Raw genomic sequence first — 128,351 nt, 5'->3', positions numbered from 1 at the left:
GGGGGGGGGAGTGGTGGCTGAGACGTAGGAGACGATCAGCCACAAGGGGAAACTCGGGGCGATTAGAAGAAAGGAGCCCCCCCACACACACACACACACCTTCCTTCTGCTGACACCCTAGTGCCGGTTTACAGCTGTGAACTTAGTTTGGAGTCCTCCGGGGCACGAGATTCCCAGCTCCGTGACTGCACAGGCCCTCTGCCTGTTCGCCTCCGTACACCCGGTGCCTGCCGTCATATGTAGCATGAAGGAGCCGCCTCTGCCCAGGCTTCGTGTATGTCTAAGCAGGGCTTCTTCGTCTGCCCCCACCCCTTCCCAGCCTGCCCACCTGGGGCACTTTCTACCAGTCCCTTGTGCGGGGAACCAGCCCTTCCAAACCGTGCCCTGAGGGCACACACTCCTCAGCGCCCGCCGCCAGGGCCTGAGTGGGTTAGGATGCGTGGGGCCTTCGAGCCTTGAGTCAACCCGTTCCTTTAGGCAGGGAGGGCAGGTCTCTTCTCCCAAACCGGGAAATGGTGGGCAGTCGTGTGTGATTCTGACGAAACTGTAGAGGCGCTTCCACAATGGCCAAATTTTCTAGACTTACCCAGCAAAACAACACCCCCAAGGTTTTATTGATATTTCCTTTTTCATGTAAAAGTTTTGCTCATACGACTCTACTTATATAAATTCTGATATTTGAAAGGGCAGGCGGGAGCCACTGTACGTGTTGGGCCAGGCTGGGAACCGTGGCTGGGGATCCGAGAGGAGAGCAACCGGGCCGAGACGGCCCTGGCGCGGGCCAGAGGCACAAAGAGCCTGCCGGCTGCTGGTTCGCTACTGCCTGGAACGCAGTTCCGCCCCGCAGACCCGGAGCCCGAGCAGAAACTTCGTGCTGGGGTGAAACAAACCCAAGCCCGGGCCTCGCTGGGGCGGAGCGCGTTCCCTCAGGGACCTGGCGACAAGGCCGCTGGTCACGTCCCCCTATCTCCCGCAGCCCGTGCTCCGCACGCTCACTGTTGGGGCGCAGCTGCAAGGCTGGTCTATTTGTTTGTTTGTTGTTCACAGCAGCCCTAGAGCGCGCGCTTGGCAGCATCTTGTGGGACGGGGGGAACGGGGGTCGGTGGGGCGCAGCCAGAATTTCCTTCCAGGGAGCACGTGAGGGGCATTCTTAACGGAAAACCAGACCCAGAGAATAGTGACCAAACCTCCTCGGATTACTCTCCACTGGCTCCTCCCTCGCTCCCCCCACCTCCAGATTTGCATAAAAAAGGCCAAGAAAACGCTGGCCTGGCCCCAGCAGTGGCTCACTCTGCTCCCTCGGGTCGGAGCCCCCTGGAGCTGCGCGCGTACTTGCTGCGCTGAGCCGAACGCACAGCACCTCGCCGCCACAGTCCGCGCGTCCGGCGTCCCGGCGTTCCCACCGCCCGCTTCCCAGGCCCCGAGCCGCGCCGAGCGCAAAGAGCGAGCCGGAAAGAGCTCCCGGCCCCTGCCGCCTCGCGCTTCCCCGCCTTGGCTCCCTCCGCCCCACCGGGGGTCGCGCGCCCACGATGCCGCAGGGTCCCGGCTCGCTGCTGCTGCTCGTCCTCGCCTCGCACTGCTGCTTGGGCTCCGCGCGCGGGCTCTTCTTCGGCCAGCCTGACTTCTCCTACAAGCGCAGCAACTGTAAGCCCATCCCGGCCAACCTGCAGCTGTGCCACGGCATAGAGTACCAGAACATGCGGCTGCCCAACCTACTGGGCCACGAGACCATGAAGGAGGTGCTGGAGCAGGCGGGCGCCTGGATCCCGCTGGTCATGAAGCAGTGCCACCCGGACACCAAGAAGTTCCTCTGCTCACTCTTCGCCCCCGTCTGCCTCGATGACCTGGACGAAACCATCCAGCCGTGCCACTCGCTCTGCGTGCAGGTGAAGGACCGCTGCGCTCCGGTCATGTCCGCCTTCGGCTTCCCCTGGCCCGACATGCTTGAGTGCGACCGTTTCCCCCAGGACAACGACCTCTGCATCCCCCTCGCTAGCAGCGACCACCTCCTGCCGGCCACCGAGGAAGGTAAGCCCTCCTCCTTATTACACTCCCCCCGCACCAGCTCCGCTAAGACTTTCCGGGGGTGTTCTCGCGGCCCCCGCCCCACATCCCGATGCTTCCCCACCGGGGGTGCCAGTCCCGGGCAGGGCAGACGCTCTCCTTGCCCTGGTGTGTCATCGTGACAAATCTGAGATAACCGCGCCCCCCCCCCCGCCCAAACACACACCCAAGTCTCTCATTCCCTTCCCGAGTTGTACCAGTTGCTCTTTCTTAGGGACAGTTTAAAAGGGGGGTGAGGGGAGAAAACGTAGAACTGGAAGAGATCTTTCCCGTGTAGGTATATGTACAATTCGTTTTGAAGATGCTAGCACGGGGGCCGCAACTGAGACTGTTGGAAGTGGTCCTGCTAGGAGGAGTTGGCGGTGAGCACCCTGGCCAGAGCACGCTGGCCTCAGCCTCACGCAGCACGTTCTTACCACTGGGCAGGATTCTAGGCACAGGGACATTCCCTACAGGCACGATCGCCAAAATGTGCAAACAGATAGTCTTTTAAGGCACTCTTTGTTCTTTGCCGATTTAGGTTTTGTAAATAAAAAGCAGGACTGGCTCATGCGTGTTGAAAATTGAGCATTGATTGTTAACTGCCCAGAGGTCCAAGAAAGAGGGCACAAAGGGAATCTCCAGGAATCATTTTTCTATCACTAATCAGCTTTTATCTTAGGAGTGGTTTTAATTAACTGGAGAAAATCGTGCAAAAGAGAGTTTCCCAAGTTTTTTAGAAAATAGTGGGGGAGTTCCTGTGCAGAAACCATCAAAGCAATGAAAACCTCATGGGCGCTTGATAGTCTTTCTGAAAGGAAAACATATACAATGTGTCTGAGCTGATTTAGGTTCCCCCGGGATGGAAAGGGGGCTTCCTAATCCCTTTCAGGGCTCCACCAGCATCTCCCTTTCCATCTCTAATTGTTTTCCTACAGCCATCATTAGTTAAAGAAAATGCAAAGTTGCTTAGCAATCTTTCCTGGCAGGCACCGTGAGTTTGCAATCATCTTATTGGTTAGATTTATAATTTATTGCAAATGTTTGGCATATTTCAAACATTTGTCCAACATATACCACAGACCAACCAACACAGGTTAGTAACATTTTATATACACTCCTAGAGCTCCTAATTGGAAAAGTTTCATTTTGTTTGAGACAGAGGAGTTAAGGGCAGTTTTATGTGTGTTGCTTTTGTTTTTATTTTTCACAGTCCCACCAACATTATATATTACATTTCTCGAAAAAGTCATTTCTCCCTTCAAGATAAAAGTTTACGTGTTTCAAAATCTGCTCTGCGCTTTTTCTTATTTGATAAATAACTTCTAAAATGAGTCATATAGTTCTTTTTTCCCTGCGGAAATGCAATTTCATATTAATGAAATTTCACCTAAATTTTAAAGACAACATTAGTACATTTATAAGTGGGAGAAAATGAATGTTTTCTTTTTTCCCTTTTCCCAAGGAATCAGACTCTTTTAGAGGAGCCTTTAGCAGGCTCTTTCATGATTGTGCTAGTGCACCTTCCTGGGTTTGGTCAGATTTTCATGGGCTTCAGGAGAAGCTTTGGGTTTTTGTTTGTTTGGGTTTTGTTGTTGCTGTTGTTTTGTCTGTTTGTTTTCGAGAGTCTGAAACAGGCAAAGAGAGGCAAGAAGAATCTGCACCAGGGATGAAGATAACAGTGAAATAAATGCTGCTTAACTCAAGCACAAACTTGGCAGAAAGCACGAGGTGATACAGAACCATTTAGAGCAGGCTATAGTCATTAGCAAGGTGTGCTTCCAAGGGGGAAGAACCCAGATGTGAGCCTTACAATGCTAGCCACCCCACCCTGTCCAGACCTGAAAATATCTTGAAATGACTCCCCTGAGAGACAGGTCAGCTGAAGAGCCCAGCAGAGGCCAGGCTGCACCAGTGACCTGCAGCTGAGAAAGACGATCTTCTGGCCGTAGTTTGTGGCTGCTAGTTTTCCAAAATCCCTTAAGGGTCTTTTGGTGCTTTCTCCTCAGAGAGGCTTTGGGACTAACTTTTTCAGAGACCGAGTTTGTCCCAGGAGTGGGAGGAAGAGTGAAAAGCTGCAGCCTGTCTCAGTTACCTGCGGCTGCACCTGCACACTCCACCAGGGCGCCCTTTGCTTGGGGAGTCGTCATACATGAAACACAGCATGTGGGCATTTTTGCCTGTCAAAAAGATGGGAGGCATGGGAGATTCTGTTAGGAATGAGTGGTCCCTCTTTCATAAATGAGGCAGAAGCTGGGGTCTTACAGGACAATTGCTACTCTTGCCTGAATAAGCCCCTGTGAGTTGTTTACAAATGCCACCTGCTGTTTCGTTTTAAGCAAACTTACTAACTTTTCACGTTTCTAGCTCCAAAGGTATGTGAAGCCTGCAAAAATAAAAACGAAGATGACAACGACATAATGGAAACTCTTTGTAAAAATGATTTTGGTAAGTAATACACCACCAACAACAGAAGTTTTATTGCCCAGTACAACTTAAAGGTACAATTCTTTAAGATGTTACTAGATAAAGTTTGGGTGACATATCATCACAGCTCATCTTTCCTTGAGCTAATCATCTGTGTTATCCTAGTTTCCTCCCTATGTAACTATCTTGTATCGAGTTGTATCTTTTAAGGTGAGAGTCATTGCTCTGTTAAGCAATAATCAAATAATGAGAGTTGTTCACATTATGAATTTCCGATGGCACATTTTTCATTTCACTATGGCTTTTTCTTGCCAGCAAGCATAATCTTGGACCATGTTCTCTTTTAGTCACTTAACATGTGTCCCAGGGATGAGAACATGTAAATATTAGCCTCAGCAAAACAGATTCAAGGCATGAAGTTGGCCAAAAATTGAAATTGACTCCAGTGCCAAACAAATATTTTTACGTTATTCGTAACCCATGATACTCTGCTTCCCATGTTCCACCATCAGTGAGTATATCCAAGGTACTGGTTAATAATATGTCGGGGAGAGTTTCCTTAAATTTAAAAAGAAGAAACAATAAAGCTAGGAGTTTACTTTGGCAAGATCCATGCAAGGTGCCGTGATGACAAGGTTCTGGAGGACCGTAAATAATGTGCGAGGTATGTTACCCAAGTTCCACGGCGTGTGGGTCACTCCCCTTAAGAAAGAACTATAAGAGGAAGGAGGGTTGGAGACTGTCCACCCAGAGCTCCAGCAGCACCTCATCTGTGTCCTCAGCCCTCCAAGGGGAGCAGAGGAGCCAGCTAGACACAGATCAGTGCTGTGTTGGGGGAGGAGTTGGGGGTCGCCAGGAACTTTGCCGAGACACCTGAGACATTCGTGTTTTCCTCCCATTCCAAGAGCCGGCACTTTCGGGTGTGTTTGAGGGGTTGGTATTTAAAAGTACTTATTCAGGCCGAAGGTTGAATTTACTGGTAAACAGATGTGGTCCCTGTTCTAGCAAACAATAACAGACTGTAACAGATCTGTATGAACACTTCTACATACTCAACTAAGTCCTGGAGACAGAGAAATCACTCCAGCGCCCACTGTGGAGGACTGCCCTCCCACCCTCTCCTTACAGCTTGCCCGCCCAGAAATCTCAGACCTGGCCAGGTCCCTGAAACTGGAAACAACCCAATCACTGCCCCTTACAACCCCAGGTCTCTTGCAGGAAGGGTCCTGGGCTTAACCTTAGCAGGTCCTGGGACAGCCGTAGCTATAGAAGAAGCTTCAAACGGCTGAGGAAGGGGAAAGGAAGGAGGTAACTCCAAGTCCTAGCCAGTCCTTCCCCTCAGTGAGAGCCACAGATGGATGATAGGGTTTCAAATGTCTATATTCTAATACATACAACTCTCAAAGTAGGAGAGGGCCAGGCATGTTGGCAGCAGCAACTCAAGCTCCAGAGCCTTGCCCAAAACACGGTTCTTAGCTTCCATGCTACAGGATTTGATTAAGAACAAAATTTTTTAATATAATTTTAATAAAGTTTATATAAAATGTATATAAAATATCATTTTCTTCTGTCAAGTTATGGCATTTGCACTAGATTTAGTACAGATCACTCTCCTGACTTCCATGAAAAAGTTTAGTGGAGCTCCATAAAAGTTGAAATTAGAGCACACGTGCACACACACACATTACCAGCTTGCTTTGTGGCTTACCTTACAGAAGACCTCCTTCCTAAGAATGCTGTATCAAGACTTAGGCCAAAAAAATATGTGTGTGTGTGTATGTGCGTGTGTGTGTGTGTGTGTGTGCGTGTGTGTGTGTGTGTGTGTGTGTGTTCAACATTCTCTCTCCTTAGAGGAGAGAGCCTTTCAAAACAACATGGAAGTCATTACATTTAAGGTATCACACATGCAGATACCTCACAAGCTTTGTTTTCTATTTCTCCATATTCAGTTTGTCCCAAAGAGGATAATGAACGTAAATTTTAGGGGGTGCGTGTTATACTGGTTTATAAGTGGTTCTCCACATCGCCTCTGTACTCTGGAGGAGTAATGAAAGGGTAGAAGGAACAAGGGTAGAAATCTGAATCATCCATGAAAGCATGACACTCTCCCCACTGCACTTGGAGTACAGGGAATATGGAGAAGACCTCCTTATTACAGTGGGGAAAGTACTGGTGAAGAAAGAATAGCCCAGAACTGCCTGCCTCTGTATGCAGCCTATTGTTGGAGCAGACAGTATCAACACCCCTGCCTCCTACCATGTGTGGCATCCCCGTTCACATCTTCCAGGGCAGGAAAAGTTATTTGAGGGCTTTGATTCCCTATATTTGGTCCCAGCTGGAAACCCAGGGAGGAAATGTCTGAAGTTTTCCCATGGTAAGCTCTTACAAAGTTGGTTATTTCATAGCTAGAGAAAGATGAGTAATAAATCTCCCCCCTTGACAAAAGTGATGGTTCTTCTGATATCTGGAGCTCAAGAATGTCTAATTTGACCAGGCGAAATCTCACATACGCTCTGTCTGTGCTATGGAGGAGGCTCCCAGGTAACATTACAATCACTTCTCCCACCATATACCTTCCCCACTCCCAGCCCTTAGGCAGAGGCCATAGGACCATGTGACATTGCCATGTGGCTTATCTCATGATAAACCCTGAGAACTCAGTACTACAGCCCAGATGCATATCAAACAAATAATGGTTGGCCAAGTCCCAGTATCCTTGATTTACCTGGTTGAGCCTCAGTCATTTCCTGGTTGACTAGAAAAGCCATGTTTAGTCAAATTCTTCTTCTGAGAGAGAAAGAAAGAAAGAGGAAGAAATTTCCAGAACAGTGATATATACAAAAAACCCTCTTTCTCTATTACTAATTTAAACAATGTATTAAACTCCATCAGAGTCAGGAAGTCACACCTGCATGTCATCTATATGGAACAATTGTTAATGTCACCAAGGGTCTGAAGACACATTACAGTGGGAGTATTAAGGCACCAACCAGGACAAGAAATTCGATACTATGCCTAAGAGATCACAGTGGTGTTACAGGAGGAGGTTTGGGGACCAGAGTTCTGAGAATTAGATTCAGCCAGGGCACAGCCTAATTGGGTGACCTCATGTTACGTCACTAAACTTCTCTGGATTTCAGATTCTTTGTGTACCAAGAAGAGATTTTAACTGGATGATCCCTTCCAACCTTAAAATTCTATCCTTTCCCTGCCTCATGGAGTCTTGAAATTTAATTCCAGCATGTATGTTTGTAGGGTTGTCTTTCCCAAAGCATACTGTTCATGACTATAAAATGTGTCTTTTATCGTAAACCACTTACTTTTGGTCTTAGCATTCTAATGAGTCTACATATCCATCTTGGAAACAGTACATATATGATCTGTAAACGCCTTGGCCTCGGACAGGCAAATGATAGCATATGAGGATGAGGTCTTCAGAAAAACACTTTTACAGCTAAACATGTTGTGCTCTTAAAAAGAGTCTTGGCTGTTTTTTCTGAGTTACTTTACCAAATCAAATGCAGCTGTAAGATCAATTCTCCTTCCTTGTAGTTTGTTCTTTAGAAAACAATGATTTTGTGATATAATTTCCTTACAGGTTTATCCAAAAACCTCTCCGACGTAATAAATTGAGTTTAACGTTTACGGCCACAGAAGGATCGTGTTTCACCTAAGAGTCAGGCATTTCTTTTCATGCTGAAGTTTCCAATAGGGAAAGTCATTTGTCAAGGAGAGCACACACCACAGGCAGCCTACGTACAAACACAAGAACACAAGGGCGAGGAAGAAAAGTCAATTGAGTCCCCGCAAAGAGAGTTTTTAAAGGATGGCTGGTTTGAAACAAAGTGCCTGACAAACCCTTTGAGGCTTTAGAAATGGAGCCACCTGCTGCCCTCAGCTCCCAACCCCCTACCCGCAGCCCCTGACAGTCCCATCAGCCCTGGGAAGCTCTTCTTCCCTCTCCCAAGCCGAGTCACAAATATGCAGTGGGATGTGTTCCCTCCTTATCACTCTGTCCTCTCTTGTCTTCGTAGCACTGAAAATAAAAGTGAAGGAGATCACCTACATCAACAGAGATACCAAAATCATCCTGGAGACCAAGAGCAAGACCATTTACAAGCTGAACGGTGTGTCCGAGAGGGACCTGAAGAAGTCGGTGCTGTGGCTCAAAGACAGCCTGCAGTGCACGTGCGAGGAGATGAATGACATCAATGCACCCTACCTGGTCATGGGGCAGAAACTGGGCGGAGAGCTAGTCATCACCTCTGTGAAGCGGTGGCAGAAGGGGCAGAGAGAGTTCAAGCGCATCTCCCGCAGCATCCGCAAGCTGCAGTGCTAGTCCCGGGGCCATCCCCCGGGCTCTGCTGACCCTTTCCACTTCTGCTGTGGGACCTCAGCACTCATTTCCCAAGCACAGTCCCTGCAGCTCCGGCCCCAGCCTGGAGCGGCTTTCCCCTGTCTTTTGCACGTTTGCACCCCTGGCATTTTCTGAGTTATAAGGCCCCAGGAGGCCTCAGGAACAAATAGTTGTTTTCACATAAAGGAAAAACCCACCCAAATCTTGTAGAAATCTTCCAACTAATAAAATCACAAAGATTTTTATGAAGTTTTAAAATAGCTCACTGAAAAGCTAGTTTTGAATACGTGCAACTGTGACTTGGGTTTTATTTTTTTTTGGTTGTTTGGTTTGGGTCAACCGAGTTTCACTTTCTGCTGAGGTTGCCATAATGTGCAAATAGCTTTACTTTCCTATGTGGCCCAAACTTTCACTTTTCTGTTGTGGGTCCAAAACCCAGTTGAGATAAAGCTGGCTGTTATCTCAACTTCTCTCTCAGCTCCAGCCTGACACTCAGCACCTAAGTCTTATAACGATTCACCTGTCATTTTACATCCCTGTTGGGAACTTACAACTCTAGCATGTATTGCATTTTGCATTTCCAGGTAGAGTACTTCCATTTATAAAAACCACATTAACCACCGTAGCATGAGTTCTTCAAATAAAGGGCAAGACAGACTGATGTTATGATTGACCCGAGTACTTTAAGCTTTGTTTAAAACATTTTTTTTACTTAATTTTGCAAATTAAACCATTGTAGCTTACCTGTAATATACATAGTAGTTGACCTGAAAAAGTTGTAAAAATACTGCTTTAACCAACACTGTAAATATTTCAGATAAACATTATATTCTTGTATATAAACTTTACCTCCTGCTTTACCAACTCCTGGTCTTGTGTCTTGTCTTCTTCGTGGGAGGAACTGGGAAGGGAGCTGAACAAGAGCTGTCACCTCCTTTGTCCCGAGGCCCAGCCTTCCCGCAGTTTGAAGTGCCCATTTCCTCTGTGACTCAGAAAGTGCATTTCCCCACACCACCCATCACCCACTCCTGCCTCCCATCTCACTCAGGTTTTACCACTGCGGACCCTGCTGGGAGACGGGGATGGGCAGCCTATTGTCTGGTCTCAGCAGTCCCATGGCAGCTCGTGGGGACACTAGTCTTAGCCTACGTTTCACAAGCTTGACAGTTGTGCTTTACATTTCTGCAGATTTTTATAATGAAAAAGAATCACCATTGCAAAAATGTTCATTCTTTCCCCACTTCAACTCTAATGCTCAGCTAAACAGAGCCATGATTTGAAGAGTAGCCATTGGAAGGCAGAGGGTAGGGAGGGGATGGTGAAAAAAACAGCATGAAGGTGAGAAGGGCATCCATCCACAAAGCTTCCATCCAAACGCTTCGTTGTTCTATTTTAGGAGCCTCCAGAGAAATTCTATTAAACACACAAGGAAACAGGCTCAGAGGGGTTAGGCGGCATGGACCCACTGCCACAAGGTAGAGTCAGAGCTAAAACTCAGGCCTTTCAGATGACAAATTCTATCTTCTATTTAATCCAGGATGGATTATAGGAACAGGGTGGCACTCATCTATTCAACAAATACTCATTGGGCATTTGCTGCATGCCTGGCCCTGTTCTAAGTGCTGTGGACATGTACATCAGTCCTTGTTCTCATGGCGTTTACATGAGAGTGTGAAAGAAAGCAACCACAATTACAATTATATATTTACAACTGATAAGTTACATGAAGTATAAGGACAGGTAATACATGAGAACAACAGAGTGTTCTCAGAAAATTTGAAATTTTTAGTGGTATTCGTGTGAAGACTTTATCTGATAGCATTTTGTTGATTTAGTTTAAAAGTTTCCTGAACATACAGCCATGATCTCTCTACAACGCTTCAGCTCTTCTAGCTCCAAAAGTCAATAGAGCCCTCTGCCTACCTGAGCTGCACAATTCCTTTCATCTTTCTCTGGATTACCACATGACTCTGCTTCTCACCAATTCCACAAACTCATGGCACAACCCTCTTCCTAAAAGGCACGCATGGACTGGAAGAGGGACACTCATGATCAAGGCCATTACTCATTGTAAACATTTGAAACAGGAAGATAGGAACCCTGGAAAAAGAGAGAGAGAGAGAGAGAGAGAGAGAGAAAGAGAGAAGATAAAAGACAAAAGAAAGTAGACCAAGGATTTAGGAATTAGAAAGTGAAAATAGGTACAACACATCCAAAAGTAGTGGAAAGAAACAATTTGGAAGAAACTGACCTATCTGAATGTCCCCTATCCAATCAAAACAAAAGCCACCTGCTGTTGTTAAGGGATGCAAACTCTCCAGCTCTGGAGAGCTCGTTAATGCCAGACACAGTCTCCTTTGGTCACGTTGTAAAGAAGTAACAGAGGCATCACTCCCGTGCCTGCATCCTGCCTTATGGGCCTCTCTATGGACTTTCCAATCCCCACACACATCTTGTTCCCATCCTTGGCAAGCCTATAAGCCAATGAGACATGTTTGGACAGAGCAGGTAGGTTTTGGGTTCATTTTTCATTCTGTTTTATTGTTTTCTTTTGCATGATGATTCAAATATATATATATGGCTCATTTTTTAAATAATCATGGCTGTATTCTTTTTCTTTTTTTCTTTTTTTGCGGTACGCAGGCCTCTCACTTTTGTGGCCTCTCCTGTTGCAGAGCACAGGCTCCGGATGCGCAGGCTCAGTGGCCATGGCTCACGGGCCCAGCCGCTCCGCGGCATGTGGGATCTTCCCGGACCGGGACACAAACCCGTGTCCCCTGCATTGGCAGGCGGACTCTCAACCACTGCGCCACCAGGGAAGCCCTCATGGCTGTATTCTTAATTAGTTTTTCAACTATTAGATTTCTTTCGTAGGTAGATAAAAACACAAATGTTCACCCATTATTGGAAAAAGAAAGCAAGCCATCAGAAGACATTGGATTTCTGAGTTTCCTAAGATGATTCATGACCTGTTAATAAACTGCTAAAATGCCCCAAATAGGAGATCAGGAAAGTTTAGAGATATAAAAACTACACATCTACTACACATGTAACTCCTCTTCTCTTTCCTAAATAACCTGAGAAATGAGTTGTGTACAAGAACACATTTATAAGACTTTTGGGGCAACATTTCCTAAGTGTTCAAAGGCTCTGTCTACATGCACTGAAATTCATAGAGTTAAAAAAGATCCATTTTATCTAACAGCACCCTCCAGGCTCCATTCCCTATTCTGTCATCAAATGATAATTTGATTTTTTACCTTTCAAATCTTGTTTACTACCAGGTTTTCAATGTTCTTGATGGCGGGAGGGGTCACCTTGGAAAGAAAGTCCAGGCATATGTATCCCGTGTGCAGTCACTGCCTCTGGGTTATGAAACAATGTGATTTTTGCCCATGAAACTTGTTGCACAAATACACATTAATTCATTAACTCAGCAAAGATTTTCTGAGCACCAACTATCACCATTGATGTATTCACTCAATTATAGGTAGTGAGTGCTTACCCACATGCCAGGCGCTGTTCTAGGTGGTGGATGCACAGTGATCCTGCCCTCCTTCAGCTTCTATTCTAGAGTTAGAAATTGTGTTAGGCACTAAAGATAGATGGATCCTTCCCAAAAGGAACTCTCAATCCAGTAAGAGAGAGAGGCATGCAAACAAATAATTCCAACATGCTGTGTAAAGAGGGAGGTATGCACATGCCCAGGGATGGCATAAAGGAGAGAGTGGATTAACTCAGGTAGAAAATAGAATGTTTGGTTCAGGTCGAACTCAGGTAAAGGTGCTTGCAAGGAGAGAACTTTCACTGAGTTGTACCAGAATGTTTTCTAATAGGACAGAGCCCTGGAAATTAAGTATTTATCATCAGTCTTACATATTGACGAATCAACATTGTGCAATTATCGTGCTGAAAGTATTGTTCTAGACACTACAAATAAACCTGGCATAAAGCCCATTGCCTTTATAATCAATAAAATCCCCACATCCTCAAATTACAAACAAATGAATTCACATTTAGCTGAGAAACAAAGAGCAAGTGAGCATAATAAAATATTTCTTAAAGCTGTCCATGATTGTCCAGAGAATAATGCAGATAGATAGGTGCTAAAAAAAAAAAAGAAATCTATTGATAAAAATAGCAGTTAATACAGATAGCATTAGAAGAAAAAACCAAAGAATTTAACTGTCCCAAGATGTCCCAGTAGAGAGTAATAATAATTATTAATTTAACAACCCAGACATTCTGCTATACCATGAAATGTGCAAAGCACGAGAACTTACTGTCATGAACTGGCTCCCCAGTAGCAATATCTAAAAACCTATGCACTTCCTCATGCATGCCTGTGCTTTCTTGTACACCCAAACACAAATGTAGCTCTGGCAGGAAATCTATAACTGTATAATCTAAGGGATGTCAGAACAAACCACTTAACAGACTAGAAACTGCAGTTGAAGTGGCAAGCACCTTGGTGTAGCTTTCGAAATTCAGAGAGACCTAGGCAAGTCAATAGTTTCTGCAAGCCTGAGACTACTCATCAATAAATAATTGAGAATTATTACTCTATAAGTTATGCTTAATCTCAATACATTCTCATCTCTTGTTCATCATCTGTTTTAAGGTGGAATTCTCAGAGCTTGTTTCTGTGTAAGGAGGCACCCAGAACAGGAAGGAACACCAGTCTGCAACCAACCCTAGTCCTACCCCGACACACTCTGCTGCCCCACCAGCAGCCCCATGCTCTTCAAATTCTTGAGCACACTGGGTTGCTGTAGGTGGTATGGCTGATCACAGCCTGCTTGGAAGCAGCTTAGGCAAATAAGAGGTAAAAAATGGAACCATAAGTACTATCTACTCCTCCCTTCTTCCCAAAAGATTTTTCCACCCCCAAAGAAGATTTGGGTGCCTCCATGCTGCCCTCTAACAGCATCAGGCTTCCAATCTGCAGCAGAGTGCTGAGAGTCGTTTCAATTATTCAGCAATCTTACACTGAACACCTACTATGTGTCAGGTGCTGTCCTAGGTGCTGAGATCCCAACAATGACCAACATACATGGCTATTCTCAAGAAGAACACAGGCTAATGTGTCATATACACATGTGACATACAATATTAACTGAGATCCAAAATTCTCCAGACTTTCCTGAACACAGTCTTCCTGGGTTCCATTTATTCTTATGGGTACAGATAAGTTCACATTAAAATAATACTAAAAATCAAAATCTCTAGGCCCAGAAAGTGTCACTAGAGAATTTTGCCAAACATTTAAAGAATAATTGACACCAGTTTTACATAATCTCTTCCAGAAAATAGAAGAGGAGGGAATGCTTCCCAACTCATTTTATGAGGTTAGTATTGCTTTAATACCAAAACCAAATAAAGGACAAAAAAAGGAAACTATAGACCAATATCTTTAATGAATTTAGACACAAAAATCCTCTACAAAATATTAGCAAATCAAATCCAGCAATGTGTAAAAAGAATAATATACTACAAACACACTGGATTTATTCAAGGTATGCAAGGCTGTTTCAATATTCAAAAATAAATGTAATCCACCATGTCAACAAGTTAAAGAAAAAAATCATGTCAATTGATGCAGAAGAAAAAGCATTTGACAAAATTCAATACGTATTCATGATAAAATCTCTTGGCAAACTAGGAATGGATAGGAGCTAGGATACAAGATTGACATACAAAATCAATTGTATTTATATATACTAACAACAAACAAGTAGAAATCAAAACAAAATCACAATACCATTTGCAACTGCTCCAAAGAAATTAAAATATCTAGGTGTAAATGTAACAGAGCATGTATGGGTTCTGTACACTGAAAATTACAAAATACTGATGAAAGATGTCAAAAAAGACCTAAATAATTGGAGAGACATACCATGTTCATAAATTGAAAGACTCAACATGGTGAAGATGTCAGCTGTCTTCAAACTGATCTAAGGGTTTAATGCAATTTCTATCAAAATCTCAGCAAGCTTCTTTGTAAATATGGACAACGTTATTCTAAAATTTGTATTGAAAGGGAAAGACCCTAGAATAGCCAGAATAATTATGAAAAAGAATAAAGCAAGAAAAATCATTCTTCCTAATATTAAGGCTTACTTTAGAGCTTCTGTAATCAACACAGTAATCAACACTGTGTAATCAACACTGTGGGATAGACACATAGATGGATGGAATGGAATACAGAACCCAGAAATGAACCCAGCTCATTTTTTACAAAGATGTAAAAGGAACATGATGGAGTAGGGATGGCCTTTTCAACAAATGGTGCTGGAGCAACTGAATATCCTATAGGCAAAACAAAAAAATCTAAACCTTACATGGTATACAAAAACTAACACAAAATGGATCATGAACTTAAATGTAAAATGTAAAACTAATACAGACTGCCAACAAACACATGAAAGAATGCTCAACATCATTAATCATTAGAGAAATGCAAATCAAAACTGCAATGAGATATCATCTCACACCAGTCAGAATGGCCATCATCAAAAAATCTAGAAACAATAAATGCTGGAGAGGGTGTGGAGAAAAGGGAAAACTCTTGCACTGCTGGTGGGAATGTGAATTGGTTCAGCCACTATGGAGAACAGTATGGAGGTTCCTTAAAAAACTACAAATAGAACTACCATATGACCCAGCAATCCCACTACTAGGCATATACCCTGAGGAAACCAGAATTCAAAAAGAGTCATGTACCAAAATGTTCATTGCAGCTCTATTTACAATAGCCACTTCAAAGGAAAAAAATAGGAACTGGAGATAAATATTAAACTCTAGTTATTGACGTGCATGCTGAAGTATTTTGGAGGGGAAGTGTAGTTATGTCTGTGATTTTTTTGAAATGCATCAGGAAATAACATTTGTCTGTTATAACAAATAACATGAATAGAGAATGGATAGATGAACACATAAATAAATATGATAAATCAAATATATCAAACTGTTAGTGGTAGGATATAGGTGGTAGGTTTATGGATGTTCACTGTAAAACAGATTCAACTTACCTGCATGTTTAATTTTTTTTCATAATTAAATGTTAGAAAATAATTGGGAAAAGAATGAATGGGAGGGAGAAGCAAGAGGGAAGAGATATGGGAACATATGTATATGTATAACTGATTCACTTTGTTATAAAGCAGAAACTAACACACCATTGTAAAGCAATTATACCCCAATAAAGATGTTAAAAAAAAAAAAAAGAATGTCCTTGAATTGAAAAAAAAAATGTAAAACTATAAAAGTTTTTGAAAAAACAGAAGATAAATTTATTATTTCAAGACCTAGGACCTGGCAAAGAGTTCTTAAATTTGATACCAAAAGCACAATCCATAAAAGGAAAAGCTGATAAATGGAACCTCTTCAAAATGTAAAACTTCTGCTATTCAAGAAAACCCCATTAAATGTATATCAAATCATCACATTGTACACTTTCAATATTGTATGATTTTGTTTGTCAATCATACCTCAACATAGGGATGGTGGGAGACCCCGTTAGAAAATGAAAAGATAAATTACAGATTAAATACTTGCAAACCACATATTTGACAAAAGACCTGTATCTAGAATATATAAAGAACTCTCAGAAGTCAAAAGTAAAAAAATCAAACAATGCATTTAGAAAATGGGTAAAGACATTAACAGACATTCAGTGGAAGAGGATATACATGTGGCCTTGATGGTATCTACGATGGGCTTGGGAGGAGGGAGTGGTAGCCACGCCCCAGATGCTTGCTACCCAGGCCCTAGGGGGCAAAGGAGACTTGCAGTGCTTGATCCTATGGTGGGCAACACATTGTGTTTAGCGTGCCAGTAAAGCAGAGGTTCTAAAAACAGGACAATTGGGGGAAAAGCATTTGATTTTGGTTTTTGATTTTTTAAAAAAGCATCAACATAGTCACCATAGAAGAAAATCAAACCATTGTATGCTTACTTATACCTTTTTAAATAAGTTAGTGGTTTTTTTTGTTTTGGGGGGTTTTTCTGTTTGTTTTCAGAATGAAAATATGGGGGTGATGTGGGGAGGTCATAACAATATTTTTAGTGTTTTGGACTTCTAACAATCTGAACACTGACTTACTGCTGATATGGAAAGGGGAGAGGTTCTGAGTGTAGCATGGCCCCTTCATGCTTCCTGGCCTAGCTCCTTTAAATTCTTGTCCTTCAGAGGATTAGAATGTGCACACTGGCCTATGATGAAAGACTAGAAAATAAAATTTAAACTAAAACCAGCCCAAACCAGTAAAGTTACCCCCTGCTCAGCAGATCCAGACCCAAAACATGAATCCTGAATGACTGTTTATGGTATGAGAAGGAGTTATCTAGGCAAAGGAGAAGTGGGAGGGGACAAAGTGGATGGACAACTCAACAATAATAGAAGCTTCAAAACCCACTTTCAGCAAGGGAGTGAACAAATAGCTGGAAGATCAAAAGCAAATAGAAGACTCCAACACACTATAGGCCAACCAGACAAACAAACGTCTATAGAAGTTTCCATCAAACAACCGCAGAATACACATTTTTCTCAAATTGTTCTATAAGTGACCCCTGTATATTGGCCCTCACGTTGTTTACTTTTTCACAAGAAGTTGGCACCATCAACCCAAAGCCAAACTCAAACTCTTACATATCCAATTGCTTTAAAATATATCCAAAGTAAACATATTTTTAGCCTTTAGAGCCTGTCTGCTTTGTATACCCTGCAAAACTGCACCCAATATCTGCAAGCCATAGAGGAGACAAACCCTGTAGGTGTAAAGGACCTGGAACCACTGCTGCCCCTCAGAGCTCTCTGACTCAGAAACCCCCTTACCTTGCTGCTGAGTGACATCACCTTGACACATAAGCCCCCTCTCCATTTCCTTCTTCTCTGAGAGTTCACTTACCCTCTTCCCCTTTTGGATGGTGGCCCCTGTCTCTGGAAGATCTTCTGCTGTGAGGCTCTTCCCCTCTCATGCAGCCCTGTCCAAATACTGCCCAATAAGCTCACTGCGTACCACAGCCACCTCATGCTTTGGTCTTTCCTTGATCAGCCCCAAAATCCTCAAGCTCAACACACAAGTGAATGCACACAGGACATTCTCCAGGATGGACCATATGTTAGGCCATATAAGAAGCTTCAGTATACTTAAAAGGGCCAAAACCACGTCAAGAATGTTCTCCAATCACAAAAGAATGAAATTAGAAGTAAATAACAGAAGGAAATTTAGGAAATTCACAAATATGTGAAAATTAAACACCACATTTCTAAGTGTGTTTGAAATTTAGTTGAATGAAAATGAAAACTCAATATACCAAAACATGTAAGATGCAGTTAAAGCAACACTCAGAGAGAAATAGATGTAAATACCTATATTAAAAAAGAAGAAAGATTTCAAACCAACAACCTAATCTTCCACCTTAAAAAACAAAAAGAGCAAACTAAACCCAAAGTGAGCGAAGAAAGTAAGTTACACAGATTAGAGAAAAAATTGATAAAATTGAGAATAGAAAAACAATGGAAAAAATAAATGAAAATAAAGTCGATTGTTTAAAGAATTCTTTAAAACTGATAAAATTTTAGCTAGACTGACCAAAATAAAAAGAGATAAGACCCACATTACTAAAATCAGGAATGAAAGAGGGACATTACTGGCAACCTCACAGAAGTTATGAGGGAATACTATGAAAAATTTTACCCAATAAATTAGATAATTTTAACACACATTAAAGAAGAACGAACATCATTCATTCACAAATTCATCCCAAAAAATAGAACAGGAAGGAACACTTCTCAACTCATACTATGAGGCCAATATTACCCTGATACCACAATGAAACAAAGAAATCCCAAGAAAATAGACTTCCAGCCAATATTCCTTATGAATATAGATGCAAAAAGCCTCAACAATCTAGCAACATATTGAAAGGATTATGCACCATGACCAAGTGGGGCTCATCCCAGGAATGCTAGCTTGGTTTAACATACAAAGATCAATCAATGTAATACACTATATTAATATAATGAAGGACAAAAACCACATGATCATATCAATAGATGCAGAAAAACAGTTGACGAAATTCAGCACCCTTTTGGATAAAAACAATTAACTAGGAATAAAAGGGAACTTCTTCAACCTGATAAAGCCATCTACATAGCCACAATTAACATCATACTTAATAGTGAAAAAAATAAATGCTTTCTCTTTAGGATCATGGGGAAAAAAGAGTGATATCCACCCTAAGCACTCTTACTCAACATATTACTGAAAATTCTAGCCAGCATGATAAGGAAAAAAGCACAGCAAAAAAAAAAAAAGAAGGAGAGAGGAGGGGGACAGAAGGAAGGAAGGTGAAAGGTGGAAAGGAGGGAAAGGAAAAGAAGAGAGTGAAAGAGCACAAAAATCCAGATCAGAAGGGAAGAAGTAAAACAACTACCTCTATTAGCAGATATCAAGACCCAGTATACAGAAAATCCTAAGAAATCCACTAAAAAACTATCAGAACTAACAAGTGAGTACAACAAGGCTATAAAATACAAGATCAACATCCAAAAATCTATTGTAATTCTATACTCTAGCATTGAACAATCCAAAAATGAAATTAAGACAACAGTTCCATTTACCATAGAATTAAAAAGAAGAAAATATTTAGAAATAAATTTAACAAATGAAGTGCAAGATTTCTATACTGAATATGATAAAAACATCATTGAAACAAATGAAAGAACTAAATACATGAAAAGACATCCACGTTCATGAATTGGAAGGCTTAATATTGCTAATATGGCAATACTCCCCCAAATTGGTCTACAGATTCAATATATATTATCTATATTCCAGCTACTTTTTGCAGAAATTGACAAGCTGATTCTAAAATTCTCACGAAAATGGAAGAGACCAAAAATAGCTAAGACAATCTTGGAAAAAAAGAAGAAATTTCGAGGACTCACACTTCCCAATTTAAAAACCTAATACAAAACTACAGTAATCAAGACAGTGTGGTACTTGCATAAGGACAGAAGAATAAAACTGTAGGTCAAAAGAATAGAACTGAGAGTCCAGAAATAAACCATTATATTTATGGTCTATTTATTTATTTATTATTTTTCTGTGGTACGCGGGCCTCTCACTGTTGTGGCCTCTCCCATTGTGGAGCACAGGCTCTGGATGTGCAGGCCCAGTGGCCATGGCTCATGGGCCTAGCTGCTCCACGGCATGTGGGATCTTACCATACCAGGTCACGAACCTGTGTCCCCTGCATCAGCAGGTGGACTCTCAACCACTGCGTCACCAGGGAAGCCCTGGTCTATTTATTTTTGACAAGGGTGCCAAGACACCCTTTCAATGGGGAAAGAATAATCTCCGACAAATGTCACCCAGAACACTGCACATCTGCATGCAAAAAAATAAAGTTGGACCACTACCTCACACTATGCACAAAGATTAACTTTAAATGAATCAAAGGCTTAAATATAAGAACTAAAATTATGAAACTCTTAGAAGAAAACACAGGAGTAAACTTTTACAATCTGAGATTAGGCAATGATTTCTTAGATATGATACCAAAAACATGGTACAAAAGAAAAAATGGTAAATTTAAAAACTTTTGCACTTCACAGCATACCATCAAAATAATTAAAAGGCAACTCACAGAATGGGAGAAAATATTTGCAAATCATATATCTACTAAAGGAGTGATATCCAGAATATATAAAGAACTCTTAAAACTCAACAATAAAAAGACTAATGACCCAATTTAAAAATGGGCAAAGAAAGACATTTCTCCAAAGAAGATGTACAAATGGCCAATGATCACATGAAAATATGTTTGACATTATTAGTCATTAGGGAAATACAAATCAAAATCACAGTGAGATACCACTTCACACCCACCAGAATGGCTAGAAACAAAAAGTCAGAGGATGTAGAGAAATCAGAACCCTTCTGCTTTGCTGGTGGGATTGTAAAATGGTACTGCTAACTTGAAAAGAAGTTTGGCAGTTTCTTAAAATCTTAAACATAGAGTTACCATATGACAGAGCAATTGTACTACTAGATGTTATAATCAAGAGAATTGAGAACATATATCCACAAAAACACTTGTATCTGAATTTTTATAGCAGCATCAGTCATAAGAGCCAAAAAGTGGAAACAACCCAAAAGTCCATCAGTTGCTGAGTGGATAGCAAAATGTGGTATAACTGTATAATGGAATATTATTTGGCCATGAAAAGAAATGAAGTACTGTTACATGTTACAACCTGAAACATTTATGCTAAATGAAAACATTATACACAAAAGGCCACATATTGTATGATTTCATTTATATGAAATGTCCAGAACAGGCAAAGCTGTATGGACAGAAGGTAGATTAGTGGTTGCTGGTGGGCGGAAGAAGGGGGAAATGGGCAGTGACATCTAATGAATATGGGTTTTCTTTTGGGGGTGATGAAAATGTACTGAAATTATATAGTGGTGATAGTTGCACTGCTGAATCATATACTTTAAAAGGGTGAATTGTATAGTATGTGAATTATATCTCAAGTCTATTATTAAAAAAAATGTCAGGTATCCCAAGGCTTAAAGTGACACAGTATGTATGTTGTAAGTGACACCTGAAGCTTGTTTGATTCTGAAACTCATTGTCTTAACTATCAACTATACTCCTAGGCTGCCTTCTTTTTTCACATTGACTTTCAAGACAATGCCATTCATTCTATAGAGTGAATTTGGCCAACACCAGATCTCTATCTCTATCCCTTATTTTTCTCCTGAGTGGACTTGTCTCTCACTGTGGACTACTCTGCCTGCTTGGCCTAGAGAGACCTGAAAATCAACATGTGTTAAATTAACTAAAGTCTGTATGAAGGGCAGACACTCAATCCATAAGACCTTAAATAAAATACCTAAAACATATCCTCAATTTATGCATCTGTAAAATTAGAACAAGCATTTCTTAATCCATTTCACAGAATTACTGCTATAAATATGCAAAGATACAAATGACTATAAATAATTATCTGAAATTCCTAACTCAATGTATAACATATCAATGCAATCAGTGACTGTTGATTTTTATTATTGTTATCATTATCATTTTATTCAATGTATGTCTTATCATGATCTGCCTTCGACATCTTTTTCCAGTTATTTCAACCTATGTATTCAGATGTCGATAAAATGATACTGATGTAAATGATCAAGTTTTTCAGGCTCATGTTACCAGCTCTGACCATTCTCTTTGCTGACTCTTCACCCAGACGACATATTTCCAAGAGATTTTTCATCCTTATTTCACATTAGTAATGCCTTAGGATATGAACACAATAGCAACTAAGGGGAAATGATAAAGACCCTGTCTCCAAAAACTTCTAGAGAGCCAGTAGTGGAAGTAGGACCTGGACTCAAGTCTTGCTCTGCACTGGGATCACACACGCTTGTCTCCACATGAAACTTCCTTTGAGTTGTTCTCTTAAAGTCATCCCCAAGACTACGGTCATTCTGGCAGATATCTTCAGGAAAATCTTAAACTGGTAAAGTCGAAGTATTCCCTAAGTTATACACTAACTATTGTATCTAGGATAGCTTCTAAAATTTTCCTTCTTTTGAGACATAGCAAAATACGTTTGCTATAAAAATCAAACATACACAAGTAATTTTATGCCAAGATATTAAAATTTAAAAATAGCCATAATTAGACAACATGCCCAGCCCCAAAGTTTTGTTTATAACCATTTAGTTACTTGGAATAATTGAAATCCTTCATCCTCCCCCGCAAAAAAAGGTGAAATCAACAACAACCAACCAAAGACACTAATATTCCATTTCTCTCATACTCTAAAATAATATAAATATGTGTTTTATTTCCATCCATGCACTATTCCAACTATTATATGATGTGCTAGGATTACTGCATTTATGGAATAAATTAGAAAAGCAACTATATCATCAACACTCATGTGCCACATATTTTCAGCAGTTATGTGGCTAAACACCAAAACTTATGTTCCTTCGACACAAGGATAAAATAACAAGAAGAATGGAACAGACTCAAGCCTTAACCAGGCACGGCTTTCCTTCTCCCAATCCCATGTCAGCATCTCTAAGTGATGGCAAAAGTATGTCCCTGCCCTGGTGAACAATGCCACATCATAAAGCAAGTAGTATACACACATTCTGAACTGGATGGATTTATGTTCAGGGCACAGTTTGGGCCTCTTATTTTAAGTCCGTATCAATGTACAGAATTCTCAATGGTCCTGTAATGGGCAGATGGCGAAAGTCTGTGGCCACAGTGACAGCAGCTCTGTCCCCTTCCTGAGGGAAGTTCTGCAGGCGATGGGCTAAGGGAAAACATCCGTCCTATATATACACTACCAAATGTAAAATGGATAGCTAGTGGGAAGCAGCCACATAGCACAGGGAGATCGGCTCCGTGCTTTGGGACCACCTAGAGGGGTGGGATAGGGAGGGTGGGAGGGAGACGCAAGAGGGAGGAGATATGGGGATATACGTATATGTATAGCTGATTCACTTTGTTATGAAGCAGAAACTAATACACCATTTTAAAGCAATTATACTCCAATAAAGATGTTAAAAAAAAAAAAAGAAATAATGAAAACATCCGTCCTGGGAATGTGACCATACCACCAATTCCATTTGGCTCCAGGCCAGGCATCGTGCTAGATACAGAGGTGGAATAAAGATGAGAATGGGTTTCTGCTCTCCAAGCCTTTGCAGTTGGTGGCTCACAGAGACATATGTGCCAGCACCTTGAACACAAAGCAGTATGGAATAGAGAGGCAAATGCACAAAGCTGTGGGAGCACATAATTGAGAGAGATGTGTTCCTACCTGGGATCTGGGAAAGCCTTGTGAGAGAACAAAGTTGTCCAGGCCCTTGGCTGAGGGGTGGGATTTGGGCAGATCCAAATGAGGAAAGGAAAGGGCATTATAAGCAGAGGGGATGGCCCAGAAGCCCTTATTTGTCCTTAACTGTAAGTAACGGTAAGAATAGTACACCTACCTCATAGGGTGGTTTTGAGGATTAAGTGTATGTAAAGTACCTGGCACTGGTAGGCACTAGAAAAAGTCTTAGCTATTATGGCAGGCAGGGAGCAAAGTAAGTAAGGCCAGAAAGGCACACTGGAAGGCTTTTTACTCCAGAAAATGAAAACTGCGTCCTCTTGGCATTGCTTTTATAACTGATCTTGTTCCAAGCCCCCAAGTAGGACAAATATCTAAAGTCAAGAGAAAATAGGAATGTTAGTACTTCTCTTTCAGGAGAATGTGAGTTTTGTGGAACAAAGGTGCAACGTGATCTTGGCAATTAACCTGAGGTAGAGGAAATACGACGGCAAGTCCTTGGTCTTAACGAGAAATGACAAATACAACTTCCACACCAGGACAGGGTTTCCTGGGGGCACCCCGATGAAGCAGGGGACCTCCCACCCCACCCAGGGATTAGGGCACTAGTGGGACAGTGTCGCAGCTCAGCATTCTTAGATGAAACAATTACCCTCTTCTAACTTATATGGCTTCATCTGCAAAATGGAGATGCTGATTCCTGTCACTGGGGGTCATTTTGAGGATTAAATGATATTAGACACGTAGCCTGCTTAGCCCAGAGCATGGCATGCTGTAGGTGTTTGATAAGTATTAACTCTTTTGATAGGACAGGGGAGAGGCTGGCTTGCCTGGGAGAGGATGTCTGGCTTCTAACTTAGTAAAGATGAGACTTCTTAGAGGAGGCACGGGGAAAGGAAAACAAGGAGAGGGGAGAGGGAAGAACCCCCATCAAGGATTTAAATGTGGTTTTTCCTCCTGCTGAGAGGGCCCCTGCACTCAATAAACCGAAATGACCCAGGTTGAACTTTCAGGCTTCAAAGTATAGTTGGTTTTTAAAAGGAGGTCTTCTTTTTCAAGATCAGTTATTCAGCAGAACTGGAAAGCTTGCCCTCAGAAGAGGCTTAGTCCTAAAACCTGCAGGGAAAACCATGAAGAGTGGGGATGTGCCATCTCTCTACAGGAAGCAGGAGCCCCATACATGCTATTGTTTGATCACTGCAACTCTGCTGCCACCTCGATTTTAAATTAACCAGAAACCTGAGAACCTGAAAGCTGAGCTCCAGCTAACATTATTTAAATGAAGCAGCTGTTACATGAACTTTAAACCACACGTCATTTGGTAGTGGGGCTGCCCTGGGCCAAGAGACATCAGTACAGAGAGTTCCAAGCTCACAAGTGGATTGTGTTCCAAATGTGCATTTGGAAGGCTGTGGTTTGAAAGGCAGAATACACTTTCCCAAAGCAGCGATGTTATAAATGGTGATTAGGGCCACACGCCAGCTCACAAAACTCCATGTAACCATAATATAGCTAAATACTGAACACTTTAGCCAAAAAAGTAGAAGTCAATAATGTTACAATACTAATAATTAAAGAATGAGATAATAAGGTTGAGCATCTTTCATTTGTCTTGAGTACTACTGATTAAGCAAAAGCAGATTTAATTAAAGGAAAATGTAAAGGTCTACCCCGTGAGGCTGAGGGGCCTGGGAACACTGCTACTGTAGTCAGGAGCCCAGGCAGTCGACAATCAGATGAGCTTGCATGATTTCTGCCAGTGTCTACACCTGAAGACTAACCTATCATCCAGAGGCGGATGAGGGGATGGGGGTTGAAGTGCTGGGATGGAAAGTCAGCCTAATTATCTCTATGCAGTCACTCCATCTTCCAAGGTAGAACCTGGCTTTGGGGTCGCTTTCCTTTAAGGGATGATTGCCCCCATCAATGACCCAGGCTGCCCCTGACCCCAAGAATGACTGAAGTGCAGAACTTTTGGCGCCTCTTTTAATACTGATTTTTGAGACCAGGCAAGCAGTTGATTACTCACATTGCCTGGATGGTTTTGAATTTGACCCCCCTGCCCCATTTAGACTGAATCTGCCATTGCCAGCCCTTCACAGAAGAGAGGCCCCGCCAGGCTCCTAGATTCCCTCCCTCCAGCTCCCCACTCCACGTGACCGGCACCTCACCTGGCTGAAGATATCCTGAATCACCCATTTTAGCAGTAATGATGAGGATGAAATACAAATTTTATCTATCACTATGAAAAGGGTATGAGAAAGAGGAAAGGGGCACAGGGAAAAAGAAAGTTAAAAAAGAAAAAGAAAGTTGAAAAAGATCATTTATAAAGCAATATAGTGGTCTTTTGCAAGATCAAACCATTAGGGGGCACCATCAGCCATCAGCAGTTCGGTTGTTCTCAGCAGAGAATGGGGAAATTAATAGATGGTCTGAATGGGTGGGAAGGTGGAAGGGACGGCACTTCGCCTTCAGTAATTTAACATATACAAGGCATTTCTGTGAAGCATGCACTTTAGATTAACTCTTATATACATAAATGCAGTAATTAATTCTCTTTAAATTACAAAAACATCTCATAACTATTTCTTCCAATTGGTTTACATCCCTTGACCAGTTTCTAATGATTTAGATTTTTTGAAAAAAATTATTTCTAACAGTTCTGTTTATTCTGAGCACTGATCCTTTGACAGCTAGATAAATGCAAATATATTCTCTTGGTCCAAGGCTTGCTTCTTTTTATTTTTATTTTTTTATTTGTGTGTGTGTGTGTGTGTGTGTGTGTGTGTGTGTGTGTATACCACATCTTTTTTCTTTGAATTTTTGAATTTTATTTTATTTATTTTTTATAGAGCAGGTTCATATTAGTCATCAATTTTATGCACATCAGTGTGTGTATGTCAATCCCAATCGCCCAATTCAGCACACCCCCACCCCCACCCCCCACAGCTTTTCCCGCTTGGTGTCCATACGTTTATTCTCTACACCTGTGCCTCAATTTCTGCCCTGCAAACCAGTTCATCTGTACCATTTTTCTACGTTCCATATATACCCATTAATACACAATATTTGTTTTTCTCTTTCTGACTTACTTCACTCTGTATGACAGTCTCTAGATCCATCCATGTCTCAACAAATGACTCAATTTTGTTCCTTTTTGTGGCTGAGTAATATTCCATTGTATATATGTACCATGTCTTCTTTATCCATTCGTCTGTCGATGGGCATTTAGGTTGCTTCCATGACCTCGCTATTGTAAATAGTGCTGCAAGGAACACTGGGGTGCATGTGTCTTTTTGAATTATGGCTTTCTCTGGGTATATGCCCAGTAGTGGGATTGCTGGGTCATATGGTAATTCTATTTTTAGTTTTTTAAGGAACCTCCATACTGTTCTCCATAGTGGCTGTATCAATTTACATTCCCACCAACAGTGCAAGAGGGTTCCCTTTTCTTCACACGCTCTCCCAGCATTTGTTGTTTGTAGATTTTCTGATGATGCCCATTCTAACTGGTATGAGGTGATACCTCATTGTAGTTTTGATTTGTATTTCTCTAATAATTAGTTATGTTGAGCAGCTTTTCATGTGCTTCTTGGCCATCTGTATGTCTTCTTTGGAGAAATGTCTATTTAGGTCTTCTGCCCAATTTTGGATTGGGTTGTTTGTTTCTTTAATATTGAGCTGCATGCGCTGTTTATATATTTTGGAGATTAATCCTTTGTCCATTGATTAGTGTGCATATATTTTCTCCCATTCTGAGGGTTGTCTTTTCGTCTTGTTTATGGTTTCCTTTGCTGTGCAAAAGCTTTGAGGTTTCATTAGGTCCCATTTGTTTATTTTTGTTTTTATTTCCATTACTCTAGGAGGTGGATCAAAAAAGATCTTGCTGTGGTTTATGTCAAAGAGTGTTCTTCCTATGTTTTCCTCTAAGAGTTTTATAGTGTCTGGTCTTACATTTAGGTCTCGAATCCATTCTGAGTTTATTTTTGTGTATGGTGTTAGGGAGTGTTCTAATTTCATTCTTTTACATGTAGTTGTCCAGTTTTCCCAGCACCACTTATTGAAGAGACTGTCTTTTCTCCATTGTATATCTTTGCCTCCTTTGTCATTGATTAGTTGACCATAGGTGTGTGAGTCTATCTCTTGGCTTTCTATCTTGTTCCATTGATCTATGTTTCTGTTTTTGTGCCAGTACCATATTGTCTTGATTACTGTAGCTTTGTAGTGTAGTCTGAAGTCAGGGAGTCTGATTCCTCCAGCTCCACTTTTTTCCCTCAAGACTGCTTTGGCTATTTGGGGTCTTTTGTGTCTCCATACAAATTTTAAGTTGATTTGTTCTAGTTCTGTAAAAAATGCCATTGGTAGCGATAGGGATTGCATTGATTCTGTAGATTGCTTTGGGTAGTATAGTCATTTTCACAATATTGATTCTTCCAATCCAAGAACATGGTATATCCCTCCATCTGTTTGTATCATCTTTAATTTCTTTCATCAGTGTCTTATAGTTTTCTGCATACAGGTCTTTTGTCTCCCTAGGTAGGTTTATTCCTAGATATTTTATTCTTTTTGTTGCAATGGTAAATGGGAGTGTTTTCTTAATTTCTCTTTCAGATTTTTCATCATTAGTGTATAGGAATGCCAGAGATTTCTGTGCATTAATATTGTATTCTGCAACTTTACCAAATTCATTGATTAGCTCTAGTAGTTTTCTGGTGGCATCTTTAGTATGCTCTATGTATAGTATCATGTCATCTGCAAACAGTGACAGCTTTACTTCTTCTTTTCCAGTTTGCATTCTTATTTCTTTTTCTTCTCTGATTGCTGTGGCTAGGACTTCCAAAACTATGTTGAATAATAGTGGTGAGAGTGGACATCCTTGTCTTGCTCCTGATCCTAGAGGAAATGCTTTCAGTTTTTCACCATCGAGATTGATGTTTGTTGTGGGTTTGTCATATATGGCCTTTATTATGTTAAGGTAGGTTCCCTCTATGGCCACTTTCTGGAGAGTTTTTATCATAAGTGGGTGTTGAATTTTGTCCAAAGCTTTTTCTGCATCTATTAAGATGATCATATGGTTTTTATTTTTCAATTTGTTAATATGGTGTGTCACATTGATTGATTTGTGTATATTGAAGAATCCGTGCATCACAGGGATAAATCCCACTTGATCATGGTGTATGATCCTTTTAATGTGTTGTTTGATTCTGTTTGCTAGTATTTTGTTGAGGATTTTTGCATCTATATTCATCAGTGATATTGGTCTGTAATTTCCTTGTTTTGTAGTATCTTTGTCTGGTTTCGGTATCAGGGTGATGGTGGCCTCATAGGATGAGTTTGGGAGTGTTCCTTCTTCTGCAATTTTTTGGAAGAGTTTGAGAAGGATGGGTGTTAGCTCTTCTCTAAATGTTTGATAGACTTCCCCTGTGAAGCTATCTGGTCCTGGACTTTTGCTTGTTGGAAGATTTTTAATCACAGTTTCAATCTCATTACTTGTGATTGGTCTGTTCATACTTTCTGCTTCTTCCTGGTCCAGTCTTGGAAGGTTATACCTTTCTAAGAATTTGTCCATTTCTTCCAGGTTGTCCATTTTATTGGCATAGAGTTGTTTGTAGTAGTCTCTTAGGATGCTTTGTATTTCTGTGGTGTTTGTTGTAACTTCTCCTTTTTCATTTCTAATTTTATCGATTTGAGTCATCTCCCTCTTTTTCTTGATGAGTCTCACTAATGGTTTATCAATTTTGTTTATCTTCTCAAAGAACCAGCTTTTAGTTTTACTGATCTTTGCTATTGTTTTCTTTGTTTCTATTTCATTTATTTCTGCTCTGATCTTTATGATTTCTTTCCTTCTGCTAACTTTGGGTTTTGTTTGTTCTTCTTTCTTTAGTTCCTTCAGGTGTAAGGTTAGATTATTTATTTGAGATGTTTCTAGTTTCTTGAGGTAGGATTGTATTGCTCTAAACTTCCCTCTTAAAACTGCTTTTGCTGCATTCCATAGATTTTGGATCATCGTGTTTTCATTGTCATTTGTCTCTAGGTATTTTTGATTTCCTCTTTGATTTCTTCAGTGATCTCTTGGTTATATAGTAACATATTGTTTAGCCTCCATGTGTTTGTGTTTTTCACGTTTTTTTCCCCGTAATTCATTTCTAATTTCATAGTGTTGTGGTCAGAAAAGGTGGTTGATATGATTTTAATTTCCTTAAATTTACTGAGGCTTGATTTGTGGCCCAAGATGTGATCTATCCTGGAGAATGTTCCATGCGCACTTGAGAAGAAAGTGTAATCTGCTGTTTTGGGATGGAATGTCCTATAAATATCAATTAAATATATCTGGTCTACCGTGTCATTTAAAGCTTCTGTTTCCTTATTTTCATTTTGGATGATCTTTCCATTGGCGTAAGTGAGGTGTTAAAGTCCCCCACTATTATTGTGTTACTGTAGATTTCCTCTTTTATAGCTGTTAGCAGTTGCCTTATGTATTGAGGTGCTCCTATGTTGGGTGCATATATATTTGTAATTGTTATATCTCTTGGATTGATCCCCTGATCATTATGTAGTGTCCTTCCTTGTCTCTGTAACATTCTTTGTTTTCAAGTCTATTTTATTTGATATGAGTATTGCTACTCCAGCTTTCTTTTGATTTCCATTTGCATGGAATATCTTTTTCCATCTCCTCACTTTCAGTCTGAATGTGTCCCTAGGTCTGAAGTGGGTCTCTTGTAGACAGCGTATATATGGGTCTTGTTTTTGTATCCATTCAGTGAGCCTGTGTCTTTTGGTTGGAACATTTAATCCATTCACGTTTAAGGTAATTATCGATATGTATGTTCCTATGACCATTTTCTTAATTGTTTTGGGGGTTTTTTGTAGGTCCTTTTCTTCTCTTGTGTTTCCCACTTAGAGAAGTTCCTTTAGCATTTGTTGTAGAGCTGGTTTGGTGGTGATGAATTCTCTTAGTTTTTGCTTGTCTGTAAAGATTTTGATTTCTCCATTGAATCTGAATGAGATCCTTGCTGGGTAGAGTAATCTTGGTTGTAGGTTCTTCCCTTTCATCACTTTAAGTATATCATGCCAGTCCCTTCTGGCTTGTAGAGTTTCTGCTGAGAAATAAGCTGTTAACCTTATGGGAATTCCCTTGTATATTATTTGTCATTTTTCCCTTGCTGCTTTTAATAATTTTTCTTTGTCTTTGATTTTTGCCAATTTGATTACTATGTGTCTCAGTGTGTTTCTCCTTGCGTTTATCCTGTATGGGACTCTCTGCACTTCGTGGACTTGAGTGGCTATTTCCTTTCCCATGTTAGGGAAATTTTCAACTATAATCTCTTCAAATATCTTCTCTGGTCCTTTCTCTCTCTCTTCTCCTTCTGGGACCCCTATAATGTGAATGTTGTTGCATTTAATGTTGTCCCAGAGGTCTCTTTTTTTTTTTTTTTTTTTTTTTTGTGGTAAACGGGCCTCTCACTGTTGTGGCCTATCCTGTTGCAGAGCACAGGCTCCAGACGTGCAGGCTCAGTGGCCATGGCCTACGGGCCCACCTGCTCTGCGGTATGTGGGATCTTCCTGGACCGGGGCACGAACCAGTGTCCCCTGCATCGGCAGGCGGACTCTCAACCACTGTGCCACCAGGGAAGCCCTGTCTTCATTTCTTTTCATTCTTTTTTCTTTATTCTGTTCTACAGCAGTGAATTCCACTGTTCTGTCTTCCAGGTCACTTATCCATTCTTCTGCCTCAGTTATTCTTCTACTGACTCCTTCTAGTGTAGCTTTCATTTCAGTTATTGTATTGTTCATCTCTATTTGTTTGTTCTTTAATTCTTCTAGGTCTTTGTTAAACATTTCTTGCATCTTCTCGATCTTTGCCTCCATTCTTTTTCCGAGGTCCTGGATCATCTTCCCTATCATTATTTTGAATTCTTTTTCTGGAAGGTTGCCTATCTCCACTTCATTTAGTTGTTTTTCTGGGGTTTTTTCTTGTTCCTTCATCTGACACATAGCCCTCTGCCTTTTCATCTTGTCTATCTTTTTGTGAATATGGTTTTTGTTCCACAGGCTGCAGGATTGTAGTTCTTCTTGCTTCTGCTGTCTCCCCTCTCAGTTTGCTTCTTTTTAATGGTAACTTTCCATTGTACAGAAATTTTATTTTATTTATTTTATTTTTTTGCGGTATATGGGCCTCTCACTGTTGTGGCCTCTCCCGTTGCGGAGCACAGGCTCCAGATGCGCAGGCTCAGCGGCCATGGCTCACGGGCCCAGCCGCTCTGCGACATGTGGGATCTTCCCAGACCGGGGCACGAACCCGTGTCCCCTGCAGCGACAGGCAGACTCCCAACCACTGCGCCACCAGGGGAGCCCAGAAATTTTACATTTTAATGTAGACTAACTTATGAATCTTTTCCTTCATTGTTTGTTCTTCTTGACTCTTGTTTAATATATCTTTACTATATTGAGATGACAAAGATATTCTTTTAAATTGTCTTCTTAAAGTTTTTCTTTTTAAGCCATCTGTTTGTCTTGTTATGCTGTAACTTTTTTCACATGGATAAGCTAATTACTACCCAGTCCATCCTTTCCCTGCTGATTTGCCATTCTTCTCATAAAAATAGTTCCTGTCAATGCATGTGTCCATTTGGAGTCTTTCTGCTCTGTCCCATGGGTCTATTTCTCTCTTCCTGTACAATATACCATATTTGTCTATCTATTCTTGACTCCACCTTGTTTTTCAAGCACCTTTATGACATTATCTCATTTCTTCTCTTACATCATTACAATCACCTCGGGGCTGTAGACCAGGAGAGGATGGGGGCAGCAGACTGGGGCTAACATGCTGAAGAAATTACAGCTAAACAACAGGACTAAAGTTCATCTTTTCCACATTGATGATGGAGTCAGCTGCCAACCATTATATTTGGGAAACAAAGTTGCAAATTACATGGGCTGGACCCAGAAGACAAGAGTTCAGGTGATCTCCCAGGGGAAGGCCCATGTCCTGGAGGAGCACAGTGGTGAAGGGGCTCTGCATTCTCCCACAGTGGAGTTTCCCTCCTTTGTCATCTGTAGAGGGGCCGATGGGACTTTACCAGGGAGCTGTCCCACCTGACTGAGGCTGCAGATAACTGAGAAGGAAGGGGCAGGGGGCTGGGCAGGCAGCAGAGGGTCAGTCTCTGGGCATGTGGACCATCACCTGAACTCTTGTCTTCTGATAAACACTTCTGAGAGAGGGAACCGAGGAGAAAATGACCTTGCTCGTCCTCGCTCCTCTCTCATCTCCACTGCTCATTCTTAGACTCCCTACATCTTATCCTTCCTGTAGCCTGGTAACAGAGCCACTGGGTCCAGCCCAGAGCGCGGGAAGGGCGGGGGGCGCAGGGCGTTTCACTAGCGATGGCGGCTGATGGCATGACCACAGAGGGCCCTGAGACCCAGAGGGTCTCCTCAGTGGTGATGGTGACCATCATGAGCATCCCTGCTCTGCAGGAGGCTCCCCGTGCTGGTACCGAGACCACACTGCCTGGGGCTGGGCATCCAGGCAGCCCCCGCCCGCAGACTCAGAGACCCTCGGCAGCGGCTGTGTGCACCGGAGGTATGGCCGTGTTGGCGACGCCGGGGCTGGAGGCGCCCCCCCAGCACGAGCAAGTACCGGGCATGGGGCGCGGGTGTGGGGGGACACCGGGCTGGGGTCCCAAGGCCCGCACAGGGGCTGGGAGGCCGCACAGATAGGTCTCCAGGGTCCCCCGCCAGCACCCAGTGTGAGCTGGCCGGGGATGGAGGGAGGGATGACCTTCTGGAAAATGCTGTCTCTTCGCCCCACCCCACCCCAGGAGGCCGAGCTCCTCTCCATTTCCCTCTCTGCCTCTTTCCTTTTCTTCTCCCCTTCCTTCTCCCCTTCCCCTCTTTTCCTCCCTCCTCCTTCCCTCCATGTCTCCCCACCCACTCTGTCTCTTCCAGCATGAGCCTTCTGCTCAGCCCTATCCATTCTACTCAGCCCTATCCATTCCCTGCCCTCCATGCTGGCGGCACCCCTCTCTCCTCCTTGCTCCCTGGTGGAACCAGGTGAAGGCTGAAGCACTGGAGGAGGACAGCTGAGGAATGATGGATGTACATCAGGCTCAACTCTATGGTTCTCACTCTGGAGCAAGCGTCAGAGCCACTTGGAGGCCTGGTTAAAAAGTAGATGTAGATCAATTGCTGGGCTCTGCCCCCAGGGTCTCCAAGCCTCACCTCTGGGGTAGGGCCTGACCATTTGCAATCTAACCAGTTCCCAGGGGGTGCTACTGCTTGAGCTTTGAGAATCACTGGGCTAGCACATTCTTCCTCCTGCTGGTGGTGATTTCAAACCTAATCGTTCATTTATTTTTCATTATTCATTTATTTTTCATTCATAGGACAATTCTTAGGTCATGACCAGGTACTGGGAACTAGGGTAGGGATGGGGGAAAGAATACGATTAGAGGTGGGCCTTTCCTCTCGGAGCTCACATCCTGGAAGGAAAGTAAAACTAAGACACAAATAACTCATTGAGAGGAGGAAGAAATTACTGAACCAAAAACAGGTTCAAGTGAAGCTTTGTAGGATTTCTAAGAAGCTCCTGGCAGGGGGGATGGGCAAGGCTGGTGGGGGGCATGGCATTTGAGCTGGACCTTGGAGGATGGGTGAGATCTGACCTTCTGGCCATGAGGGGAATGGAAATTCTAAACGGAGGGAACAGCAGTACCAAATTGCTTGGAGGTGAAGAACATTGTTGGGGGATGGAGACCCTGGGGAAGGGGGAAAAGGAGCAGTACTCACTGTGACCCTGGTAGAAATCCAGGGTTCATGAAGGCTTATAGTGAAAGATAAGGGAGAGAGCTAGGCTGCTGCAGGCCTCATGTCCCTCACTATGCATTTGGGAGTTCGTCTCCAAAATGGAGAAGCTCTAAGGAAACTCCATGGCTTCCTTGCTGGTTTCAAACCCAGATCATCCAGAGACAGTTATGGATGAAGACCTCTGCACACCAGGAGGGGCAGAAGACTGGCTAGGGTCACTTTTGCTGCTGCTGTTTGCTCTCCCTTAAGGCTGACATCACTGTCTTGCCATCGCCCTCAGGAGGCATGGTCCCTCTGTTAACTGGGAGGGACCCACAGCTTTCCTCTTAGCCCCAAAGGCAGAGCTGTGTGGTCCAGGGACCAGAAGCCAAGGTGTCACCTGAGAGTTATTTAGTAGTGAGAGTTTGAGTCCCCACCCCAGACATACTGAATTAAAATCTGCATTTTAACCAGACCCCTGGGTGACTACTCATCAAAGTTTGAGAAGTGCTGGTTTGAACCAAACTTTACAAGAGCCGGGGCTAACAAAAGAAAAATAGATAGGGTTACTGAGCACCCAGTAAAAATTTACTAACCCCCCTATACATTATATCACCGTCTCACTCTAAACCTCACCCTGTTTTATTTTCCTTCATCGCCATTGCCACCTGAAGTAGTCTATTTGTGTATTTGTTTCTCTAAGAGCCTCCATCACCTCCCAAGGTCCAAGAGAGCAGGCACTTCATCTGCTTTACTAGCTACTAGGTTTCCAGCACTGAAAATAGTCTGGCAAATGGCAGGATGTCAAGAAATATTCACTGAAAGAATGAATGAGTGGACGAATGAGCAAACAACCCCATGACCTGGGACACAGTCTGCGCAGCTCCCAGCCAACTTCTCTGTGGCAGAGGTCCGCCCCATTCCCCACCATCCACCTCTCCCCAGCTCAGCGGCACCCCTGGGGTCTGCTGAGCCAGCTAGCCTCGTGTGCTTTTGAGACACCTCAAAGTTGGAGTGCAAGAGAGCAGAGAGTGTGGATTCATGTGTTCCCTCCTCTGCTTGACTGAGGTCTGCTTTGCAGGCTCTATCATCCCCCGAGAAGACCCACCTCTGCCCCAAAACTGCTCTCTGCCTCACAGCCCTCCCTTCCCCTCTATGCACAGGAATTTTGTCCTCCGCCTGTAACACGAATTCCTTATGGCTGGACGCAGCGCTCCAAACCTAACACCCTTTCCTCCGGCTCAGGTGTGCCCTAGGGACATCAGTAGTTTGAGTTCACTGTTCTGCCTTTGCCACTCATTTTAGCAAGATTCTTCTCTCAGATGGATTGTCATAAGGGAAGAGTTGAAAAGGAAAGGTAGCAGCTGGGGTGAGAAAGGATGAGAACTGGCACCAGTGGGGGTTCAGTGGTGGCCAGGGGGAGGCCCAGCCCTGCCCTCCTGCAGATTCAGACACAGAAATAGTCATCAGTGACGGTGCAGTGCGGCAACAGTGTTCACGAGCCAAAACTGAAGGGCTTCCTGGAGGAAGTGGGTCCAGGGCAACCCACAGGGAGGCTGGCAGTGCAGAAAAAGCATTCAGGAGACAGAAGGTTCTGCTTAGTTGGAGCAGAGGGTGTGCAGGGGCAGTGGACGGAGGTGAGGCCAGAAAGAGACACGAGGCCTCATGAGGGACATTAACAAGGGTGGCCAGGGGGATGCTAATGTGATCAGTTGGCTTTTGATAAGATCACCTCACTGTTTTGAAGAGGGGAAAGGCGAAGGCAAGGGCCCTGGGAGGAGGGGAGCGCCCTGGTGCCTGGCTCCATCTCCATCTCTCCTGGCTCAGAGAGCCTTCCCCGCCCCCCATCTAGAGTCAGGACCCCTCCCCTGCCGCCGGTTATGCTTTATCACACATTGTGTTTATTTTCTTCTAGGATTTACTCCATTAGGTAATTGTTTTGTTTATTTGTTTATTGTCCACCCGTTCTGTCACACACAAGGCTCCATTCATGAGAACAGAACCTTGTCTCTCTTATTCTCCATTGTATGCCAGCCCCACCCAGTGCCTGGCACACAGGAGGTGGTCAATAAATATTTGTTGAATGAATGAAAACATGGATGGTATAGAGGCCATAGAGGTGGAAAGAAGTGGTTTGCGAGGTCTTTAGAGGTAGTGCCAACGGGAGCATGACAGGCTGGAGGCGGAGGGTTAGATCAAGAATGGTGCCCCAGGTTTCTGCTTTGAGCGATTGCGTAGATGGGATGTGGGGCTATTGGGGGAGGTGGGGGGCGCTGAAATGGGAGCAGTTTGGGTGAAATCAATGTATTCGGTTTGGGGCAGGTTGAGTTCGTGTGCCTGAGGGACATCCAGGTGGATTTGTGTTGGAGTCACTTCAGTAGAAGAATCCAGAGCTCAAAAGTGAGATTTGGCTTAAAAGGAGAAGAGAGGTCGATTGGAATGATGATGCAGGGATAGGAAGAAAAGGGCTTGGCAACTGACAGACAAGGAGAAGGGGCAAGGAGAGGGCCAAGTAAACACGACTGCTTGATTTCTTTTAAGTGACGTGTTCATGTAGAATATATTCAGTATAGACGAATATAAAAAAAGAAGTAAATATCCCAAGATCCAGCACCACCCATGGGTCATGGCTACGTTTTGGTAACCTTTCTGGATCTCTCTCTCTTCTGGATGTCTCTGTTCTTCATTCTATATAACTGCACATTTACACTGATAGGCTCATATTATACACAACTGTTTTTGGAGCATGCATTTTTTTCTTAACCATACGTCATGGAAATATTTCTGTGTTGATAGATATGGCTCTGCACCATCATTTTAAAGAGCTACATGGATTTCCTTTGCAGAGAGATACCATAACTCATTAACTGATCCCTCACACACTGACACATAGATTGTTGCCAGTTTTGCAATATTATAAATAAAATTACATGAACACCTGTGTCATCCTTCCTTGTCTCTTCATTTCCTTAGAGAATATTCCTAGAACATTCTACACTAGAATAGACAAACACTTACAATTTTGATATGGGTTGCCAAATTTCTCTCCAGAGAAACTGTCTTAATGTACACCCAAACGTGACATGCATGAGAGGGCTATTTTCCCCCTTGTCATTCTTTTCGGTGAAAATTATACCTTGCTGTTATGGGAAATTTTTCTTTTTATTGTTAATTTTTATTAAAGTTTTGTACATCCCAAATTTAAAGACTCATACATAATTCCGTAAGACTTAAAACAAACAAAAAAAGCATCCCCACTTTCACTCACCTTTCCCCATTCCTGATTTCCATTCCCCAGAGGCAACAATTTTCAACCCTTCCACCCGTTTTTCAGAAACGTGTGTTCCATATTTTCAATAACACGATCATGCAGCATTTCTTGATTTTTAGTCACTGGTGTTATGTGATTGATTCCCTACTGTGGTTGATGAGAACTGTACTCTCTCCCACCAGCCTGTCCACCCGACCCCCACTGCTTTCCTTTCTTCCATCCTCTCTATTTAGTTACATCACACATTTTGGCTAAGTCTTCACTCACTGCCTACATTAGAGACTCAAGTGAGTACTAGTCACTCCCAGCCAGGTCGCTACACATGCACTCTGTACTATTCTGCTTTCCCTTGAGTTTCATGTTCTGGTTTCCTTAGTTTTCTGTGTACCAGTCACCCATTCATCCCCAAACCCACTGCTTGAACTGTATGGATCTTCTCAACATGCCAGAACACACTGGCTGATCTCTCAACTTAATCTTTTTCTTGGAGATGCACTTGGTGAAACCCCCCATGCCTGGTCCAGTCTAGGCTGAACGTATCCCCAGTCTGAGGCACAGACACCAGTCCTGGATGCCCCTCCACCATCCTACTGGGGCGTCCCTTCACCTGGAGGGGACTCTCCGGGTTGCACTCCTCTTTGCTGGAAATCAGGTTTTTCTCTTTCTCACTTTACTCTGTTGTTTCAGTCGAGCATCCTGAGACAGGACACATGGGAGATGAATGTTTTTGAAATGTTGCATGTCCATAAATATCTTCATTCTGCTTCCAGACTTGATTGGTAGTTTGCCTATAGAAGTAATTTTCCCTTGGAAGTTTGAACACTTTGTTCTGCTCTCTTTGTAACTTGTGGAGATGGTGTTTCGGGGTCAGTGCCATCCTGAGTTTTGATCCTTTACATTTGACCTGCGTTTTCTCTCCAGACAGGCTCTTCCTCTGAAACACAATTTTCAAATTTCCAACTGGTGTGACTTGACGTGGCTCTTTTTTCATTTATTGTGCTGGGCACCTAGTGAGTCCTTTCATTTGAAAACAGTTGTCTTTCAATCCTTGGGAATTTTCTTGTAGAATTTCTTTTAAATTTCTTATTTTCAGCTATCTTGTTGTCTTGTTCTGGAACTACTCTATTTTGGATTTGAGATTTCCTGGCCAGATTCTCTAATTTTCATATATTTTCTTTCTTCTTTTCCATCTCCTTTGGTGGTTTTTGGTTATTCTTTCTGAGGGAGTTTCATAATTTATCTTCAACTTTTCCATTAGATTTTTAATTTCTGTTCTCAAATTTTTCATTTCTAAGAGATTTTGTTTGTTTCCATTTTTAAAGCCTGGGGTCCTGTCATCATTTCAGAACCCTTTCCTGACTCAAGGACTTGGTGATCTTTGGCCATCTGTTTATATTTAAGAGGAGACACTAAAACACTGTTCAGAAGCTCCCGTAAGCAGAGAGAACTTGTTGACGGGCAGGCTGAGCTGGAAGGGGACCTACCTGGGCCTTTTCACAGGAAGAATGATGACGGCCCACATCTGTAAGTCTTTTCTCTTGTTCTGGATGGTTTTACAAAGAGTTCTCTGGTCTTCCATGTGCTGCCTGGCAGCGAGCATCCCCAGCCAAGTGGCAGGCCCGCATCTGATAGGCCCAGGGCAAGAGTACAAACAAAGTCCCACATGCCACATGTCTAAAGATTATAAGTCAAGTTGCTCTGCCAGGCCTGCCTGCAGGGTCCACCCACAGGTCCCTGTGCAGCCTGCTTGACCCAGAGCTTACAGGGGTCATACCCTCCCCACCCGCCCCGCTGCTTGCAAACCGGAGTGTATAAAGACCTGCTGGGACTGGACATGCTTGTATCCATTTCCCGGAGCTGCCATAATAGAAATTTACTGGAGAGATAAGTTGGGAGGTTCGGATGACATACCGACACTACTATATATAAAATAGATAACTAATAAGGACCTAGTGTACAGCACAGGGAACTCTACTCAGTACTCTGTAATGGCCTATATGGGAAAAGAATCTGAAAAAGAATAGACACATGTATATGTATGACTGAATCACCGTGCTGTACACCTGAAACTAATACAACATTGTAAATCAACTGTACTCTGATAAAAATTATTTTAAAAATACAGAAAATAAAAGAAATATTGACAGAAAAGGGAAAAAAAAAAAACATTAGAAATTTACTCTTTCACAGTTCTGGAGGCCAGAAGTCCAAAACCTGCGTATAGGCAGGGCCATGATCCCTCCAAAGACTCTAGGGTGAATCCTTCTTTGCCTCTTCCAGCCTCGGGGGACTCCAAGTGTCTTTGGCTTATAGCTGCTTACCTCCAGTCTCTGCCTCTGTCTTCACGTGGCCTCCTCCTGCATGTTTCTCCTCTGTGCTTATGTGTCTCTAGGTGTCAAATCTCCCTCTGACTTTCTCTTATACGGACACCAGCCGTTGGCTTTAAGACCCACTGTAAATCCTGGATGATCCCTTCCCAAGATCCTTAACTTGATCACATCTGCAAAGACTCTATTTCCAAATAAGATCACAGTCATAGGTACCAGAGGTTAGGAATTGGCCATATCTTTGGCGGGGGGTGGGCGGGGGGAACGTGGAGGGACATAGTTCAACCCACTGCAGCACGGAAACCAGGGAGGAGGACTGGTGCCATCAGACGCCCCAAGGACCCTGGGTAGGAAGGGCCCCCCCAACCCCCGCACACCTTACCTCCTCACTTCTCAGACTTAGGATTTCCAGGCTGTTCCTAGCTCCTTCCAAACGACCCCACCGCAGTGGAGGGAGAGAGGCAGTGCGGTTACAAGGGGGACCCCATCTGCTTAGACACCAGCTTCGGATGGCCTGGGGCGGGGGGTAGGCAAATTAAAAACTCTATCTCTGATTTCCCAGGGCTGGGACTGTTTTTATTTCCGCCCTTCTCCCTCAACCCACCTGAGGGTCTCCACCCTACACCAGCCCTCTTCTGTCAATTTCTACTCAACCAGCGACAAAACTTTCAAACTATTTTCTTAAGAGTTAGAAAAGACAAAAAAAAAGGTTTTGTGTTTCCAGGTTAGAGATGCACAGGGCCCTGTAGAGCAAGGCAATGCCCGTGGGGACTGATAGAGGATGGGGCTGGGATCCCTCCTCCAGACACAGGCTTTCAATGCCTCCGCTCTCCCTCCCAGCTCCTGGGCCTCTGAGCCCCGTCCAATTGCCCCAGGGGTGGGGTGCAGAGGAGCAGGACACAAAGCCTCCCACCACTCTTAACTGAACCTTCTGTTTTCACCCAGCTGCACCCACACTTCCAGAAGTGTTAGGACCCCTCCACCCCTCAGCCTTCCCAAGGGTCTTCAGCACAATCAGTCTTCTTTCACAAAGGCTTTTCCAAAGATTTTACTAATGCGTTTAAACATCTTTTCATAAATGAGCCATTTGTGTTTCCTCTTTTATGAAGCTCTTGTTCATGTGTCTTGCCCTTTGGAAATGTTTTGTCTCTTTTGGATTAAATTGTAAAAGCGCTTTTTCTATTCAGGTTATTCACTTCTTGCCCTCCCATATGTTGTATCTTCTCCAGTTTAATTTGTCTTTCAAATATCGGTGATTTTAACGTATTTGATTTTTATGTCCTCAAAATTCATCAATTTTTTTACTTTACAATTTCTGGGCTCCACGTCATACTTAGAAATGCCTTCTTCACTGCGTGATTATTAAAATATTGACCCATATTTACTTCTAGCCCTTTTAAGATTTTCCTTTTTACATTTAAATATTTGATCCTTCTGAAGCCGGGTATGGATCCGGCTTTACATTTTTCCCAAATGACTAGCTAATGGTCTCAGCACCATTTATTGAACAATCCATTTCTTTCTCACTGATTTCTCACTGCTTATCATAGGTAGCTGGGTCTGTTCCTGGCCTCTGTGTTCTGTTCACTCATCTGTCTTCTTTTTCCTGGGCCAGTAATGCTTTCAATTAATTTCTGTGGCTGTATTGTAGATTTCAGTGGCTGATAGGCCAAGTCTTTACACTTCTTCTGAATTTTCCTGGCTATCCTTCTGCTTATCCTTCAGATAAGCATAAGTCTTAGTGTCATTTCAATTTCCAACATAAATCCTCTTAAGATCCCAGATGGGCTTACATACCAGAAAAAAATTGTCAAAAAGTAGATTCCACCCTAGAAAAAAATATTGTACTATAGGGAACTATTACTAGGAAAGAGATGTCTCTAAGCATATCATTGTCATTTCCATCACCATCATAGTGTGCTTTTTCCCTAGGAAATAAGAATATTGTTTCAATATCACTTGATCTAAGGAAGTTCTTAACTGTATCCAATATTTAGCAGAAATCTTTTCAGCTATAATTTCCACTCCCTAAGCTTTCCTGGTCTTCTGTAGAATAATTTATCATACTCCTTTTAAAATGACTTGAGAAACAGACTAACAGATATAGAAAACAAACTAGTGGTTACCCAAGTGGAAAGGGAGGTGGGAGGGCAAATTAGGGAAGTGGGATTAAGAGATACAAACTACTATGTATAAAATAGATAAGCAACAAGGTTATACTGTATAGCACAGAGAATTATAGCATTATCTTGTAATAACTTTTAATGGAGTATAATCTATAAAATACTGAATCACTCTGCTGTACACCTGAAACTAATATGATATGGTAAATCGATAAAAAAAAAGGCTTAGAATCTGATAGATAGCTACACATTTATGCCCAGGGCTATATTGCTTGTAAAAGTCAAAGGGAATTTATCTTCTCAACAAAAAACCCCGTTCCCTGTTTTAAGGTTATCTGAACAAAAAGCACTATGAACCCAAAGATCTTGAATAGCAAAAGGAAAAGGACCCAGGGAGTCTTTGGTTACAACTTTTACTGAGATAATTGGCCCTTGGATGAAGCACCTTCTTACAAAACTCTCATCTATTGTCTTATTTATACTCACAGTGCTCCAGTGAAGTAGACAAGAGCAGCTTTTATGTCAATCTCCAGAGTCTCTAAGAAGGAAATGGAGACAAACACAGGCTGGTGACATGCCCTGGGTCACCCAAAGCCCCAGTCAGCACGATGTTTAGTGCTGGGTGTTGCTGGGTGGCTGCATGGCTCAGGGCTCCAAGCCCATCCAGTGTTTTCTCCCCCAAAGCAGTTGTCAGACGAGTGGGTCCTATCACACAAAGGAGGAGACTCGGGTACCGCTCTCCCCTGAGGGTTGCCACTAAGGTTTTGCTCCTGGAAAGCAGCCTTGAGCCCAGGTGCTGTGACCTCCATTTGGATATCAGGGACCACCTGGTGGGACCACCAGTGGGCAGAGAGCCCGGGAGAAGCTGCCAGCATCCCCTGCTGCCTCACCCACTTCCTCTCCTGACATCATCCAGCCAGCCCTCGCGTTGTGCAGATACCGCCCAAGCCTCTGCTTAGCTGTATCACCCGGAGCTTTCATCTCTCTTATAAGGGAACCTCTCCAGCCTCTGACCAAGGCATAGGTGTTTTACGGAACCTGTTGACCTCAAGTCAGAGAAAGCCTAGCCTGAAATATGGATGGCGCTGTTTCTTTCCATCTGTCGGAATTGTTCATGCCATTTGAAGAAAACAAAGGGAAAAAAAGCTGTTTAATGTCAGATTTGTGTAACAGATGCTTTATTTGCCTTCTCTTCTTTGCCATCATTAGGGATTTTTAGCTTTTGATGCTACTGGACTAGAGATTAAGCAGGCTGTGTTCTCCATGAAGGTTAGACGATGATGTCTTTTCGAAGATTGGCCTTAAAGGCTTCAAATGACCCAATGTAGTGGATTAGCAGTGACCAACGGAAGGCAGGCAGCATGTGGGAACACTCTGTAGGTCAGCCTGAAGCACTTCCTGGGGATGGTCTCTATGCTCTCCCGCTCAGTGTGCAAGGGCAAGGCCACATTATCCCCCTTCCCTGGGGTCAGGGTTTAAATTAAATTAACAGGAGGACACAAAAATGCTGCAAACAAGTAGCTGGTCAGCTCTGACTCTAAAACCTTGAACTTGGAGATGATATTTACTCATTGGCATCATTTAAGACACCAGCAAAACAGATGTTTTTTAGAGGTTCTCCAATTCACAGATCATATACCAGAAGCCAGGGTAACATTGCCCATTAGGAGGCCACTCCCTACAACCTTGACTGAATTGCCAGACAAAACCACAGGAATGGGGCCTCATCTGGTTCTCTGACCTTAGACAGAAGAATCAAGTATTTATTAATAGTGACCTGATTACTGTTTTGTTTAGGGTGTGTATGTGTATGTGTGCTTTTGTTCCATAAGCAAATATTTTATTAGCACTTTCATCCTAAATTATTCCAACACTAAGAAACATCACTCTTTTTCATGGTTTGGGTTTCTCATGTAATGCTGTAAAATGCAAGCTAAGAAAACAAGAAAAATTTGAGAAGGGCCCTTTTTATGTTTTTCAGATCTCTCACACAAAGCTTTCTGCGGATGATGAGTGGAAATAAGTGATTTGTATTTTTTTATAGCTGGTATACTAAAAATTAGACTTCCATCTTAACAGTTTGAGAAATTAAATGAAGCCATCATTTTATTTATAAATTTCCCAGGATAGAATGTGGGTTAGCATGGCCATGTGTGCACAGTGATTGTATAGACCAAAACCACAGGGATTTCATCTGTTTTCTGCAGTAGGCTCCATGAAGTCCCACAAATGCGTATGTCCCTCAATACATGTCCTTATATGTCCTTGTCCTCTGAGGCACAAGACACATCTGGTTTTCTTTATAGGCTGTTTCCCCTGTGCTATGGCACCTACTGTGGGACCATTAGACCCCTATGGGCACCAAATGAAATAAAAGTGAAATGTTCCCCCTTTTTTACATTATGGTTATCAATTATGAATGTATTCCTAATCAAAGTAGAAATATTTATTACATTTGTACACTACTTTATACTTTCCAAAGTACTTCCACATAGGTTAACCATCTGAGATGCATTTTACTGTATATGCACAAAATAGATTAATGTCATAAAGTATATTTTGTTTGATATCTATGCAAGCCCTATTTTAGACTGATGATAAATTCACTCTTCTATCTACATGGCCTAAGTTGAAGTCCACTCATTACAGAGAATATTAAATAGTTATTTGGGATTTGGGGGATGTAAAAACTATAACTAAGTACTTGTACCCTTTTATTTTTTTTGCACTTCACATTTCTTCAGAAGAATGAATATATTTTTCAAAGAGCTTCTAGAAATTATTCTCGGCTCCTAAGCTAAGCTTCCAACACAGAAACTAATAGCCATGTAATTTTATTCAGGTTGTTTACCTGATGTGGATTTCAGCTTCTTCATTTGATAAATGAAGGGGTCTCAGTACATCTACGGTACCTCCCAGCATTAACATTCTCAGATTCCATCTCGGAAAAGTTGAACTCAAGCAGGAATATTTATGAGGGTCTGTGGGCTCATTTCTGTGCATTCTCCAGCAGGGGGCACCCCTGGGATTTGGATGGGGCTCTTACTGAGGCAGCTCTATAGAATTGCTGGTAAAGACAAAGACTCAACCCAGGTACCCAACAAGTGCCTTTAAAAGGTCCCAGAATATTACCCTGGAGTGCTTTCTGATCAGTGCTCTAACTAAATATATATTGTGACCAGTCATAAGTGGACGCTGAGAGATTTTGTGACTGATGGTTCCCCACTTGGGGTGAAAGATAATGCTAATCAGTATTTATAAAATAATTGATTGGCAAGATTCATACTTTTCCCCCTTTTCCCTAATCTTGATCTCGGACTGCTCTCTCCTCTAGGCCAGTGAATCCCAATCTTGGCTGCACCTTAAAATCACACAGGGAACTTTAAAAATTACTGATGCCTGGATCCCATCCTGGAAATCTCTATCGGTTTGCTCAGGCTGCCATAGCAAAGCACCACAGACTGGGTGCTATAACAACAGAAATCTATTTTCTCACAGACTGGAGGCTAGAAGTCTAAGATCCAGAGGTTGGCAGGCTTTGATTTCTTCTAAAGCCTCCCTCCTTGGCTTGCAGGTGGCCACCTTCTCCTTGTGTCTTCCCTGTGGGAGTCTGTGTCCTCACGTATAAGGACACCAGTCATGTTCGATTAGGACCCGTCCTAACAACCTCATTTACCTTAATTGCCTCCTTAAAGACCCCCTCTCCGAACACAGTCACATTCCGAGGTCCTAGGGGTTAGGACTTCAACATATGAATTTTGAGGGGACCCAGTTCAGCCCAGAACACCCAGCAATGCTCACTTCATTGATCTGGGGTCCAGCCTGGGCACTGTGATTTTTAAAAGCTCCCCAGTGATTTCCAACTCACAGACCAGGTCAAGAGCCTCTGCTCTAGACTCTTTTAGAGACCACTTCTGCTGTAGGAAGTTAAACCAGATGACATAATATTTTAGTGGTTTTCTCTACCACTGTATAAAATTAAGAGTCCAACTAAACACTGAAGCATTTAGCCATCCTCTGAATGTTTGTGCCTAAGATAATACTTAGGCCTCTTCTTTCTCCTTATAATGAAAATGATTTATACAGCTCAGGAGTTTTCTGTAGCCCCGCGGATAATATTCTCTTCACAGGCGCCATCTGCAGGATATCCTTGTACTTGAGAATGTTAGAAATTACTTGAAATTACCAATATTTGACTGGGTTTTTTTTTTTTTTACTTTCAAAAATGGCAATTTCATATGATTCAACCTAATAGCAATTATTATTCCTCATATAGGTACAAATAAAATATATATGTGCTTTACAATTTTAGACCAATCCTGCGAGGTACAGAGGGATCATCATTTGAGATTTGCAAATGAGGAAACTGAGGCTCAGATAGAATAAGTGACTTTCCCAAGGTGATAAATGTGGCAGATCAGGGGCTAGAACCCAGGTCTTCCCAGGGCCCATCAGTGAGCTTTTGGCCCCATCACTTTCCTTGAAAGGACAAGGCTGAGGCCAAAAGCACATGGGAAAGCTAAGGGCTGAGAGGAATTGGTTTTGCTGACAAACTCAGGCTCCTACTTTCAGCTGTCCCTTCCCCAAGCCCAGGGGAAAGGGAGGGACCAAGAAGGACTTTGGAAAACTTTGTAATCAAAGCTTCAAAACCCCTACATTTGAAATTCCCAGTTGCTTCTTATGAGTCCCACCTATTTTTCTTGTTCTGCTAAATGTGCAAGAGTTGAGGGCTTTTTCAGCTGACCTCCTTTGCTGGTTCCAGCCTGTGGCAGGAGAGGATGTACAGGATGCACTGGGGCCATGAGTCCGTGCACGTGGAGATGGTCTTGATCTTCCTCTGTGCCCTGGTCATCGCCCAGATAGTGGTGGTGCAGTGGAGACAGAAGCATGGTCATTCCGACAACGTGAGTCACCCCGGGGGCCTCTGGAAGCCTGCTCCTCTTCCCACCACATCCCTCCTTTGTTACCACTTTGAAGGAAATGGTTTGGTTTCAGTTGGTGGCTCTCAACCCAGTACAGTTTTGCTCTCGGAAGCAACATCTGGAAACATTTGTGATGGTCACGTCTTAGCGGGAGGGGAGGGGGGATAGGAGCTGCTACTGGAATGTAGTGGGTAGATGCCAGGGATGCCGCTGAAAATGCACAGGACAGCTCCTCATGACAAAAATGTCAATGGTGCCAAGACTGAGAAACCCTGGTTTAAGTAACCCAATTTTCCTTTTGGGCATGATCTACTTCTGCCAGTGGCCCAGGACAGGAGGATTAGGAATGGCAGAAACAAAAGACTGAGTCTGTCTAACTTTGCTTCATTAGCAATAAACTGTCTTGGCGTTGATGGTTTCCATATCCAAGGAAGCGTGATAAGGCAGACACTGCGCTGACCTTGGCCACACAGAGCGGGATCCCGTTGTCACAGACCAATCCCACCCAAGCACGCCCACTGAAGCCTTCCCATCTCATGGCCTCAGAGTCATTCCCCAGGCTTGTTGGACCTGAGACCAGGCTACTGCAATGTGGAGAGCAGTGGTGCTCACATCTCAGGGCACATCAGAATCACCTGGCAGGCTCCTTAAATCAGATTCCCAGGTCCCACCCCCAGAGTTTTTGATTCAATAGGGGCCAAATAATTTGCACATGAACAAGTCCCCAGGTGGTACTGATGTTACTGGTCCTGGGACCGCATGCTGAGTACCAATGGTTTAGACCTGAGTATGGTCTGAGTGGAGAAACGTTGCAGAGGAGAAAGCTCCTCAATTAACGCTCTCCATGGTTCGGGTCTTGGACTGGTCGTTGTGTAAGAAGACTTGCCTGTGACATATGAAGGGCTGGCTTAGACCAGTATTTTATTTTCTTTTTACCCATCATAAATATTACTTCCTACATAGCATGGGATCTAAAGGAATTCTTTTGAGTTCCCTATAATATGTAAATTTAGGTAATTTTGAACATTTATTTAGAAAGGGGAATCTTGGGGGAAGGGGTTTGTTTTTTAAGCAAATGCATCCATGTGCTGCCATGTCACCATTGCCTTGTCAATTAAAATGAACACCCTCTATATTCTACTTGGACAAATTTTCTTCATTGAAGGAGATGAGAATCAAACCTCATTAGTTATCTTATATCAAAGAAAAGCCCCTTCAATATACTGTTTCCTTATCTTCAAAATTGAAATACCTAACATAGAATTTCTAGAGTCCTTAAGAAGAAACCTGGATTCTTTTTTTTTTTTTTTTGCGGTACGCGGGCCTCTCACTGTTGTGGCCTCTCCCGTTGCGGAGCACAGGCTCCGGACGCGCGGGCTCAGCGGCCATGGCTCACGGGCCCAGCCGCTCCGCGGCATGTGGGATCTTCCCGGACCGGGGCACGAACCCGCGTCCCCACTGCATCGGCAGGCGGACTCAACCACTGCGCCACCAGGGAAGCCCGAAACCTGGATTCTTAATGAAAAGGTTCATAGCCCTGTCCCATCCTTCCTTCATAACTGTTAATTACCTCTGGATTAGATTTTTTTTTTTAAGTTCCTTTTCCATGATGACACAAGTGTGGATTTTATATAGAAAGAAGTCCCCCTTGAAAGGAAATACCACATGAGCCAACTGACTTGCACTGTGTCCCACCACTCCTCTGCCATTTTTATTTGATGATTTTTGAGGTACTTATGCCAAAAAGAATCTGTCCTTGTCTTGTATTTGACGAAGTTGCTCATGTGTCAACTCTTTGAAGCAAATGCATCCATGTGCTGCCATGTCACCATTGCCTTGTCAATTAAAATGAACACCCTCTATATTCCACTTGGACAAATTTTCTTCACTGCGTCCGTCAATGTGGAGTTCACACACTGGCTATACCACAGATACACCTGCCCATGAGTCAGAGGCCCCTTGAAGGGCTTGTTGCCATTGGAGGTTTCAACCCTTGGTGGCTTCAGGCTACAACTGTTGGTTAGCTGGAGTGGTCTGCCCAAGTTGTTTCCTGTTGCTCACTACACAAGTTGTACTGCCTAGAATGCCTCTCCAGAGATGTTGCTTTTGACTGTACTCTACTCCCCACCCCACAAAACTAGACCCCGTTAGTCACCCCACTTCTCCCTGAGCTTCCTGTTTCTGTGTCCTTCTGTCACACAGCTGTGCTATTTTATGGCTACCCAGAGGGCCTCTGTGGTCCTAAAGATACCTTGGAGGTAACCAGGTGACTGTGATCGTGGCATCTCTTAAGATGACCCAGTCTGGCACTTTGACAAAGCCAGGAGTCTAAAGATGCCCTCGGGGTCAAGGACAGATTTGGGTCTCATTGGAACTGTGGAGCCATTGGAACTGTTCTGGGTTGGCTCATAGATACAGCTGAAAATACAGAGGAGTATATTCTACTTCTTTACCCATCTGTCCATCATTACTGTATTGCCCCAAAGGAACAGGTGGAGTAGCCCCCTTCCCCTGCATGTCTCTGATGACAATCTTTAGCTCAAGGTGAGATCCAGCACATGAGGCTGAGCTTTCCCCATGCTGCGGCTTTGACTTTGCCCCATGCTGTGTGCATCCCTACTTGGAGGTTCACTACAAGAGCCAACATCAGAACTCAGCCATTTCAGGAACTCTTGGTGACATCTGCAAACACTGGGCCTGGAAATGGTTCCCAGAGCACCAGTAGCTGATTCCAGCACTGGTTTCCAGCTTTTTTATTGTGCTCTGCATGAACGGTATCCAAAAACCTGAACCTAATACACTGCTCAGTTTAATATCTTTGGGATGGAATTTGCTGAACATGTTTCCACAAAAGCTGACCTAAATAGCCTTATCATCCAAAAATAACCTAACTCTTAACTTGTTTCTCTTGTCATTTAAGATTATGTAGTACCTACCAGAGCTAGAGCTTTGAACATGTTCATGAGGTTCCTGGCTCTTTTCTTTTTCTTTTTCTTTTTTTTAATTTTTACATCTTTTTTTTAACATCTTTATTGGATATAAATGCTTTACAATGTTGTGTTAGTTTCTGCTGTATAACAAAGTGAATCAGCTATACGTATACATATATCCCCATATCCCCTCCCTCTTGTGTCTCCCTCCCACCCTCCCTATCCCACCCCTCTAGGTGGTCACAAAGCACTGAGCTGATCTCCCTGTGCTATGCGGCTGCTTCCCACTAGCTATGTATTTTACATTTGGTAGTGTATATAGGTCTATGCCAATCTCCCACTCCATCCCAGCTTATCCCTCCCCCTCCCTGTGTCCTCAAGTCCATTCTCTATGTCTATATCTTTATTCCTGTCCTGCCCCTAGTTTCTTCAGAACCTTTTCTTTTTTTTTAGATTCCATATATATGTCTTAGCATACAATATTTTTTTTTTTTCTGACTTCCTTCACTCTGTATGACAGACCCTAGGTCCATCCACCTCACTACAATAACTCAGTTTCGTTTCTTTTTATGGCTAATATTCCATTGTATATATGTGCCACATCTTCTTTATCCATTCATCTGTTGATGGACACTTCGGTTGCTTCCATGTCCTGGCTACTGTAAATAGTGCTGCAGTGAACATTGTGGTACATGACTCTTTTTGAATTATGGTTTTCTCAGGATATATGCCCAGCAGTGGGATTGCTGGGTCGTATGGTCGTTCTATTTTCAGTTTTCTAAGGAACCTCCATACTGTTCTCCATAGTGGCTGTATCAATTTTACATTCCTACCAACAGTGCAAGAGGGATCCCTTTTCTCCACACCCTCTCCAGCATTTATTGTTTGTAGATATTTTGATGAGGGCCATTCTGACCGTTGAGAGGTGATACCTCATTGTAGTTTCATTTGCATTTCTCTAATGACTAGTGATGTTGAGCATCGTTTCATGTGTTTGTTGGCAATCTGTATATCTTCTTTGGAGAAATGTCTATTTAGGTCTTCTGCCCATTTTTGGATTGGGTTGTTTATTTTTTTGTTATTGAGCTGCATGAGCTGCCTGTAAATTTTAGAGATTAATCCTTTGTCAGTTGATTCATTTGCAAATATTTTCTCCCATTCTGAGGGCTGTCTTTTGGTCTTGTTTATGGTTTCCTTTGCTGTGCAAAAGCTTTGAAGTTTCATTAGGTCCCATTTGTTTATTTTTGTTTTTATCTCCATTACTCTAGGAGATGGGTCAAGAAGGATCTTGCTGTGATTTATGTCATAGAGTGTTCTGCCTATGTTTTCCTCTACTAGTTTTATAGTGTCTGGCCTTACATTTAGCTCTTTAATCAATTTTGAGTTTATTTTTTCTGTATGGTGTTAGGGAGTGTTCTAATTTCATTCTTTCACATGTAGCTGTCCAGTTTTCCAAACACCACTTATTGAAAAGGCTGTCTTTTCTCCACTGTATATTCTGGCCTCCTTTATCAAAGATAAGGTGACCATATGTGCATGGGTTTATCTCTGGGCTTTCTATCCTGTTTCATTGATCTATATTTCTGTTTTTGTGCCAGTAGCATACTGTCTTGATTACTGTAACTTTGTAGTATAGTCTGAAGTCAGGGAGCCTGATTCCTCCAGCTCCATTTTTCTTTCTCAAGATTGCTTTGGCTCTTCAGGGTCTTTTGTGTTTCCATACAAATTGTCATATTTTTGTTCTAGTTTTGGAAAACTGCCATTAGTAGTTTGAAAGGGATTGCACTGAATCTGTAGATTGCTTTGAGTAGTATAGTCATTTTCACAATGTTGATTCTTCCAATCTAAGAACATGGAATATCTCTCCACCTGGTTGTACCACCTTTAATTTCTTTCATCAGTGTCTTATAGTTTTCTGCATACAGGTCTTTTGTCTCCTTAGGTAGGATTATTCCTAGGTATTTTATTCTTTTTGTTGCAGTGGTAAATGGGAGTGTTTCCTTAACTTCTCTTTCAGATTTCTTATCATTAGTATATAAGAATGCAAGAGATTTCTGTGCATTAATTTTGTATCCTGCTACTTTACCAAATTCATTGATTAGCTCCAGTAGTTTTCTGGTAGCATCTTTAGGATTCTCTATGTATAGTATTATGTCATCTACAGACAATGACAGTTTTACTTCTATTCTGATTTGGATTCCTTTTATTTCTTTTTCTTTTCTGACTGCTCTGGCTAAAACTTCCAAAAATATGTTGAATAATAGTGGTGAGAGTGGGCAACATTGTCTTGTTCCTGATCTCAGTGGAAATGGTCTCAGTTGTTCACCATTGAGAACAATGTTGGCTGTGAGTTTGTCATATATGGCCTTTATTATGTTGAGGAAAGTTCCCTCTATGCCTACTTTCTAGAGGGTTTTTTTATCATAAATTGTGTTGAATTTTCTCAAAAGCTATTTCTGCATCTATTGAGATGATTATATGGTTTTTATCCTTCAGTTTGTTAATTTGGTGTATCACATTGATTGATTTGCCTATACTAAAGAAGCTTTGCATGCCTGGGATAAACCCCACTTGATCATGGTGTATGATCATTTTAATGTGCTGTTGGATTCTGTTTGCTAGTATTTTGTTGAGGATTTTTGCACCTATGTTCATCAGTGATATTGGCCTGTAGTTTTCTTTTTTTGTGACATCTTTTTCTGGTTTTGGTATCAGGGTGATGGTGGCCTCGTAGAATGAGTTTGGGAGTGTTCCTCTCTCTGCCATATTTTGGAAGAGTTTGAGAAAGATAGGTGTTAGCTCTTCTCTAAGTGTTTGATAGAATTCACCTGTGAAGCCATCAGGTCCTGGACTTTTGCTTGTTGGAAGATTTTTACTCACAGTTTCTATTTCAGTGCTTGAGATTTGTGTGTTCACAGTTTCTATTTCTTCCTTGTTCAGTCTCAGAAGGTTGTGCATTTCTAAGAATTTGTCCATTTCTTCCAGGTTGTCCATTTTATTGGCATATAGTCGCTTGTAGTAATCTCTCATGATCTTCTGTATTTCTGCAGTGTCAGTTGTTACTCCTCCTTCTTCATTTCTAATTCTACTGATTTGAGTCTTTTCCCTTTTTTTCTTGATGAGTCTGGCTAATGGTTTATGAATTTTTTTTTTTTTTTTTTTTTTTTTTGCGGTACGCGGGCCTCTCACTGTTGTGGCCTCTCCCGTTGCAGAGCACAGGCTCCGGACGCGCAGGCTCAGCGGCCATGGCTCACGGGCCCAGCTGCTCCGCGGCATGTGGGATCTTCCCGGACCGGGGCACGAACCCGTGTCCCCCGCATCGGCAGGCGGACTCTCAACCACTGCGCCACCAGGGAAGCCCTATGAATTTTTTTATCTTCTCAAAGAACCAGCTTTTAGTTTTATTGATACTTGCTATTGTTTCATTTCTTTTTCCTTTATTTCTGATCTGATTTTTATGATTTCTTTCCTTCTGCTAATTTTGGGGGTTTTTTGTTCTTCTTTCTCTGATTGCTTTATGTGTAAGGTTAGGTTGTTTATTTGATATTTTTCTTGTTTCTTGAAGTAGGATTGTATTGCTATAAACTTACCTCTTAGAACTGCTTTTGCTGCATCCCATAGGTTTTGGGTCGTCATGTTTTTATTGTCATTTGTTTCTAGGTATATTTTTATTTCCCTATGATTTCTTCAGTGATTTCTTGGTTATTTAGTAGTGTATTATTCAGCCTCCATGTGTTTGTATTTTTACAGTTTTTTTTTTACTGTAATTGATATCTAGTCTCACGGCACTGTGGTCAGAAAAGATATTTGATATGATTTCGATTTTCTTAAATTTACCAACACTTGATTTGTGACCCAAGATATGATCTACCATGGAGAGTGTTCCATGAGCACTTGAGAAGAAAGTGTATTCTGTTGTTTTTGGATGGAATGTCTTATAAATATCAATTAAGTCCACCTTGTTTAATGTATCATTTAAAGCTTGTGTTTCCTTATTTATTTTCATTGTGGATGATCGGTCCATTGGTGAAAGTGGGGCATTAAAGTCCCCTACTATGATTGTGTTACTATCGATTTCCCCTTTTATGGCTGTTAGTATTTGCCTTATGTATTGAGGTGCTCCTATGTTGGGTGCATAAATATTTACCATTGTTATATCTTCTTCTTGGGTTAATCCTTGATCATTATGTAGTGTCCTTCTTTGTCTACTGTAATAGTCTTTATTTTAAAGTCTATTTTGTCTGATATGTGAATTGCTACTCCAGCTTTCTTTTGCTTTGCATTTGCATGGAATGACGTTTTCCATCCCCCTACTTTCAGTCTGTATGTGTCCTTAGGTCTGAAGTGGGTCTCTTATAGACAGCATATATACGGGTCCTGTTTTTGTATCTATTCAGCCAAATTGTGTCTTTTGGTTGGAGCATTTAATCCATTTACATTTAAGGTAATTATGATATTTATGTTCCTATTACCATTTTCTTAATTGCTTGGGTTTGTTATTGTAGGTTTTTTTCCTCTCTTGTGTTTCCTTCCTAGAGAAGTTCCTTTAGCATTTGTTGTAAAGCTGCTTGGTGATGAAGAATTCACTTAGCTTTTGCTTGTCTGTAAATGTTTTAATTTCTCTGTCGAATCTGAATAAGATCCTTTCTGGGTAATCTTGGTTGTAGTTTCTTCCCTTTCACCATTTAAAATATGTCCTGCCACTCCCTTCTGGCTTGCAGTTTCTGCTGAAAGATCAGCCGTTAACCTTATGGGGATTCCCTTGTGTGTTATTTGTTGCTTTTGCCCTGCTGCTTTTAATATTTTTTCTTTGTATTTAATTTTTGATAGTTTGATTAATATGTGTCTTGGTGTGTTTCTCCTTGGATTCATCCTGTATGGGACTCTATGTGCTTCCTGGACTTGAGTATTTCCTCTCCCATGTCAGGGGAGTTTTCAATGATAATCTCTTCAAATATTTTCTCATTTCCTTTCTTTCTCTCTTCTTCTTTTAGGACCCCGATAATTCAAATGTTGATGAATTTAATGCTGTCCCAGAGGCATCTGAGACTGTCCTCAATTCTTTTCATTCTTTTTTCTCTATTCTGCTCTGCAGTAGTTATTTCCACTGTTTTATCTTCCAGGTCACTTATCTGTTCTTCTGCCTCAGTTATTCTGCTATTGATTCATTCTAGAGAATTTTTAATTTCATTTATCGTGTTGTTCATCACTGTTTGTTTGCTTCTTTAGTTCTTCTAAGTCCTTGTTAAACGTTTCTTGTATTTTCTCCATTCTATTTCCAAGATTTTGTATATCTTTACTATAATTGCTCTGAATTCTTTTTCAGGTAGACTGCCTATTTCCTCTTCATTTGGTCTGGTGGGTTTCTACCTTGCTCCTTCGTCTGCTGTGTGTTTCTCTGTCTTCTCATTACTGTGTTTGTGGTCTCCTTTTCACAGGCTGCAGGTTCATAGTTCCCATTGTTTTTGGTGTCTGTCCCCAGTGGCTAAGGTTGGTTCAGGGGGTTGTGTAAGCTTCCTGGTGGAGGGGACTAGTGCCTGTGTTCTGGTGGATGAGGCTGAATCTTGTCTTTCTGGTGGGCAGGACCACGTCTGGTGGTGTGTTTTGTGGTGTCTGTGAACCTATGATTTTAAGCAGACTCTCTGCTAATGGGTGGGGTTGTGTTCCTGTCTTGCTAGGTTTTGTTTTTTGGTTTTTTTTTTGCAGTACGTAGGCCTCTCACTGTTGTGGCCTCTGCCGTTGCAGAGCACAGGCTCCAGACACGCAGGCTCAGCGGCCACGGCTCACGGGCCCAGCTGCTCTGTGGCATGTGGGATTTTCCCAGACCGGGGCATGAACCCATGTCCCCTGCATCGGCAGGTGGACTCTCAACCACTGCACCACCAGGGAAGCCCTTGTCTTGCTAGTTTTGTAGCATAGGGTGTCCAGCACTGTAGTTTGCTGGTTGTTGAATGGAGCTGGGTCTTAGCATTGAGATGGTGATCTCTGGGAGAGCTTTCACCATTTGATATTACGTGGAGCCAGGAGGTCTCTGGTGGTCCAATGTCCTGAACTCAGCTCTCCTACCTCAGAGGCACAGGCCTGACACCCAGCCAGAACATCAAGACCCTGTCAGCCACACGGCTCAGATGAAAAGGGAGAAAATATGAAATAAATAAATAAAATAAAATAAAATAAAGTTATTAAAATAAAAAAATATTAAATATAAAAAAATTTTAAAGTAATAAAAAAAGAAAAAAGGAAGAAAGAAGAGAGCAACCAGGCCAAAAAACTAATCCACCAATGATAACAAGCACTAAAAACTAACCTTAAAACAAAAAGGAAAGGCAGAACCCTAGGACAAATGGTAAAAGCAAAGCTATACAAACAAAATCACACAAAGAAGCATACACATACACACTCACAAAAAGAGAGAAAGGAAAAAAATATGTATATCTCTATATTTTTGAAAAGGAAGAGAGCAACAAAATCAACAAACAAATCTACCAAAGATAATCAACTCTAAATACTAAACTAAGATAAACCTAAAACCAGAAACCAGTCAGTCACATACAGCAAACCCCAAGTCTACAGTTGCTCCCAAAGTCCACCACCTCAATTTTGGGATGATTCATTGTCTATTCAGGTATTCCACAGATGCAGGGTACATCAAGTTGATTGTGGAGATTTAATCTGCTGCTCCTGAGGCTGTTGGAGGAAATTTCCTTTTCTCTCCTTTGTTTGCACAGCTCCTGTGATTCAGCTTTGGATTGGCCCCTCTTCTGTATGTAGGTCGCCTGAGGGCATCTGTTCCCCCCCAGACAGGACGGGGTTAAAGTAGCAGCTGATTAGGGGGCTCTGGCTCACTCAGGCCTGGGGAAGGGAGGGGTATGGTATGTGGGGTGAGTGGCAGAGGCCAGCATGAGGTTGCAACAGCATGTGGCGTGCCATGTGTTCTCTCGTGGAAATTGTCCCTGGATCATGGGACCCTGGCAGTGGCAGGCTGCACAGGCTCTCAGGTGGAAAGTGTGGATAGTGACCTGTGTTTGCACACACGCTTCTTGGTGGCTGCAGCAGCAGCCTTAGCATCTCATGCCCATGTCTGGTGTCTGCACTGATAGCCGCAGGTTGTGCCCGTCTCTGAAGCTCATTTAGGCGGTGCTCTGAATCCCCTCTCCTTGCGCACGCTAAAACAATGGTCTCTTGCCTCTTAGGCAGTTCCAGACTTTTTCCCAGACACCCTCCCGGCCACCGGTGGTGCACTAGCCCCCTTCAGGCTATGTTCACGCAGCCAACCGCAGTCCTCTCCCTGGGATCTGACCTCCAAAGCCCAAGCCTCAGCTCCCAGCCCCCACCCATCCTGGCGGGTGAGCAGACAAGCCTCTCAGGCTGGTGAGGGCTCGTCAGTACAGATCCTCTGTGCAGGAATCTCTCCGCTTTTCCCTCTTCACCCCTATTGCTGTGCTCTCCTCCGTGGATCTGAAGCTTCCCCACCACCACCCACTGTCTCCATCAGTGAAGGGGCTTCCTAGTGTGTGGAAACCTTTCCTCCTTCACAGCTCCCTCCCCAAGGTTCAGATCCCATCCCGATTCTTTTGTCTCTGTTTTTTCTTTTTTCTTTTGCCCTACCCAGGTATGTGGGGAGTTTCTTGCCTTTTGGGAAGTCTGAGGTCTTCTGCCAGCACTCAGTACGTGTTCTGTAGGAGTTGTTCCACATGTAGATGTATTTCTGATGTATTTGTGGGGAGGAAGGTGATCTTCATGTCTTTCTCCTCTGACATCTTGAAGGTCTCCCCTCTGCCCTCAATTCTTTTCATTCTTTTTTCTTTATTCTCTTCTGCGGTATTTTCACTATTTTATCTTCCAGATCACTTATCCATTCTTCTGCCTCAGTTATTCTGCTACTGATTCCTTCTAGAGAATTTTTAATTTCATTTATTATGTTGTTCATCATTGTTTCTTTGTTCTTTAGTTCTTCTAGGTCCTTGTTAAGTGTTTCTTGAATTTTCTCTATTCTATTTCCAAGATCTTTACTATCATTACTCTGAATTCTTTTTCAGGTAAACTGCTTATTTCCTCTTCATTTGTTTGGCCTGGTGGGTTTTTACTTTGCTCCTTCATCTGCTGTGTGTTTCTCTGTCTTCTCATTTTGCTTAACTTACTGTGTTTGGGGTCTCTTTTTTGCAGGCTGCATGTTTGTAGTTCCCGTTGTTTTTGGTGTCTGCCCCCAGTGGCTGAGGTTGGTTCAGTGGGTTGTGTAGGCTTCCTGGTGGAGGGGACTAGTGCCTGTGTTCTGGTGGATGAGGCTGGATCTTGTCTTTCTGGTGGGCAGGACCACATCTGGTGATGGGTTTTGGGGTGTCTGTGAACTTATTATGATTTTAGGCAGCCTCTCTGCTAATAGGTGTGGTTGTGTTCCTTTCTTGCTAGTTGTTTGGCACGAGGTTTCCAGCACTGGAACTTGCTGGGCGTTGAGTGGAGCTGGGTGTTAACTTTGAGACAGAGATCTCTGGGGAGGGCTGTCACCGACTGGTATTATGTGGAACCAGGAGGTCTCTGGTGGTCCAATGTCTTGGACTTGGCCATCCCACCTCAAAGGCTCAGGCTTGACACCTGGCTGGAGCACCAAGACCCTGTCAGTCACACGGCCAGGTACATGGGGAGTTTCTTGCTTTTGGGGAAGTCTGATGTCTTCTGCCAGCATTCAGTAGGTGTTCTGTAGGAGTTGTTCCACATGTAGATCTATTTTTGATGTATTTCTGGGAAGGAAGGTGATCTCCACGTCTTACTCCTCTGCCATCTTGAAGGTCCTCTCCCTGGCTCTTTTCTATAAGGGGCCATATAGTAAAGTTTATTTCCATGATTTGATATTGTAACTTCCACCAGTATATTAGTAGTATATTATTATATATAACTTAATTATAATTACTATAATAATAGTTACTCCATAGTAATAATAATTATTGTATCACTATAACAATATACTTATATATGAAATACTAGATATAAATTTATATATAACTATTACATCTTATTATAGTTGTAATAAGTGCTTTTTGTACATTATCTAAGTTACCCTGGGAGATAATAATTTTTTTCTTCCCTTTGTGAAATATAGTTCAGAGAGATTAAATAACTTGGTCAAGGTCATATCACTAATTAGTTGCAGAGAGGAGACAAGAATCCAACCTCACTAGTTATTTTCTCTCATATCAAGGATCAGTTCCTTCAATATCTCTGAATCACGGTTTCCTAATCTGCAAAATGCAAACACTGCGGATAAGAGCCCATCTCCCAGACTTGTGATTCAGAATATTTCCCTGTGAGAATTTCTAGATACACAGTGAGTGTTCAGTACCATTAGTTGACTCTGAATACATTCAAAGGTTATGACTTGTATATAACATTTGTGCAAATTTAATCATACACTGTAAAAGCAGTTTACTAATAAGAGTCTTTTTCTGAATGCTTTTGTAAAACTAAAATGAATACATTTATTTACACCCATTAATTTACATTCTCTGCTAGGAGATTTTGATGTATTGTTTGTTCAAACATCACATCTGTTTACCCTGTCTTAGCACACCCTCCTACTCTGCCATCTGCTTTGTCTGGGAGTATTCCCCAGGCTGGTTCTGTGAGATGTATTACCAGGAACCAGGGGCAGGCTGTGAAGAGAAGAGCACTGGTTTAGGAGTTAGACGACTCTAGCTACTCATCTTACCACAGTGAGCCTCAGTTTCCTGATCTTTAAAATGAAGGAATTTTTAAAAATAGGAAGGCCTTCCAGTTTCAGCTCTAATATAAGAAGCTTAAAAGTCATCACTCCCATATAACAAGAAAAAAAAAAAAAAAGCTGAACAAACTGAATGTCAGTGACTTTTCCTGGACCTATCAGAGAATTGAGGTCACAGGGAAAGCCATCACCCACAAAACTGGAAAGACAGATGAATACAGGAACTCAAAACTAAGATCTGTTTATTGGGAGCAGAAGCTGCAAGAAACATAAACTGGAGGAAACACTTAATGGGTAACTTGGAAGAATTGCTGGGAGTAGAGTTTAGGCCAGTGTGAGAGTGAGAAACTTCCCGGGCCACAATCTTAAGGACTGCCCATATTTTTGTAGATTTTACCTCGAAGGATCCCACCAAGTCTTCTCATGGTAAAGAGCCAAGAAAAACTTTTGTGCTTCTGACGGTTAGGGGAAAAGTTAATTATTTTGAACTAGACCCCGAGTGTTCACCATGACAAAGACCTGCACCGCAAGGGAAAAGATTTTATCAGAGCCTTAGTCAATGTGCAGAAAGGGAAATTACCCAACTCCAGGCCTCTCTAGCCTTCCTGTCTCACCTCAGGGGAAAACAAAAAGTTCAGAAACACTGTGAAGGTCGTAGTATAGGGACTACTAAAAGACCAAGGCTTAATCACAGAATAATAGAACACTTCCACTGCCCATCACCTGACCCCCACATCATCAGGCATCCAGAAAACAGTGGATTACAGCTGAAAGAGCTGCAAGCTACACAAGAATGCGTTTCTAGGGAAACCAGTGACAAAAAGAGAGACACAAACACGTATACTAATGGAAATTGAAGCCTCTAACACATGGCAAACATCAAACACAGCCCAACTCCTAGCCAAATTAACACAAAATCTCACACTATATGTTCTTACTACCCAAATAAGAACCTCAATAAGAACTTCTCAACCAAAAATTACAAGTCATGCTAAGGGGAGAAGAGTTCAAAACTAGTTCAAAATCTAGTTCTTTGAGAAGATCAATAAATTTAATAAACCTCTAGCCAGCTAACAAAGAAAAATAAGAGAGAGAACACAAATTACTAATATAAGAAAAGAATAAAGGGTCATTATTACTGATCTCATGGACATAAAAAGCAAATAAATGAATATTATGAACAACTGTATGCCTACAAGTTTAGATGAAATAGACTAATTCCTTGAAAGACTCAAACTATACCAGAACTCACATAAGGAGAAATAGTCTGAATAAGCCTTATATCTATCTTTAAAAATTGAATCAATAATTAATAACCTTCCAAAACATAAAGCACCAGGTCTAGATGGTTTCACTCGTGAATTCTACCGAACATTTAAGGAAGAAATGATACCAATTCTCTACAATCTCTCTAGAAAGTCGAAGCAGAGGAAATATTTCAGAACGCATTCTTTGAGGCCAGCATTATCCTAATACCTCAACCAGATGAAGACATTATAAGAAAGAGAAACTCTAGACCAGTATCTCTCATGAAAATAATTGTAAAAATCCTAAACAAAATAGAAGCAAATTGAATTAAACCATGCATTTAAAAGAATTATACATCATGACCAAGTGGAATTTGTTCCAGGTAGGTAAGATTGGTTCAACAATTAAAAATCAGTTTATGCAATCAACCACACCAAGAGGGTAAAGAAGAAAACTTACATGATTATATTAATGGATGTAGAAAAAGCATCTGACAAGGTCCAACACCCATGCATATAAAAACTCTCAGCAAACTAGAAATAGAGGGGAACTCTTCAACTTGATAAGAATATCTACAAAAAACCTACCCTAACATTATACTTAATGGTGAGAAACTGGATGCTTTCCCCTTAAGATAAGGAAGAAGACAAAAATGTCTCCTCTTATCACCCCAATTCGTCATTGTACTGGAAGTCCTGGCTAGTACAATAAGACAAAAAAAGGAAATAAAAGGTATACAGATTGGGAAGGAAGAAATAAAACCATCTTTGTTTGTAGATGACATGTTTGTCTCTATGGAAAACTCCAAAAAAATCAACAAAAAACTCCTGGAAATAATAAGTAATTATAGCAAGGTTGCAGGAAACGAGGTCAATATACAAAAGTCAATTACTTTCTTATATACTAGAAATGAATAATTAGAATTTGAAATTAAAACACAATACCATTTGCAATAATTAGGAAGGAAATACTTAGGTACAAATCTAGCAAAATATGTACAAGAGCTATATGCAAAAACTGAGAAGATCGCAAATAAATGGAAAGATAATCAATGTTCATGGATTGGAAAGTTCAATATTGTCAAGATGTTGATTCTTTCCAACTTGATCTAAAGGTTCTACAATCCCAATCAAAATCCCAGCAACCTATTTTGTGAACATTGACAAACTGATTCTACAATTTATAAGAAAAGGCAAATCACCTAGAATAGACAGCACAACAATGAAGAACAATGTTGGAGGAGTGATGCTCCCCAACTTCAAGATTTACTATAAAGCTGTAGTAATGACTACAGTGTGGTATTGGTGAAAGAATAGACACATAGATCAATGGAACTGAATAGAGAGCCCATAAATAGACGCCCAAAAATATAGTCAACTGATCCATGACAAAGGAGCAAAAAGGCAATTCAATGGAGCAAGGATATCTTTCAACAAATGGTACTGAAAAATTGGCCATCCATATGCAAAAAAATTAATAATAATCTAGACAATCTAGACATAGAACTTATGTATTTCACAAAAATGAACTCAAAATGGATCATGGACCTAAATGTAAAATGCAAAACTATAAAACTTCTAGAAGATAACACAGGAAAAATATCTAGATGAATTTGTATTTGGTGATGAGTTTTTAGATACAACACCTAAAGCATGACCCAGGAAAGAAAATATTGGTAAGTTGGATTTTATTTGAAGTAAAAAGTGCTCTTTGAAAGACACTGTTAAGGGAATGAAAAGACAAGCTACAAACTGGGAGAAAGTAACTATAAAATACATACTTAATAAAGGACTGCTATTCAAAATATACTTAAAGCTCAATCATAGGAAATCAACTCAGTTAAATGTCAAAATATCTAAAAAGACAGCTCATCAAGGAAGATATACAGATGGCAAATAAGCATATGAAAAGAAGCTCACCATCATTTGTCATTAGGGAATTGCAAGTTAAAACAATAATGAGTTGCAAATACATGCTTATTACAATGGTTAAAATAAAAAATCTAACAATACCAAATGCTGATGAGGATGTGGAGCAGCAGGAACCCTTGCTGTGTGGGAATGCAAAATGGTAAAGCCATTTTGGAAGGCAGCTGGGCAGTCTCCCACAAAGCTAAACGTAGCCTTATGATTCAGTGATCACTACTAGGTATTTACTCAATTGAATTGAAACCTACATTCACACAAAAACCTGCATGAAAATATTTATAGCACCTTTACTCATAATCACTGCAAACTGGAAGCAACCAAGATGTCCTTTAAAATATGAATGAATAAGCAAACTGTGGTACCTCCATACAATGAAGCATTAGTCAGCAGTAAAAAGATATGGGCTATCAAGCCACAAAAAGACATGGAGGAACAAGCCAATATGAAAAGACTATATACTGTATGATTCCAATTATATGACATTCTGGAAAATGCAAAAACAAAGACAATAAAATGATCAGTGGTTGCCAGTGGCTCAGGGAAGGAAAAGGATAAGGATAAGAAAGTGAAATGGGAATTTAAAGCAGTAAAACTGATCTGTATGATACTGTAATTTTGCTTACAAGATATCATGCATTTGTCAAATCCCATTGAACACACAGCACAAAAAGCAGACCTTAAGGTATGCAAATTTAAAAAAATCATTTAGGAAGGTTAGGGAATCCCAGGGAGAAATGCAGACCGTGAAGAGAAAATCTAAGTGCATTACAAGTGTGTGAAACAACCTCATTGAAGGGAATTAGGGGAAAAGGTGCTGCTCTGAGTACCTTTGGAAATGAGGAGTCTGTAAGATGAAGGCAATAGGAGCTGCATGTGATCACTAGTGGGTAAGGTTGTTTCCCATGCGGTACAGGTTAACAATTCTGATACTCCTATATTTGTGTACTGGGATGGAACAATTCAGTCAATCAATGATAAATGGTGGGAGTGGGAGTTTACAGATAAAAAAGGGAGGAATTTAGAAAAAAAGTAGCAAGTACACACACAATAATGTGTGTGAACAGCTTTGTACATTGAAGGTATTATTATTATCTATACATAATATTTATGCCCTGAAGGTATTATTTATTATGCATGAAGTATTATTCCTTTCACATTATTTCATGCATAATTTGGACCAGGTACTTCAGAGGCAAGAGACCAATCCAAAAGCTCAGAATTTTTTCAGATACAGCTTTTAACAAATTTGTCTGTCTTCCGAAGTGCTCATTTAATTTGTCTAGACTGATTCTGTTGTATGGTCTATAGGAGCTGTGTATATCAGAGAAGCTTATCATAAATACATAAAGCAAAGGAAACAGGTTATTAAGAAAATAAAGTTGAAAAATATAACATTAACTGCTCCTAGGTGATGCCAAAAAGTGTGGGTAGAAAGTAGAAGATTTTTCATATTTTGTTTGAGATACTACTAAATACCTGAATGTTTGCAAATACACAATCACATTTTTAGCACAACATAGACTGAACATCTGGATATTTGAATTTTTCTCTTTCCAGCTGCTAGTGTTGATACAGTATACACATAAGCAAAGCCTCAAAGTTAAATTATTCCCAAATGCTTTTAACAGCATTTAATTAAAAATAAAATTTCATTCAACAACACCCTCGCCACCTTCTTTTATGTATCCTGTTTTTCGTATCTGCAGGAAGTGGAGGAGGGTGCACCAAAAAAGAATCTTTCTACTGCTCTTCAAATCAATAGAAGGCTTGATGAGTAAATACACAGAATTTCAGCTTCAGATACACTGTTAACTTGCCTCAATACACAGGGAAATAATTTGCCACAGATTGAAAATTTGCTTTATTTAAATCAAACTTCCTGCCTATTAATATCTGTGAAACACTAGAACATATTACTGTACCAATAAAGTGTTATCTATTCAAATCTTTTTAATACACAAATACATACATAGTTGCATACATACTTACATGTATACATATATGCCACTGCAGAATCTCCTTTAAGAATTTAAGTAGCAAAATCAACAGTCAATTGATTTGAAGAGAGAAATATGGAGCAAGTGAATTTCTAAGACCCCTTCATATGCCAGGATTCCGTACTTTTACTTGTTCAATTTGTCCACACTCTCCTTCATTGACTTTGAACTGATAGCAGCAATATTTCCTGGAGCCAGGAAATTATAATTTTCTGCTTACCTCTGAGCATCCCTCTGCTCTCCCTCCAGCCCCACCCATACAAATACACACAGACACACCACAAATGGTTGCAGATAGTTTAGGATTTGTAGCGCAAAGGGAATGGGCATAACACAACTTTCTTTCTCTTTTTCTTTCTTTCTCTTTTTCTTTCTTTCTTTATCTTTCTTTCTTTCTTTCTTTCTTTCTTTCTTTCTTTCTTTCATACTGTGTGACTCATTCATCATTCTGTACAATTAGACAAATGAAAAGATTCCTTTGTTTTGACTTGATTAGCAGTTCTTTTCAGATTCATTATGTTCGTGGCTGCAAGAACAAACATGGTACCTTTCAGCAGCATCTTATTCATCAGGAAATTCCTCCTGCCATGATACGTGGGTGGGGAGGACAGGGTGATGTGATCCAGATGCACAGGCTAACCTTTGCCAGGAATGCAGATGTGTTTTATCCGCACATGCCCAGATGGTGACCCCTCTGGCATTATTAATGTGTCCCAGCTGCCAGGCTTCCTCCTTTGCATGCATGTGCCTCAATTTCACATATTTCATGTGTTTATTTATGAGGCACAACATTCCTACATTTCATATGTGGCAGTTATTATTAAAAATGAGAAGTTCTAACTGCTCTGGAAATTGATAAAGAATCTTTTAAATTGCTCTGAAATGTGGCCCTCATTTCAAAATGAGTTCTCATACAATTATTGAATTCATCATGCAAACTTCTGACCTTTCCCTTTGCATGCTGAGAAAACACGGCACTGGGTATCCACTTTAAAGATAGTTAAGAAATTAAATATTTGCAGACACAATACATTATAATGATTTTTTGCTTTCCTTTTATTTCTGATCTCCAAGGCCTATTTTTTTTTAAGTAGCGTGTGTATACATTTGAACATTGTTATTTACTGTTAATTAAATCCAGGCATCAAGTAAGAGAAATTTGGCATCTTCTAGAAATAGGTTGTACTTATAGACCTACAGGGAAAGAACTAGTTTTATAAGAATATAGTCCAGTCATCACTTCAAACTGTAAAAGAGTGTAGCTCCACTGATTAGAGGAAATGGATTAGTCTTGTAAATTTTGGCTTATAATCTAAAGTATAAAACATAGGAGCATGGTAGTTTCACTAAATTAAACTGAACTGAATCTTAACTTTTTATTTTAAAAAAATTCAGCATTTTATGGGGTAGATATAAAAATGAATCAAATTCTTAAAACAAAAAGGTGAAAAATGCAAATGAGAGATGATCAGATTTTGAAAGATGGAGTTTATGTCCATTTCCTCTTTTAATATCAGAAGTAATAAACTAAGAAAAAAGTCAAAATCTATCATTTATCATGGCTAACAATCTCCATGATCAGCTATGGGAAATTAATGATCTAGATACGGAGGAGATTTTTCAAGGGGTTGCACACTTTCATTATCACTATCTTGAGTCCTGGTTACCTAGCATGTGGTTTGTGGCCCTCATGAAAACTACTCTACTTCCTTAAGTAAAGCCTGTTTTTCCTGTTTAGATATATACATCTTCATCTCAATTTCAGAAAGAAAAGTGCAAACTCATTCATTAGCTTTGACGGTACCCACAAAGTAGAATGGAAAATTAAAGCAATGATCTGACTAATTTGGACAGAAGTAAAGAGTATTTACTCTTCCCTGAAAGTACTGCCTGTAATTTAAAGATAAAAAAAGTAAGCTATTATAAGATAGTTTTTCCTGAACTCTCCAAATAGTTACTTCAGATTTGATCTGTGTGTATTTTTGTTCAAATGCATATATATTATAACAATTGTAGTGTTCTCTGAAAGAAGATTTAGAGCCACTCTAAGAAGACTTCAGATCCAGGCCATTTATGAGATGAAGAAATAAAAAGAATAAAAAGCCTGGAAGATGTCTTCTTATTTGACATGGAAAGAAGAATGGCTGTGGCCTTGGGCCTTTTTGGTTTAAATCTTGAAGTTCTATCAAATAATTTTGGTTATTGACTTTGAGACTATTATAACCAAGTTCTTATTAAAGGACCCAAAAATATACTCACAAACTTTTTTTTCTAAGCCACCTCTTTTTATCACGAAGATGAAGAAAGTAAACAAACAAATGACATCAGTCTTTTTTATACTCAGATGACAAACATGTGACCTGCGTGCTCTGGCAACTTTTTCCACATCACTGGCAGACATAACTAACTGATCATGATACTCTTTACTGCTAAACTAAGACCCAAGCTCAGAATCTTCCTCAACAAAGTATTGCCAGGTGCCACTACCTATTAAAGTCTACACCTGAGACAAAACTTCTTTGCCAGCCTCCTCGTATATTGGTGCTGAGCATATATAAGTGGTTAGTCTGAATGTGATAAAACATAAAAGATCAAAGGTTATTGCTATTGTGCTTTTTATAAGGAGGTGAGTAGCTGGCATTAGGCCTGATCTGTAGAGTAAGAGTGTCACTATGGTAACCATAACAAGTCATTGACCTGACAGCTCATCAGCACAGTCTATCCTGCTTCCTGCCAAGTGGGATTGAGGCCAGCAAACTTAAAGGACCCTCTGAAGGCTACTTGGACTCAGGTCAGTGGTATAGGCCACAAAGGGGTTACACACAGAGGGACACGAAAGAGTCTGATCCACATCTGGGGCTGCCTGGACAGGGCACCAATAACTGAAGAGAAAAGGCAAGAAGAAATATGGTGGGTTGCAGATCCAATCATCAGGGACAAGGTAACCCAACAGTTGGGATGCGAGAGTAGCCCTGCAGAACGCAGTGGGACAGCAGGCAAGAGAGTCCCAGACGCTGCTGCATCGACATCACTCCCTCCTTTGCCATCGCAGTGCATTTGCGAATGTGCTGTCATAGTAACAACAGCCACTTGGCTCCCTGTAGCTCAGTACTGCTTCCAGAGCACTTTCCCTGCTGTGATCTCATTTGTTCCCCACCTCAGTCAACACAGGGGAAGAAGACATTGTGTCCCCCGATTTTACCACTAAAGTGCAGCTCATTTGTCCAAAATCACATAGCTGTTGCACCCTAAAGTTCCTTTCATCTGAAATATCTGTAGAAGGAGGTGACAGAAGATGCATATTTTGGATTATTTCCCATCCTAATGTTCAAATAACTGTGCCTTCCACAGCTGCACATGTATAGAGCAGCTTGCAGGTGCGTGGTGAGCCAGGTGCATGTTCCAGACAGGATGGTGAAGGTGGCTTCCCCCCGCCCCAGAGTAGCTCCTGAATCGTGTAATAGTAGATGTGCCATCTGGCCCTCAGTCACTGAAGGAGCCTTTCTGTTTATCTCTCTGACAGCTGGTGACCCTATTGCAGATGTGGGTTGTCCCTTAGTATTTCACAATAAAACTTCACTGGTGGTGGAGACAGGAGAAGATGATGGAAGACTAGGACGTGGAGATCACCTTCCTCCCCACAGATACATCAGAAATACATCTACACGTGGAACTGCTCCTATAGAACACCTACTGAACGCTGGCAAAAGACCTCAGACCTCCCAAAAGCCATGTGGAGGACAGTCTCTTGGTGCTCCAGCCAAGCGTCAGGGCTGTGTCTCTGAGGTGGGAGAGCCAACTTCAGGACACTGGTCCACAAGAGACCTCCCAGCTCCACATAATAACAAACGGCAAAAATCTCCCAGAGATCTCCATCTCAACACCAACACCCAGCTTCACTCAATGACAAGCAAGCTACAGTGCTGGACATCCTATGCCAAACAACTAGCAAGACAGGAACAGAGCCCCATCCATTAGCAGAGAGTATGCCGAGAATCATAAAAAGGCCACAGACACCCCAAAACACACCATCAGATGTGGACCTGCCCACCAGAAAGACAAGATCCAGCCTCATCCACCAGAACATAGGCACTAGTCCCCTCCACCAGGAAACCTACACAACCCACTGAACCAACCTTAGCCACTGGGGATAGACACCAAAAACAACGGGAACTATGAACCTGCAGCCTGCAAAAAGGAGACCCCAAATACAGTAAGATAAGCAAAATGAAAAGACAGAAAAACACACAGCAGAGGAAGGAGCAAGATAAAAACCCACCAGACCTAACATACGAACAGCAAATAGGCAGTCTACCTGAAAAAGAATTCAGAATAATGATAGTAAAGATGATCCAAAATCTTGGAAATAGAATAGAGAAAACTCAAGAAACACTTAACAAGGACCTAGAAGAACTAAAGAGGAAACAAGCAAAGATGAATAACACAATGAATGAAATTAAAAATACTCTAGAAGGGATCAGTAGCAGAATAACTGAGGCAGAAGAACGGATAAGTCACCTGGAAGATAAAATAGTGGAAATAACTACTTCAGAGCAGAATAAAGAAAAAAGAATGAAAGGAACTGAGGATAGTCTCAGGCACCTCTAGGACAACATTAAACGTACCAACATTCGAATTATAGGGGTGTCAGAAGAAGAAGAGAAAAAGAAAGGGACTGAGAAAATATTTGAAGAGATTATAGTTGAAAACTTCCCAAATATGGGAAAGGAAATAGTTAATCAAGTCTAGGAAGAACATAGAGTCCCATACAGGATAAATCCAAGGAGAAACACACCAAGACACATATTAATCAAACTATCAAAAATTAAATACAAAGAAAAAGTATTAAAAGCAGCAAGGGAAAAACAACAAATAACACACAAAGGAATCCCCATAAGGTTAACAGCTGATCTTTCAGCAGAAACTCTGCAAGCCAGAAGGGAGTGGCAGGACATATTTAAAGTGATGAAGGAGAAAAACCTACAACCAAGATTACTCTAAACAGCAAGGATCTCATTCAGATTTGATGAAGAAATTAAAACCTTTACAGACAAGCAAAACCTAAGAGAGTTCAGCACCACCAAACCAGCTTTACAACAAATGCTAAAGGAACTTCTCTAGGCAGGAAACACAAGAGAAGGAAAAGACCCACAATAACAAACCCAAAACAATTAAGAAAATGGTAATAGGAACATACATATCGATAATTACCTTAAATGTAAATGGATTAAATGCTCCCACCAAAAGACACAGACTGGCTGAATGGATACAAAAACAAGACACTTATATATGCTGTCTACATATATAAGTGGGTCTACAAGAGACCCACTTCAGACCTAAGGACACGTACAGACTGAAAGTGTGGGGCTGGAAAAAGATATTCCATGCAAATGGAAATCAGAAGAAAGCTGTAGTAGCAATTCTCATTGCAGACAAAATAGACTTTAAAATAAAGACTATTACAAGAGACAAAGAAGGACACTACATAATGATCAAGGGATCAATCCAAGAAGAAGATATAACAATTGTAAATATTTATGCACCCAACATAGGAGCACCTCAATACATAAGACAAATACTAACAGCCATAAAAGGAGAAATCGACAGTAACACAATCATAGTAGGGAACTTTAACACCCCACTTTCACCAATGGACAGATCATCCAAAATGAAAATAAATAAGAAAACACAAGCTTTAAATGACACATTAAACAATATGGACTTAATTGATATTTATAAGACATTCCATCCAAAAACAACAGAATATACATTATTCTCAAGTGCTCATGGAACATTCACCAGGATAGATCATATCTTGGTGTCACAAATCTAGCCTTGGTAAATTTAAGAAAATTGAAATCTTATCAAGCATCTTATCTGACCACAATGCTATCAATTACAGGAAAAAATCTGTAAAAAATACAAACACATGGAGGTTAAACAATACACTACTTAATAACGAAGTGATCACTGAAGAAATCAAAAAGGAAATCAAAAAATACCTAGAAAAAAATGACAATGGAGACATGACGACCCAAAACCTATGGGATGCAGCAAAAGCAGCTCTAAGAAGGAAGTTTATAGCAATACAATCCTACCTTAAGAAACAGGAAACATCTCAAATAAACAACCTAACCTTGCACCTAAAGCAATTAGAGAAAGAAGAACAAAAATACCCCAAAGTTAGCAGAAGGAAAGAAATCATAAAGATCAGATCAGAAATAAATGAAAACGAAATGAAGGAAACGATAGCAAAGATCAATAAAAATAAAAGCTGGTTCTTTGAGAAGATAAACAAAATTGATAAACCATTAGCCAGACTCATCAAGAAAAAAAAGGGAGAAGACTCAAATCAATAGAATTAGAAATGAAAAAGGAGAAGTAAGAACTGACACTGCAGAAATACAAAGGATCTTGAGAGATTACTACAAGCAACTCTATGTCAATAAAATGGACAACCTGGAAGAAATGGACAAATTCTTAGAAATTCACAACCTGCCGAGACAACCAGGAAGAAATAGAAACTGTGAACACACAAATCACAAGCACTGAAATAGAAACTGTGAGTAAAAATCTTCCAACAAACAAAAGCCCAGGACCAGATGGCTTCACAGGCGAATTCTATAAACACTTAGAGAAGAGCTAACACCTATCCTTCTCAAACTGTTCCAAAATATAGCAGAGGGAGGAACACTCCCAAACTCATTCTACGAGGCCACAATCACTCTGATACCAAAACCAGACAAAGATGTCACAAAGAAAGAAAACTACAGGCTAATATCACCGATGAACTTAGATGCAAAAATCCTCAACAAAATACTAGCAAACAGAATCCAACAGCACATTAAAAGGATCATACACCATGATCAAGTGGGGTTTATTCCAGGAATGCAAGGATTCTTCAATATACGCAAATCAATCAGCATGATACACCATATTAACAAATTGAAGGAGAAAAAACATATGATCATCTCAATAGATGCAGAGAAAGCTTTCAACAAAATTCAACACCCAATTATGATAAAAACCATCCAGAAAGTAAGCATAGAGGGAACTTTCCTCAACCTAATAAAGGCCATATATGACAAACCCACAGCCAACATCGTTCTCAATGGTGAAAAACTGAAACCATTCCCACTAAGATCAGGAACAAGACAAGGTTGCCCACTGTCACCACTCTTATTCAACGTAGTTTTGGAAGTTTTAGCCACAGCAATCAGAGAAGAAAAGGAAATAAAATGAATCCAAATTGGAAAAGAAGAAGTAAAGCTGTCACTGTTTGCAGATGACATGATATTATACATAGAGAATCCTAAAGATGCTACCAGAAAACTACTAGAGCTAATCAATGGATGTGGTAAAGTAGCAGGATACATAATTAATGCACACAAATCTCTTGTATTCCTATACGCTAATAATGAAAAATCTGAAAGTGAAATTAAGAACACACTCCCATTTACCATTGCAACAAAAAGAATAAAATATCTAGGAATAAACCTACTTAAGGAGCAAAAGACCTGTATGCAGAAAATTATAAGACACTGATGAAAGAAATTAAAGATGATACAAATAGATGGAGAGATATACCATGTTCTTGGATTGGAAGAATCAACATTGTGAAAATGACTCTACTACCCAAAGCAATCTGCAGATTCAATGCAATCCCTATCAAACTCCCACTGGCATTTTTCACAGAACTAGAACAAAAAATTTCACCATTTGTATGGAAACACAAAAGACCCCTAATAGCCAAAGCAATCTTGAGAAAGAAAAATGGAGCTGGAGGAATCAGGCTCCTGACTTCAGACTATACTACAAAACTACAGTAATCAAGACAGTATGGTACTGGCATAAAAACAGAAATATAGGTCAATGGAACAGGATAGAAAGCCCAGAGATAAACCCACGCACATATGGTCACCTTATCTTTGATAAAGGAGGCAAGAATATACAGTGGAGGAAAGACAGCCTCTTCAATAAGTGGTGCTGGGAAAGCTGGACAGGTACATGTAAAAATATGAAATTAGAACACTCCTTAACACCATACACAAAAATAAACTCAAAATGGATTAAAGACCTAAATGTAAGACCAGACCCTATCAAACTCTTAGAGGAAAACATAGGCAGAACACTATATGACATAAATCACAGCAAGATCCTTTTTGACCCACCTCCTAGAGAAATGGAAATAAAAACAAAAATAAAAAAATGGGACCTAATGAAACTTCAAAGCTTTTGCGCAGCAAAGGAAACCATAAACAAGACCAAAAGACAGCCCTCAGAATGGGAGAAAAAATTTGCAAATGAAGCAACTGACAAAGGATTAATCTCCAAAATTTATAAGAAGCTCATGCAGCTCAATAACAAAAAAACAAACAACCCAATCCAAAAATGGGCAGAAGACCTAAATCGACATTTCTCCGAAGAAGATATAGAGATTGCCAACAAACACATGAAAGAATGTTCAACATCATTAATCATTAGAGAAATGCAAATCAAAATTACAGTGAGATATCATCTCACACCGGTCAGAATGGCCATCATCAAAAAATCTAGAAACAGTAAATGCTGGAGAGAGTGTAGAGAAAAGGGAACACTCTTGCACTGTTGGTGGGAATGTGAATTGGTACAGCCACTATGGAGAACAGTATGGAGGTTCCTTAAAAAACTACAAATAGAACTACCATATGACTCAGTAATCTCATTACTGGGCATATCCCCTGAGGAAACCAGAATTCAAAAAGAGTCATGTCCCAAAATGTTCATTGCAGCTCTATTTGCAATAGCCAGGACATGGGAGCAACCTAAGTGTCCATCAACAGATGAATGGATAAAGAAGATGTGACACATATATACAATGGAATATTACTCAGCCATTAAAAGAAACGAAATTGAGTTATTTGTAGTGAGGTGTATGGATCTAGAGTCTGTCATACAGAGTGAAGTCAGAAAGTGAAAAACAAATACCATATGCTAACACATATATATGGAATCTAAGAAAAAAAAAGGTCATGAAGAACCTAGGGGTAAGGCGGGAATAAAGTCTCAGACCTACTAGAGAATGGACTTGAGGATATGCGGAGGAGGAAGGGTAAGCTGTGACAAAGTGAGAGAGTGGCATGGACATATATACACTACCAAACGTAAAATAGATAGCTAGTGGGAAGTAGCCACATAACACAGGGAGATCAGCTAGGTGGTTTGTGACCACGCAGAGGGGTGGGTTAGGGAGGGTGGGAGGGAGGGAGATGCAAGAGGGAAGAGATATGGGAACATATGTATATATATAACTGATTCACTTTGTTATAAAGCAGAAACTAACACACCATTGTAAAGCAATTATACTCCAATAAAGATGTTAAAAAAAAAAAAAACTTTACTGGTGGTGATTTCTGTCTATGTGGGGAATGTTCTCAGTTATTTCCAGCTACATCCTCTTCAGCACTACCCGAAAACCCCTCTCAGGGAGAACGCCACAGTATGTATTCCATTCATTCCTTCCCCACCACACCCTTAATTTTAGCCATTATAAAGTATGTTTAATATCCATTTTCCTGATGGGGAGGAGGGTATTACACCTCTTTGACCCTTTGTAGCAAAACTGGAGATTTGTTCTACTGCTGTGCATTCACATTCCTATTTAATGGTGATTCCAACATGTCTGGGAAATTTATTATTTTAGACATCAGCTAGTGAAGGCCTGGAGAAAGAGAAGTGAAGCTATTGTTTAAATTTTTTAGAGCACTATTTGTATGTTGGCTTTTTCCTCAGCATTTTATTGGATCCCATGCTAAGTCACATCACATACATTTTATCATAAAGCAAGAGTTGGAAGTTTGTACTTCTAACAACTACGTATGTATTTTATGTCTGATAAATCATGAGTAATGGACAAGCTATTACTCTCATAACAAATGAGGTTTAATATTCCAGTGCTCACTTTAATTACCATTGCCAACCTCTTGAAATGTATATAATTCCGTCAGATCATTCACAAATCTTTCCAAAGGGCTTATAACCTCATAATGTGTCCACAAGTATGTTCTTGCTCTCTGTGTTCTTGTTCTGAACAAGATCTGAATCCAATCCAGATAAAACTGATGAGATGAAGAGAAAATGTGTAGTGTTCAATGATAATAAGGCAATGTCAATTTTTGATCTGTGTAGGAGAATAAATCATAAGCTTCTATGAAATATTTTTATGATTTTTTAGCCATTCAGGTATTCTTTTTTAATCCTCTAGAAAAGTGGGAGAGATAAATATCAATTTTTTCTTCTACTTTGGAGAAGGAAAATATATTCAGTGAGAGAAACCAGATAAAGAAATGTAAAGATAAAGATTGAAATTCAAATAAATGAATTCTGGTTTGTGAGTATTTTAATTTAATCCCATTTGGGGAAGAGCTTTAGGGTGGTATTAAGAGACCTTCTAAATTGGCCAATTTGGAGTTTTACACAGCCTTTGTAGGGCTTGGTTTATCCATCAGTAAATGGACATATGGTATCCTTTCTCCTTCTTACAAAATATAAGTTGTTTAAAACTTGTGAAAGGGATCTAAGTTTTGGATGAATTGAACTTTACTTGTTTTCATCCCCTGAACATAATCCATATTCTATTTCAATGAGAATGGTTCACTTTTCTACTGTATAATGAATTACCTTAGCTAAATGCTGTACTTCTGTGCACATGAAGAGGAACTCCAATACCAAAAGTACCCACATGTGGCCTCATGGCACTTCACAGCTCCTATATCTCAGATGGCCAAGGCCCATGCTGTCTGCTGCTCATGCTCACCGTGCTCCCACTCCAGCTTCTTCGGGCTGCTCAGCTCCAAGCCCTGACACAGTCTGAGAGCCAAGATGCTCCATTGACATCTTAAGAGACAACAATGGGAGAGGCTCATTAAGGCCCTATTTCTTCCTGGATAAAGAAGCTCCGGTTCATGAGAGGTAGTACACCCTAAGGATCTTTATGGATCGTTGCTTATTCATCATATTATAGGTAAGTCTCATATTAGCTATGTTCCATTTGGAAGTAGAGGATTTCATGAAAAACAAGGAAAGCTGGTTGGAGCAAATTGGCACGGTGCAGAAGGCAAACCCAAGAAAAGTCTCCAGTACCAACGCCATTTAAAAACCGGCTGTTCCGCTCCCAGAGTATACCGGGGCTCCTCTGTGGAAAAGAGAACAGAGAAAAGGAAGTGGGTTTCCTCTCTACTATAGTTGGGTTGTCTGTCAAGCAATATTCAGTCTCAAAAACAGGCCACAGGCCAGCCACAAAGAGCTGGGCTCGATCACATCAACTTCAACTTAAGGCCAAGCTTCCCTTTGTGGAGGCTGCTCTGACACCAACACAATTTCTAATCTAGTACATCTGTGTCCAGTGTAATCTGAGTAGCAAGGAAGTTCTGGGCTTTACAAACTCATACCACCAATAAGCAGGAAGATTTGGGCGGGGGGAGGGAGGGGTACATTTGGAAAACATAACACAACCATAACAACAATATGACATATTGAGTTACTACATTTTCTCACATAATCTTCGGGACTGCTTTAGGATCTGGTGCTACCCTCCTCACTTCATAAATGAGGCAATCACAGTTCAGAAATGTTAAATAGGGTGGCCAATGTCCCACAGGTAGTAAGCCAGGGAGCCCAAAATCAAGCCACAGACTACTGGAATGCAAAGCCTCTGCCCCAAGAGCATGCTGTGGCTTAATTACATCAACCAGCTGCTTTGCACAGAGAAAGCCTGCAGTTTAAACAGTTATTAATCAGACACACCTCTAATGCTGGTACAACCTTGAGATGGGCAAAAAGTACATGTGGAGTTCAGGGAAGCCCACTCTGGTGCTGCCAGTGTTGTGAGGGTTGGAGGGGATATCCTCTCAGAGCTGCCACTTTTCCCACTTTTCCCATCATCACCCTTTTTGGCAACATTAACTTCTGCCTTTATCTCAATGCACTGAACGATGCTCCACAGTGCTCAGCACTGGCAAGTCATAAGGACTGATGGCCAAAGGAGTCACTGTGGCAAAAAGACCACAAAAGCCCTTTCTGGCTCCCTTTGGAGATGACACAGCCTCATAGTGATTTAAGACACCTTGTGCAGCCCATGTGACTTTCCTGCTCCAAGTAACTCTCTATTGTTGACCCCTCTGATGAGGCAGGATTACACCTATAGGAGAAGCTGCTGTCTAGATAACTCTTGTATGTCACTTGCTTGAATTGGAGAAAGCATTTCATCATAGAAATAATTTAAATGACAAATCATTTCTCAGGCAAGCCCACAAACTCCCATTTAAATCATATTTCATAAGGTCCCTTCTAACCAGAACTCAGTGAAGCACAGTATCTTTTAAAATAGCAATGGCCCCAGCCCACACCCACTCCAGCCATCCTGCCTAGGCAGCCCAGCCCCAGCATGCCCTAGGAAATCCCCAGCCCATGCCCACTCCAGCCCTAGCCAGCCTGCCATAGCTACCCAGCACACACAGTCCACACAGGTGTGCTGCTGCACAAGGCCACCTCCTTCAAGACTGGGAGGTAACTATTACACCTAATTCATAGAAACAAATACAAAAGGCCAAACAAATGAGGAGACAAAGGAATTTGAAAGAACAGAACAAGATAAAATTCCAGAAAAAGAAAAAACTAATGAAACAGAGATAAGTAATTTACCCAATAAAGAGTTCAGTTAATGGTCATAAAGAGGCTCACAGATCTTGGGAAAAGAATGGAGGAACACAGTGAGAACTTCAACATATAGTTAGGAAGAGAACCAATCCGAGCTGAAGAATACAAAAACTGAAATGAAAAATACACTAGAGGGAATCAACAGCAGATTAGATGATACAGAAGAATGGATCAGTGACCTGGAAGACAGAATAGTGGAAATCACCCAATCAGAACAACAAAAAGACAAAAGAATTTTAAAAAATGAGGATATATTAAGGGACATCTGGGACAGAATCAAGTATACAAACATTCACATTACAGGGGTCCGAGAAGGAGAAGATAGGCAGAAAGGGACAGAAAATTTTTTTGAAGAAATAATGACTGAAAAATTCCCTAACCTGGAAAATTAAATAGATATGCAGATCCAGGAAGCACAGAGAATTCTAAACATGATGAACCCAAAGTGATCCACATCAACACATGTCATAATTGAAATGGCAAAAGTTAAAGATAAAGAGAATATTTTAAAGGCAGCAAGAAAAAATAAGTGACATACAAGGAAACCCCCAATTTTCAGCAGAAACTTTACAAGACAAAAGAGAGGGGCAGGATATATTTAAAGTGCTAAAAGGAAAAAAACTTACAACCAAGAATACTCTTCCCAAAAAGGTTATCATTCAGAATTGAAGGAGAAATAAAGAGGTTCCCAGGTAAGAAAAACTAAGAGTTCATCACCACTAAACCAGCCTTACAAGAAATGTTGATGGGTTTCCTTTAAGTGGAAAACAAATAGCCATAACTAGACATAAGAAAATATGTGAAAGAAAAAAAATTCACTGGTAAAGGCAAATAGATAGTGAAGGCAGTGGATCAACCACCAGTAGTATGAAGATTAAAGGACAAAATTTGTAAAATAAACTATAACTACAATAAGCAGTTAAGGGATACACAAAGTGAAAAGATATAAAATTTGATGCCAAAACCATAAAACATGGGCTGGAGGGGAGTAAAAATGTAGTACTTCTAGAATGTACTCAAATAAGTGACCATCAGCTTAAAACAAACACACACACACACACACACACATATATATATGTTTACATGTATATGAAACTCATGAACCAAAGCCCAAAAACCCACAATAGAAATACCAAAAAAATAAAGTGAAAAGAACTCTAACCTAACACTAAAGAAAATCATCAAACCACAGGGGAAGAGACTAAAAGAAGGAGAAAGGAACAGAGAACTACAAAAATGACCAAAAAACAATTAACAAAATGGCAATAAGTACATACTTATCATAAGAACTTTAAATGTAAATGGACTAAATGCTCCAATCAAAGGACATAGGGTAGCTGAATGGATAAAAACAACCCAAACCCATTTATATGCTGGCTTCACATCAGATCTAAAAACATACACTGACTTAAAGTGAAAGGATGGAAAAAGATATTCCATGCAAATGGAAACTAAAAGAAAGCTAGGGTAGCAATACTCATATCAGACAAAATAGACTTTAAAACAAAGACTAAAACAAAAGACAAAGAAAGGCATTACAAAATTATAAAGGGGTCAGTCCAAGAAAAGGATATAATATCTGTGAATATTTATGCACCCAACATTAGGAGGACCTAAATACAATATAACAAATATTAACAGACATAAAGGGAGAAATCGACAACAGTACAGTAAGAGCAAGGGACTTTACTGTTCCACTTATATCAATGGATAGATCAGCCAGATAGAAAATCAGTAAGGAAACATTGGCCTTAAATGATTAGATCAGATGAACTTAATAGATATATATAGAACACTGCATCCAAAAACTGCAGAATACACATTCTTTTCAAGTGCACATGGAACATTCTCCAGGGTAGCTAACATGCTAGGCCATGTGTCAAACAAGTGTCAATAAATTTAAGAAGATCAAAAATCATATCAAGTGTTTTTCCTTATCACAGCAGTATAAAAGTAGAAATCAATTGCAAGAAGAAAACTGGAAAAAATATAAACACATGGATACTAAACAACTTGCTACTAAACGACCAATGGGTGAACAAAGAAATAAAAAGAAAATCAAAAAACACCTCAAGACAAATGAAAATGGAAACACAAAGATCCAAAATCTATGGGATGCAGCAAATCAGTTTTAAGAGGGAAGTTCATAGCAATACAGGCCAACCTCAAGAAACAAGAAAAATCTCAAATAAACAACCTAAATTTACAACTAAAAGGGACTAGAAAAAGAAGACTAGACAAAGCCCAAAGTTAGTAGAAGAATGGAAATAATAAAGATCAAAGTGGAAATAAGTGAAATAGAGACTTAAAAACAATTAAAAAGATCAATGAAACTAAGAGCTGTTTCTCTGAAAAGATAAACAAAACTGATGAACATTTAGCCAGTCTCATTGAGAAAAAAGGAGAGGGCCCAAGTAAATAAAATCAGAAGTGAAATAGGAGAAATTACAACCAATACCACAAACATACAAACAATCATAAGAGACTACTATGAACAATTATATGCCAACAAATTACACAACCTAGAAGATATGGATAAATTGCTAGAAAAATAACAATCTTCCAAGACTGAATCAGGATGAAATAGAAAATCTGAAAAGACCAATTACTAGTAATGAAATTGAATCAGTAATCAAAAAACTTCCAACAAACAAAAGTCCAGGACCAGATGCTTCACAGGGAGTTCTACCAAACATTTAAAGAAGAGTTAATACTAATCCTTCTCAAACTATTCCAAAAAATTAAAGAGGAAGGAACACTCTCAAACTCAATCTACAAGGCTAGTAATACCCTGATACCAAAACCAGACAAAAACACTACCAAAAAAGAAAATTACAGGCCGATATCCTTGATGATCATAGATGCAAATATCTTCAAAAAATATTAGGAAACCAAATTCAACAATACATTAAAAGGATCATACACCATGATCAATTGGGATTTATTCCAGGGATGCAAGGATAGTTCAGCATCCACAGATCAATCAACATGATACACCACATTAACAAAACAAAGGATAAAAATCACATGATCATCTCAATGGGTTCAGAAAAGGCATTTGACAAAATTCAACATCGATTTATGATAAAAAACTCTCAACAAAGTGGGTATAGAGGGAACATACCTCAACATACTAAAGTCCATTTATGACAAACCCACAGCTAACATCATACTCAACAGTGAGAAGCTGGACACTTCTCCTCTAAGATCAGGAACAAGACAAGGATGCCCACTCTCATCACTTTTATTCAACATATTGATAGTTTTGGAAGTCCTAGCCACAGCAATCAGAGGAGTAAAAGAAATAAAAGGAATCTAAATTTGAAAGGAAGAGGTAAAACTGTCACTGTTTGCAGATGACATGATGCTATACATAGAAAATCCTAAAGATGTCACCAGAAAAATACTAGAGCTCACTAATGAATTTGGCAAAGTTGCAGGATATAAAATTAATACAAAGAAATCTGTTGCATTTCTATACACTAACAGTGAACTATCAGATATAGAAATTAAGGAAACAATCCCACTTATCATAGCATCAAAAAGAATAAAATACCTAGGAATAACCTATCTAAGGAGGTAAAAGGCCTGTAGTCAGAAAATTGTAAGACACTGATAAGAGAAATTGAAGATGACACAAATAGATATACTGGGCTTATGGATTGGAAGAATTAATATTGTTTAAATATCCATACTACCCAAGGCAATCTACAGATTCAACACAATCCCTATTAAAATACCAATGGCATTTTTCACAAACAGTCCTAGAATTTGTATGGAATCACAAAAGACCCCAAGTGGCCAAAACAATCTTGAGAAAGAAGAACTGAGCTGGAGGTATCACACTCCATGATTTCAAACCATACTACAAAGCTATAGTAATCGAAACAGTATGGTACTGGCACAGAAACAGACACTTAGATCAGTGGAAGAGAATAAAGAGTCCAGAAATAAACCCATGCTAATATGGCCAATTAATCTACAATAAAGGAGGCAAGAATATACAATGGCAAAAAGACAGTCTCTTCAGTAAATGGCACTGGGAAAACTGAACAGCTACATGTAAAAGAACGAAAGTAGACTATTTTCTTACACTATATACAAAAATAAACTCAAAATGGATTGAAGGTTTAAATGTAAGACCTGAAACCATAAAAATCTTAGAAGGAAACATAGGCAGTATGCTCTTTGACATCAGTTTTTGCAATATTTTTTTGATCTGTCTCCTCAGGCAAAGACAACAAAAGCAAAAATAAACAAATGGGACCACATCAAACTAAAAACTTTTGCACGGCAATGGAAACTATCAACAAAAATGAAAAGGTAACCTACTGCATGGGAGAAGATATTTGCAAATGATATGTTCAATAAGGAGTTAATCTCCAAATATATAAAGAACTCGTACAACTCTATCAAAAACCAACAATCCATTTTAAAAGTGGGCTAAGGGGGCTTCCCTGGTGGCGCGGTGGTTGGGAGTCCGCCTGCCAATGCAGGGGTTGTGGGTTCGTGCCCCGGTCTGGGAGGGTCCCGCATGCCGCGGAGCGGCTGGGCCCGTGGGCCGTGGCCGCTGGGCCTGTGCGTCCGGAGCCTGTGCTCCGCGGCGGGAGAGGTCACGGCAGGGAGAAGCCCGTGTACCGCAAAAAAAAAAAAAAAAAAAGTGGGCTAAGGACATGAATAGACATTTTTCCAAAGAAGACATACAGATGGCCAACAAGCACATGAAAAGATGCTCAACATCAATCATCAGGGAGATGCAAATCAAAACCATAATATTATCTCACACCTGTCAAATGGTTATTATCAAAAAGACAAGAAGTAATAAGTGTTGGCAAGAATGTGAAGAAAAGGGAACCCTTGTGCACTGTGGGTGGGACTGTAAACTGGTGGAGCCACTATGGAAAAAAGTATGGAGGTTGTTTAAAAAAATGTTTAAATACAATTACCTTACCATCCAGCAATTCCTCTTTTGGGTATTTAACCAAAGAAAACAAAAACACTAATTTAAAAACATGTGTGCTCCCCCATGTTCATGGCAGCATTATTTACAATAGCCAAGATATGGAAGCAGCCTAGATGTCCATCAATAGCTGAATGGATAAAGAAGATGGGGTATATACCTAAGATGGAATATTACTCAGCCATTAAAAGTATCGAATTTTGAATTTTGATTGGACAACATGGATGGACCTAGAGGGTGTTATACTAAGTTTAAAAGTCAGACAAAGACAAATACCATATATTACTTATATGTGGAATGTAAAAACAAACAAATGAACAAACATAACCAAACAGAGTCATAGATACAGAGAACAAACTAGTGGTTGCCACAGGGGAAGGGAATGGAGGAATGGGTGAAATAGGTGAAAGAAATTAAGAAGTACAAACTTTGGGACTTCCCTGGTGGTCCAGTGGTAAAGAATCCATCTTACAATGCAGGGGATGCAGGTTTGATCCCTGGTTGGGGAACTAAGATCCCACATGCCTCGAGGCAACTAAGCCTGCATGCCACAACTACAGATCCCACGCACCCTGGAGCCTGCACGCCACAACTAGAGAAGAGGAAAACCTGCTCACCACTAGAAAGAAGCCCGCGTACCACAATGAAGAGGGCTCACACTGCAACAAAAGATCCTGCATGCCTCAATGAAGATTCCACATGCCGCAGCTACGTCCCGAGGCAGCCAAAAATAAATTAAATAATTTTTTAAAAAAGAAGTACGAATTTCAAGTTATAAAGTAAGTAAGTTACAGGAATGCAATGTACAGACATACCTTTTGCGTCGGGTTCCAGACCACTGCAATAAAGTGAATTTCACAATAGAGTGAGTCACACAAGTTTTCTGGTTCCCCAGTGCACATAAAAGTTTACACTATACATGCTTACACTATACTGTAGCCTATTAAGTGTACGATAGAAATATATTCAAAAAAACGATGTACATACCTTAATTTTTAAATATGTATTGCTAAAATGTGCTAACCATCATCTGAGCCTTCAGCAAGTTGTAATCTTGTTGCTCGCAGAGGGTCTTGCCTCCATGTTGGTGGCTGCTGACTGATCAGGGTGGTGGCCAGTGAAGGCTGGGGCTGCTGTGGCCAGTTCTTAAAATAAGACAGCGAAGTCTGCCGCATCGATTGACTCTTTCATGGACGATTTCTCTGCAGCATGTGGTGCTGTTTGATAGCATTTTACCCACATAGAACTTCTTTCAAAATTGGAGTCAGTCCTCTCACACCCTGCTGCTGCTTCATCAACTGAGTTTATGTAATATTCTAAATCCTTTGTTGTCATTTGAACAGTCTTCACAGCATCTTCACCAGGAGAAGTTTCCATCTCAAGAAACCACTTTCTTTGCTCATCCATATGAAGCAATTCCTCATTTGTTCAAATTTTATCAGGAGATTGCAGCAATTTGGTCGCATCTTCAGGTTCCACATCGAATTCTAGTTCTCTTGCTATCTCCACCACCTCTGCAGTTCCTTCTTCCACTGAAGTCTTGAACTCCTCAAAGTCATCCATGAGGGTTGGAATCAGCTTCTTCCAAACTCCTGTCAATGCCGATATTTTTACCTGTTCCCATGAATCACAAGTATTCTTAACGGCATTTAGAATGGTGAATCCTTTCCAGAAAGTTTTTTATTTACTTTGCCCAGATCCATCAGGGGAATCACTATTTATGACAGCTATAGCCTTATGAAATGTACTTCTTAAATAATAAGAATTGAAAATTGAAATTGGTCCTTGATTCATGGGCTGCAGAATGGATATTGTATTAGTAGGCATAAAAGCATTAATCTCATTGTCCATCTCCACCAGAGCTCTTGAGTGACCAGGTGCGTTGTCAATGAGCAGTAATATTTTGAATCTTTTTTTCTGAGGAATACTAAGTATTCAGTAAACCTTGTTGCAATCAGATGTGCTGCCATGTAGGCTTTGTTGTTCCATTTATAGAGCAGAGGCAGAATAGACTGAGCATAACTCTTCAGGGCCCTAGGATTTTCAGAATGGTAGATGAGCATTGGCTTCGACTTAAAGTCACCAGCTATATTAAACCCTAACAAGAGCGTCAGCCTGTCCTTTGAAGCTTTGAAGCCAGGCATTGACCTCTCTTCTCTAGCTGTGAAAGTCCTAGAAGGAATCTTCCAATAGAAAGCTGTTTTGTCTACATTGAAAATCTGTTGTTTAGTGCTGCCACCATCATTAATTATCTTAGCTAGATCTTCTGGATAACTTGCTGCAGCTTCCTTGTGCAACAGCACTTGCTGCTTCACCTTGCACTTTTGTGTTACAGAGCTAGCGTCTTTCTTTAAATCTTATGAACCAATCTCTGCTAGCTTCAAACTTTTCTTCTGCAGCTTCCTCACCTCTCTCAGCCTTCAGGGAATTGAAGGGAGTTAGGGCCTTGCTCTGGATTAGGCTTTGGCTTAAGAGAATGTAGTGGCTGGTTTGATCCTCTATCCAGACCACTAAAACTTTCTCCACATCAGCAATAAGGCTGTTTCACTTTCATTTCTGTGTTCACTGGAGCAGCACTTTTAAATTCCTTCAAGTACTTTTCCTTTGCATCCACAACTTGGCTCGCTGTTTGGTGCAAGAGACCTAGCTCTCAGCCTACTTCTGCTTTGACATGCCTTCCTCACTAAGCTTAATCATTTCTAGCTTCTGATTTAAAGTGAGAGACACGCAACTCTTCCTTTCACTTGAACACTGGGACCACTGTAAGGTTATTAATTGGCCTGATTTCGATATTGTTGTGTCTCGGGGAATAGAGAGGGCTGAGGAAAGGAAGAGAGATGGGGGAATGGTCAGTGGATGGAGCAGTCAGAACACACACAATATTTATCAATTGTTTGCCATCTTATATGGGTGTGGTTTGTGGTACCCCAAAACAATGACAATAGTAACATCAAAGATCACTGATCAGGGCTTCCCTGGTGGCGCAGTGGTTGGGAGTCCGCCTGCCGATGCGGGGGATGCGGGTTCGTGCCCCGGTCTGGGGGGATCCCGCATGCCGCGGAGCGGCTGGGCCCGTGAGCCGTGGCCGCTGGGCCTGCACGTCCGGAGCCTGTGCTCCGCAGCGGGAGAGGCCACAGCAGGGAGAGGCCCGCATACCGCAAAAAAAAAAAAAAAGATCACTGATCACAGGTCACCATAACAAATATAATAATAATGAAGTTTGAAATCTTGCAAGAATTACCAAAATGGGACACAGAGACAAAAAGTGAGCAAATGCTCTTGGAAAAAATGGCGCATATAGACTTGTTCGACAAAGGGTTGACACAAGCCTTCAATTTTTAAAAACAAACAAACAAAAAAAACCCCCGCAGTATCTGCAAAGTGCAATAAAGCAAGGTCTGCCTGTATAGTTGATAATATAGTAATAAACTTTGTATTGTGATAGATGGTAACCAGACTCATAGTGGTGATCATTTCATAATGCATAAAAATGTCAACTCACTATGTTGTACACCTGAAACTAATAAAATATCATAAGTCAACTATACTGCAATAAAAATTTTTTAAAAATAAATTAAATAACGCTGAAACATTGCATCAGTAATACCATAGAACATAAGCATTTGGTGCAATGTCTCCAACAGGGAGGAAGTTGGGGAAGGTGAGAGTTGGGGACAGGGCTCCAGGGGTCAGAGGTAAAAGGGGGGGCCAGGTCTTTCGAGGGAGACTGAATGAAATTTGGGGTGAAATGCAGGAGAGGGGCTTCAAGAGGATGAGGAGGGAAAGGGCTGAGGGCGAACAGGGCCCCCTGCCATTGTTCACCCTTGTGTGCAATGTGCCAGCACCCCCCTATCTTCTCTGCGCACCAAGCCTGGGGCCCCCAGCCCTCCTCCTTCCACCCTCTCTTCTTATTCCAGTGGGCAGGGTCCTTGTACCACGGTGTCCCAGGAATGGAGCTGTGCCCCCATCCTCTTCCCACATTCTCTCGGGCACGAAGCAGCCGTGTGGCCTTTCTGTAGTTTTTCTAAGGGCTTTTACTGCCTGGAATGAGGGAAAGGAACAGGGTACACGGATCCTTCTAGATCTTGTCCACTCTTGCCCTCACTCTCCATACTCTTCCTTCTCCACTTGGACCCTGTGGGAAGAGGGAAAGGCCTTAGAAGTCATGGTGACTGTGGGACACACAAAGGACCCATCCACATAGCAGAAAAAACAAGTCTGAAGCACTCTTGCTCCAGGACTGGGGGGTGGGGTGCTGTTTGAGTGGAGAGGCGATGGGGTGAGGGCTGGTGGTGCCTGCCCTGGGGCTGGGGCAGCAGGAGGGAAGAGAAGCTCCTGGGGGTCTCCCCTCTAGACTTCTCTTCCCATCTTTTGCTTGCCTCCAAGGTACTCCTGCCAAAACCACTCTAAGCTAACCTAGGGCCAAATGAAAAAAGGAGGATAGGAAGGTAGGCAGGGTCCCATATAGAATAACCAGTCCTGAAGGCCATTTTTACATGAGGAACATAAATAAGTCACAATGAATTTACATATGCATATACACAGAAACACATGTGCATGATAGTACTGTTTATATACTGCTTGTTGATAGCGTATTAAAACTAGAGATTATTACGGGGTTTAGCTGATATAATATACTCATGTTCTGTATATTGCATAATGAATAGAATTTTAGAAACTAAAAATTGACTTATAACAATGTTCTAAAAAGGTAAAATATTTTATAGTACATCGTGTTTTGTGCTTCTCCCCATTTTTTACTCTACAGATTTGTCTACAAATGGTTTCTTCTCATCCAAAAAGTCAGCTGTGCATTTGGTGCTGTGGGTTATTTGGCTATCATGTTTACAATGTGTGGATTCAATTTGTTTTTCAAGTAAGTATCTCTAATTAAGACATTCATATCTCCAAACACTTGCTTATAACATTCACCTGGTCAAGTTCTCTGTCTCTGGAAGCCACGTTTGGCCCTATACTTTTCCATGCACACGTTGTTTATAGGCCTATCATTGGTACCATAGATATCACTGGGGAAAACCAGGAGAAAAGGAAGAGAAAACCCACAGATTTAAAAGTTTTCCAAAAATTATAAGCTTTAAAGAGAATCTATACGTGGTCTATAAGTTTAAAAGATCACCATTAAAAGCAGGCTGACAGGGCTTCCCTGGTGGCGCAGTGGTTAAGAATCCTCCTGCCAGTGCAGGGGACATGGGTTCGAGCCCTGGTCCGGAACGACCCCACATGCCGCGGAGCAACTAAGCCTGTGCACCACAACTGCAGAGCCTGCGCTCTAGACCCCGTGAGCCACAACTACTGAAGCCCGCACACCTAGAGCCCCTGCCCTGCAGCAAAAGAAGCCACCCAATGAGAAGCCCACGCACGGCAACGAAGAGTAGCTCCCAATCGCCGCAACTAGAGAAAAGCCCGCACGCAGCAACAGAGACCCAATGCAGCCAAAAAAATAAATAAATAAATAAATTTAAACAAACAAAAAATGTCGGCTGACATTTATGGTAGAGTAGTTCTTACTGAACTACAAATTTCCCTTCCACAAAATTCTGAAGTGTCATTTCCTTCTATAGATCTTCCTCTAGAAGTATGCTATCCAATACAGTAGCCACTAGCCTATGTAACTATGGAGCACTTAAATTATGACATAAGAGGTGCTGTAAGTCTAAAATACACATTGGATTTCAAAGGCAGCATAAGAAAATAATTTTTCTATCGATTACATGCTGAGATGATAGTACTCTGGATGTATTGGGGAAATTATTTCATGTGTTTCTTTTTACCTTTTTTGTGTGGCTACAAGAAAACTTTTAATTTTGTCCAATCTATATTTCCACTGGACAGCACTGCTCTAGAATTTTGTTTCTGGTATCCATGAAATCCCTTTTGCTGGGAGCAGTTAGGAAAAGAGGAAACTGAGTACTGAAACTTTCACTGAAAGAGAGGTGAAGAGATAAAAAACAAGAAAGTCTAAGGAGAAATAAAGGAAATTGGGATAATAATATCTATGACTCAGAACCGTGCTCCCATTGCGAAGATGGTTGCTGAGATGTGCTATGGGTGAGGGTCTCACGGGCAGAGCTGAGGCTGTGTCATCAACCTATGTCCTAGAAAGGGAATGTAAGACATACCGCACAGCCATGGAAAACATCTCAAATGAAAAATTCCCTGGAAGATCTGTCACATCAAAGTTACTCTAAATCTCTAGGACCTTAACAGAAATTCAGAGGCAGAGGCCAGCAACCCTTAACTCATAAAATAAGGAAGACAGGGCTTCCCTGGTTGTGCAGTGGTTAAGAATCCGCCTGCCAATGCAGGTGACACGGGTTCGAGCCCTGGTCCAGGAAGATCCCACATGCCATGGAGCAACTAAGCCCGTGTGCCACAACTACTGAGCCTGTGCTCTAGAGCCCGTGAGCCACAACTACTGAGCCCACATGCCACAACTACTGAAGCCTGCACACCTAAAGCCTATGTTCTGCAACAAGAGAAGCCACCGCAATGAGAAGTCCGTGCACCGCAACAAAGAGTAGCCCCAGCTCGCTGTAACTAGAGAAAGCCTGCACGCAGCAATGAAGACCCAACTCAGCCAAAAATAAAATAAATTTTAAAAACTACTTTAAAAATAATAATAATAAATAAATAAAATAAGGAAGACAATCAGATGGAGAGCCAGCCCTGGGAGGAAGGGCTCTTCCTATGGCCACACAGCAATCTGATTTTATAAGTATTTCATGAAACTTGCAGAGCGGGAACTCCTACCATTCTCTAGCAGGAAAGGGATAGAAAATAACTGTACAGATCTATTATTATTAGTTTAAGCTATAGAAAGACACTGATTTATTTTTTCAGCATATTGTCTGTATTACTTTAATGAATGTAAAAGTATTCATAAGGACTTTTATGAAGTTACTTGGGAATAGAGTTGCCCCAAGATTATTATCCATACAATTTTAAGATCCTTAACCAGGAATTCTCCTAGAGTCAGTCATTCAAAGAATCTAACCCTTCAGATGGGAAGGAACTATTTTTTTTCACTACTAATTTTTGTTGAGCATTATGGTATTAAGATTCTTTTCTGTGGAACGACGAGTTCATTGCTACACTTTTTATCAATTAGATTATAAATACGTGCTCCCCTGGGTATGGAGGGAAAGTCATCTTCATTCTTCCTCACTGCCCCAATTCTCAAATATTGAAAGGATGAAACCACCCGCTGTGTTGGAATTCGCGGTTCGCATTACCAAAAGATGGCTTCCCTCTAGGTCTACACAGCTCTCTGCATTTACCATTTCCTCCTCAAATTAAGAGTACAAAAACTACCAGAAGAAGGTTTCAGAGACAGACTACCCAACGCCTCTCCTCTCTCCACTTCCTTCCCAACTCAGTCAGACCCACCTACATCCATTGCTATTATTTGAGACTGTTTACAGAGATAGCACATCAAAAGTGCAATGATTAAGATCCAGACATTACATTAGAAGCTAATCACTTACTTTCTTTTTGAATTTTTATTTTTTTAATACAGCAGGTTCTTATTAGTTATCAATTTTATATGTATTAGTATATATAGGTCAATCCCAATCTCCCAATTCATCTCACCACCACCAATCCCCCCCTGCCCCCGCTTTCCCCCCTTGGTGTCCATATGTTTGTTCTCTACATCTGTGTCTCTATTTCTGCCTTGCAAAACTGTTCATCTGAACCATTTTTCTTGATTCCACATATATGCATTAATGTACAGTATTTGTTTTTCTCTTTCTGATTTACTTCACTCTGTATGACAGTCTCTAGGTCCATCCACGTCTCTACAAATGACGCAATGGAATATTACTTATGGCTGAGTAATATTCCATTGTATATATGTAACATATCTTCTTTATCCATTCGTCTGTCAATGCGCATTTAGGTTGCTTCCATGACCTCGCTATTGTAAAGAGTGTTGCAATGAACATTGGGGTGCATGTGTCTTTTTAAATTATAGTTTTCCCTGGGTATAAGCCCAGTAGTGGGATTGCTGGGTCAAATGGTAATTCTATTTTTAGTTTTTTAAGGAACCTCCATACTGTTCTCCATAGTGGCTGTATCAATTTACATTCCCACCAACAGTGCGTGAGGGTTCCCTTTTCTCCGCACCCTCTCCATCATTTGTTTGCAGATTTTCTGATGATGTCCATTCTAACTGGTGTGAGGTGATACTAATCATTTACTTTTTAAAGAAACCTTTACCTTTAAAAAAGAAATAGGGGCTGTCATAGAGAATCCCAGTGCATTTGAAATATGATCCAACTTGCAAAAAGATTTTTTAAATTAACACACAGCAACCACGGCATAGCAGCAAAGGGCCTCAAAATTTGCGCTTGATTCCTGGTTTCATTTTGTACCAATTGTCATGTTAAGCAAATCATTTTTTCTAAGTCTCTGTTTTTTCAAAAGTAAATTGGGGATAATAATATCTATCTCAAATATTTTTAGGAAAGATAAAGTATTTGAAAGCATTCTGTAAAATCTAAGTTTGATAGCAGGGATTCTGAACCCTAGCTGCTGTCCCGACCTCACCCCAGGCCACTTAAATTAAAGCCCCTGAAAGTGGGCTCGTGTATCAGTATATGTTTAAATCTCCCCCAGGTGATTCCAATCTACAGTTAGGGCTGATAACCATTGGACAATTAAAGAGGTTCCTAATGTTAGTGGACCACTGCAATCACCTGGTGTCGAGAGCCTCCAAAAATATTGCTGCACAGGTCACACCCCCAGAAAGCCTGATGTAATTGGCCCAGGGTGCAGCCTGGGAATGGAGGGTTTTGCAAGCTGCCAAGATTTTTCTACACGTAGCCAAGCTTGAGAACTGCTAGTTAGAGTTGGCTTGTCTCAGCACTGCAGTCCTAAGAAACCTTTAAACACTCTCAATAATGACTTTGTCCACTTAGCTCTGAGTAATAAAATTTGAATGGAATTGAGAGAATTTTAAATTCTTTCATTAAAAAAAAAAATTAAACAAATACGTGGGGGGAAATACCACCAAGGCTCTGTTAGATACCATGGCAGGAAATACTGGGTTGGCCAAAAAGTTCGTTCGGGGTTTTTGACCAAACCAAATGAACTTTTTGGCCAACCCAATACTTCCCAAGCTGCAGCCCTCACCCATCCCCACAAATGCCACATCCTTACGTCCCTTCACTGTTGTTTTCAATAGAATCAAGGCTAGAGATTCCATGGATTTTGGCATCTTGCCCTTGTTCTATGGCCTCTACTATGGAGTAATGGGGAGAGAGTTTGCAGAGATCTGCTCAGATTACATGGCTTCTACTATAGGGGAAGCATTGCTTTCATTCTTTGAAATCATTTATGGTACATGGAAAAATGGTCTCATCTTACACATTTGCATCCATTTTCAAAAATAGATAAGTCTTTTTTGGTTCTGTCAGCCCAACTGCTCCCTGGATTCTCCTGGCATCAGATTATCTGGAAGTAACCATGTCTAGCATACTCCAATTGCCAACATATAAAGGATTAGTAAAAATTCAGCAATAACAAAAACACTTGATCTCTGCTAATGCAAATAAAAGTCATATTTGATGCACATAAAACACTTTAGAATCAACCAATGCCTCAGAGTAATACTCATCATAAAGATATGATGTTATCATTATCATTATACAGCAGTTATCATTATACAGCATTTGAAGAAGTAGAAGACAAAAAAGTGTGCTAAATGTATTCTAACTGTAATATTCTTCCCTGGAATTTAAAAAACTCCCTAGTAGTTTGTTTTTTTTTTTAACTCTCTTAAAATTAAAACTCAGAATGGACATACTTTCTGGTTAGATGGATTCCAGATTCAGATATTAGGAGTATCCATCTGTGTCTAACACATGCACATCTCTTAAAAACTTGCATACCAAGGGCTCCAGGGAAGACCTAGTGGTTTCAGAAATTCCACATCTCTGCCCTCTACCAGTCTTTTGGTACACAGCCAGGTGTAAAATGGAAAAAACAGTGTGAGTGGCAAGAGAAGAGTGAACTTCTGGACTGTTGTTCTCCCTCTCTTTATGGGACAGAACTGAGTAAACAAGACCTTGACTTCACCCCCCATCTCTGTAGGCTCCATCTTACTCTTTTCCTAGAGCCTGGAATCCAACTTCTATAGTGAGATTCTGGAATCGCCCTGCCATGTGTAATCTCTGAGACAAATGCCTTTCTTATAAGGTTTAAGGTGAACACAGGAGGGAGAATTTTCACTCTTACTTCCTCCAACAAAAACCAGAGCCATACCCCCTTTAAAAAATTCCCAAAGCCCTTGTGCTTGTTTAGGGACAGGAGAGGAAGAGAAGAGTTGTATGTCCTCTGTTCTCCAGTGGACCAGGAAGAAGAAACTTAACCTGGCAAGACAACCAAGTCTTTAAGCACAAACATCCTGGAGATTTCTCACTGACCCCACCCCACCAGTCTTCAACATCTTGTCATCTCCTGTCATCCTCTTTCCAACCACCAGATACATAAAAACCCCTGCCTCGAGCCATTGGCACGGCCATCTGTGACTTAAACTGATGGTGTGTGTGTGTGTGTGTGTGTGTGTGTGTGTGTGTGTGTATGCATGCACACTTATGACGGAGGTAAAGAGGAAGCAAAGGATGAGCACTCTCCATTCTCACCCCAGCGCCCAAGCCCCACACTAATTGTCAGACTCTGGGAGTGGAGCCAATGCATCTGCTTTGTTTTAAAAGCTCCCTAGGAAAAGGAATGAACTATTAATCCATGCCAAACTTGGATGAATTGTAAATATATATTGCTAAGTGAAAGAAACCAGCCTGAAAAGGCTACATACTACACGATTCCACTTCTATGACAATTTGAAAAAGGTACAGCTATGGAGACGCTAAAGAGATCTGTGGTTGCCAGGGCGTTAGGGAGGGAGCAGGGTTGAATGTGTGAAGCACAGGTAATTTGTTAGGGTGGTGAAGTTATTCTGTATGATACTCTAATGGTGAATACATGACACTATGCATTTGTCAAAATCAACAGTATTTTATAGTGGAAAGGGTAAACCTTAATGTATGCAAATCTTAAGAAATCATTTAGGATGTCAGGGAATGCCAGGATAGAATGTAGACTGTGACAAAAGAGTTTAACTGTATTACAAATGTATGAAATAACCTCACTGAAGTGGGTGGGGGCAAAGTGCTGACCTAAGTCACTTTGAAATGAGTGGAGATCTAAGATTAAAAGCAAAAGGAACTATACATAAGCACTGTATGCTAGTTCATAAAGTAGTTTCCCTCAGGGCTATGGGTTCACAATTTTGATACCACTACACATGTATTCTGGAATTGGACTACCAAGTAAATGGAAGACCGACGGTGGGAGCTACATTTCTTACTCTCAGAAGCTTACATACAAGCAAGGAGAAAAGGCTAGAATTATCTATGTAGTAATGGATGAGTCAAAGACGTCAGTCTGAACTCATGTTTAGCTTAATGTATCTTAATGTAGATGATACATATAGAAATATTTATAGATATGTGTATACACATGGGTTAGTATATACAGACATATTTCCTTGCTCTGTCAGCTACGAAGCCCTAGAAGCAATGACACCTCAGTAGCAGTGAGCACACCGAGTACCCAGATCTTGGTTTCTAATACCATTCTATAATAAGAGGAAGCAGTGCTTCTTGGAAAAACGGCTGACTCTGATCTTGGCAGGGAATATACAATATGAGCCTGGAGTATCTTGTAGTGTCAGAAAGTAAGGAAGTGCTCAAAAAAAAAACCCACACAAGAAAAAACCCACTATGATGGGGATATGTCAAAGAGATACAGAAGCCAACTGAAAGAGATCCCAATGGCCAAAGCTGAAACAATTTGAGCAACACAATAGTCGGTAGTAGTAGTAGTAATAGTATTGGGTTATAACTCAAAGTATAGAATAAATATCCATGAGTCCATAGTGACATAAATAAATGATTGGATAGATAAATAAATAAACAAATAGAGGAGAATTGACAAGTCTCCTATGCAGAAGAATTCCACATAACTTATGTAGTTACTCCACCCTTAAGAAGGTTGTGTGGTTAAATGTTATGTGTCAACTTGACTAGGCTCTGGTGTCCAGTTGTTTGATCAAACACCAGTCTACGTGTTGCTTGGAATGTATTTTGTAGATATGATTAATTTTAAGGGAAAGAAAATACCCTTGAAAATATGGATGGGTCTTAGCTAATCAGTTGAAGGCCTTAAGGGCAAAAACTGAAGCTTCCCAGAGAAGAAGGAATACTGCCTTAAGTCTGAAATAACTCTTTGCAGAGTTTACAGCCTGCTAGCCTGCCCTCCAGGTTTCAGACTTCCCAGCCCCAAGTCTTTAAAATGAGTCTCTCTCTCCCTCTCCCTCCCTCCTTGCCCTCCCTCCCTCTCTCTCTCTTTCTCTCTTTCTTTCTCTCTCCACACACACACACTCATGCATATCTTATCAGTTCCATTTCTCTGGAGAACGCTGAATAATACAGAGGTGGAGCATAACTTATAACTTCCCACTCCTTAAGTGTGGGCTGCTAACGGTGATGATGATTTCCTTCCAAAGAGTACAGTATAAAAAGAAGTAAAAGAACGAGTAGCTTTATAGTGGAGAAATTTGACAACCACTACCTCAAGCTAGGCGATCAAGGTCAACATCAACAGTGACGTCATGTTGACTGCATGTACCCTTGCTACGGTGTGGTAAGAATGGCACTTCACCTCTGTTATCTTCCTCCCTAAAACCATAACCCCAGCATAATCAAGAGAAGAAACATCAGCTAAATTCCACTTGAAGGACATTCTACAAAATCCCTGCCTCCAAAACTGTCAAAGTCAGAAGAAAACCAAAGTCTGAGAAACTGCCAAATCCAAGAGGAGCCTAAGGAGACACGATAATTAATGGTATCCTAGGTGGGGTTTTGAAACAAAATAAGGACTTAAGGGAAAACCAAGTAATCTGAATAAAGTATAAACTTTATTTCGTAATAATGTATCAATGTTGGCTCATTAATTGTGACAAATGTACCATACTGATGTAAGATGTTACTGATAGGGAAAACTTGGTATGGGAACTCTGTACTATCTTCATATCTTTAAGTTTAAAGCTATTATAAAATAAATATTTTATTTTTAAAAAAGCTTCTGAGACATTCTAATGTGCTGCTAATTTTGAGACTCACTCCTCATCCACAGCCCTGGGGAGACACAGTGTCTTAAATTAGGGTTCTGGATGCATTGCCTTCTAATGGGATTAGTCTGTGTGCTCCGTATAATCACTTGGGATTATATTAAAATTTTAATTATATTAAAATTAATTAAAAGATACATAGATGCCTGGGTTTACTCCAGATCTATGAATCAGAGTCTCCAAGAAAATAAAGGGAAGGGTCAGGCTCTGGGTGAATTTAAAAAGCTTCCCATGTGAGTCTGAACTTACAGCTCTGGATAAAAACTGTTCCTCTCAAAGGATTCCTTGGTGGGGAGGTTAGGTAGTTATAATTAGCGATGTGCTTTGGGTCCATTTAGAGTGAGTGGGGTTTTGCCTAGAAACCTTTACCCCACAGTAGCATTGTCCCTATGGGAAAAAGTGTTTCAAGTTCTAAACCAACAGAGAAACAGTGAAGACTATGTTCCCAAGCCTGGCAGTGGCTTCCCTGTGTTCCGAGAATGGTGTTGCTCTGTGCCTTTCCCGCAACAGTTCTACAGAGTCAGTGGGATGCCCAACCAGGAGCTCGTCAGACAATATCTGTGCCGCCTGTGGGCAGATCACCGTGGTGCTAAATGAAGACTCACTGAAAACACCTACCAGCTTTCGTGTAAGCATGTGTATCCTTTCCATTGGAGACCCTTTGGTCTTTATCAAGCCAGTGCCAGGAGGCAGTTTTCAGATAATCTGTGTCAGGCGTGGGAGATAGCCAGTCAGGAAAGACTGTCGCATCATTTCCCTCCTCCTTCCTTTTCTCCCCTTACCCCCACCCTCTGCCTTGCTTAACGCTCATCCCCAAACCCCAAGCCTTTATCCTCCCACCCATCTTCTTTTTGAGACTTTCTGGCAATCCCTGCTGAATAATGAACTGCTCTTAATTAGCAGGAACTCCAGTAATTTCTTTTTTAAAAAGGAATCTTCATGCCACACAGACAGGAGGGCTGCAGCATCTGTGCAGAGGCTGGCTGGGAAAGCTGGCGAAGCTATAAGCGGACAGGTAGCCAGGAAGGACAAGAGAAAGAAAGGGTTGGGGAGTGAAAAACAGAGTGAAGTTTCAGGTGCAGGGAGGAACTCAGGACTCTCCAGGTGGAGCCCGTGTCTGAGTCTCACAGGAACAAGAACGACAAAGTGGCGTTCTTTGCCTGGGAATAATCCTTAGGAACCTGCTTGTGTCAACAGTGGTGATGGGAGAAGCCAAGTATCAGCTTTGGTCTTGAAAAGAAGATAAGGTCACAGGCAGCAGGACACCTTAAGTTACACAAGGAGGGACCAAAACGTGAGCACCCAATTCTTGGACTATTTGGTTCCTCTGCCTATGGGCTATACCCCAAATCACTATCTACTGGCTGAGGGATCTTTAGGTATTAGGGACCAGACCAGCCTGGGCCTGGAAACCAGCATCCTCTGGGACTCCAGTAACCGTGAGGAAGATCTCCACTGTGCTGAAAGATGCTGAGGTCAAGAACCCAGCAGCCTGCCCTGCCTGAGCAAGTAACTCTGGATACCAGAGTTGTGTTTGCATTGGCCAACAATCAATATTTTAATTCTTGTCTTAAGAGAGGGAAAAGAAAGCATCATTTACCTTTATTTTATAGTACAATATCAATTTTATAATATTGCTATGCACTCAGTCAGTTCAAAGCTCTGGCATTATGAGGTGCTTAAACCATCTGTCTTTTGCCTCTGAAGCCCACCTAACTCAATCAGTAATGCCCTAGATGTGCAGCACTCATGATTTGATTCTGTTTAATCTGGACAGATTCCATTTATTCAATCCTGAGAGTCAAAAACTGGACCAGGACTTCCCTGGTGGCGCAGTGGTTGAGAGTCCGCCTGCCGATGCAGGGGACACGGGTTCGTGCCCCGGTACGGGAAGATCCCACATGCCGCGGAGCGGCTGGGCCCGTGCGTCATGGCCTCTGAGCCTGCGTGTCCGGAGCCTGTGCTCCGCGATGGGAGAGGCCACAACAGTGAGAGGCCCGCGTACCTCAAAAAAAAAACTGGACCAAATGCATCTGAAATGTATTATTCCAACATTTAAGTCTTAACATTTTAAGGTGAGAAACACAAAGATACCCCATGTGGAAGTCTATGTGGTTTCTCAGTGTGATACCTTTCCCAAAAAACTATCATTCTTAGTAGAAATTTTCCAAGTCTGGTCCTAGTTTTAAATATGAATTACTTTTCAAATGTTGGAACAGAGCCCCTTCTGCCATTTGCAAGTGGAAGTATTTTCTCTCTCTTCACCTTTAAAAGCCTTTAGGGATTGTTGTACATGTGTGCATATGTAATCGAAAATGTAGTCACCTTTAAATTTGCTTTGCAGGGAGTATTATTAATGGCCCATTTTAGCATGAGCCATATTAACAAGGAGTGGGCAAACCGGAATCATATTAACAAGGGGGCGGGAATCTGAGTCTTGCTCTGCGGCAATTCTGCCAGTGTGGAAGCTTTGCAGATGAGATTTTGAAGATGAGAGAATATTAAAGAGGAGATGGACATTTCGATGATCGCTCGATGACCCCTGAACTCCATACCTATCTGGAAGATGGGGCTGTACTCCAGCCCTTTTGAATGAAGAGCTGTATGGGTTTTGACTCAGAATCTTTGTTATAATACACTGTACGTTAACCCAAGCATGTCGCAAAAGTGACCCCAATGCCAAGAACGTACAAGAATGGGAACCCTTAGTTGCACACAGATCTAATATTGAGGAATCATCTACATGCCCTTGACTTGCCTCCACCTTCATATCCTCCGTCTGTTAGAGAGGGAACATCATTGTTCACACAGGTGTGTAGCAGGCCAGACAGAACATCGTGTGATCTTGATCCAGAAAGCCACACTGGGGTCAACGACTGTAGAAATAAATCAACATGATGGATCTCATTACAGTTAATCATTTTACCCAAATCTATAAGCTGTGGAACCTGGGGGAAATACATTTGCAAAAGTAATCGGTCTTGAATGATTCATTCAAATATTTGTTCAATAAATAGGCACTTAGGCACTGCTTAAGGTGCTGAGCACAGAGATGAATGAGTCATGGTCCCACAGGTAACATATTGCCCAGGAAAGACATGTAAATACACAGAAAGTCATGACACAGAGTGACTTGTGCTCTGTTAAGACTCTGTCCCTGGTGCTGCAGAAAAACATACAGTTCACTGGCAACTTTGGGGCCAAAGGGTCAAACTTTCTGGACAAGGGGTTGTATACAACTGAATCTGTAAATGCCTAGAGTTTTAGATGTTCATTATAGGTTTATATTCTATTAAAAATAACTGGCCCCTTATCAGTAATAAAAAGTTGAGAAAAAACTTATGAAGCTAACAGAAATATTTGTACAAATTCTTGACCACAAATAATTTAAATTTGTCTAGTGCCTAAGACAAGTCTGGTTACATACATAGTAGGTAGTGAGTAGGTGCAAAAAAAGCCAAATGGAGAGATGCTACGGTAAACACAGAAAAATGCATGATAAACGAGACAGAGAAATACAATGATATGTTTACATAGGACATTCCTGTAAAAAAGCATGTCCACATTCTTTATCTAATTTAATCACAAGAATCGAGTGAGGTAAGAACACATAAGGCCAAGAAGATCAGTAAATTCCTCAGGGTCATAAGCTATTGCAGCTCTGACTCCAGGCTCCTCTGGGACTTGGTGGTTCCCTTGTCCTGCAGACTCTCCCTAAGAGAGTGATGGACACAACTGAGTCATAACCGAGAGCAATTCCCACCTCCACCACTCCCCCTACATGTGGGATCACTTCTATTACATCATCATGAAGCAGACCTTGCCCTTTAATATCCAGAAGCTTCCCTAACAAGATCCCTAAGCTTTCATGAATTCTGCATCCGAGGTTGGTGTATTGTTGGTAAAAAGCAGACGTGCCCTTACTGCAAAGAGAAGGTCGATGTGAAGAGGATGATCAATAACCCATATCCTTTTCTGTAAAGTTATGAAATATTATCTTAAATGTTTTTCTGGTGATGTATTCTTTAAACTTCCCTTATCTTCATTATAGGTACAGCAGAAAACATTCTGTTCTCCCTAACCACCTATTTCAAAACAACTTTCCGGTTTCTTTTCTCCCCTGTGCCTACATTACCATTCTGGTTAGGAAGTTAAATGCCAAAAAAGATACATTGTACTCTTTATATTCCACATATTCCACTATTAGGGCTTTAGTGGAAATGTGATTGGACATTGCAAAAGATAGGTGAATATATGGAAGGATAAGATAGGTAGGTAGGTAGATAGACAGACAGACAGATAGATAGATATAATAGATAGATGGATAATAGATAGATAGGCAAACAGATAGAGAGATGATAGGTAACAGGTGGATGGGACGAGTGGGTGGGGAGACAAATAGATTAGAATTGAAATTGCAAAGGCCTCAAATGTGAGCTAGAATAGAAAAGTATTTTGAAGGTGTACCAAATTGTTTTATTTCCAGACATGAGTAGGGGGTTTTCCCCCTGAATTTTGGCTTTTTTAATTCCTTGCTACAGCTCATCTTTTCTTAGGCTAACCTAAGTAATAATAATATTGAAAGGAGTGAAGACCTACTACAGATTTGCTCAACAAATGGCAGCAAAAGGATTTTTATAGACAGCAGGGATCCCCAACTGAATAAACCCAAATCTCCTTAAGGTCACAGGAAGGGAATGTCCCCACCCAGAGCTGACTACAAAGACTTAGCCCTCAACCCCTCACTGGCCCAAGACCATAGTGTATACCTTCCAGGGGGCGTAAATGGAACTAAAACATATTCCCCCTTAAGCAGAAGAGCACTGAAGGGATGGTTTCCGCCTGCCAAGTACTCGCTCTTCTCCTAAGTGACAGCCTTACTCTTCCTTCTGAGTTGCAGTCACCTGCATTCACAGTGCTAAAGGAGACCCCCACCCTGCTCCCTGCCCCGCCGACTCTTCAAACCCTAAGTGTTTAGTTTGAACCGGCAGCGTTGGCAGCAACGCCCCCATCTCTGGGGATTGCAAACCAAGGAAGGACTTGCAAGCAGGGCAGTGGAGGAGGCAGCCCGCGTGGGCCCCTGGATCTCGGAGCCACACGCCAACAACAGAGAGCACCCCCTGCGGCCGCCAGCTCCCTTCCCATACCTGGCCTTCCTCGCAGAGTCCGTGGGAGGCAGCCACAGGCAAGGCTGAAGGCCTGTCATGCACCTTCCTCTCCTCCACTCATCCTAACACGAGTCCAGAACAGCTTTTGTTTAATAACTTACTTATGAAACTGCAGTACATAAATCTTTGTTATAAAATTGGCGACATGATCATAAACGTTACCTTAACAATCATTTAAATAACAAAGGACAATTGGTTTCTCTGAGAGAAAGAAATGGTCTTGAGAGAAGAAACTCTTGAATACTACATGTACTCTTTTTTTGTCCCTATGAGATACAGAACTTTATTTCTGAATGTAACATCCTAACAACAATCGTCATTCTTCTAAGGCAGCTAAAGAAATATATGTACTTTTTATTGAGACTCAGTGTAAGATAAAAGCTACATGTGAAAAATCTGCCTTTCTGTGTGGAACATTGCTAACAGAGATACCAGGTATTAATTGAGTTCCCTTAGTACAATTTATCAAAGATACTAGGATAACATACGTATTATCTATGAACTAATGTTTTTCTTTGAAATATGCAGTGAGTTCCCTCTGATGAGCTGACGGCAGGAGAGCCCAGAGATGTTTTTGCTCACTACAGTAGTTCCCATTATTCTTGGTTTTCCACTGTAACCATTCCCCACTTTCCTCTTTTTTTTTAGTATGTGAACCTTGCCTTTTATTCTCGTGTGGGATTATGATATTTGGCGATTTTAACGTGGATGGATTCGATTTATTTTTGGAAATTAGGTGTAGTGTAAATAACAATGACTATTTCTGCTACATGGCTGTAGGTAGAGCAACCTACTTAACTGAGATTCAGCTCGGAGGGCACACACTTTTTTTTTTTTTTAACATCTTTATTGGAGTATAACTGCTTTACAATGGTGTGTTACTTTCTGCTTTATAAAGTGAATCAGTTATACATATACATATATCCCTATATCTCTTCCCTCTTGCGTCTCCCTCCCTCCCACCCTCCCTATCCCACCCCTCTAGGTGGTTACAAAGCACCCAGCTGATCTCCCTGTGCTATGCGGCTATGTCCCACTAGCCATCTATTTTACATTTGGCAGTGTATATATGTCCATGCCACTCTCTCACTTTGTCCCAGCTTACCCTTCCCCCTCCCCGTATCCTCAAGTCCATTCTCTAGTAGGTCTGCATCTTTATTCCCACCTTGCCCCTAGGTTCTTCATGACCATTTTTTGGTTTGTTTTTTAGATTCCATATATATGTGTTAGCATACAGTACTTGTTTTCCTCTTTCTAACTTACTTCACTCTGTATGACAGACTCTAGGTCCATCCACCTCACTACAGATAACTCAATTTCGTTTCTTTCTATGGCTGAGTAACATTCCATTGTATATATGTGCCACATCTTCTTTATCCATTCACCTCTTCATGGACACTTAGGTTGCTTCCATGTCTTGGCTATTGTAAATAGAGCTGCAGTGAACATTGTGGTACATGACTCTTTTTGAATTATGGTTTTCTCAGGGGATATGCCCAGTAGTGGGATTGCTGGGTCGTACGGTAGTTCTATTTTTAGTTTTCTAAGGAACCTCCATACTGTTCTCCATAGTGGCTGTACCAATTTACATTTGCACCAACAGTGCAGGAGTGTTTGCTTTTCTCCACACCCTCTCCAGCATTTGTTGTTTCTAGATTTTTTGATGATGGCCATTCTGACTGGTGTGCAATGATACCTCATTGAAGTTTTGATTTGCATTTCTCAAATAATTAGTGATCCTGAGCATTCTTTCATGTGTTTGTTGGCAATCTGTATATCTTCTTTGGAGAGATGTCTATTTAGGTCTTCTGCCCATTTTTGGATTGGGTTGTTTGTTTTTCTGATATTGAGCTGCAATTGAGCTGTAAATTTTGTACATTAATCCTTCGTCAGTTGTTTCATTTGCAAATATTTTCTCCCATTCTGAGTGTTGTTTTTTTTGTCTTGTTTACGGTTTCCTTTGCTGCACAAAAGCTTTTAAGTTACATTAGGTTCCATTTGTTTATTTTTGTTTTTATTTCCATTTCTCTAGGAGGTGGGTCAAAAAGGATCTTGCTGTGATTTATGTCATATAGTGTTCTGCCTATGTTTTCCTCTAAGAGTTTGATAGTGTCTGGCCTAACATTTAGGTCTTTAATCCATTCTGAGTTTATTTTTGTGTATGGTGTTAGGCAGTGTTCTAATTTCATTCTTTCAGGTGTAGCTGTCCAGTTTTCCCAACACCGCTTATTGAAGATGCTGTCTTTTCTCCATTGTATATTCTTGCTTCCTTTATGAAAGATAAGATGACCATATGTGCGTGGGTTTATCTCTGGGTTTTCTATCCTGTTCCATTGACCTATATTTCTGTTTTTGTGCCAGTACCATACTGTCTTGATTACTGTAGCTTTGTAGTATAGTCTGAAGTCCAGGAGCCTGATTCCTCTAGCTCCATTTTTCTTTCTCAAGATTGCTTTGGCTATTCGGGGTCTTTTGTGTTTCCATACAAATGGTGAAATTTTTTGTTCTAGTTCTGTGAAAAATGCCAGTGGGAGTTTGATAGGGATTGCATTGAATCTGCAGATTGCTTTGGGTAGTAGAGTCATTTTCACAATGTTGATTCTTCCAATCCATGAACATGGTATATCTCTCCATCTATGTGTATCATCTTTAATTTCTTTCATCAGTGTCTTATAATTTTCTGCGTACAGGTCTTTTGTCTCCTTAAGTAGGTTTATTCCTAGATATTTTATTCTTTTTGTTGCAGTGGTAAATAGAGTGTTTTCTTAATTTCACTTTCAGATTTTTCATCATTAGTGTATAGGAATGCCAGAGATTTATGTGTATTAATTTTGTATCCTGCTACTTTACCAAATTCATTGATTAGCTCTAGTAGTTTTCTGGTAGCATCTTTAGGATTCTCTATGTATAATATCATGTCATCTGCAAACAGTGACAGCTTTACTTCTTCTTTTCCAATTTGGATTCCTTTTATTTCCTTTTCTTCTCTGATTGCTGTGGCTAAAACTTCCAAAACTATGTTGAATAAGAGTGGTGAGAGTGGGCAACCTTGTCTTGTTCCTGACCTTAGTGGAAATGCTTTCAGTTTTTCGCCATTGAGGATGATGTTGGCTGTGGGCTTGTCATATACGGCCTTTATTATATTGAGGAAAGTTCCCTCTACACCTACTTTCTGCAGGGTTTTTATCATAAATGGGTGTTGAATTTTGTCAAAAGCTTTCTCTGCATCTATTGAGATGATCATATGGTTTTTCTCCTTCAATTTGTTAATATGGTTGTAGGTTTATTCCTAGATATTTTATTCTTTTTGTTGCATGGTAAATGGGAGTGTTTTCTTAATTTCACTTTCAGATTTTTCATCATTAGTGTATAGGAATGCCAGAGATTTATGTGCATTAATTTTGTATCCTGCTACTTTACCAAATTCATTGATTAGCTCTAGTAGTTTTCTGGTAGCATCTTTAGGATTCTCTATGTATAATATCATGTCATCTGCAAACAGTGACAGCTTTACTTCTCATTTTCCAATTTGGATTCCTTTTATTTCTTTTTCTTCTCTGATTGATGTGGCTAAAATTTCCAAAACTATGTTGAATAATAGTGGTGAGAGTGGGCAAACTTGTCTTGCTCCAGATCTTAGTGGAAATGGTTTGTTTTTCACCATTGAGGACGATATTGGCATTGGGTTTGTCATATGTGGCCTTTATTATGTTCAGGTAAGTTCTCCCTATGCCTACTTTCTGGAGGGTTTTTATCATAAATCGGTGTTGAATTTTGTCAAAAGCTTTACTCTGCATCTATTGAGATGATCATATGGTTTTTCTCCTTAAATTTGTTAATATTGTGTATCACATTGATTTGCATATATTGAAGAATGCTTGCATTCCTGGTATAAACCCCACTTGATCATAATGTATGATTCTTTTAGTGTGCTGTTGGATTCTGTTTGCTAGTGTCTTGTTGAGGATTTTTGCATCTATGTTCATCAGTGATATTGGCCTGTAGTTTTCTTTCATTGTGACATCTTTGTCTGGTTTTGGTATCAGAGTGACGGTGGCCTTGTAGAATGAGTTTGGGAGTGTTCCTCCCTCTGCTATATTGTGGAAGAGTTTGAGAAGGATAGGTGTTAGCTCTTCTCTAAGTGTCTGATAGAGTTTGCCTGTGAAGCCATCTGGTCCTGGGCTTTTGTTTGCTGGAAGATTTTTACTCACAGTTTCTATTTCAGTGCTTGTGATTGGTCTGTTCATATTTTCTATTTCTTCCTGGTTCAGTTTCGGCAGGTTGTGCGTTTCTAAGAATTTGTCCATTTCTTCCAGGTTGTCCATTTTATTGGCATAGAGTTGCTTGTAGTAATCTCTCATGATCTTTTGTATTTCTGCAGTGTCAGTTGTCACTTCTCCTTTTTCATTTCTAATTCTATTGATTTGACTCATCTCCCTTTTTTCCTTGATGAGTCTGGCTAATGGTTTATCAATTTTGTTTATCTTCTCAAAGAACCAGCTTTTAGTTTTATTGATCTTTGTTATCGTTTCCTTCATTTCGTTTTCATTTATTTCTGATCTGATCTTTATGATTTCTTTCCTTCTGCTAACTTTGGGGTATTTTTGTTCTTCTTTCTCTAATTGCTTTAGGTGCAAGGTTAGGTTGTTTATTTGAGATGTTTCGTGTTTCTTAGGTATGCTTGTATAGATATAAACTTCCCTCTCAGAAGTGCTTTTGCTGCATCCCATAGCTTTTGGGTCGTTGTGTTTTCATTGTCATTTGTTTCCAGGTATTTTTTCATTTTCTCTTTGATTTCTTTAGTGATCTCTTGGTTATTGAGTAGTGTGTTGTTTAGCCTCCATGTGTTTGTATTTCTTACAGATTGTTTCCTGTAATTGATATCTAGTCTCATAGCGCTGTGATTGGAAAAGATACTTGATAAGATTTCAATTTTCTTAAATTTACCAAGGTTGATTAGTGACCCAAGATATGATCTATCCTGGAGAATGTTCCATGAGCACTTGAGAATAATGTGTATTCTGTTGTTTTTGGATGGAATGTCCTATAAATATCAATTAAGTCTATCTTATTTAATGTATCATTTAAAGCTTGTGTTTCCTTATTTATTTTCATTTTGGATGATCTGTCCATTGGTGAAAGTGGAGTATTAAAGTCCCCTATTATGATTGTATTACTGTCAATTTCCCCTTTATGGCTGTTAGTATTTGCCTTATGTATTGAGGTGCTCCTATGTTGGGCACATAAATATTTACAGTTGTTTTATCTTCTTCTTGGATTGATCCCTTGATCATCATGTAGTGTCCTTCTTTGTCTCTTCTTTGTTTTAAAGTCTAGTTTGTCTGATATGAGAATTGCTACTCCAGCTTTCTTTTGCTTTCCATTTGCATGGAATATCTTTTTCCATCCCCACACTTTCAGTCTGTATGTGTCCCTAGGTCTGCAGTGGGTCTCTTGTAGACAGCATATATAAGGGTCTTGTTTTTGTATCCATTCAGCCAGTCTGTGTCTTTTGGTGGGAGCATTTAATCCATTTACATTTAAGGTAATTATCAATATGTATGTTCCTATTCCCATTTTCTTAATTTTTTGGGGTTTGTTATTGTGGGTCTTTTCCTTCTCTTGTGTTTCGTGCCTAGAGAAGTTCCTTTAGCATTTGTTGTAAAGCTGGTTTGGTGCTGCTGAATTCTCTCAGCTTTTGCTTGTCTGTAAAGCTTTTAATTTCCATCAAATCTGAATGAGATCCTTGCTGGTTAGAGTAATCTTGGTTTTAGGTTTTTCTCCTTCATCGCTTTAAGTATGTCCTGCCACTCCCTTCTGGCTTGCAGAGTTTCTGCTGAAAGATCAGCTGTTAACCTTATGGGGTTTCCCTTACGTGTTATTTGTTGTTTTTCCCTTTCTGCTTTTAACATTTCTTCTTTGTATTTAATTTTTGATAGTTTGATTAAAATGTATCTTGATGTGTTTCTCTGTGGATTTATCCTGTATGGGACTCTCTGTGCTTCCTGGACTTGATTTACTATTTCCTTTCCCATGTTAGGGAAGTTTTCAACTATAATCTCTTCAAATATTTTCTCAGTCCCTTTCATTTTCTCTTCTCCTCTGGGACCCTTATAAATAGAATGTTCCCATGTTTAATGTTGTCCCAGAGATCTCTGAGCCTGTCCTCAGTTCTTTTCATTCTTTTTTCTTTATTCTGCTGTGCAGTAGTTATTTCCACTATTTTATCTTCCAGGTCACTTATCCGTTCTTCTGCCTCAGTTATTTTGCTATTGATCCCTTCTAGAGCATTTTAAATTTCTTTTATTGGGTTGTTCATCTCTGTTTGTTTGCTCTTTGGTTCTTCTAGGTCATTGTTAAACATTTCTTGTATTTCCAAGATTTTGGATCATCTTTACTATCATTATTCTGAACTCTTTTTCAGGTAGACTGCCTATTTCCTCTTCATTTGTTAGGTCTGGTGGGGTTTTGCCTTGCTCCTTCATCTGCTGTGTGGTTCTCTGTCTTCTCATTTTGCTTAACTTACTGTGTTTTGGGTCTCCTTTTCGCAGGCTGCAGGTTCATATTTTCTGTTATTTTTGGTGTCTGTCCCCAGTGGCTAAGGTTGGTTCAGTGGGTTGTCTAGGCTTCCTGGTGGAGGGCACTAGTGCCTGTGCTCTGGTGGATGAGGCTGGATCTTGCCTTTCTGGTGGGCAGGTCCACATCTGGTGGTGCGTTTTGTGGTGTCTGTGGCCTTATTATGATTTTAGGCAGCCTCTCTGCTAATGGATGGGTTTGTATTCCTCTTTTGCTAGTTGTTTGGCATATGGTGTCCAGCACTGGAGCTTGCTGGTCATTGAGTGGAGCTGGGTCTTGGCGTTGAGATGGAGATCTCTGGGAGATTTTCGCCGTTTGATATTACATGGAGCTGGGCAGTCTCTTGCGGACCAGTGTCCTGAACTTGGCTCTCCTACCTGAGAGGCACAGCCCTGATGCCTGGCTGGAGCACCGAGAGCCTGTCATCCACGTGGCTCAGAATAAAAGTGGGAAAAAAAGAAAGAACGAAAGAAAGAAGATAAAAAAATAAAATAAAATAAAGTTATTAAAATAAAAAATAATTTCTAAGAAAAAATATTTTTTAAGCAATAAAAAAAAGAAAAACAAAACAAGGACAGACAGAACCCTAGGACAAATGGTAAAAGCAAAGCTATACAGACAAAATCACACACAGAAGCATACACATACACACTCACAAAAAGAGAAAAAGGGGGAAAAATATATTTATCGTTGTTCCCGAAGTCCACCTACTCAATTTAGGATGATTCATTGTCTATTCAGGTATTCCACAGACGCAGGGTACATCAAATTGATCGTGGAGATTTAATCCACTGCTCCTGAGGCTGCTGAGAGAGATTTCCCTTTCTCTTCTTTGTTCGCACAGCTCCCGGGGTTCAGCTTTGGATTTGGACCTGCCTCTTAGTGTAGGTCGCATGAGGACGTCTGTTCTTCGCTCAGACAGGACGGGGTTAAAGGAGCAGCTGATTCAGGGACTCTGGCTCACTCAGGCCGTGGGGGAAGGAGGGGTACGGAATGCAGGGCTAGCCTGCGGCAGCAGAGCCCAGCATGACATTGCACCAGCCTGAGGTGCGCTGTTCATCCTCCCAGGAAGTTGTCCCTGGATCACGGGACCCTGGCAGTGGCGGGCTGCACAGGCTCCCAGGACAGGAGGTGTGGATAGTGACCGGACACACAGGCTTCTTGGTGGCTGCAGCAGCAGCCTTTGCGTCCCATGCCGGTCTCTGGGGTCCGCACTTTTAGCCGCGGCTCGCGCCCGTCTCTGGAGCTCCCTTAAGCGATGCTCTCAACACCCTCTCCTCGCGCACCAGGAAACAAAGAGGCAAGAAAATGTCTCTTGCCTCTTCCGCAGCTCCAGACTTTTTCCCGGACTCCCTCCCGGCTAGCCGTGGAGCGCTGACCCCTGCAGGCTGTGCTCACGCCGCCCACCCCAGTCCTCTACCGGCGTTCCTACCGAACCTTAATCCTACATTTAATATTGATATTCTTTTCTAATTTTAGAGATGACCCCAAGAATTTAGAGAACTGAATAACAACTGGCACTTTTTCTGTGTGGAAAGAATTTAGAGAGAAGCTGAGCAATGGAATAAACAAATAAAGTGGGCTTTGCATCCTTCCGATTACAATCGTTTTCTAATCATCGCATCTGACACATTTGGTACAACCTACTCTGGACATCCCACCTCTACTTTGGCTTACAGTGATCTCATCTGAGGCGTGTTTCAGAGGTTTGCAAAGTACTCCTCGCGTACAACATTGAGTTACAATAAGTACCTTCTTATCAGTTCAACCTCTTCAACGAAGTAGGCAGAGTTGTTAAATCTATGGTTTAAGGACAGAGTCTTTTCTGTTCTTTGTGCTTGTTACCACGTGGCAGCTTTGGCACCACAGAGCCCTTCTGTGTAGAGATCACTACTGAAGCCTCTAGCACCAGTGTGTTGCAGTCCACTCAATGGGCCAGAGCTACGCTGGGTTTCCTGGGGCTGCCCCATGCACTCAGCCCACACAAGGGCTGCACTAAAGGAAAGAGAAGCACTCTCTTCTTCTGTGCCACTCTGTTCACACACACACACACACACACGCACATGCACACACACACACACACACAGTCAATCCATGGCCATACTCTGCTTTTATTTTCTTCACAGCACTTCCTGAAATCATATCATAGACTCATTTGTTTACTGTTTGTCTTCACCTCCATGAAGACTGGGAATTTTATCTGTTTTGTTCCCTACTATCTCTCCAGCACTTGGAGCAGCACCTGGCACACAACAGGCACTCAATAAATATTTGCTGAACAAATGAATTAATCCAGCAAGAAAGAAAAAATTAACAGAATTGGGAAGACCAGTCAGAAAAAATTAACCCAAGAATATGTTGAACTCCCCCAAATTAATTCATTTTAAATTACTGGTCATTTGTTAAACAGCCAACACTGTCTACATCACACCAGACATCTATTCTGCAATACCTGAAGACATTACACTTGTATGAAGTAGAAAAGAAACAAATCTATTGTCAGAAACATTGGCGATGCATTGCAGCAACTTGGATGGATCTAGAAGTTATCATACGAAGTGAAGTCAGTCAGAAACAGAAAGACGAATACCACATGATATCACTTATATGTGGAATCTAAACTATAACACAAATGAACTTATCTATGAAACAGAAACAGACTCACAGACATAGAGAACTGACTTGTGGTTACCAGCGGGGAGGGGGAGTAGGGTCAGGTTGGATTAGAAGTTTGGGTGAGCAGATGCAAACTATTATATATAGAATGGATAAACAAGAAGATCCTACTGCACAGCACAGGGAACTATATTCAATATCCTGTGATAAACCATAATGGAAAAGAATATGAAAAAGAATGTATATATGTATAACTGAATCACTTTGCTGTACAGCAGAAATTAACTCAACATTGTAAATCAACTATACTTCAATAAATTTTTAAAAAATATCAGCAACGCACTTAATGCTATACAAAATTCCATTGTAGTTGTAATGACAATAACTCACATTAAGATTTTTCTGGTTGGTAATATTCCTTCTTGAAACTGCTCAGTGCTTCAGTATTACAACTGGCTCATCATCCAGATTATTAGAAGATTTAACTCTGCTTTATTTCTCTACTCAGCAAACATTTCAACAATTCAATATTTATTACATACCAGGCATGTGCAAGGATTAAAGAGATAAATCAAGATTTTTGAACTTACAGGCTACAGACAAATAAAAGACCTCACAGCTGGATAAAGCACCAACTAAAAATTAGTTTTTCTTTTGTAGCAGAGCCCTTAAATGCACCTCTGCTGTATTTGCCATCTGCCTTTTATGGAGAGCAGAGTGAAGACCCTTTAGGACTCTGGGCAAGTAAACCAGCATGTGTCTTCACGGAATTCTGAATGACCCCCAGAGTTCAGAAATGTTAGATAATTACTAAACAATATCAGAAAAAAATAAAGATGCTATTTCCTTTACACAGTTTAGGCATTTAAAATCTAATCTCAGGGGCTTCCTTGGTGGCGCAGTGGTTAAGAATCCGCTTGCCAATGCGGGGACACAGGTTCGAGCCCTGGTCCGGGAAGATCCCACATGCCGCGAAGCAACTAAGCCCGTGCGCCACAACTACTGAGCCTGCGCTCTAGAGCCCGTGAGCCACAACTACTGAGCTCACGCAACACGACTGCTGAAGCCCACGCGCCTAGAGCCCGTGCTCCACAAAAAGAAGCCACTGCAATGAGAAGCCCACGCACCACTGTGAAGAGTAGCCCCTGCTTGCTGCAACTAGAGAAAGCCCGCGCACAGCAATGAAGACCCAACGCAGCCAAAAAATAAATTAATTTTAGATGAATAAATTAATTAAATCTAGTCTCGGTTTTGTGAAGTAATATGTATATACTACCCAGTTACCAGTGGTTATCTCAAGGTAAAGGGATAAGAGCTGCTTCTTAATTTCTTTTATATGCTTTTGTTTCTTGTCCAAATTTTCTACAATTTAACATTTGCAATGAGAAAAATAGATTATTTTTAAAATATTATTTTAAATCTATCAATTAACTATGAAGCTTTTCTATGGCTGTTTAAATTATTGAAATTAAATCTACAGGTCAAGTCCACGTTAAATTTGTCTGGTTCTCATGACAATTAACATTGTGCTTAATGTAGGAAGGAAATAGAGGACTAAAGCAAAAAGTACATTTTGTGTTTGGTTTCTGTGGCATCTCAAGTCTCCTTCTCCTGAACTTGTCTATTTTTTTCTTAGGCTGGGTACTCCATTACACTCTCCCAGGAGTTTGTGTGAGATAGAAGAACCCACTGTTTGGGTTTCCCAAGGACTAAAGCCTGTCCTGCACTTAATGAACTTATTTCTTTGGGATAACTTTCTGCAAACGACAGAAAATATACCCTAGATCCCTGCTAGTACTCATAACACAAAAACATTCATTTACAAACCATAATATATAAGAGGAATTCCTTCTTGGAAAATAATAATAATAGCTAACACCTACCACAGGCACCTGTCACCCTGTGCGAGTACCCCATGGTACCCATTCTCATAGGGTTGGTCCTCATCCAGGGGCACATGCCAGTGCTTTACTGATATTACTGCACATTGACATCTACATCAGACCCTGTGATGTATTTTTTATTATCCCTATCTTAAGAACAGGAAAATATTTGGGATCAGATTGAGTTGCCCAAAGATACATGCATACTAACCCAGGTCCTTCTGATTCCAGACCCCAACTAACCACACAGACCCAGTTCTGGCTGAGGACTGAGCAAGGTCACTTCCTTTCACATGTGGTTCCCAGCTTAAGGAGTGAGTTGCATGAAGTCCATAAAAAGCTCCTCACTTTTAAATTTAATGTATTCACTTAATGCCTTATTATCTAGATTCTAAAAATTAACATATGGAAGTAGTATCTATCCTTTAGATTATTGTGTATCAAATATTTCTGAGTCATTGTGAGGAACCTCTAGGTCTATACTTGCTTAAAAATCTATTTAGCTCATACGTACTTTCATAATGTTTCAAAAAGAGAAAAAATCAGAAACAAGACTTTTCAAAGAAGGAAAAAGCAACATGATGCAAGGGAAGCCGACTAGAAGACGGAGCTGAAAGCAGAGTAACCAGACACTAATTAGAACTTCACACATAGTTAAAGGCTGAAGATCTGAGTCAGGGATATAGGGGGATTCTTTCAAATCCTTCAAAACTGAGTATTTATTTCATTAGTTTCATTTTCATAGAAATACATAATTTACTGCATCTTGGGTTATATACCCTCTCTCAGGTAACTATGGCTGGAGAAACTTATCAAATACCGAGAGAGACAGATCCAGTTCATATCAAAATATACCTTCTAGGTTTCTTTGTATCCTGTGAAGCTTAATGGGGACACACAGCACTTTTTTTCTAAGAACAGCAGTAACATTTTGCCTTGCTGCTCTTGAGAGCAGTCAGGCACAGAAGGGACAGCTGGGGGGATGGAGAACGACCTCTACAGACATGGATGAGTCTCCTGGCAGAAAGCTGACGGACACAGTCATTTGAAATCTTCTGCTCATGTCTGCTGTTTCCTAATGAACTAAGTCAATTGGTACAGATAATTCAGATATCAATAATGCAGTGAGATCATGATTATCTCATAGGATAAAGAAAAGCCCAGAACCATGTTTTTCCAATCTGGTAGCAGTTTTTGAACAGTTTTAGTTGTTTCAGTAAGCAAGTCCTCATTCATATAGTTTACATACAATTGGGTCAGAATGGACTTAGTTATAACTAGTGATAGAAAGACCACCACCAGACCAAGACTGACTCTTAATGAAGGATCCTAGGACTTTATTGCAGCTCTCAAATTTAACCAAAACCCTTCCTGCTGCATCTCATCAGCAGGCCACTCCAAGTAGGTCTTGGTGTTCATGATCTTCCGCAGCTTACAGAAGCGATGGGGGATGGCCTTTTTCTCAATGGGCTCCAGCAGAATGAGAATGGCAGCATCGTCGTTCTCATCAAAGAGACGAAAATGGGAGAAGTCCAGCTCGTACTTGCACCACTCACTCTTCACAAAGTTCTCAGAAAGCACAAAGATGGTTTTGTGGCTCTTTTCAATGGAGTCAATGATATTGTCGATAATCCACTTGCCAGGAATGAAGTCCCGCTTGTGAAGACACAACTTAAAGGGAGGTCTGAAGTGCTCCAGCTCCTGGACCATGAGGTTCTCCACCCAGTAGGAATCCTGTTCACTGTAGGACACAAAGGCGTCATAGCAGATGTCCCTGCGGGGAGCCTTCCTGGGCTTCCTCTTGGCCTGGAGCCAGGCCCACATCATCTTCATGTACCACAGTCCGTGGAAACGGTGGCACAGAACTCCCACGAGCAGGAGCGACAGGAAAAGGGCACAGCACACGGCAGACACCACGGCTGCCCTGTGGCATTCAGAAGGCGAGAGCCGGGTGTCCCGAACCCGCTGGCCCCGCACGGGGGATGGAGAGTCACACAGGTATTCTTCTGGCCAGTCGATCAGGACCTGGGCCAGGTCCTGCTGCCCCTGTGTGAAAGACAGGAAGTCACAGGAGCAAACGAAGCTGTTGCCACCAGCTTCCAAAGTCTTCAGTTTTTTAAAAGAATCAAGTTGCTCCTTAGAGAAAGTATTTATTGTATTTCTGCTGATTCTCATAACTAATAACACAGGTAACAAGGAGGCATCGGGTAGAGTCTTCAACTTATTTCTGGAAATATAAAGTTCATTGAGTTTTGGCAAAATCAAAGAAAATGAATCGAGATTGTTATTGCTAATATCTAAAATTTCCAGTGTCTGTGGAATGCAACGGGTTAAACTTTGTATTCTTGTGCTGGATAAGTTCAAATATTTCATTTTTCCTGGCCACTGACATGTTTCAGGCATTGAATGAAAATTATTCTTACTGATATCAAGGTTAGTCAGGTTTTTCAGAGTAAGCAAAATTTCTCCAGTTTTTTCTAATGATTTCAAACGATTCTGCCTTAAAACTAAGGTTTTTAGGAAGGGCCAGGCATGCTCACAGGCTGAGTTTTTCAAGGTTTCTTCAGACATTAAGTTTTCACTGAGATCCAAATATTCTAATGATTTTAAATGTTGTGAAAGTAAACAAGGAACCAGAAAAACCTTACTGTTTTCTATTGTGATTCTTTTAACTTTTCCTGTGAGTGAATATATATTACTCAGATCATGATATAAGAAAAACTGTGGAATATGCAACTTCCGTATTGTTAATGTCTCCACATCACCTAGGTATTTAATTGTCTCCAGAGTCAATGTCCCAAAATCACCAACTCCATCATGGGTACAGTCATCAAACTCTACTTCTAAGACTCCAGAAACATAATTAAACAGTTTCACAACTTCAGTAAAACTTTCGTCAGTGATTTGCACATTTCTAAATGTAAACTTTTTAATCGATGTATTCGTTTCATTGATGGATACTTCTGAAAAATGAAAAGTGTTCAAATTAGTATCTCTCAGTTCTAAATGTTCTAAGGAACTTAAAATATCTACAAAAATCTCCAACAGTAAAACAGGCTGCTTCAGATGAAGAATCAGATGGCTGATGTTCTGGATTGACTTTAAACTCTTTGGCGCATATGTCTGCAGATTTGGAGCATTAATCTCAAGTTTCTCAAGAAGAGTTAGCCCAGCGAAATCCTTTTCCTGAATCTCAGTGAAGCTGTTACTATTTCCTACTTTCAGGATTTGCAGATTTGGGAGATGAGAAAAAAGAGATCTTTCCCCGAGTGTTTTGTATAAATTTCCCAGTAAGTTTAAGAATTTTAAGGCAGAAAGGGATCTGAACCAGGAGGATGAGAAGTAAGATAAACGATTATAGGATAAGTCCAAATATTCAAGACTCCTCAGCGAAAAAAAAGCATCTTCCTCCACTGTGTGAATTTCATTGGCCCCCAGCCTCAGAGTCCTGAGGTTCACACACCTCCGCAGGTCGCTGTTGCTGACATAGGTGATTTCGTTGCTGGACAGGTCAAGGCTTTTCACAGCTCCCGTGAGCCCTGAGGGGATGGAGTTTAAAGATCTGGAGCGGCCATCGCAGACACCAGTGGGGTCACAAGACAGAGAAGAAGCCTGATCAGAGGCTCCTTCCTTGGGGAAGCTGATTACAGACCCCAAGACCCACACTGTCCACAAAGCAGGTGGCATTGTCCAGTGATCTCACCTACAAAGAAAAGAGGTTCAAATGAGTGATTGTGCTTGACGGCATAGCTTAATTCCAGTTCTTGAGAAACGTTTTGTAAGATGTAGCATGTGCGTACACACACACACACACACACACACACACACACACACACACACCCCAAGACATAACTGACAGGGAAATGGAATGTATGAATAAGGATAAAAAAATGAATTCCCTGACACATCCAGCAACAGATCGCCACTGAACAATGACTTTTAAAGGCACAGTACCATCTAGGAATATGCAGCAGGACCAAACGTGGGTTGAAAGATGAAAGTAAATGAATGATGGAGGATGAAAAAGCAAGCAGTTTAAGGGCTAGGCTTAACCATATGGATTTACAACCTCGTATTTGTATACTTCAGATCGTATATTGGAGCATGCCCCTTGCCTGTCCTGATGCCCCCATGAGTTAGAGATCTCACAGTGCCAAACCACAGCTCTCCTTGAACAACTTTCACTGAATACAGCTCCAGGAGGAGCATGCTCTTTAACCAAAAGAAAAAGGTCCCATGCTTGTCAACCTGTCTTGCACTTGGCACTAGCAGGTGCAAGGGGTGCTGAGAACCCCAGGCAGAGCAAGGTGTTTTGTTGGGCGGAGGGACAATCAGACCATCAAAACCTTCTCATCTGCAGTGAACTAAGTGCAGGAAGCAGTGTTTGACTCAGCACATCTTTCAAAAGATCATTTTGGGGAAACAATCAACAGTATTACCTTTGCCAGTACTCACGTGTCCATCTAAGGGTCAGTCTGTTTCAGGGCTCTCTAATCTAATCCAATGTCTATTTGTCTATCCTTGTACCGGTAACACACTATATTAAATATATGACATATCTTCATATCCAGGAGAGCAAGGCCTTCCTCCCTGTTCTTCTTTAAGTGAGTCTTGGTGCTTTGCATATTCTTATAAATTACAGAATCAGCTTATCAGTTTCAAAAACAAAACCCACTGATTTTTTAAAAATAAATTTGTTTATTTTATTTATTTTATTTTTGGCTGCGTTGGTGCACGTGGGCTTTCTCTAGTTGTGGTGAGCAGGGGCTAGTTTTCCCTGCAGTGCACAGGCTTCTCATTGCAGTGGCTTCTCTTGTTGTGGAGCACCGGCTCTAGGCACGAGGGCTTCAGTAGTTGTGACACTTGGGCTCAGTAATTGTGGCTCACGGGCTTAGTTGCTCCGCGGCATGTGGGATCTTCCTGGACCAGGGCTTGAACCCGTGTTCCCTGCATTGGCAGACAGATTCTTAACCACTGAGCCACCAGGGAAGCCCAAACCCATTGATTTTAATCGGCAATGCCATGACTCTATAGATATTTTGAAATTATTGACATCACTACAATATTGAATCTTTCGATCCATGAGCATGATGTATCTTTCCATTTATTTGGTCTTCATTACCACAATAATGTCTTATGATTTTCTACACAGAGGTCTTGAGCATATTTTGTGAGGTTTATTTCTAGGTATCTGATACTTTTGAAGTTTTGAAAATAGTATTACTTACTTATATGTGGCATATACCTATATATACAGAGAGAGAAATTCAATTAAGTTTTACATATCTACCATGCATTGAGCAACCTTGCAAAACTAATTCAGCAATTTCACAGTTTGTAGATTCCTTTTAATTTTCTACATACACAATCATATCATCCAGGTATAATGATGGTTTTATTTACTTTTTCCGATCCTTATACCTTTACTTCATTGTCTTGATTAGTGAATGTTGAATTTTATCAAAAATTTTTTTTCTTCCTGTAAATATTGAGATAAGAACATTTCCTCCTTCACTTTGTTAATAAATATTGGTGACTACAGTGGATAAATGTGTTAAAGCAACCTTGCATTTTTAGAATAAACCCACATTTGTCTGGATGCATTATCATTTTTATATATTGCTGGATTTTATTTATAATATTTTGTTTAGAATTTTTGAATCTATATTCAGAAGTAAAATTGCCTACAAATTTCTTTCTCCTAATGTCCTCATACAGATTCTGTTGTTGTTTGTTTTTGTTAAATACATTAATTTAACAGCTACAGAATGATTCAGATTTTCTTTTTATTCTTTTGTCAGTTGTGTTTTTCAAAGAATTTATCATTTTCTTCCAAATTTTCAAATTTACTGACATAGTTGCTTGCATCCTCTTATTGTTTTAATGTCTGCAGGACCTCTAGTCTATCCCTTAGATGATATTTGTGCCTGCTTTCTTTCTGAATTGTCTTGCCAGAGGTTTATCGTTTTTATTAGCATTTTTTAAAATTTATTTATTTTATCCATTTATTTTTGGCTGTATTGGGTCCTTGTTGCTACAGGCGAGCTTTCTCTAGTTGCAGCGAGCAGGGGCTACTCTTCGTTGCGATGCACGGGCTTCTCATTGCAGTGACTTCTCTTCTCTAGGCACGCGAGCTTCAGTAGTTGTGGCGAATGGCCTTCAGTAGTTGCGGCACACGGGCTTCAGTAGTTGCAGCGCACAGGCTTAGTTGCTCCATGGCATGTGGGAGGGATCTTCCTGGACCAGGGATCAAACCTGTGTCCCCTGCATTGGCAGCCAGATTCTCAACCACTGCACCACTGGGTAAGTCCTATCAGCATTTTTGAATAACCAACTTCTCACTCTATAGAGCCTCTATTATTTTCTATTTCATTAATTTCTACTCATATTACTATTTACTTCCTTCTGCTTTCTCTAGACTTATTTTACCATTCTCATTCTAATTTCCTGAGATAGACGCTTCCTCATTAATTTTCAGCCATTCTTCATTTCTAATATGTCCATTTCAGGGCATGAATTTTCATCTAAACACTAGTTTAGCTGTATTGTCCATGTCTCTCTTCTGTTCTTTCCATACTTCTGTCTCTTCAAGTTTCAATCTAGGTATTTTCTTCTGATCTATTTTCTAGTTTATTTTCCTTTCTTCAGCTATGTTTAATTTACTGTTAAATCCATCCACTGCTTTTAAATTTTTTTATTATTACAGTTTTCATCTATATAATTTCTATTTGGTTCCTTTCCACTTCTGTTATGTCATTTTTATAGTTTCAAATTCTCTGCCAAATTTTTCAGTTTTGTCTTTTATTGCGTTGAACACAGTAAACACCGTCTGACAGGCTGCAGAGCACTTTTGACAGCCTTAGAAAGCAGGGAGTTAAATGTTAAGGTCTGGGGCAGTCATGGATGGGATAGATAAGGCTGAACTAGAGGAAGATAAGTCCTCACAGGTTGCATCACAGCTTTGATTTATCTGGATGGCTCAGGCAGCCTTGATCTCTGAATATGGACTAAGATTATTTCTGGAACGCTAGTGCTCATGGGTACCTACAGAAGCAAAGGAAAATTTTCTCCAGAATAAGAAAACATCATCCTAGCCCTTAGATTTCTTTCTAGAAACAATTTTTCAAATAGAATGTCCAGTAAAACATGAAAAACAACTGGGCACTAACAAAAGCAAGGTGATAAGCATGAGAAAAGCAGAAACAGAAGACAACAGAAACTAACCCATAGAGGCTGCAGATCTAGCATTGTCCCCGCCTCTAAAACTGACAGGGTTAAGATGAAATGGCTATTACTATTTGGCACTATGTCTATTCCATTGTCTTTCTGCTTAATCGGTTGTTGAAAAAAAAATCCTCTTAGTATAATTGTACTGGAGAACCAAAATTTACCTGATTTTTTCCACTTTGTAACATATTGCACAAATCTTTAAAAATCTATACCAATTTTTGGCTAAAATTTAAGGTCATATACGTTCACTTTTTATTTTTCCCGGCTTTTTCTCTTAAGAGCAGAGATCTTGGGCTATTTCATATACATATTATATGATACCTATTACATGGTCGGTTTTCAACAAATAATAATTATTGATGATGCTAAAACTACAGTTAACAACTTGACACTTTAGGTCAGAATTACTTGTCTCTCCTCCCATTTCCCCAATACACTACAGGAGGGGGCAGAGAACTCCTCAATGTAAGACACTGAGAAAGGGAAGGGTGATGGCTCAAGTTAGATGGAGTGAAGTCAGATCTAATAAAGGCTGTGGATCTGCACAAAGTATAAAAATCATCTGCTTAAAGAATTCAGAAAGTTGCCAGAGTGGTGAGGAATTATTAGTCCAAGACTCGGGATAGGATGGAAGTCTGAGGAGTAAGCCTGGTGTTAGAGGCGACTTAGCTGAGAGGAAGTTGAAGCCCTGTGGCTCAGAGTGAAACCAGGAACAGATGCCCACTTTAGGGCGAGGGCTGAGATGCCTGGGTGAAGCCAGACTAGAGAAGGACTCATGGCCCAGTGCATGGTAGTGAAGTGACAGTGGGCTCTCCATACGGCCAAGCGCAGAGAAAAGGCTATGCCATATGTGAACAGGGGCCTCAAAAATCTCTGCCCTCTGACCCAGGGTCTCCACCTGGCTAAAAGCTAGTCTCCTAGAAATCTCCCATAAGAAATCAAAACCCAGGCCTGCCACATATGCTGGTGTGGATCCAAATATTAAAAGATATAATAACTAAGAATTTTTCAGAACTGAAGAAAAACATAAATTTACAAATTATAAATGCATATTGAATCCCAAAGAATAGAAATTCCTCATCTAGCCCCAAAACAATGGAATAATAGCCTCAAAGGGCTGAGAAAACATACCTGTTAGTCTAGACATCTATACCCATTTAAATAATCATCCAAGAGTAAAGATAAGACATTTTCAGACATTTGTAGACCTTCACTGAAAGAAGTACCCAAAAACATATGTTCTTCAACACATGGAAAATAAACCAGGTAAGAGTAGGCAACAGGAAGCAACAAGTGGATTTTTTTAGTGTAACGATAGATAAGAAAGACAGCACTCAGAAACTCAGACATGGGTTTCCTGCATGAGGAAAAAGTAATGTAAATTTTAAATGACATTGTGGAGATAAAAAAAAAATTTTTTTTTGACAAGCAAACCTATTTGGGAGGAGTAAATACAACTTAGATTTACTAAAATATCTTTATGAGGTCACACCCAAAGTGCCACATACAATAAATTATGCTCAATCACTGAAATCAAAACAAGATATTTAACCAACCAAGCCAAATTCTTAAGTAAAGCAATGAAAAAAAAAAAAAACTGATGGCTTAGAAACTTCCCAAACATGTTGTCAACTTCAGGTAATTTTCATAAAATTGATACATTATAAAAAGTTTAAAGAAGACACAAAGGTTCTCTGCTTAGAACAGGAAGAAGAAGAAACTTAAAATATTGGTGAATAAGTCATTTTCAAATAATCAGGTCAGGATATTTGCCTTTTTCTTTTCTTTCCTTTTTTTTTTTTTTTTTTTTTTTTTTTTTTTTTTTTTTTTTTTTTGGTGTCTACTTTCAAGTCAGCCATCCTATCTCCCAGTTGCTTGCTGGTAAAGATCTGAGTTAGTAACAGTGCAGACAAGACCTTCTGCAAGATTACAAGCATCTCACGCGGCTGAATTGTTTACACCCTGAACAATTTCTCTCTCTCTCCCAGCCCTTTTTTTTCTTTTTTCAAACAGGAAAAACACTATCCTGGCTGACATCCAAGTTCCGAACACAAGTTGTCATTTATAGACGTTGACGAAGTTTTAATGGCGTGAAGCCCCCCGGAGCAGACACCAGGCTCGGGGTTGGGGTGCGAGAGTCCTAGGCAGATCCGAGTCCTGACCCTGTCCCATTGCTGAGCCCTGGTGGCCGAAATCCCACCTTTGGAAGTTGGGTCCCAACGGTAAGCAGTGAGCGCAGACGCACCGCCAGCAGGACGCACCTATGCAACCTTGAAAGCCTCTATCTGAACCTCGTCACCGCCGCTCCGAGTGACGGGGGCAGGGGCGACCGGGGCTCCCTGAGCCGCCGGCGAGAGGGCTGCCCTTCGGGAACCGGAGCCACCGGCCACCCCGCCTCCCGGAACGCGGCCGCCCGCAGCGCGGAGCCCGCGGAAGCTCCCCACGGCGCCCCATCGGAAGCTGGATGGCCCCGCCACGGCCCGCGGGCACCGGGACGCCAAGGGCTGGGCGAACCTCAGCCGCACCCTCGTCCCTTTCCGTGAGGTCCCCGCTTCTCTCACCTCGGCGGGGCGGGTGTCCACATTCCCGTGCGGGGCCTAGCAGACGGGGCTGCAGGAGCGTCGACGGCCTCGGGGCAGGGGGCTCCCCCCTTCCCCGGGCCCGTGCCGCACGACTGGGGTCCCGGGTGCCGCCGACTGGGAGGCGCGGATGCCCGGCGCCCGCGTCCGCGCCTCGGCCACCCTGGGACCCTGCCCGCCCGGTCCGGGAAGGGCTGCGGAGCAAGGAAGCCTGCCGAGCGTATTTTTGGGCCCGATGTATCAGGAGACTGCGCAGCTGCCGCCAGGCCGCGCCTTCTGCCGCCTCCGGCCCGGACCTGCCCGCGCCCCGGAAGAGTGCGCGGGGACGCTGCGTGTGGCCGGCGCCCCCTTCTCCAGGGTGCGGTGACCACCCGTTCCGCGGAGCGCGCCTGGCACCTGTGGCCTGGGGCCAGCCGCCGCTTCCCTTTCCGCGGGCTCCGTCGGGTGACCGTGACCCAGGTGCTACCCCACCGCCGCCTGGTGCCCGGCTCGGGTCGGAGGCGGGCGCTGGGGCCAGGGTGTGCGGAGGTGCTTAAGGCCTCCGCGTGGGATTCCCCCAGCACAGAGTTAGATTTCGAAACCAACGAGAAGGCTTATTACCCAACCACTATTTTCTTGAAGCCTCGGGCACCCAAAGCCTCTTATTGCCCTGAAACACGCCGTCTCCATTCTTCTGAGTCCTTGGTCGCCCAAATTCAGGCTCACGAATCATGCCTCTCATCCACCTCCCACGCCCACCACGACCTTTTAAACACAATTTCCCGGTCAGTATATCTCCAGGGTCCACTTCCACCCGCAAGTCTATTCTCTCGTGCATTAGAATAACTCACCAGTCACTATCCAAAGCAACGCAGCAAGATTTTGCCTGAAGAGCAGATAAGGACAGCCCAGATTTTTTTAAAATTTCAATCTTGTGGCGGTCCCCTGGTGGTGCGCTGACTTTCCCTAGCACCCACCTCCCATCCCTGCTCTTACCGTGAAAAGATGTGGGCTCCCCCTTATGTCTAAGATTTTGAACCTAAGTCCTTCCCTTGCGCATTTCCATCCTTGTTTCTCAAAGTGGGTAATTCCCAAACGAACAGTCTTAGATTGGCTTTCTTCATTGCCACAGAAACTAGTGAGACATGTTTGTAAGGGAAACTAGCTACCTTTTCAAAATTAAGCTGCCTTAATATTCATAAACTATATTTTATTTTCATAATTACATTTGACCTTCCCAAATTGAGATTGGAGGCTGAAGAAGCATTCTAGTTCCTCTTTGACACAGGAGGAAATGCCATGCAAATTCTAAGTGGCAGAATTGAGATTTGAAACCAGAATTTTACCCTAAACCCAGGGTTCTTTCTGTTACCCTATTTCACATGCCTAGTCTTCATCAAAGGCTCCAGCCTTAGGCAAACTTAATCTATAGACATGAATGTGAACTTGAGGGGATGGAGTCTGTTTTTCTATACAGTTTACTGATTACCATGGGGACATTTCTCTGCATCCCTGACCATCCAGGCTCTCCAGCTGTCTGAAACACTTTCTTCCTATTACTTCAAAATCTCCCCCTGTCTTCCTCATGATTTCTCAAGTGTGTCCTTCAGAAAACTTCTTTCCAATTTTTTGCCCTGAAACTGAAAACCTCTGTTCTTTCTCTATATATCTTTTCTAGTTGAGCTGCCTAGATTGACTGATGTTATTGCTTTGTAATCCCAAAGTTGATTAGAATTTTCTGACAAAGTTAAGTAGAAATTATGTATTTACCCACAACTTACTACCAGTGTCATCTACATGCAGTGAATTTTTCTCTACACTCTCAGCAAAGCTATTAGCACCTTCTACTCAGGCACATCCTCATACGTGTTCAGTTCTTGACGTTTTCAAAGCACTTTCACATAAATCTTTTCACCTGAGTCTTATAATAACACGTGAAATAAATAGTTCTGATATTATTACACCTTCAGTTCAAGTGATTAAAGAACTTGCCTCAAGTCATATGGCTCAGAGCCAAGTGGCAAATCCCAGGTTAGACTCCAAAATGCCTTAGCTTCTTTTTAGTATAAGACCTCCTCTAACTGCCTACACAACTTATTTTTTTTTAAGTTAGAAAATGAACACAATATGAAAAGATAATTCGGTAAAAAGTAACTTTCATGGTATCTATTTTTTGAGAATCTGACTGAAATTCTAAAATGAAGTTATCAAAAAACACTGTCTTGTTCACATAAAATATTTTGTAATAGAGAAAATAATAAATATATCCGTCAAAAATCATTTAATGAAAATCTGCTGTAATCCTTGCACTAATACACAGATCGTTGTACACAAATGCTCATTCTTCAAAATTTTTCTACTTTGAAGAGATTTCAATAACATCTGTAACTTTTGAAGAATACTATTCATTAGTGCCTATGCAAAATGATAATAGTAAAACTCTGAATCAACATAGAGCTGAGTTTTGAAACCTGAGAATATTTCATTGTATAGATAATTTTCTTGTAAAAACTAGAATTGTTCTTCAACTGAAACCCTTCCTGCTCTTTCACATAAATCTTTTCACCTGAGTCTTATAATAACACGTGAAATAAATAGTTCTGATATTATTACACCTTCAGTTCAAGTGATTAAAGAACTTGCCTCAAGTCATATGGCTCAGAGCCAAGTGGCAAATCCCAGGTTAGACTCCAAAATGCCTTAGCTTCTTTTTAGTATAAGACCTCCTCTAACTGCCTACACAACTTATTTTTTTTTAAGTTAGAAAATGAACACAATATGAAAAGATAATTCGGTAAAAAGTAACTTTCATGGTATCTATTTTTTGAGAATCTGACTGAAATTCTAAAATGAAGTTATCAAAAAACACTGTCTTGTTCACATAAAATATTTTGTAATAGAGAAAATAATAAATATATCCGTCAAAAATCATTTAATGAAAATCTGCTGTAATCCTTGCACTAATACACAGATCGTTGTACACAAATGCTCATTCTTCAAAATTTTTCTACTTTGAAGAGATTTCAATAACATCTGTAACTTTTGAAGAATACTATTCATTAGTGCCTATGCAAAATGATAATAGTAAAACTCTGAATCAACATAGAGCTGAGTTTTGAAACCTGAGAATATTTCATTGTATAGATAATTTTCTTGTAAAAACTAGAATTGTTCTTCAACTGAAACCCTTCCTGCTGGGGATGGCCTTTTTCTCAATGGGCTCCAGCAGAATGAGAATGGCAGCATCGTCGTTCTCATCAAAGAGACGAAAATGGGAGAAGTCCAGCTCGTACTTGCACCACTCACTCTTCACAAAGTTCTCAGAAAGCACAAAGATGGTTTTGTGGCTCTTTTCAATGGAGTCAATGATATTGTCGATAATCCACTTGCCAGGAATGAAGTCCCGCTTGTGAAGACACAACTTAAAGGGAGGTCTGAAGTGCTCCAGCTCCTGGACCATGAGGTTCTCCACCCAGTAGGAATCCTGTTCACTGTAGGACACAAAGGCGTCATAGCAGATGTCCCTGCGGGGAGCCTTCCTGGGCTTCCTCTTGGCCTGGAGCCAGGCCCACATCATCTTCATGTACCACAGTCCGTGGAAACGGTGGCACAGAACTCCCACGAGCAGGAGCGACAGGAAAAGGGCACAGCACACGGCAGACACCACGGCTGCCCTGTGGCATTCAGAAGGCGAGAGCCGGGTGTCCCGAACCCGCTGGCCCCGCACGGGGGATGGAGAGTCACACAGGTATTCTTCTGGCCAGTCGATCAGGACCTGGGCCAGGTCCTGCTGCCCCTGTGTGAAAGACAGGAAGTCACAGGAGCAAACGAAGCTGTTGCCACCAGCTTCCAAAGTCTTCAGTTTTTGAAAAGAATCAAATTGCTCCTTAGAGAAAGTTTTATTTTCTTGCTTACTTTCCAAGAAGAAGGAAGTACCTGGGAGCATCTTCGACATGTACCTGAAAATGTAAAGTTCTTTAAGATGTGACAAAATAAAAGACTATATTGCTAACATCTAATATGCCTAGTGTCTGGGAAACATTGAGTGTTAGATTATATAGTTTGACACTGGATAAATTCAAGTATGTTACCTTTTCTGGCCACTGATAAGAGTTAAGTAAAGAACCAAGTGTACCCTGACAAAGATCAATGTTAGTCAGGTTTTTCTAGAGAAAGCAACATTGTCCCGAGTTTATAGATTATTTTGTCTTAAAATCAAAGTATGTAGGGAGAACCTTTGAACTGACTGCTTCAGTTATTCTCCAACCATCAAATATTCACTGAGATCCGAGTATCCTGTGGATTTTAAATATTGAGAAGGGAGATATGGTATTAAGCAAGTTTTGGCAGTTTCAACTGTGAATATCTTTAGTTAACATAAAAGCATGTTTTTAAAGTTCTGTCATTGTGGAAAATTCTCATAGCTAAGCTCTGCTGTTATTACAGTTTCTGTGGGGCCTGGTCTGCTCATGGAATCGCAGCCATCCCATTTTCCATTTTCCAGAAGTACAGTCTTCCAGTTCTATATTCAATAACTGATTTTCAAATCTTACTGTTTAATTACTTCAACTTGTTTTACTATTAGTTTTTTCACTGTGGGCCTGAGTGTAAGAGTGTCTTCTGTTACTTGTGATCTCATATGAAGAGCAGTATTTCTGAGTTCTAAATATTTTTGGAAACTTGAAAGATTGACAAAACCTTTCAGAGTGAAATTGACCTCTTTATGTGTGGTCAAAAGGTACAAATTTCCAGTTATTAGATATATACTTCTGGGAATGTAATGTACAGCATGGTGACTATAGTTGGTAATACTGTTTTAGTAATACTGTTATTATACCTTCAAAAGTTGCTAAGAGTAGATCTTAAAAGTTCTCATCACCAGAAAAAAATAGTAACTATGTGAAATGATGGATTTTAACTAAACTTATTGTGATGATTATTTCACACTATATATACATATATCAAATCATTATGTTATACATCTTAAACTAATACAATACTACATGTCAATCATATCTCAATAAAACTCGGGCAGGGGGTACACATTGAGATACCACTACATGCCCACTAGAAAGGCTAAAATGAAAGACTGACAATACCGACAATACCGAGGATGTAGAACAACTGAAACTCTCATACATTGCTGCTGGCAATGCAAAACGATACACCCACTTTGGGAAAGTTTGACAGTTTCTTATCAAATTAAATATGCACTTAATGATGCAACAATCTCAATCCTAGGTAATTACCCACGAGAAATGAAAAAATAAGTCCACACAAAAGCATGTACTTTATTCAGAGCTAGAAATGACCCAAATATCTATCATCTCATGAACAGATAAAGAAATCGTTCTATGTGTATACGATAGAATACCACTCAACAATAAAAAGGCAGAGCTGCTGAAATATGCAAGAATATGGATGATCTGAAAAGAATTATACTAAGTGAAAGAAGTCAGACACAAACAAATACATACTATAGAATTCATTTAAATGAATTCTACACAATTCATTTAGATTTAAATTCTACACAAAGCAAAACTATGACAGAAAGCAGGGGTATCAGGGAGCCGGGTTGGGGAGGGGATTGATTGCATAGAGGCATATGGGGACTTTGGGGGATGATAGAAACGTTCTGTATCATGATTGCCATGGTGGTTACATGACTGTATCTCTTTGTCAAGCTCATCAAACTGTACTTTTTATATTGATAAATTTTATTATATATAAATTATCTCAATAAAACCGACTTTAAAACATCCTCTTCTCTCCAAGAGCAAAGGATGGATATATCAGGCCTCCAAAATACAGAAGCTAACCTTTTGCTTGCCTTTTAGAGAAGAAAGGAGAAAACACCTGATTTCTCTAGCAGGTCATCCTGCCTTGCTTATAAAATGTCTCCTTTTACTTTAATAAGTTTACATTAATTTCTCTCGCAACAAAAAGAAACCTGACTAAGATATTTCCTGATGGAAAGAAAATTGTTTCTTAAGTAACTCAGGAAGTCCAAACTACCTAGAAATATAATACCATAAAATCTTCTAATATCATATTCAGATGGTTTTATCTCTTCTGGAATGCTCATTTTCAGCTTTCCGCCTTGCAATACCACTCCATGTGTAATCAGAGCGATTCATCACGCAAATTTTACAAAGTCCATTCCAGGACTAAACTCATCAGACCATAATGACTCCAGGAATTAAGATATTCCTAGTAAGAATGGTCTAAATGTTCATTTTTTAAAAAAGAAAGGAAGAAAGAAAGAAAGAAGAAACAAAGACCAATAAAATCTCTTAGAGTAAAATTGACTGCTTCATCTGTCAGCCCCAGTGACTGATCTTCTGCATTGATTTCAGACTTCTTGGTACCTAACTCCAAGGACTGGAAGCATCAAACTTAAGTTAATTCAGAACAGAAAGTCCATAAAAGTCTTTTTTTTTTTTTAATTTAGGGAATCTGAATATTTCAGGAATCTAAAACTTGGGAAAATGAAAAAAGAGAGGGAAAGA

At 40.9% G+C, this 128,351-nt stretch overlaps 4 protein-coding genes across 5 annotated transcripts in view; 2 read left to right on the top strand and 2 right to left on the bottom strand.

Moving 5' to 3' along the window:
• The first annotated feature begins 1,288 nt into the window (after nucleotides 1–1,288).
• SFRP2 (secreted frizzled related protein 2) lies at nucleotides 1,289–9,691 on the top strand. Its single transcript, XM_007466721.1, has 3 exons — nucleotides 1,289–2,028; nucleotides 4,411–4,491; nucleotides 8,505–9,691. Exons 1-3 carry the CDS (start codon nucleotides 1,530–1,532, stop codon nucleotides 8,807–8,809), a joined length of 885 nt encoding a protein of 294 aa, XP_007466783.1. The 5' UTR covers nucleotides 1,289–1,529; the 3' UTR covers nucleotides 8,810–9,691.
• Nucleotides 9,692–33,080: 23,389 nt separating this feature from the next.
• Nucleotides 33,081–99,792, top strand: RNF175 (ring finger protein 175). Its single transcript, XM_007472083.1, is given in 11 exon segments — nucleotides 33,081–33,332; nucleotides 43,412–43,471; nucleotides 44,184–44,221; nucleotides 46,965–47,106; nucleotides 68,466–68,524; nucleotides 74,298–74,420; nucleotides 87,367–87,474; nucleotides 91,804–91,958; nucleotides 96,330–96,407; nucleotides 96,410–96,449; nucleotides 99,675–99,792. Coding segments are annotated over 11 exon segments (1,173 nt in total).
• A 13,474-nt stretch (nucleotides 99,793–113,266) lies between these two features.
• Nucleotides 113,267–128,351, bottom strand: part of TLR2 (toll like receptor 2) — a 15,861-nt gene continuing 776 nt past the window's right edge. Inside the window, exons 2-3 of one of the 2 annotated variants that reach the window (XM_007466720.1) lie at nucleotides 127,793–127,796; nucleotides 113,267–115,752 (exon numbers count right to left, since the gene is read on the bottom strand). In XM_007466720.1, coding sequence (XP_007466782.1) covers nucleotides 113,384–115,741 — 2,358 coding nt within the window. In that variant the 5' untranslated portion in view covers nucleotides 115,742–115,752; nucleotides 127,793–127,796 and the 3' untranslated portion in view covers nucleotides 113,267–113,383. Of the gene's footprint in view, nucleotides 115,758–122,650; nucleotides 122,719–127,792; nucleotides 127,797–128,351 lie in introns of those variants that run through there. The other variant, XM_007466719.1, reaches the window with a different exon arrangement.
• Nucleotides 121,580–128,351, bottom strand: part of LOC103091428 (toll-like receptor 2) — a 12,066-nt gene continuing 5,294 nt past the window's right edge. Inside the window, 4 exon segments of the mRNA XM_082931395.1 lie at nucleotides 121,580–122,370; nucleotides 125,029–125,843; nucleotides 125,845–126,037; nucleotides 126,040–126,198. Coding sequence (XP_082787521.1) covers nucleotides 121,580–122,370; nucleotides 125,029–125,843; nucleotides 125,845–126,037; nucleotides 126,040–126,198 — 1,958 coding nt within the window.

This window comes from Lipotes vexillifer, unplaced genomic scaffold, assembly GCF_000442215.2.
Source record: "Lipotes vexillifer unplaced genomic scaffold, Lipotes_vexillifer_v1.1 scaffold498, whole genome shotgun sequence".
NCBI classification, from domain to species: Eukaryota; Metazoa; Chordata; class Mammalia; order Artiodactyla; family Lipotidae; genus Lipotes; species Lipotes vexillifer.
This window is presented reverse-complemented; position numbering and strand designations above follow the sequence as displayed.

Coding starts and splice junctions, on each gene's coding strand:
- SFRP2 (XM_007466721.1), top strand. CDS start 1,530: ATGCCGCAGGGTCCCGGCTCGCTGCTGCTGCTCGTCCTCGCCTCGCAC. Junction 2,029..4,410: donor CCTGCCGGCCACCGAGGAAG/GTAAGCCCTCCT, acceptor TCACGTTTCTAG/CTCCAAAGGTATGTGAAGCC. Junction 4,492..8,504: donor TCTTTGTAAAAATGATTTTG/GTAAGTAATACA, acceptor TTGTCTTCGTAG/CACTGAAAATAAAAGTGAAG.